Genomic DNA, 138,386 nt, shown 5'->3' on the forward strand with positions numbered 1-138,386 from the left:
TTTCTTTGCGCTGATACGTTTGGAAAAATGTTCTGATGGTGGTGAGAGTGGAGCACGACTACCTCCGTGACGCAATAGGCTAGCGGGTTCGGCTGTTAACCAAAAGGTTGGAGGTTCGAACCCTCCCGAGAGCGGTGTGTCTCTTTTTTTTGCGCTGATAGCTTTGGAGAAATGTTCTGATGGTGATGAGAGTGGAGCACGACTACTTCCGTGACGCAATTGGCTAGCGCGTTCGGCTGTTAATCAAAAGGTTGGAAGTTCGAGCCCTCCCGAGAGCGGTGTGTCTCTTTTTTTTTCTTTGCGCTGATAGCTTTGGAGAAATGTTCTGACGGTGGTGAGAGTGGAGCGCGACTGTCTCCATGGCGCAGTCTGCTTGTGCGTCGGCTGTTAAGCAAAAGGTTGGAGGTTTGAGCCCTCCTGGGAGCAGTGTGTCGCTTTTTTTCTTTGCGCTGATAGCTTTGGAAAAATGTTCTGATGGTGGTGAGAGTAGAGCACGAATACCTCCATGACGCAATTGGCTAGCGCGAATGGCTGTTAACCAAAATGTTGGAGGTTCGAGCCCTCCCATGAGCGGTGTGTCGCTTTTTTTTCTTGGCACTGATATCTTTGGAGAAGTGTTCTGACCATGGTGAGAGTGGAGCACGAAGTGTCTCCGTGGCGCAATTGGCTAGCGCGTTGGGCTGTTAACCAAAAGGCTGGAGGTTTGAACCCTCCACTGAGCGGTGTGTCTCTTTTTTTCTTTGCGCTGACACCTTTGGAAAAATGTTCTGATGGTGGTGAGAGTGGAGCACGACTACCTCCGTGACGCAATTGGCTAGCGCGAATGGCTGTTAACCAAAATGTTGGAGGTTCGAGCCCTCCCATGAGCGGTGTGTCGCTTTTTTTTCTTGGCACTGATATATATCTTTGGAGAAGTGTTCTGACCATGGTGAGAGTGGAGCACGAACTGTCTCCGTGGCGCAATTGGCTAGCGCGTTGGGCTGTTAACCAAAAGGCTGGAGGTTTGAACCCTCCACTGAGCGGTGTGTCTCTTTTTTTCTTTGCGCTGACACCTTTGGAAAAATGTTCTGACCGTGGTGAGAGTGGAGCACGACTGTCTCCGTGGCGCAATTGGCTAGCGCGTTTGGCTGTTAACCAAAAGGTTGGAGGTTCAAGCCCTCCCACGAGCGGTGTGTCGCTTTTTTTTCTTTGCACGGATATGTTTGGAGAAGTGTTCTGACCGTGGTGAGAGTGGAGCACGACTGTCTCCGTGGGACGATTTACTAGCGCGTTCGGCTGTTGACCAAAAGTTTGGAGGTTCGAGCCCTCCCGAGAGCGGTGTGTCTCTTTTGTTTTCTTTGCGCTGATAGCTTTGGAGAAATGTTCTGACGGTGGTAAAAGTGGAGCAAGGCTGTCTTCTTGGCGTAATCTGCTAGTGCGTCGGCTGTTAAGCAAAAGGATGGAGGTTCGAACCCTCCCAAAAGCGGTGTGTCTCTTTTTTTCTTTGCGCTGATACCTTTGGAAAAATGTTCTTATTGTGGTGAAAGTGGAGCATGACTACCTCCGTGACGCAATTGGCTAGCGCGTTCGGCTGATAACCAAAAGGTTGGAGGTTCGAGCCCTCTCGAGAGCGGTGTGTCTTTTTTCTTTGCGCTGACAGCTATGGAGAAATGTTCCAACAGTGGTGATAGTGGAGCACTACTGTCTCCGTGGCACAATCTGCTAGTTCGTCGGCTGTTAAGCAAAAGGTCGGAGGTTCGAGTCCTCCCCGGGAGCAGCGTGTCGCTTTTTTTCTTTGCGCTTATAGCTTTGGAGAAACGTTCTTACGGTGGTGAGAGTGGACCGCGGTTGGGTCCGTGGTGCAATGGCTAGCGCGATCGGCTGTTAACCAAAAGGTTGGAGGGTCTAGCCCTCCCAGGAGCGGTGTGTCACTTTTTTTCTTTGCACTGATATCTTTAAAGAAGTGTTCTGACCGTGGTGAGAGTGGAACACGACTGTCTCTGTGGCGCAATTGGCTAGCGCGTTAAGCTGGTAACCATAAGGTTGGAGGTTCGAACCCTCCCATGAGCGGTGTGTCTCTTTTTTTCTTTGCGCTGATACCTTTGGAAAAATGTTCTGATGGTGGTGAGAGTGGAAAACGACTGTCTCCATGGTGCAATTCGCTAGCGCGTTGGGCTGTTAACCAAAAGGTTGGAGGTTCGAACCCTACCATGAGCGGTGTGTCTCTTTTTTTCTTTGCGCTGATACCTTTGAAAAAATGTTCTGATGGTGGTGAGAGTGGAGCACGACTACCTCCAAGACGCAAATGGCTCGCGCGTTCGGGTGTTGACCAAATTTTTGGAGGTTCGAGCCCTCCCGAGAGCGGTGTGTCTCTTTTTTTCTTTGCGCTGATAGCTTTGGAGAAATGTTGTGACGGTGGTGAGAGTGGAGCATGACTGTTTCGTGGCAGAATCGGCTAGCGCGATCAACTGTTATCAAAAAGGTTGGAGGATCGAGCCCTCCCGAGAGCGGTGTGTCTCTTTTTTTCTTTCCGCTGATAGCTATGGAGAAATGTTCCGACAGTGGTGAGAGTGGAGCACTACTGTCTCCGTGGCACAATCTGCTAGTTCGTCGGCTGTTAAGCAAAAGGTCAGAGGTTCGAGCCCTCCCCGGGAGCAGCGTGTCGCTTTTTTTCTTTGCGCTTATAGCTTTGGAGAAACGTTCTTACGGTGGTGAGAGTGGACCGCGGTTGGGTCCGTGGTGCAATGGCTAGCGCGATCGGCTGTTAACCAAAAGGTTGGAGGTTCGAGCCCTCCCGAGAGCGGTGTGTCTCTTTTTTTTCTTTCCGCTGATAGCTTTGGAGAAACGTACTGATGGTGGTGAGAGTGGGGCGCGTTGGGTCCGTGATGCAATGGCTAGCGCGATTGGCTGTTAACCAAAAGGTTGGAGGTTCGAGCCCTCCAATGAGCGGTGTGTCGCTTTTTTTTTCTTTGCACTGATATCTTTGGAGAAGTGTTCTGACCATGGTGAGAGTGGAGCACGAACTGTCCCTGTGGCGCTATTGGCTAGCGCGTTGGGCTGTTAACCAAAAGGCTGGAGGTTCGAACCCTCGACTGAGCGGTGTGTCTCTTTTTTTCTTGCACTGATACCTTTGGAAAAATGTTCTGATGGTAGTGAGAGTGGAGCACGACTACCTCCGTGACGCAATTGGCTAGCGCGTTCGGCTGTTGACCAAAAGTTTGGAGGTTCGAGCCCTCCCGAGAGCGGTGTGTCTCTTTTTTTTCTTTGCGCTGATAGCTTTGGAGAAAGGTTCTGGCGGTGGTAAAAGTGCAGCAAGGCTGTCTCCGTGGCGCAATCTGCCAGTGCGTCGGCTGTTAACCAAAAGGTTGGAGGTTTGAGCCCTCTCATGAGCGATGTGTCGCTTTTTTTTCTTTGCACTGATATCTTTGTAGAAGTGTTCTGACCGTGGTTAGAGTGGAGCACAACTGTCTCCGTGGGACGATTGGCTAGCGCGTTGGTCTGTTAACCAAAAGGATGGAGGTTCGAATCCTCCCAAAAGCGGTGTGTCTCTTTTTTTCTTTGCGCTGATACCTTTGGAAAAATGTTCTGATTGTGGCGAAAGTGGAGCATGACTACCTTCGTGACGCAATTGGCTAGCGCGTTCGGCTGATAACCAAAAGGTTGGAGTTTCGAGCCCTCCCGAGAGCGGTGTGCCTCTTTTTTCTTTGCGCTGACAGCTATGGAGAAATGTTCCGACAGTGGTGAGAGTGGAGCACGACTGTCTCCGTGGCGCAACTGCTAGTGCGTCGGCTGTTAAGCAAAAGGTTGGAGGCTCGAGGCCTCCCAGGAGCAGTGTGTCGCTTTTTTTCTTTGCGCTGATAGCATTGGAGAAACGTTCTGACGGTGGTGAGAGTGGAGCACGACTGTATCTGTTGCGCAATTGGCTAGCGCGTTGGGCTGTTAATGAAAAGGTTGGAGGTTCGAACCCTCCCATGAGCGGTGTGTCTCTTTTTTTCTTTGCGCTTTACCTTTGGAGAAAAGTTCTGATGGTGGTGAGAGTGGAGCACGACTACCTCCGTGACGCAATTGGCTAGCGCGTTCGGCTGTTAACCGAAAGGTTGGAGGTTCGAGCCCTCCCGAGAGCGGTGTGTCTCTTTTTTTCTTTGCGCTGATAGCTTTGGAGAAATGTTCTGATGGTGGTGAGAGTAGAGCACGACTACCTCCATGACGCATTTGGCTAGCGCGTTCGGCTGTTAACCAAAAGGTTGGAGGTTCGGGCCCTCCCAAAAGCGGTGTGTCTCTTTTTTCTTTGCGCTGACAGCTATGGAGAAATGTTCCGACAGTGTTGAGAGTGGAGCACGACTGTCTCCGTGGCGCAGTCTGCTAGTGCGTCGGCTGTTAAGCAAAAGGTTGGAGGTTCGAGCCCTCCCGGGAGCAGTGTGTCCCTTTTTTTCTTTGCGCTGATAGCTTTGGAGAAACGTTCTGATGGTGGTGAGAGAGGAGCGCGGTTGGTCCCTGGTGCAATGGCTAGCGCGATTGGCTGTTAACCAAAAGGTTGGAGGTTCGAGCACTCCAATGAGCGGTGTGTCGCTTTTTTTTCTTTGCACTGATATCTTTGGAGAAATGTTCCGACAGTGGTGAGAGTGGAGCACGACTGTCTCCGTGGGACGATTGGCTAGCGCGTTGGTCTGTTAACCAAAAGGTTGGAGGTTCGAACCCTCCCATGAGCGGTGTGTCCCCTTTTTCTTTGCGCTGATATCTTTGGAGAAGTGTTCTGATGTTGGTGAGAGTAGAGCACGACTACCTCCGTGACGCAATTGGCTAGCGCGTTCGGCTGTTAACCAAAAGGTTGGAGGTTCGAGCCCTCCCATGAGCGGTGTGTCGCTTTTTTTCTTTGCACTGATATCTTTGGAGAAGTGTTCTGACCGTAGTGAGAGTGGAGCACGAATGTCTCCGTGGCGCAAGTGGCAAGCGCGTTGGGCTGTTAACCATAAGGTTGGAGGTTCGAACCCTCCCATGAGCAGTGTGTCTCTTTTTTTCTTTGCGCTGATACCTTTGAAAAAATGTTCTGATGGTGGTGAGAGTGGAGCACGACTACCTCCGTGACGCAATTGGCTAGCGCGTTCGAGTGTAGACCAAAAGTTTGGGGTTTCGAGCCCTCCCGAGAGCTGTGTGTTTTTTTTCCTTTGCGCTGATAGCTTTGGAGAAATGTTCTGACAGTGGTGAGAGTGGAGCACTACTGTCTCCGTGGCGCAATCTGCTAGTGCGTTGGCTGTTAACCAAAAGGTTGCAGGTTCGAACCCTCCCATGAGCGGCGTGTCTCTTTTTTTCTTTGCGCTGATACCTTTGGAAAAATGTTCTGATGGTGGTGAGAGTGGAGCACGACTTTCTCCGTGACGCAATTGGCTAGCGCGTTCGGCTGTTATCCAAAAGGTTGGAGGTTCGAGCCCTCCCGAAAGCGGGGTGTCTCTTTTTTCTTTGCGCTGACAGCTATGGAGAAATGTTCCTACAGTGATGAGAGTGGAGCACGACTGTCTCCGTGGCGCAACTGCTAGTGCGTCGGCTGTTAATCAAAAGGTTGGAGGTTCGAGCCCTCGCAGGAGCCATGTGTCGCTTTTTTTCTTTGCGCTGATAGCCTTGGAGAAACGTTCTGACGGTGGTTAGAGTGGAGCACGACTACCTCCGTGACGCAATTGGCTAGCGCGTTCGGCTGTTAACCAAAAGGTTGGAGGTTCGAGCCCTCCCGAGAGCGGTGTGTCTCTTTTTTTCTTTGCGCTGATACCTTTAGAAAAATGTTCTGATTTTGGTGTAAGTGGAGCATGACTACCTCCGTGACGCAATTGGCTAGCGCGTTCGGCTGATATCCAAAAGGTTGGAGGTTCGAGCCCTCCCGAGAGTGGTGTGTCTCTTTTTTTCTTTGCGCTGACAGCTATGGAGAAATGTTCCGACAGTGTTGAGAGCGGAGCGCGACTGTCTCCGTGGCGCAGTCTGCTAGTGGGTCGGCTGTTAAGCAAAAGGTTGGAGGTTCGAGCCCTCCCGGGAGCAGTGTGTCGCTTTTTTTCTTTGCACTGAAATCTTTGTAGAAGTGTTCTGACCGTGGTGAGAGTGGAGCACGACTGTCTCCGTGGCGCAATTGGCTAGCGCGTTGGGCTGTTAACCAAAAGGATGGAGGTTCGAATTCTGCCATGAGCGGTGTGTTGCTTTTTTTTTCTTTGCACTGATATCTTTGGAGAAGTGTTCTGACCGTGGTGAGAGTGAAGCACGACTGTCTCCATGGTGCAATTCGCTAGCGCGTTGGGCTGTTAACCAATTGGTTGGAGGTTCGAACCCTACCATGAGTGGTGTGTCTCTTTTTTTCTTTGCGCTGATACCTTTGGAAAAATGTTCTGATGGTGGTGAGAGTAGAGCACGACTACCTCCGTGACGCAATTGGCTAGCGCGTTCGGCTGTTAACCAAAAGGTTGGAGGTTCGAGCCCTCCCATGAGCGGTGTGTCGCTTTTTTTCTTTGCACTAATATCTTTGGAGAAGTGTTCTGACCGTAGTGAGAGTGGAACACGAATGTCTCCGTGGCGCAAGTGGCAAGCGCGTTGGGCTGAAAACCATAAGGTTGGAGGTTCGAACCCTCCCATGAGCAGTGTGTCTCTTTTTTTCTTTGCGCTGATACCTTTGAAAAAATGTTCTGATGGTGGTGAGAGTGGAGCACGACTACCTCCGTGACGCAATTGGCTAGCGCGTTCGAGTGTAGACCAAAAGTTTGGGGTTTCGAGCCCTCCCGAGAGCTGTGTGTTTTTTTCCTTTGCGCTGATAGCTTTGGAGAAATGTTCTGACAGTGGTGAGAGTGGAGCACTACTGTCTCCGTGGCGCAATCTGCTAGTGCGTTGGCTGTTAACCAAAAGGTTGCAGGTTCGAACCCTCCCATGAGCGGCGTGTCTCTTTTTTTTCTTTGCGCTGATACCTTTGGAAAAATGTTCTGATGGTGGTGAGAGTGGAGCACGACTTTCTCCGTGACGCAATTCGCTAGCGCGTTCGGCTGTTAACCAAAAGGTTGGAGGTTCGAGCCCTCCCGAAAGCCGGGTGTCTCTTTTTCTTTGCGCTGACAGCTATGGAGAAATGTTCCTACAGTGATGAGAGTGGAGCACGACTGTCTCCGTGTCGCAACTGCTAGTGCGTCGGCTGTTAATCAAAAGGTTGGAGGTTCGAGCCCTCCCAGGAGCAATGTGTCGCTTTTTTTCTTTGCGCTGATAGCCTTGGAGAAACGTTCTGACGGTGGTGAGAGTGGAGCACGACTACCTCCGTGACGCAATTGGCTAGAGCGTTCGGCTTTTAACCAAAAGGATGGAGGTTCGAACCCTCCCAAAAGCGGTGTGTCTCTTTTTTTCTTTGCGCTGATACCTTTGGAAAAATGTTCTGATTGTGGTGTATGTGGAGCATGACTACCTCCGTGACGCAATTGGCTAGCGCGTTCGGCTGATAACCAAAAGGTTGGAGGTTCGAGCCCTCCCGAGAGTGGTGTGTCTCTTTTTTCTTTGCGCTGACAGCTATGGAGAAATGTTCCGACAGTGTTGAGAGTGGAGCACGACTGTCTCCTTGGCGCAACTGCTAGTGCGTCGGCTGTTAAGCAAAAGGTTGGAGGTTTGAGCCCTCCCAGGAGCAGTGTGTCGCTTTTTTTCTTTGCGCTGATAGCCTTGGAGAAACGTTCTGACGGTGGTGAGAGTGGAGCACGACTGTCTCTGTTGCGCAATTGGCTAGCGCGTTGGGCTGTTAACGAAAAGGTTGGAGGTTCGAACCCTCCCATGAGCGGTGTGTCTCTTTTTTTCTTTGCGCTTAACCTTTGGAAAAAAGTTCAGATGGTGGTGAGAGTGGAGCACGACTACCTCCGTGACGCAATTGGCTAGTGCGCTCGGCTGTTACCCAAAAGGTTGGAGGTTCGAGCCCTCCCGAGAGCGGTGTGTCTCTTTTTTTCTTTGCGCTGATAGCTTTGCAGAAATGTTCTGATGGTGGTGAGAGTGGAGCACGACTACTTCCGTGATGCAATTGGCTAGCGCGTTCGGCTGTTAATCAAAAGGTTGGAAGTTCGAGCCCTCCCGAGAGCGGTGTGTCTCTTTTTTCTTTGCGCTGACAGCTATGGAGAAATGTTCCGACAGTGTTGAGAGCGGAGCGCGCCTGTCTCCGTGGCGCAGTCTGCTAGTGGGTCGGCTGTTAAGCAAAAGGTTGGAGGTTCGAGCCCTCCCGGGAGCAGTGTGTCGCTTTTTTTCTTTGCGCTGATAGCTTTGCAGAAACGTTTTGACGGTGGTGCGAGTGGAGCGCGGTTGGGTCCGTGGTGCAATGGCTAGCGCGATTGGCTGTTAACCAAAAGGTTGGATGTTCGAGCCCTCCCATGAGCGGTGTGTCGCTTTTTTTTTCTTTGCACTGATATCCTTGGAAAAATGTTCCGACAGTGTTGAGAGTGGAGCACGACTGTCTCCGTGGCGCAACTGCTAGTGCGTCGGCTGTTAAGCAAAAGGTTGGAGGTTTGAGCCCTCCCAGGATCAGTGTGTCGCTTTTTTTCTTTGCGCTGATAGCCTTGGAGAAACGTTCTGACGGTGGTGAGAGTGGAGCACGACTGTCTCTGTTGCGCAATTGGCTAGCGCGTTGGGCTGTTAACGAAAAGGTTGGAGGTTCGAACCCTCCCATGAGCGGTGTGTCTCTTTTTTTCTTTGCGCTTAACCTTTGGAAAAAAGTTCAGATGGTGGTGAGAGTGGAGCACGACTACCTCCGTGACGCAATTGGCTAGTGCGCTCGGCTGTTGACCAAAAGTTTGGAGGTTCGAGCTCTCCCGAGAGCGGTGTGTCTCTTTTTTTTTCTTTGCGCTGATAGCTTTGGATAAATGTTCTGACGATGGTAAAATTGGAGCAAGGCTGTCTCCGTGGCGCAATCTGCTAGTGCATCGGCTGTTAAGCAAAAGGTTGGAGGTTCGAGCCCTCCCGAGAGCGGTGTGTCTCTTTTTTTCTTTGCGCTGATAGCTTTGGAGAAATGTTCTGGCGGTGGTAAGAGTGGAGCACGACTGTCTCCGTGGCGAAATCTGCTAGTGCGTCGGCTGTTAACCAAAAGGTTGGAGGTTCGAGCCCTCCCATGAGCGGTGTGTCGCTTTTTTTTCTTTGCACTGAAATCTTTGTAGAAGTGTTCTGACCGTGGTGAGAGTGGAGCACGACTGTCTCCGTGGCGCAATTGGCAAGCGCGTTGGGCTGTTAACCAAAAGGATGGAGGTTCAAATTCTGCCATGAGCGGTGTGTTGCTTTTTTTTCTTTGCACTGATATCTTTGGAGAAGTGTTCTGACCGTGGTGAGAGTGAAGCACGACTGTCTCCATGGTGCAATTCGCTAGCGCGTTGGGCTGTTAACCAAATGGTTGGAGGTTCGAACCCTACCATGAGCGGTGTGTCTCTTTTTTTCTTTGCGCTGATACCTTTGGAAAAATGTTCTGATTGTGGTGAGAGTCGAGCACGACTACCTCCGTGACGCAATTGGCTAGCGCGTTCGGCTGTTAACCAAAAGGTTGGAGGTTCGAGCCCTCCCATGAGTGGTGTGTCGCTTTTTTTCTTTGCACTGATATCTTTGGAGAAGTGTTCTGACCGTAGTGAGAGTGGAGCACGAATGTCTCCGTGGCGCAAGTGGCAAGCGCGTTGGGCTGTTAACCATAAGGTTGGAGGTTCGAACCCTCCCATGAGCAGTGTGTCTCTTTTTTTCTTTGCGCTGATACCTTTGAAAAAATGTTCTGATGGTGGTGAGAGTGGAGCACGACTACCTCCGTGACGCAATTGGCTAGCGCGTTCGAGTGTAGACCAAAAGTTTGGGGTTTCGAGCCCTCCCGAGAGCTGTGTGTTTTTTTTCCTTTGCGCTGATACCTTTGGAAAAATGTTCTGATGGTGGTGAGAGTGGAGCACGACTTTCTCCGTGACGCAATTGGCTAGCGCGTTCGGCTGTTAACCAAAAGGTTGGAGGTTCGAGCCCTCCCGAAAGCGGGGTGTCTCTTTTTTCTTTGCGCTGACAGCTATGGAGAAATGTTCCTACAGTGATGAGAGTGGAGCACGACTGTCTCCGTGGCGCAACTGCTAGTGCGTCGGCTGTTAATCAAAAGGTTGGAGGTTCGAGCCCTCCCAGGAGCAATGTGTCGCTTTTTTTCTTTGCGCTGATAGCCTTGGAGAAACGTTCTAACGGTGGTGAGAGTGGAGCACGACTACCTCCGTGACGCAATTGGCTAGCGCGTTCGGCTGTTAACCAAAAGGATGGAGGTTCGAACCCTCCCAAAAGCGGTGTGTCTCTTTTTTTCTTTGCGCTGATACCTTTGTAAAAATATTCTGATTTTGGTGTGAGTGGAGCATGACTACCTCCGTGACGCAATTGGCTAGCGCGTTCGGCTGATAACCAAAAGGTTGGAGGTTCGAGCCCTCCATAGAGTGGTGTGTCTCTTTTTTCTTTGCGCTGACAGCTATGGAGAAATGTTCCGACAGTGTTGAGAGTGGAGCACGACTGTCTCCGTGGCGCAACTGCTAGTGCGTCGGCTGTTAAGCAAAAGGTTGGAGGTTTGAGCCCTCCCAGGAGCAGTGTGTCGCTTTTTTTCTTTGCGCTGATAGCCTTGGAGAAACGTTCTGACAGTGGTGAGAGTGGAGCACGACTGTCTCTGTTGCGCAATTGGCTAGCGCGTTGGGCTGCTAACGAAAAGGTTGGAGGTTCGAACCCTCCCATGAGCGGTGTGTCTCTTTTTTTCTTTGCGCTTAACCTTTGGAAAAAAGTTCAGATGGTGGTGAGAGTGGAGCACGACTACCTCCGTGACGCAATTGGCTAGCGCGCTCGGCTGCTACCCAAAAGGTTGGAGGTTCGAGCCCTCCCGAGAGCGGTGTGTCGCTTTTTTTCTTTGCGCTGATAGCTTTGGAGAAACGTTCTGATGGTGGTGAGAGTGGAGCGCGGTTGGGTCCGTGGTGCAATGGCTAGCGCGATTGGCTGTTAACCAAAAGGTTGGATGTTCGAGCCCTCCCATGAGCGGTGTGTCGCTTTTTTTTTCTTTGCACTGATATCCTTGGAAAAATGTTCCGACAGTGTTGAGAGTGGAGCACGACTGTCTCCGTGGCGCAACTGCTAGTGCGTCGGCTGTTAAGCAAAAGGTTGGAGGTTTGAGCCCTCCCAGGATCAGTGTGTCGCTTTTTTTCTTTGCGCTGATAGCCTTGGAGAAACGTTCTGACGGTGGTGAGAGTGGAGCACGACTGTCTCTGTTGCGCAATTGGCTAGCGCGTTGGGCTGTTAACGAAAAGGTTGGAGGTTCGAACCCTCCCATGAGCGGTGTGTCTCTTTTTTTCTTTGCGCTTAACCTTTGGAAAAAAGTTCAGATGGTGGTGAGAGTGGAGCACGACTACCTCCGTGACGCAATTGGCTAGTGCGCTCGGCTGTTGACCAAAAGTTTGGAGGTTCGAGCTCTCCCGAGAGCGGTGTGTCTCTTTTTTTTTCTTTGCGCTGATAGCTTTGGATAAATGTTCTGACGATGGTAAAATTGGAGCAAGGCTGTCTCCGTGGCGCAATCTGCTAGTGCATCGGCTGTTAAGCAAAAGGTTGGAGGTTCGAGCCCTCCCGAGAGCGGTGTGTCTCTTTTTTTCTTTGCGCTGATAGCTTTGGAGAAATGTTCTGGCGGTGGTAAGAGTGGAGCACGACTGTCTCCGTGGCGAAATCTGCTAGTGCGTCGGCTGTTAACCAAAAGGTTGGAGGTTCGAGCCCTCCCATGAGCGGTGTGTCGCTTTTTTTTCTTTGCACTGAAATCTTTGTAGAAGTGTTCTGACCGTGGTGAGAGTGGAGCACGACTGTCTCCGTGGCGCAATTGGCAAGCGCGTTGGGCTGTTAACCAAAAGGATGGAGGTTCAAATTCTGCCATGAGCGGTGTGTTGCTTTTTTTTCTTTGCACTGATATCTTTGGAGAAGTGTTCTGACCGTGGTGAGAGTGAAGCACGACTGTCTCCATGGTGCAATTCGCTAGCGCGTTGGGCTGTTAACCAAATGGTTGGAGGTTCGAACCCTACCATGAGCGGTGTGTCTCTTTTTTTCTTTGCGCTGATACCTTTGGAAAAATGTTCTGATTGTGGTGAGAGTCGAGCACGACTACCTCCGTGACGCAATTGGCTAGCGCGTTCGGCTGTTAACCAAAAGGTTGGAGGTTCGAGCCCTCCCATGAGTGGTGTGTCGCTTTTTTTCTTTGCACTGATATCTTTGGAGAAGTGTTCTGACCGTAGTGAGAGTGGAGCACGAATGTCTCCGTGGCGCAAGTGGCAAGCGCGTTGGGCTGTTAACCATAAGGTTGGAGGTTCGAACCCTCCCATGAGCAGTGTGTCTCTTTTTTTCTTTGCGCTGATACCTTTGAAAAAATGTTCTGATGGTGGTGAGAGTGGAGCACGACTACCTCCGTGACGCAATTGGCTAGCGCGTTCGAGTGTAGACCAAAAGTTTGGGGTTTCGAGCCCTCCCGAGAGCTGTGTGTTTTTTTTCCTTTGCGCTGATACCTTTGGAAAAATGTTCTGATGGTGGTGAGAGTGGAGCACGACTTTCTCCGTGACGCAATTGGCTAGCGCGTTCGGCTGTTAACCAAAAGGTTGGAGGTTCGAGCCCTCCCGAAAGCGGGGTGTCTCTTTTTTCTTTGCGCTGACAGCTATGGAGAAATGTTCCTACAGTGATGAGAGTGGAGCACGACTGTCTCCGTGGCGCAACTGCTAGTGCGTCGGCTGTTAATCAAAAGGTTGGAGGTTCGAGCCCTCCCAGGAGCAATGTGTCGCTTTTTTTCTTTGCGCTGATAGCCTTGGAGAAACGTTCTAACGGTGGTGAGAGTGGAGCACGACTACCTCCGTGACGCAATTGGCTAGCGCGTTCGGCTGTTAACCAAAAGGATGGAGGTTCGAACCCTCCCAAAAGCGGTGTGTCTCTTTTTTTCTTTGCGCTGATACCTTTGTAAAAATATTCTGATTTTGGTGTGAGTGGAGCATGACTACCTCCGTGACGCAATTGGCTAGCGCGTTCGGCTGATAACCAAAAGGTTGGAGGTTCGAGCCCTCCCGAGAGTGGTGTGTCTCTTTTTTCTTTGCGCTGACAGCTATGGAGAAATGTTCCGACAGTGTTGAGAGTGGAGCACGACTGTCTCCGTGGCGCAACTGCTAGTGCGTCGGCTGTTAAGCAAAAGGTTGGAGGTTTGAGCCCTCCCAGGAGCAGTGTGTCGCTTTTTTTCTTTGCGCTGATAGCCTTGGAGAAACGTTCTGACAGTGGTGAGAGTGGAGCACGACTGTCTCTGTTGCGCAATTGGCTAGCGCGTTGGGCTGCTAACGAAAAGGTTGGAGGTTCGAACCCTCCCATGAGCGGTGTGTCTCTTTTTTTCTTTGCGCTTAACCTTTGGAAAAAAGTTCAGATGGTGGTGAGAGTGGAGCACGACTACCTCCGTGACGCAATTGGCTAGCGCGCTCGGCTGCTACCCAAAAGGTTGGAGGTTCGAGCCCTCCCGAGAGCGGTGTGTCGCTTTTTTTCTTTGCGCTGATAGCTTTGGAGAAACGTTCTGATGGTGGTGAGAGTGGAGCGCGGTTGGGTCCGTGGTGCAATGGCTAGCGCGATTGGCTGCTAACCAAAAGGTTGGAGGTTCAAGCACTCCAATGAGCGGTGTGTCGCTTTTTTTTCTTTGCACTGATATCTTTGGAGAAATGTTCCGACAGTGGTGAGAGTTGAGCACGACTGTCTCCGTGGCGCAACTGCTAGTGCGTCGGCTGTTAAGCAAAAGGTTGGAGGTTCGAGCCCTCCCAGGAGCGGTGTGTCTTTTTTCTTTGCGCTGATAGCTTTGTAGAAGTGTTCGGACCGTGGTGAGAGTGAAGCACTACTGTCTCCGTGGCGCAATTGGCTAGCGCGTTCAGCTGTTAACCAAAAGGTTGGAGGTTCGAGCCCTCCCACGAGCGGTGTGTCGCTTTTTTTTCTTTGCTCTGATATCTTTGGAGAAGTGTTCTGACCGTGGTGAGAGTGGAGCACGACTGTCTCCGTGGGACGATTGGCTAGCGCGTTGGTCTGTTAACCGAAAGGATGGAGGTTCGAACCCTCCCAAAAGCGGTGTGTCTCTTTTTTTCTTTGCGCTGATACCTTTGGAAAAATGTTCTGAATGTGGTGAAAGTGGAGTATGACTACCTCTATGACGCAATTGGCTAGCGCGTTCGACTGATAACCAAAAGGTTGGAGGTTTGAGCCCTCCCGAGAGTGGTGTGTCTCTTTTTCTTTGCGCTGACAGCTATGGAGAAATGTTCCGACAGTGGTGAGAGTGGAGCACGACTGTCTCCGTGGCACAATCTGCTAGTTCGTCGGCTGTTAAGCAAAAGTTTGGAGGTTCGAGTCTTCCCCGGGAGCAGCGTGTCGCTTTTTTTCTTTGCGCTGATAGCTTTGGAGAAACGTTCTTACGGTGGTGAGAGTGTACCGCGGTTGGGTCCATGGTGCAATGGCTAGCGCGATTGGCTGTTAACCAAAAGGTTGGAGGTTCTAGCCCTCCCTTGAGCGGTGTGTCACTTTGTTTCTTTGCGCTGATACCTTTGGAACAATGTTCTGATTGTGGTGAGAGTGGAGCACGACTGTCTCCATGGGGCAATTCGCTAGCGCGTTGGGCTGTTAACCAAAAGGTTGGAGGTTCGAACCCTCCCATGAGCGGTGTGTCTCTTTTTTTCTTTGCGCTGATACCTTTGAAAAAATGTTGTGACGGTGGTGAGAGTAGAGCACGACTGTCTACGTGGCGCATTTGGCTAGCGCGTTCGGCTGTTAACCAAAAGGTTAGAGGTTCGAGCCCTCCCGAGAGCGGTGTGTCTCTTTTTTTCTTTGCGCTGAAAGCTTTGGAGAAATATTCTTACGGTAGTGAGAGTGGAGCACGACTGTCTCCGTGGCGCAATCTGCTAGTGCGTCAGCTGTAAAGCAAAAGGTTGGAGGTTCGAGCCCTGCCAGGAGCAGTGTGTCGCTTTTTTTCTTTGCGCTGATAGCCTTGGAGAAACGTTCTGACCATGGTGAGAGTGGAGCAAGAACTGTCTCCGTGTTGCAATTGGCTAGCGCGTTGGGCTGTTAACCAAAAGGCTGGAGGTTCGAACCCTCCCATTAGCGGTGTGTCTCTTTTTTTCTTTGCGCTGATATCTTTGGAAAAATGTTCTGATGGTGGTGAAAGTGGAGCACGACTACCTCCGTGACGCAATTGACTAGCGCGTTCGGCTGTTGACCAAAAGTTTGGAGGTTCGAGCTCTCCCGAGAGCGGGGTGTCTCTTTTTTTTCTTTGCGCTGAAAGCTTTGGATAAATGTTCTGACGGTGGTAAAATTGGAGCAAGGCTGTCTCCGTGGCGCAATCTGCTAGTGAATCGGCTGTTAAGCAAAAAGTTGGAAGTTCGAGCCCTCCCGAGAGCGGTGTGTCTCTTTTTTTTCTTTGCGCTGATAGCTTTGGAGAAATGTTCTGACCGTGGTGAGAGTGGAGCACGACTGTCTACGTGGCGCAAATAGCTAGCGTGTTCGGCTGTTAACCAAAAGGTTGGAGATTCGAGCCCTCCCACGAGCGGTGTGTCGCTTTTTTTTCTTTGCACTGATATCTTTGGAGAAGTTGTCTGACCGTGGTGAGAGTGAAGCACGACTGTCTCCATGGTGCAATTCGCTAGCGCGTTAGGCTGTTAACAAAAAATTTGGAGGTTCGAACCCTCCCATGAGCGGTGTGTCTCTTTTTTTCTTTGCGCTCATACCTTTGGAAAAATGTGCTGATGGTGGTGAGAGTAGAGCACGACTACCTCCGTGACGCAATTGGCTAGCGCGTTCGGCTGTTAACCAAAAGGATGGAGGTTCAAGCCCTCCCATGAGCGGTGTGTCGCTTTTTTTCTTTGCACTGATATCTTTGGAGAAGTGTTCTGACCCTAGTGAGAGTGGAGCACGAATGTCTCCGTGGCGCAAGTGGCTAGCGCGTTGGGCTGTTAACCATAAGGTGAGGTTCGAACCCTCCCATGAGCAGTGTGTCCCTTTTTTTCTTTGCGCTGATACCTTTGAAAAAATGTTCTGATGGTGTTGAGAGTGGAGCACGACTACCTCCGTGACGCAATTGGCTGGCGCGTTCGGGTGTAGACCAAAAGTTTGGGGGTTCGAACCCTCCCGAGAGCTGTGTGTCTCTTTTTTTCTTTGCGCTGATAGCTTTGGAGAAATGTTCTGACGGTGGTGAGAGTGGAGCACTACTCTCTCCGTGGCGCAATCTGCTAGTGCGTCGGCTGTTAGGCAAAAGGTTTGAGGTTTGAGCCCTCCTGAGAGCGGTGTGTCTCTTTTTTTCTTTGCGCTGATAGCTTTGGAGAAATGTTCTGACAGTGGTGAGAGTGGAGCACGACTGTCTCCATGGTGCAATTCGCTAGCGCGTTGGGCTGTTAACCAAATGGTTGGAGGTTCGAGCCCTCCCGAAAGCGGGGTGTCTCTTTTTTCTTTGCGCTGACAGCTATGGAGAAATGTTCCTACAGTGATGAGAGTGGAGAACGACTGTCTCCGTGGCGCAACTGCTAGTGCGTCGGCTGTTAATCAAAAGGTTGGAGGTTCGAGCCCTCCCAGGAGCAATGTGTCGCTTTTTTTCTTTGCGCTGATAGCCTTGGAGAAACGTTCTGACGGTGGTGAGAGTGGAGCACGACTACCTCCGTGACGCAATTGGCTAGCGCGTTCGGCTGTTAACCAAAAAGTTGGAGGTTCGAGCCCTCCCATGAGCAGTGTGTCTCTTTTTTTCTTTGCGCTGATACCTTTGAAAAAATGTTCTGATGGTGGTGAGAGTGGAGCACGACTACCTCCGTGACGCAATTGGCTAGCGCGTTCGAGTGTAGACCAAAAGTTTGGGGTTTCGAGCCCTCCCGAGAGCTGTGTGTTTTTTTTTCTTTGCGCTGATAGCTTTGGAGAAATATTCTGACAGTGGTGAGAGTGGAGGACTACTGTCTCCGTGGCGCAATCTGCTAGTGCGTTGGCTGTTAACCAAAAGGTTGCAGGTTCGAACCCTCCCATGAGCGGCGTGTCTCTTTTTTTCTTTGCGCTGATACCTTTTGAAAAATGTTCTGATGGTGGTGAGAGTGGAGCACGACTTTCTCCGTGACGCAATTGGCTAGCGCGTTCGGCTGTTAACCAAAAGGTTGGAGGTTCGAGCCCTCCCGAAAGCGGGGTGTCTCTTTTTTCTTTGCGCTGAGAGCTATGGAGAAATGTTCCTACAGTGATGAGAGTGGAGCACGACTGTCTCCGTGGCGCAACTGCTAGTGCGTCGGCTGTTAATCAAAAGGTTGGAGGTTCGAGCCCTCCCAGGAGCAGTGTGTCGCTTTTTTTCTTTGCGCTGATAGCCTTGGAGAAACGTTCTGACGGTGGTGAGAGTGGAGCACGACTACCTCCGTGACGCAATTGGCTAGCGCGTTCGGCTGTTAACCAAAAGGTTGGAGGTTCGAGCCCTCCCGAGAGCGGTGTGTCTCTTTTTTTCTTTGCGCTGATAGCTTTGGAGAAATGTTCTGATGGTGGTGAGAGTGGAGCACGACTACTTCCGTGATGCAATTGGCTAGCGCGTTCGGCTGTTAATCAAAAGGTTGGAAGTTCGAGCCCTCCCGAGAGCGGTGTGTCTCTTTTTTTTCTTTGCGCTGATAGCTTTGGAGAAATGTTCTGACCGTGGTGAGAGTGGAGCACGACTGTCTACGTGGCGCAATTAGCTAGCGTGTTCGGCTGTTAACCAAAAGGTTGGAGATTCGAGCCCTCCCACGAGCGGTGTGTCGCTTTTTTTTCTTTGCACTGATATCTTTGGAGAAGTTGTCTGACCGTGGTGAGAGTGGAGCATAACTGTCTCCGTGGGACGATTGGCTAGCGCGTTGGTCTGTTAACCAAAAGGATGGAGGTTCGAACCCTCCCAAAAGCGGTGTGTCTCTTTTTTTCTTTGCGCTGATACCTTTGGAAAAATGTTCTGATTGTAGTGTAAGTGGAGCATGACTACCTCCGTGACGCAATTGGCTAGCGCGTTCGGCTGATATACAAAAGGTTGGAGGTTCGAGCCCTCCCGAGAGTGGTGTGTCTCTTTTTTCTTTGCGCTGACAGCTACGAAGAAATGTTCCGACAGTGTTGAGAGTGGAGCACGACTGTCTCCGTGGCGCAACTGCTAGTGCGTCGGCTGTTAAGCAAAAGGTTGGAGGTTTGAGCCCTCCCAGGAGCAGTGTGTCGCTTTTTTTCTTTGCGCTGATAGCCTTGGAGAAACGTTCTGACGGTGGTGAGAGTGGAGCACGACTGTCTCTGTTGCGCAATTGGCTAGCGCGTTGGGCTGTTAACGAAAAGGTTGGAGGTTCGAACCCTCCCATGAGCGGTGTGTCTCTTTTTTTCTTTGCGCTTAACCTTTGGAAAAAAGTTCAGATGGTGGTGAGAGTGGAGCACGACTACCTCCGTGACGCAATTGGCTAGCGCACTCGGCTGTTACCCAAAAGGTTGGAGGTTCGAGCCCTCCCGAGAGCGGTGTGTCTCTTTTTTTCTTTGCGCTGATAGCTTTGGAGAAATGTTCTGATGGTGGTGAGAGTGGAGCACGACAACTTCCGTGATGCAATTGGCTAGCGCGTTCGGCTGTTAATCAAAAGGTTGGAAGTTCGAGCCCTCCCGAGAGCGGTGTGTCGCTTTTTTTCTTTGCGCTGATAGCTTTGGAGAAACGTTCTGATGGTGGTGAGAGTGGAGCGCGGTTGGGTCCGTGGTGCAATGGCTAGCGCGATTGGCTGCTAACCAAAAGGTTGGAGGTTCAAGCACTCCAATGAGCGGTGTGTCGCTTTTTTTTCTTTGCACTGATATCTTTGGAGAAATGTTCCGACAGTGGTGAGAGTTGAGCACGACTGTCTCCGTGGCGCAACTGCTAGTGCGTCGGCTGTTAAGCAAAAGGTTGGAGGTTCGAGCCCTCCCAGGAGCGGTGTGTCTTTTTTCTTTGCGCTGATAGCTTTGTAGAAGTGCTCGGACCGTGGTGAGAGTGGACCACGACTGTCTCCGTGGCACATACTGCTAGTTCGTCGGCTGTTAAGCAAAAGTTTGGAGGTTCGAGTCCTCCCCGGGAGCAGCGTGTCGCTTTTTTTCTTTGCGCTGATAGCTTTGGAGAAACGTTCTTACGGTGGTGAGAGTGTACCGCGGTTGGGTCCATGGTGCAATGGCTAGCGCGATTGGCTGTTAACCAAAAGGTTGGAGGTTCTAGCCCTCCCATGAGCGGTGTGTCACTTTTTTTCTTTGCGCTGATACCTTTGGAACAATGTTCTGATGGTGGTGAGAGTGGAGCACGACTGTCTCCATGGTGCAATTCGCTAGCGCGTTGGGCTGTTAACCAAAAGGTTGGAGGTTCGAACCCTCCCATTAGCGGTGTGTCTCTTTTTTTCTTTGCGCTGATACCTTTGAAAAAATGTTGTGACGGTGGTGAGAGTAGAGCACGACTGTCTACGTGGCGCATTTGGCTAGCGCGTTCGGCTGTTAACCAAAAGGTTAGAGGTTCGAGCCCTCCCGAGAGCGGTGTGTCTCTTTTTTTCTTTGCGCTGATAGCTTTGGAGAAATATTCTTACGGTAGTGAGAGTGGAGCACGACTGTCTCCTTGGCGCAATCTGCTTGTGCGTCAGCTGTAAAGCAAAAGGTTGAAGGTTCGAGCCCTCCCAGGAGCAGTGTGTCGCTTTTTTTCTTTGCGCTGATAGCCTTGGAGAAACGTTCTGACCATGGTGAGAGTGGAGCAAGAACTGTCTCCGTGTTGCAATTGGCTAGCGCGTTGGGCTGTTAACCAAAAAGCGGTAGGTTCGAACCCTCCCATTAGCGGTGTGTCTCTTTTTTTCTTTGCGCTGATATCTTTGGAAAAATGTTTTGATGGTTGTGAAAGTGGAGCACGACTACCTCCGTGACGCAATTGACTAGCGCGTTCGGCTGTTGACCAAAAGTTTGGAGGTTCGAGCTCTCCCGAGAGCGGTGTGTCTCTTTTTTTTCTTTGCGCTGATAGCTTTGGATAAATGTTCTGACGGTGGTAAAATTGGAGCAAGGCTGTCTCCGTGGCGCAATCTGCTAGTGAATCGGCTGTTAAGCAAAAGGTTGGAGGTTCGAGCCCTCCCGAGAGCGGTGTGTCTCTTTTTTTTCTTTGCGCTGATAGCTTTGGGGAAATGTTCTGACGGTGGTGAGAGTGGAGCACGACTGTCTCCGTGGCGCAATCTGCTAGTGCGTCGGCTGTTAACCAAAAGGTTGGAGGTTCGAGCCCTCCCATGAGCGGTGTGTCGCTTTTTTTTCATTGCACTGATATCTTTGTAGAAGTGTTATGACCGTGGTGAGAGTGGAGCACGACTGTCTCCGTGGCGCAATTGGCTAGCGCGTTGTGCTGTTAACCAAAAGGTTGGAGGTTCGAATTCTGCCATGAGTGGCGTGTTGCGTTTTTTTCTTTGCACTGATCTCTTCCTTGGAGAAGTGTTCTGACCGTGGTGAGAGTGAAGCACGACTGTCTCCATGATGCAATTCGCTAGCGCGTTAGGCTGTTAACCAAAAATTTGGAGGTTCGAACCCTCCCATGAGCGGTGTGTCTCTTTTTTTCTTTGCGCTGATACCTTTGGAAAAATGTGCTGATGGTGGTGAGAGTAGAGCACGACTACCTCCGTGACGCAATTGGCTAGCGCGTTCGGCTGTTAACCAAAAGGATGGAGGTTCAAGCCCTCCCATGAGCGGTGTGTCGCTTTTTTTCTTTGCACTGATATCTTTGGAGAAGTGTTCTGACCCTAGTGAGAGTGGAGCACGAATGTCTCCGTGGCGCAAGTGGCTAGCGCGTTGGGCTGTTAACCATAAGGTGAGGTTCGTACCCTCCCATGAGCAGTGTGTCCCTTTTTTTCTTTGCGCTGATACCTTTGAAAAAATGTTCTGATGGTGTTGAGAGTGGAGCACGACTACCTCCGTGACACAATTGGCTGGCGCGTTCGGGTGTAGCCCAAAAGTTTGGGGGTTCGAACCCTCCCGAGAGCTGTGTGTCTCTTTTTTTCTTTGCGCTGATAGCTTTGGAGAAATGTTCTGACGGTGGTGAGAGTGGAGCACTACTGTCTCCGTGGCGCAATCTGCTAGTGCGTCGGCTGTTAGGCAAAAGGTTTGAGGTTTGAGCCCTCCTGAGAGCGGTGTGTCTCTTTTTTTCTTTGCGCTGATAGCTTTGGAGAAATGTTCTGACAGTGGTGAGAGTGGCGCACGACTGTTTCCGTGGCAGAGTCGGCTAGCGCGATCAACTGTTATCCAAAAGGTTGGAGGTTCGAGCCCTCCCGAGAGCGGTGTGTCTCTTTTTTTTCTTTGCGCTTATAGCTTTGGAGAAATGTTCTAACGGTGGTGAGAGTGGAGCACGACTGTCTCCGTGGCCCAATCTGCTAGTGCGTCGGCTGTTAACCAACAGGTTGGAGATTCGAGCCCTCCTATGAACGGTGTGTCGCTTTTTTTTCTTTGAGCTGATATCTTTGTAGAAGTGTTCTCACTGTGGTGAGAGTGGAGCACGACTTTCTCTGTGGCGCAATTGGCTAGCGCGTTCGGCTGTTAACCAAAAGGTTGCAGGTTCGAACCCTCCCGAAAGCGGTGTGTCTCTTTTTTTCTTTGCGCTGATACCTTTGGAAAAATGTTCTGATGGTGGTGAGAGTGGAGCACGACTACCTCCGTGACGCAATAGGCTAGCGCGTTCGGTTGTTAACCAAAAGGTTGGAGGTTCGAGCCCTCCCGAGAGCGGTGTGTCTTTTTTTTTGCGCTGATTGGTTTGGAGAAATGTTCTGATGGTGGTGAGAGTGGAGCACGACTACTTCCGTGACGCAATTGGCTAGCGCGTTCGGCTGTTAATCAAAAGGTTGGAAGTTCGAGCCCTCCCGAGAGCGGTGTGTCTCTTTTTTTTTCTTTGCGCTGATAGCTTTGGAGAAATGTTCTGACGGTGGTGAGAGTGGAGCGCGACTGTCTCCAAGGCGCAGTCTGCTTGTGCGTCGGCTGTTAAGCAAAAGGTTGGAGGTTCGAGCCCTCCCGGGACCAGTGTGTCGCTTTTTTTCTTTGCGCTGATAGCTTTGGAAAAATGTTCTGATGGTGGTGAGAGTAGAGCACGACTACCTCCATGACGCAATTGGCTAGCGCGATTGGCTGTTAACCAAAAGGTTGGAGGTTCGAACCCTCCCATGAGCGGTGTGTCGCTTTTTTTTCTTTGCACTGATATCTTTGTAGAAGTGTTCTGACCGTGGTGAGAGTTAAGCGCGACTGTCTCAGTGGCGCAATTGGCTAGCGCGTTCGGCTGTTAACCAAAAGGTTGGAGGTTCGAGCCCTCCCACGAGCGGTGTGTCGCTTTTTTTCTTTGCACTGATATCTTTGGAGAAGTGTTCTGACCGTGGTGAGAGTGGAGCACGACTGTCTCCGTGGGACGATTGGCTGGCGCGTTGGTCTGTTAACCAAAATGATGGAGGTTCGAACCCTCCCAAAAGCGGTGTGTCTCTTTTTTTCTTTGCGCTGATACCTTCGAAAAAATGTTCTGATTGTGGTGAAAGTGGAGCATGACTACCTCCGTGACGCATTTGGCTAGCGCGTTCGGCTGATAACCAAAACGTTCGAGGTTCGAGCCCTCCCGAGAGTGGTGTGTCTCTTTTTTTTTTTGCGCTGACAGCTATGGAGAAATGTTCCGACAGTGTTGAGAGTGGAGCACGACTGTCTCCGTGGCGCAACTGCTAGTGCGTCGGCTGTTAAGCGAAAGGTTGGAGGTTCGAGCCCTCCCAGGAGCGGTGTGTCTTTTTTCTTTGCGCTGATAGCTTTGTAGAAGTGCTCGGACCGTGGTGAGAGTGGAGCACGACTGTCTCCGTGGCACAATCTGCTAGTTCGTCGGCTGTTAAGCAAAAGTTTGGAGGTTCGAGTCCTCCCCGGGAGCAGCGTGTCGCTTTTTTTCTTTGCGCTGATAGCTTTGGAGAAACGTTCTTACGGTGGTGAGAGTGTACCGCGGTTGGGTCCATGGTGCAATGGCTAGCGCGATTGGCTGTTAACCAAAAGGTTGGAGGTTCTAGCCCTCCCATGAGCGGTGTGTCACTTTTTTTCTTTGCGCTGATACCTTTGGAACAATGTTCTGATGGTGGTGAGAGTGGAGCACGACTGTCTCCATGGTGCAATTCGCTAGCGCGTTGGGCTGTTAACCAAAAGGTTGGAGGTTCGAACCCTCCCATTAGCGGTGTGTCTCTTTTTTTCTTTGCGCTGATACCTTTGAAAAAATGTTGTGACGGTGGTGAGAGTAGAGCACGACTGTCTACGTGGCGCATTTGGCTAGCGCGTTCGGCTGTTAACCAAAAGGTTAGAGGTTCGAGCCCTCCCGAGAGCGGTGTGTCTCTTTTTTTCTTTGCGCTGATAGCTTTTGGAGAAATGTTCTGACAGTGGTGAGAGTGGAGCACGACTGTCTCCATGGTGCAATTCGCTAGCGCGTTGGGCTGTTAACCAAATGGTTGGAGGTTCGAGCCCTCCCGAAAGCGGGGTGTCTCTTTTTTCTTTGCGCTGACAGCTATGGAGAAATGTTCCTACAGTGATGAGAGTGGAGAACGACTGTCTCCGTGGCGCAACTGCTAGTGCGTCGGCTGTTAATCAAAAGGTTGGAGGTTCGAGCCCTCCCAGGAGCAATGTGTCCCTTTTTTTCTTTGCGCTGATAGCCTTGGAGAAACGTTCTGACGGGGGTGAGAGTGGAGCACGACTACCTCCGTGACGCAATTGGCTAGCGCGTTCGGCTGTTAACCAAAAAGTTGGAGGTTCGAGCCCTCCCATGAGCAGTGTGTCTCTTTTTTTCTTTGCGCTGATACCTTTGAAAAAATGTTCTGATGGTGGTGAGAGTGGAGCACGACTACCTCCGTGACGCAATTGGCTAGCGCGTTCGAGTGTAGACCAAAAGTTTGGGGTTTCGAGCCTTCCCGAGAGCTGTGTGTTTTTTTTTCCTTTGCGCTGATAGCTTTGGAGAAATATTCTGACAGTGGTGAGAGTGGAGGACTACTGTCTCCGTGGCGCAATCTGATAGTGCGTTGGCTGTTAACCAAAAGGTTGCAGGTTCGAACCCTCCCATGAGCGGCGTGTCTCTTTTTTTCTTTGCGCTGATACCTTTTGAAAAATGTTCTGATGGTGGTGAGAGTGGAGCACGACTTTCTCCGTGACGCAATTGGCTAGCGCGTTCGGCTGTTAACCAAAAGGTTGGAGGTTCGAGCCCTCCCGAAAGCGGGGTGTCTCTTTTTTCTTTGCGCTGAGAGCTATGGAGAAATGTTCCTACAGTGATGAGAGTGGAGCACGACTGTCTCCGTGGCGCAACTGCTAGTGCGTCGGCTGTTAATCAAAAGGTTGGAGGTTCGAGCCCTCCCAGGAGCAGTGTGTCGCTTTTTTTCTTTGCGCTGATAGCCTTGGAGAAACGTTCTGACGGTGGTGAGAGTGGAGCACGACTACCTCCGTGACGCAATTGGCTAGCGCGTTCGGCTGTTAACCAAAAGGTTGGAGGTTCGAGCCCTCCCGAGAGCGGTGTGTCTCTTTTTTTCTTTGCGCTGATAGCTTTGGAGAAATGTTCTGATGGTGGTGAGAGTGGAGCACGACTACTTCCGTGATGCAATTGGCTAGCGCGTTCGGCTGTTAATCAAAAGGTTGGAAGTTCGAGCCCTCCCGAGAGCGGTGTGTCTCTTTTTTTTCTTTGCGCTGATAGCTTTGGAGAAATGTTCTGACCGTGGTGAGAGTGGAGCACGACTGTCTACGTGGCGCAATTAGCTAGCGTGTTCGGCTGTTAACCAAAAGGTTGGAGATTCGAGCCCTCCCACGAGCGGTGTGTCGCTTTTTTTTCTTTGCACTGATATCTTTGGAGAAGTTGTCTGACCGTGGTGAGAGTGGAGCATAACTGTCTCCGTGGGACGATTGGCTAGCGCGTTGGTCTGTTAACCAAATGGATGGAGGTTCGAACCCTCCCAAAAGCAGTGTGTCTCTTTTTTTCTTTGCGCTGATACCTTTGGAAAAATGTTCTGATTGTGGTGTAAGTGGAGCATGACTACCTCCGTGACGCAATTGGCTAGCGCGTTCGGCTGATATACAAAAGGTTGGAGGTTCGAGCCCTCCCGAGAGTGGTGTGTCTCTTTTTTCTTTGCGCTGACAGCTACGGAGAAATGTTCCGACAGTGTTGAGAGTGGAGCACGACTGTCTCCGTGGCGCAACTGCTAGTGCGTCGGCTGTTAAGCAAAAGGTTGGAGGTTTGAGCCCTCCCAGGAGCAGTGTGTCGCTTTTTTCTTTGCGCTGATAGCCTTGGAGAAACGTTCTGACGGTGGTGAGAGTGGAGCACGACTGTCTCTGTTGCGCAATTGGCTAGCGCGTTGGGCTGTTAACGAAAAGGTTGGAGGTTCGAACCCTCCCATGAGCGGTGTGTCTCTTTTTTTCTTTGCGCTTAACCTTTGGAAAAAAGTTCTGATAGTGGTGAGAGTGGAGCACGACTACCTCCGTGACGCAATTGGCTAGCGCACTCGGCTGTTACCCAAAAGGTTGGAGGTTCGAGCCCTCCCGAGAGCGGTGTGTCTCTTTTTTTCTTTGCGCTGATAGCTTTGGAGAAATGTTCTGATGGTGGTGAGAGTGGAGCACGACTACTTCCGTGATGCAATTGGCTAGCGCGTTCGGCTGTTAATCAAAAGGTTGGAAGTTCGAGCCCTCCCGAGAGCGGTGTGTCGCTTTTTTTCTTTGCGCTGATAGCTTTGGAGAAACGTTCTGATGGTGGTGAGAGTGGAGCGCGGTTGGGTCCGTGGTGCAATGGCTAGCGCGATTGGCTGCTAACCAAAAGGTTGGAGGTTCAAGCACTCCAATGAGCGGTGTGTCGCTTTTTTTTCTTTGCACTGATATCTTTGGAGAAATGTTCCGACAGTGGTGAGAGTTGAGCACGACTGTCTCCGTGGCGCAACTGCTAGTGCGTCGGCTGTTAAGCAAAAGGTTGGAGGTTCGAGCCCTCCCAGGAGCGGTGTGTCTTTTTTCTTTGCGCTGATAGCTTTGTAGAAGTGCTCGGACCGTGGTGAGAGTGGAGCACGACTGTCTCCGTGGCACAATCTGCTAGTTCGTCGGCTGTTAAGCAAAAGTTTGGAGGTTCGAGTCCTCCCCGGGAGCAGCGTGTCGCTTTTTTTCTTTGCGCTGATAGCTTTGGAGAAACGTTCTTACGGTGGTGAGAGTGTACCGCGGTTGGGTCCATGGTGCAATTCGCTAGCGCGTTGGGCTGTTAACCAAAAGGTTGGAGGTTCGAACCCTCCCATTAGCGGTGTGTCTCTTTTTTTCTTTGCGCTGATACCTTTGAAAAAATGTTGTGACGGTGGTGAGAGTAGAGCACGACTGTCTACGTGGCGCATTTGGCTAGCGCGTTCGGCTGTTAACCAAAAGGTTAGAGGTTCGAGCCCTCCCGAGAGCGGTGTGTCTCTTTTTTTCTTTGCGCTGATAGCTTTGGAGAAATATTCTTACGGTAGTGAGAGTGGAGCACGACTGTCTCCGTGGCGCAATCTGCTAGTGCGTCAGCTGTAAAGCAAAAGGTTGGAGGTTCGAGCCCTCCCAGGAGCAGTGTGTCGCTTTTTTTCTTTGCGCTGATAGCCTTGGAGAAACGTTCTGACCATGGTGAGAGTGGAGCAAGAACTGTCTCCGTGTTGCAATTGGCTAGCGCGTTGGGCTGTTAACCAAAAGGCTGTAGGTTCGAACCCTCCCATTAGTGGTGTGTCTCTTTTTTTCTTTGCGCTGATATCTTTGGAAAAATGTTCTGATGGTGGTGAAAGTGGAGCACGACTACCTCCGTGACGCAATTGACTGGCGCGTTCGGCTGTTGACCAAAAGTTTGGAGGTTCGAGCTCTCCCGAGAGCGGTGTGTCTCTTTTTTTTCTTTGCGCTGATAGCTTTGGATAAATGTTCTGACGGTGGTAAAATTGGAGCAAGGCTGTCTCCGTGGCGCAATCTGCTAGTGAATCGGCTGTTAAGCAAAAGGTTGGAGGTTCGAGCCCTCCCGAGAGCGGTGTGTCTCTTTTTTTTCTTTGCGCTGATAGCTTTGGGGAAATGTTCTGACGGTGGTGAGAGTGGAGCACGACTGTCTCCGTGGCGCAATCTGCTAGTGCGTCGGCTGTTAACCAAAAGGTTGGAGGTTCGAGCCCTCCCATGAGCGGTGTGTCGCTTTTTTTTCATTGCACTGATATCTTTGTAGAAGTGTTCTGACCGTGGTGAGAGTGGAGCACGACTGTCTCCGTGGCGCAATTGGCTAGCGCGTTGTGCTGTTAACCAAAAGGTTGGAGGTTCGAATTCTGCCATGAGTGGTGTGTTGCGTTTTTTTCTTTGCACTGATATCTTCCTTGGAGAAGTGTTCTGACCGTGGTGAGAGTGAAGCACTATTGTCTCCATGGTGCAATTCGCTAGCGCGTTAGGCTGTTAACCAAAAATTTGGAGGTTCGAACCCTCCCATGAGCGGTGTGTCTCTTTTTTTCTTTGCGCTGATACCTTTGGAAAAATGTGCTGATGGTGGTGAGAGTAGAGCACGACTACCTCCGTGACGCAATTGGCTAGCGCGTTCGGCTGTTAACCAAAAGGATGGAGGTTCAAGCCCTCCCATGAGCGGTGTGTCGCTTTTTTTCTTTGCACTGATATCTTTGGAGAAGTGTTCTGACCCTAGTGAGAGTGGAGCACGAATGTCTCCGTGGCGCAAGTGGCTAGCGCGTTGGGCTGTTAACCATAAGGTGAGGTTCGAACCCTCCCATGAGCAGTGTGTCCCTTTTTTTCTTTGCGCTGATACCTTTGAAAAAATGTTCTGATGGTGTTGAGAGTGGAGCACGACTACCTCCGTGACGCAATTGGCTGGCGCGTTCGGGTGTAGCCCAAAAGTTTGGGGGTTCGAACCCTCCCGAGAGCTGTGTGTCTCTTTTTTTCTTTGCGCTGATAGCTTTGGAGAAATGTTCTGACAGTGGTGAGAGTGGCGCACGACTGTTTCCGTGGCAGAGTCGGCTAGCGCGATCAACTGTTATCCAAAAGGTTGGAGGTTCGAGCCCTCCCGAGAGCGGTGTGTCTCTTTTTTTTCTTTGCGCTGATAGCTTTGGAGAAATGTTCTGACGGTGGTGAGAGTGGATCACGACTGTCTCCGTGGCGCAATCTGCTAGTGCGTCGGCTGTTAACCAACAGGTTGGAGATTCGAGCCCTCCTATGAACGGTGTGTCGCTTTTTTTTCTTTGAGCTGATATCTTTGTAGAAGTGTTCTCACTGTGGTGAGAGTGGAGCACGACTTTCTCTGTGGCGCAATTGGCTAGCGCGTTCGGCTGTTAACCAAAAGGTTGCAGGTTCGAACCCTCCCGAAAGCGGTGTGTCTCTTTTTTTTTGCGCTGACAGCTATGGAGAAATGTTCCGACAGTGATGAGAGTGGAGCACGACTGTCTCCGTGGCGCAACTGCTAGTGCGTAGGCTGTTAAGCAAAAGATTGGAGGTTCGAGCCCTCCCAGGAGCAGTGTGTCGCTTTTTTTCTTTGCGCTGATAGCCTTGGAGAAACGTTCTGACTGTGGTGAGAGTGGAGCACGACTGTCTCTGTGTCGCAATTGGCTAGCGCGTTGAGCTGTTCACGAAAAGGTTGGAGGCTCGAACCCTCCCATGAGTGGTGTGCCTCTTTTTTTCTTTGCGCTGATACCTTTGGAAAAATGTTCTGATGGTGGTGAGAGTGGAGCACGACTACCTCCGTGACGCAATAGGCTAGCGCGTTCGGCTGTTAACCAAAAGGTTGAAGGTTCGAGCCCTCCACAGAGCGGTGTGTCTTTTTTTTTGCGCTGATTGCTTTGGAGAAATGTTCTGATGGTGGTGAGAGTGGAGCACGACTACTTCCGTGACGCAATTGGCTAGCGCGTTCGGCTGTTAATCAAAAGGTTGGAAGTTCGAGCCCTCCCGAGAGCGGTGTGTCTCTTTTTTTTTCTTTGCGCTGATAGCTTTGGAGAAATGTTCTGACGGTGGTGAGAGTGGAGCGCGACTGTCTCCAAGGCGCAGTCTGCTTGTGCGTCGGCTGTTAAGCAAAAGGTTGCAGGTTCGAGCCCTCCCGGGACCAGTGTGTCGCTTTTTTTCTTTGCGCTGATAGCTTTGGAAAAATGTTCTGATGGTGGTGAGAGTAGAGCACGACTACCTCCATGACGCAATTGGCTAGCGCGATTGGCTGTTAACCAAAAGGTTGGAGGTTCGAACCCTCCCATGAGCGGTGTGTCGCTTTTTTTTCTTTGCACTGATATCTTTGGAGAAGTGTTCTGACCGTGGTGAGAGTGGAGCACGAACTGTCTCCATGGCGCAATTGGCTAGCGCGTTGGGCTGTTAACCAAAAGGCTGGAGGTTCGAACCCTCCCATGAGCGGTGTGTCTCTTTTTTTCTTTGCGCTGCTACATTTGGAAAAATGTTCTGATGGTGGTGAGAGTGGAGCACGACTACCTCCGTGACTCAATTGGCTAGCGCGTTCGGCTGTTGACCAAAAGTTTGGAGGTTCGAGCCCTCCCGAGAGCGGTGTGTCTCTTTTTTTGCTTTGCGCTGATAGCTTTGGAGAAATGTTGTGACGGTGGTAAAAGTGGAGCAAGGCTGTCTCCGTGGCGCAATCTGCTAGCGCGTTGGGCTGTTAACCAAAATGTTGGAGGTTCGAACCCTCCCATGAGCGGTGTGTCTCTTTTTTTCTTTGCGCTGATACCTTTTGGAAAAATGTTCTGATGGTGGTGAGAGTGGAGCACGACTTTTTCCGTGGCAGAATCGGCTAGCGCGATCAACTGTTATCAAAAAGGTTAGAGGTTCGAGCCCTCCCGAGAGCGGTGTGTCTTTTTTCTTTGCGCTGATAGCTTTGGAGAAATGTTCTGACGGTGGTGAGAGTGGATCACGACTGTCTCCGTGGCGCAATCTCCTAGTGCGTCGGCTGTTAACCAAAAGATTGGAGGTTCGAGCCCTTCCATGAGCGGTGTGTCGCTTTTTTTCTTTGCACTGATATCTTTGTAGAAGTGTTCTGACCGTGGTGAGAGTTAAGCACGACTGTCTCTGTGGCGCAATTGGCTAGCGCGTTCGGCTGTTAACCAAAAGGTTGGAGGTTCGAGCCCTCCCACGAGCGGTGTGTCGCTTTTTTTTCTTTGCACTGATATCTTTGGAGAAGTGTTCTGACCGTGGTGAGAGTGGAGCACGACTGTCTCCGTGGGACGATTGGCTAGCGCGTTGGTCTGTTAACCAAAATGATGGAGGTTCGAACCCTCCCAAAAGCGGTGTGTCTCTTTTTTTCCTTGCGCTGATACCTTCGGAAAAATGTTCTGATTGTGGTGAAAGTGGAGCATGACTACCTCCGTGACGCATTTGGCTAGCGCGTTCGGCTGATAACCAAAACGTTGGAGGTTCGAGCCCTCCCGAGAGCGGTGTGTCTCTTTTTTCTTTGCACTGACAGCTATGGAGAAATGTTCCGACAGTGGTGAGAGTGGAGCACGACTGTCTCCGTGGCACAATCTGCTAGTTCCTCGGCTTTTAAGCAAAACGTTGGAGGTTCGAGCCCTCCCCGGGAGCAGCGTGTCGCTTTTTTTCTTTGCGCTGATAGCTTTGGAGAAACGTTCTTACGGTGGTGAGAGTGGACCGCGGTTGGGTCCGTGGTGCAATGGCTAGCGCGATCGGCTGTTAACCAAAAGGTTGGAGGTTCTAGCCCTCCCATGAGCGGTGTGTCACTTTTTTCTTTGCACTGTTATCTTTGAAGAAGTGTTGTGACCGTGATGAGAGTGGAGCACGACTGTTTTTTGGCGCAATTGGCTAGCGCGTTGGGCTGTTAACCAAAAGGTTGGAGGTTCGAACCCTCCCATGAGCGGTGTGTCTCTTTTTTTCTTTGCGCTGATACCTTTGGAAAAATGTTCTGATAGTGGTCAGAGTGGAGCACGACTGTTTTTTGGCGCAATTGGCTAGCGCGTTGGGCTGTTAACCAAAAGGTTGAAGGTTCGAACCCTCCCATGAGTGGTGTCTCTGTTTTTTTCTTTGCGCTGATACCTTTGGAAAAATGTTCTGATGGTGGTGAGAGTGGAGCACGACTGTCTCTGGTGCAATTCGCTAGCGCGTTGGGCTGTTAACCAAGAGGTTGCATGTTCGAACCCTCCCATGAGTGGTGTGTCTCTTTTTTTCTTTGCGCTTATACCTTTGGAAAAATGTTCTGATGGTGGTTAGAGTGGAGCACTACAATCTCCGTGACGCAATTGGCTAGCGCGTTCAGCTGTTAACCAAAAGTTTAGAGGTTCGAACCCTCCCATGAGCGGTGTGTCTCTTTTTTTCTTTGCGCTGATACCTTTGGAAAAATGTTCTGATTGTGGTGAGACTGGAGCACGACTACCTCCGTGAAGCAATTGGCTAGCGCGTTCGGCTGTTAACCAAAAGGTTGGAGGTTCGAGCCCTCCCGAGAGCGGTTTGTCTCTTTTTTTCTTTGCACTGATACCTTTGGAAAAATGTTCTGATGGTGGTGAGAGTGGAGCACGACTACCTCCGTGACGCAATTGGCTAGTGCGTTCGGCTGTTGACCAAAAGTTTGGAGGTTCGAGCTCTCCCGAGAGCGGTGTGTCTTTTTTTTTGCGCTGATAGCTTTGGAGAAATGTTCTGACGGTGGTAAAATTGGAGCAAGGCTGTCTCCGTAGCAGAATCGGCTAGCGCGATCAACTGTTATCCAAAAGGTTGGAGGTTCGAGCCCTCCCGAGAGCGGTGTGTCTTTTTTTTTTCTTTGCACTGATAGCTTTGGAGAAATGTTCTAACGGTGGTGAGAGTGGAGCACGACTGTCTCCGTGGCCCAATCTGCTAGTGTGTCGGCTGTTAACCAACAGGTTGGAGATTCGAGCCCTCCCGAAAGCGGTGTGTCTCTTTTAGATGCGGAAGCATCTTATACTCACGCCTTGTAGTGCGCCGTCCGCGCCGTCCGCAGCGCTTCTCGAACATTCGACAGCTGACGCGCGCGCATGCGCCGTCGCGCCGTCGCCCACCATCTGTGCCGCGCACGCTTCTCCTTCGAGAACATTCGACAGCTGACAGCGCATGCGCCGTCGCGCTGTTTATATACTCAAGGTCGGCGCTCGCTCGCTCAGTTGCCGCTCGTCGGTTGGTTTGTACGGCGCGTCGACGTCCAAGGTCGCGGTGAAATGAATTCGAACGAATCCACAAACACAATGATCGACGTCCCTTCGACCAGCGCCGCCCTTTCGCAAATGTGTGTACGTGTTCACTCATTTAACACCCCCTCCTACAACCACGTTAACCAATTTAGCCATCGACCCAAGTAAGTCGCAATTTAACACGCCATTTCACAACCACGTTAACCAATGTAGCCATCAACCCAAGTAAGTCGCACTTTAACACCCCGTTAACCAATTATAATGTTACGAGTAACTTCTTTAATAATCTATTTACAGCGCACAGAGCTCGACGAGTAAGATGGCGCCAGACCAGCATCCAACGGAAAAAACCCACTTCGTCCTCCTCTTTCTTGCAGCCGTGTTTAGCCGCATTTTCGTATCATAACCCCCGGCGGTAGAAGCGCTGTCCCGGTGCTAAATTTACGCAGATGATGTCGAAGGGGGGTAATAGGGCTTTAGCCGAGCCACGTGAACGGTGTCGCTCGGAGCTGACGATGACTTTGTGGGATCAGTTGGAACAATCTCGTACGTGACGTCTGTCACTTTGCGAACGATACGGAATGGTCCAGTGTAGGGCGACAACAGTTTTTCCGACAGTCCGACACGCCGAGTAGGTGACCAGAGGAGCACGAGAGAACCCGGAGAAAAGTGCACGTCCCTATGGAGAGAATTGTAGAGCTGTTGTTGGCGCGCCTGTGAAGCCTGTAGACGGTTACGGGCGACTTGGCGCGCGTGGTCGGCGCGGGCAATGGCTTCACCAGCATATTCAGTGGCCGCAGGTAGTAACGTGTCTAAAGGTAGAGTTGGGTCCCGGCCATATAGTAGGTAGAAGGGCGAATATCCGGCAGTGTTGTGACGAGATGAGTTGTAGGCGAACGTCACATACGGCAAATGAATGTCCCAATCGTGGTGGTCTGGCGCAACGTATTTGGCAAGCATATCGGTTAGGGTCCTGTTAGGGCGCTCCGTGAGGCCATTTGACTGGGGATGGTACGACGTAGTAAATTTGTGCTTGGTATGACAAGACCTCAGGATTTCATGAACGACAGCTGATAAGAACGTGCGACCACGGTCGGTGAGAAGTTGACGGGGAGCACCATGCACTAATATTATGTCGTACAGCAAAAAGTCCGCAACGTCGGTAGCGCAGCTGGTCGGGAGTGCTCGTGTGATTGCGTACCGCGTAGCGTAGTCCGTGGCAACAGCAATCCATTTATTTCCGGCTGTGGAGAGTGGAAAAGGGCCCAACAGGTCAAGACCAACTCGGAAGAAAGGCTCGTTGGGAACGTCGATCGGCTGAAGGTAGCCGGCTGGGAAGGCAGACGGCGTTTTGCGACGCTGACAAGGCTCACAAGCGGCGACATAGCGTCGAACAGAGCGGGCAAGTCCAGGCCAAAAAACCCGACGTCGTACTCGATCGTACGTGCGAGAAACGCCCAAATGGCCCGTTATGGGAGCGTCATGGAGTTGATGCAGGACAGAGGAACGCAGGTGCGCTGGGATGACAGGAAGTAAGTCTGATCCGAAGGAATCAAGGTTTCGGCGATATAGGATCCCGTCTTTCACCAAAAACATTCGTACGGACGGGTCGCGTGGCGTTGACTCCAGTTTGTCAATGATGGCTCGTAAAGAAGCATCCCGACGTTGCTCTTCGCCAATGTTTAACAGCTGCGACACCGAAAAAACGTCCGTGATAGCGTCGGTATCGGTTGCTTCGTCAACAGGGTAGCGGGATAAACAATCCGCATCCTGATGTAATCGCCCTGTTTTGTACATTACAGAGAACGTGTACTGTTGAAGGCGTAGAGCCCAACGAGCGAGACGTCCCGTGGGGTCTTTCAGGGAGGCTAGCCAGCAGAGCGCGTGATGATCCGTGACAACACGGAATGAGCGCCCGTACAGGTATGGGCGAAACTTGGCGACTGCCCATACAAGGGCGAGGCACTCGCGCTCCGTGATGGAATAGTTGCGCTCGGCTGGAGATAGTAGTCGACTTGCGTAGGCTATAACACGGTCGTGTCCACGTTGTTGCTGCAATAGCACAGCTCCTATGCCTTGTCCACTGGCGTCCGTGTGAACCTCGGTTGGGGCTAATGGATCAAAGTGAGCCAAGATTGGTGGCGTTGTAAGCAGTGTCGTAAGTTGCGAAAACGATGACGCTTGATCATGGCCCCAGGTAAACGACGCGTCTTTCTTCAAGAGGTCTGTGAGTGGGCGTGCAATGGTCGCAAAGTCCTTAACAAAGCGTCTGAAATACGAGCACAACCCCACAAAACTGCGGACATCCTTTGTGGTCCTCGGAACGGGAAAGTTCGTGACTGCACGAATTTTCTCTGGGTCTGGACGCACGCCTTGGGCATCGACAAGGTGGCCAAGCACGGAAATTTGGCGACGAGCGAAGTGGCACTTGGAGGCGTTAAGCTGGAGTCCGGCTCGGCGAAAAACGTCCAAAATAGCTGACAAACGATCGAGATGCGAGTCGAATGAGGGCGAAAAGACAATAACATCGTCAAGGTAACACAAGCAGGTGGACCATTTCAACCCTTGAAGCAATGAGTCCATCATTCTTTCAAATGTGGCTGGTGCATTGCAGAGTCCAAAGGGCATCACCTTAAACTGATAAAGACCATCAGGAGTGATGAATGCGGTCTTCTCGCGATCCATCTCGTCGACGGCTATCTGCCAGTACCCTGACCGAAGGTCAATAGTTGAAAAATAGGTGGCACCGTACAGGCAGTCGAGGGCGTCGTCGATGCGAGGTAAAGGGTAAACGTCTTTTTTGGTAATTTTGTTAAGGTGACGGTAATCGACACAAAAGCGCCATGTTCCATCTTTCTTTTTAACAAGGACGACTGGAGACGCCCAGGGGCTGCATGAAGGCTCGATAATGTTTTTCGCAAGCATTTTGCCAACTTCATGTTGTAATATTGCACGCTCCGACGCCGACACACGGTAGGGGCGTCGGTGAATGGGGGTTGCATGGCCAGTATTTATGCGATGGGTGACAATGGTCGTTTGGCCTAAAGAGTTGCTGGCAAAGTGGAAAATGCTACGATAGCCCTCAAGAACGTGGCAAAGCGCTGAAGCTTGCTCAGACGTGAGGTCCGATGACACCATTCGCTCAATGTCGGCACCCCAAGAACGTGATGGAGTGGAACCACTGACTGAGCTGCAGCAATCGTCAACTCTGAAGGGCTCGACATGGTCATCTTGGAGAGCAGTAATTTTGGCCAGGGAGATACCCTGTGGCAGAACTTGGGTGGTGACTGAAAAGTTGACCAGTGGAAGGAAGGTGCGGTTTTTCTTAATCGTCAGAATCATATGCGGCACAGCAACCCCATGCGTAAGCATCACTGCAGGAATCGGGGCCACCATGTAATCACCATCAGGTACTGGCGGCGTGGAGGATAAGTCGACATGTGTGACGGAGTTAGGAGGGAGACGCGTGAAATCAATGCAGCAGAGGCTGGTTTGCGGTGGGCTAGGCGGTTCGGAAAAGAGAGGTAAATCGAGATGGAGAGAGCCAGCTGAACAGTCTATGAGGGCAGAGTGCGTGGCTAGAAAATCCATACCGAGAATGAGTTCATGAGGGCAATGTTCGATAACGGCGAAAAGAACGACAGTGCTTCTCTCCCCAATAGACACTCGCGCAGAGCACATGCCAAGAATTGCGGCAGTTCCTCCATCGGCGACTCGTACAGCTTGGTTGAGGGCGGGCGTGACAACTTTTCTAAGTCGGCGGCGAAGGTTAGCACTCATAATGGACACATGCGCGCCAGTATCTATCAACGCACTGACACGAACATTGTCGACAGTAACGTCCAAAAGGTTCCGGTTCGTTGTTAACGTTAATCGAGGATTTCTTACGAAGGTCGTCAACGCAGCTCCACCTCCAGATGCTGCACGGCCTAGTTTTCCGGTCGGAGATGCTGCGAATAGGTCGGGGAGGCAGCACGGCGTTGTGGGGGCGACCGGGACTGACGACGAGCAGGGGACGGTGACCGGTCGTAGCGAGGTCTGCTGAGAGGTGCTGTAGGAGCGGAAAATGTGGTCGGCGTTGATGAAGAAAGTGATGGGGACGATTGGCGAGCAGAAGTGGTGGGATACTGAGGTGCATAATGGGACGGTGGAGCCCAGCGGCTGCGGCAGTGACGTGCGATATGACCAACGCGTCGACAGTTGAAACATATGGGCCTATCATCAAGAGTACGCCATTGGGACGGATTGCGTTGTATGCGAGGAGCAGAAGGGGGACGAAAAGAAGGTGCAGCAGAGTATACGGCAGGTACAGGATGTAGGCCGACATTCGATAGCTCTTGACGAACGACGGCTTGTATCAAAGAAATCGTGGTCGGGGAAGGCGTAGGCGTCGGTAGTGGCGTGGCTACCGGTTGTGCTGCCTCGACCTCTCGACGAATGATGCGTGTGAGGTTGTCACATGGAGGGGCCTGGTGGAAGACGTCGTCACACGAAGAGGTGGCCGCTGTGTTCGGAAGGCGCACGATGTTTTGGGCTACACGGCGGGCTTTAGCTTGTTCGAGACGTCGGCATTCTTTAAGGATGTTGTCGATGCTCGAGATGTTGTTAAAAACCAGCAGGTTGAAAGCATCATCGGCTATGCCTTTCAAGACGTGGTTAACCTTTTCGTCTTCGGACATGGACTGGTCGGCCTTGGAACAAAGGGCCAAAACGTCAAGAATGTAGGAGACGTACGATTCGGTAGAAGACTGGGCCCGTGTGGCAAGAGTCTTCTTCGCAGCGAGCTGACGACCAGATGAATCGCCAAACAGGTCACGTATCTTTTCTTTGAAGAGATCCCAGCTCGTTATGTCGGCTTCGTGGCTTTCAAACCATGTTCGGGGAGTGCCGTCCAGGTAGAAAAGCACGTTGGCGAGCATGAGCGTGGGATCCCAGCGGTGAGTTGCACTGACGCACTCGTACCGCTTCAGCCAAGTGTCGAGGTCGATCGTACCATCACCGGAGAAAGTGCCGGGATCCCGGAGGTGCGGGAGTGTGACGTAGGTGGTGGCTTGGACTGACGAGGGCGGCGTAGAGGAAGTACCGGCAGTCGAAGCAGTCGAAAGCTCACCGATGGTGCGACCGCTGCGCGTCTCCATCGAGGTACAGGGGTCGTCCACCTCCACCAATAATGTTACGAGTAACTTCTTTAATAACCTATTTACAGCGCACAGAGCTCGACGAGTAAGATGGCGCCAGACCAGCATCCAACGGAAAAAACCCACTTCGTCCTCCTCTTTCTTGCAGCCGTGTTTAGCCGCATTTTCGTATCAATATGCTCCGCATCCTCCTCAGTGTTCCCCCGAGGGAAGCTGCGGGCAATTTTTTTCTTTGCGCTGACAGCTATGGAGAAATGTTCCGACAGTGATGAGAGTGTAGCACGACTGTCTCCGTGGCGCAACTGCTAGTGCGTGGCTGTTAAGCAAAAGGTTGGAGGTTCGAGCCCTCCCAGGAGCACTGGTCGCTTTTTTTCTTTGCGCTGATAGCCTTGGAGAAACGTTCTGACAGTGGTGAGAGTGGAGCACGACTGTCTCTGTTGCGCAATTGGCTAGCGCGTTGAGCTGTTAACGAAAAGGTTGGAGGTTCGAACCCTCCAATGACCGGTGTGCCTCTTTTTTTCTTTGCGCTGATACCTTTGGAAAAATGTTCTGATGGTGGTGAGAGTGGAGCACGACTGTCTCCGTGGGACGATTGGCTAGCGCGTTGGTCTGTTAACCAAAATAATGGAGGTTCGAACCCTCCCAAAAGCGGTGTGTCTCTTTTTTTCTTTGCGCTGATACCTTCGGAAAAATGTTCTGATTGTGGTGAAAGTGGAGCATGACTACCTCCGTGACGCATTTGGCTAGCGCGTTCGGCTGTTAATCAAAAGGTTGGAAGTTCGAGCCCTCCCGAGAGTGGTGTGTCTCTTTTTTTTTCTTTGCGCTGATAGCTTTGGAGAAATATTCTGACGGTGGTGAGAGTGGAGCGCGACTGTCTCCAAGGCGCAGTCTGCTTGTGCGTCGGCTGTTAAGCAAAAGGTTGGAGGTTCGAGCCCTCCCGGGACCAGTGTGTCGCTTTTTTTCTTTGCGCTGATAGCTTTGGAAAATTGTTCTGATGGTGGTGAGAGTAGAGCACGACTACCTCCATGACGCAATTGGCTAGCGCGATTGGCTGTTAACCAAAAGGTTGGAGGTTCGAACCCTCCCATGAGCGGTGTGTCGCTTTTTTTTCTTTGCACTGATATCTTTGGAGAAGTGTTCTGACCGTGGTGAGAGTGGAGCACGAACTGTCTCCATGGCGCAATTGGCTAGCGCGTTGGGCTGTTAACCAAAAGGCTGGAGGTTCGAACCCTCCCATGAGCGGTGTGTCTCTTTTTTTCTGTGCGCTGCTACATTTGGAAAAATGTTCTGATGGTGGCGAGAGTGGAGCACGACTACCTCCGTGACGCAATTGGCTAGCGCGTTCGGCTGTTGACCAAAAGTTTGAAGGTTCGAGCCCTCCCGAGAGCGGTGTGTCTCTTTTTTTGCTTTGCGCTGATAGCTTTGGAGAAATGTTGTGACGGTGGTAAAAGTGGAGCAAGGCTGTCTCCGTGGCGCAATCTGCTAGTGCGTCGGCTGTTAAGCAAAAGGTTGGAGGTTTGAGCCCTCCTGAGAGCGGTGTTTCTCTTTTTTTCTTTGCGCTGATAGCTTTGGAGAAATGTTCTGACGGTGGTGAGAGTGGAGCACGACTTTTTCCGTGGCAGAATAGGCTAGCGCGATCAACTGTTATCAAAAAGGTTAGAGGTTCGAGCCCTCCCGAGAGCGGTGTGTCTTTTTTCTTTGCGCTGATAGCTTTTGAGAAATGTTCTGACGGTGGTGAGAGTGGATCACGACTGTCTCCGTGGCACAATCTGCTAGTGCGTCGGCTGTTAACCAAAAGGTTGGAGGTTCGAGCCCTTCCATGAGCGGTGTGTCGCTTTTTTTCTTTGCACTGATATCTTTGTAGAAGTGTTCTGACCGTGGTGAGAGTTAAGCACGACTGTCTCTGTGGCGCAATTGGCTAGCGCGTTCGGCTGTTAACCAAAAGGTTGGAGGTTCGAGCCCTCCCGAGAGCGGTTTGTCTCTTTTTTTCTTTGCACTGATACCTTTGGAAAAATGTTCTGATGGTGGTGAGAGTGGAGCACGACTGTCTCCGTGACGCAATTGGCTAGTGCGTTCGGCTGTTGACCAAAAGTTTGGAGGTTCGAGCTCTCCCGAGAGCGGTGTGTCTTTTTTTTTGCGCTGATAGCTTTGGAGAAATGTTCTGACGGTGGTAAAATTGGAGCAAGGCTGTCTCCGTAGCAGAATCGGCTAGCGCGATCAACTGTTATCCAAAAGGTTGGAGGTTCGAGCCCTCCCGAGAGCGGTGTGTCTTTTTTTTTCTTTGCGCTGATAGCTTTGGAGAAATGTTCTAACGGTGGTGAGAGTGGAGCACGACTGTCTCCGTGGCCCAATCTGCTAGTGTGTCGGCTGTTAACCAACAGGTTGGAGATTCGAGCCCTCCCGAAAGCGGTGTGTCTCTTTTAGATGCGGAAGCATCTTATACTCACGCCTTGTAGTGCGCCGTCCGCGCCGTCCGCAGCGCTTCTCGAACATTCGACAGCTGACGCGCGCGCATGCGCCGTCGCGCCGTCGCCCACCATCTGTGCCGCGCACGCTTCTCCTTCGAGAACATTCGACAGCTGACAGCGCATGCGCCGTCGCGCTGTTTATATACTCAAGGTCGGCGCTCGCTCGCTCAGTTGCCGCTCGTCGGTTGGTTTGTACGGCGCGTCGACGTCCAAGGTCGCGGTGAAATGAATTCGAACGAATCCACAAACACAATGATCGACGTCCCTTCGACCAGCGCCGCCCTTTCGCAAATGTGTGTACGTGTTCACTCATTTAACACCCCCTCCTACAACCACGTTAACCAATTTAGCCATCGACCCAAGTAAGTCGCAATTTAACACGCCATTTCACAACCACGTTAACCAATGTAGCCATCAACCCAAGTAAGTCGCACTTTAACACCCCGTTAACCAATTATAATGTTACGAGTAACTTCTTTAATAATCTATTTACAGCGCACAGAGCTCGACGAGTAAGATGGCGCCAGACCAGCATCCAACGGAAAAAACCCACTTCGTCCTCCTCTTTCTTGCAGCCGTGTTTAGCCGCATTTTCGTATCATAACCCCCGGCGGTAGAAGCGCTGTCCCGGTGCTAAATTTACGCAGATGATGTCGAAGGGGGGTAATAGGGCTTTAGCCGAGCCACGTGAACGGTGTCGCTCGGAGCTGACGATGACTTTGTGGGATCAGTTGGAACAATCTCGTACGTGACGTCTGTCACTTTGCGAACGATACGGAATGGTCCAGTGTAGGGCGACAACAGTTTTTCCGACAGTCCGACACGCCGAGTAGGTGACCAGAGGAGCACGAGAGAACCCGGAGAAAAGTGCACGTCCCTATGGTGAGAATTGTAGAGCTGTTGTTGGCGCGCCTGTGAAGCCTGTAGACGGTTACGGGCGACTTGGCGCGCGTGGTCGGCGCGGGCAATGGCTTCACCAGCATATCAGTGGCCGCAGGTAGTAACGTGTCTAAAGGTAGAGTTGGGTCCCGGCCATATAGTAGGTAGAAGGGCGAATATCCGGCAGTGTTGTGACGAGATGAGTTGTAGGCGAACGTCACATACGGCAAATGAATGTCCCAATCGTGGTGGTCTGGCGCAACGTATTTGGCAAGCATATCGGTTAGGGTCCTGTTAGGGCGCTCCGTGAGGCCATTTGACTGGGGATGGTACGACGTAGTAAATTTGTGCTTGGTATGACAAGACCTCAGGATTTCATGAACGACAGCTGATAAGAACGTGCGACCACGGTCGGTGAGAAGTTGACGGGGAGCACCATGCACTAATATTATGTCGTACAGCAAAAAGTCCGCAACGTCGGTAGCGCAGCTGGTCGGGAGTGCTCGTGTGATTGCGTACCGCGTAGCGTAGTCCGTGGCAACAGCAATCCATTTATTTCCGGCTGTGGAGAGTGGAAAAGGGCCCAACAGGTCAAGACCAACTCGGAAGAAAGGCTCGTTGGGAACGTCGATCGGCTGAAGGTAGCCGGCTGGGAAGGCAGACGGCGTTTTGCGACGCTGACAAGGCTCACAAGCGGCGACATAGCGTCGAACAGAGCGGGCAAGTCCAGGCCAAAAAACCCGACGTCGTACTCGATCGTACGTGCGAGAAACGCCCAAATGGCCCGTTATGGGAGCGTCATGGAGTTGATGCAGGACAGAGGAACGCAGGTGCGCTGGGATGACAGGAAGTAAGTCTGATCCGAAGGAATCAAGGTTTCGGCGATATAGGATCCCGTCTTTCACCAAAAACATTCGTACGGACGGGTCGCGTGGCGTTGACTCCAGTTTGTCAATGATGGCTCGTAAAGAAGCATCCCGACGTTGCTCTTCGCCAATGATTAACAGCTGCGACACCGAAAAAACGTCCGTGATAGCGTCGGTATCGGTTGCTTCGTCAACAGGGTAGCGGGATAAACAATCCGCATCCTGATGTAATCGCCCTGTTTTGCACATTACAGAGAACGTGTACTCTTGAAGGCGTAGAGCCCAACGAGCGAGACGTCCCGTGGGGTCTTTCAGGGAGGCTAGCCAGCAGAGCGCGTGATGATCCGTGACAACACGGAATGAGCGCCCGTACAGGTATGGGCGAAACTTGGCGACTGCCCATACAAGGGCGAGGCACTCGCGCTCCGTGATGGAATAGTTGCGCTCGGCTGGAGACAGTAGTCTACTTGCGTAGGCTATAACACGGTCGTGTCCGCGTTGTTGCTGCAATAGCACAGCTCCTATGCCGTGTCCACTGGCGTCCGTGTGAACCTCGGTTGGGGCTAATGGATCAAAGTGAGCCAAGATTGGTGGCGTTGTAAGCAGTGTCGTAAGTTGCGAAAACGATGACGCTTGATCATGGCCCCAGGTAAACGACGCGTATTTCTTCAAGAGGTCTGTGAGTGGGCGTGCAATGGTCGCAAAGTCCTTAACAAAGCGTCTGAAATACGAGCACAACCCCACAAAACTACGGACATCCTTTGTGGTCCTCGGAACGGGAAAGTTCGTGACTGCACGAATTTTCTCTGGGTCTGGACGCACGCCTTGGGCATCGACAAGGTGGCCAAGCACGGAAATTTGGCGACGAGCGAAGTGGCACTTGGAGGCGTTAAGCTGGAGTCCGGCTCGGCGAAAAACGTCCAAAATAGCTGACAAACGATCGAGATGCGAGTCGAATGTGGGCGAAAAGACAATAACATCGTCAAGGTAACACAAGCAGGTGGACCATTTCAACCCTTGAAGCAATGAGTCCATCATTCTTTCAAATGTGGCTGGTGCATTGCAGAGTCCAAAGGGCATCACCTTAAACTGATAAAGACCATCAGGAGTGATGAATGCGGTCTTCTCGCGATCCATCTCGTCGACGGCTATCTGCCAGTACCCTGACCGAAGGTCAATAGTTGAAAAATAGGTGGCACCGTACAGGCAGTCGAGGGCGTCGTCGATGCGAGGTAAAGGGTAAACGTCTTTTTTGGTAATTTTGTTAAGGTGACGGTAATCGACACAAAAGCGCCATGTTCCATCTTTCTTTTTAACAAGGACGACTGGAGACGCCCAGGGGCTGCATGAAGGCTCGATAATGTTTTTCGCAAGCTTTTTGCCAACTTCATGTTGTAATATTGCACGCTCCGACGCCGACACACGGTAGGGGCGTCGGTGAATGGGGGTTGCATGGCCAGTATTTATGCGATGGGTGACAATGGTCGTTTGGTCTAAAGAGTTGCTGGCAAAGTGGAAAATGCTACGATAGCCCTCAAGAACGTGGCAAAGCGCTGAAGCTTGCTCAGACGTGAGGTCCGATGACACCATTCGCTCAATGTCGGCACCCCAAGAACGTGATGGAGTGGAACCACTGACTGAGCTGCAGCAATCGTCAACTCTGAAGGGCTCGACATGGTCATCTTGGAGAGCAGTAATTTTGGCCAGGGAGATACCCTGTGGCAGAACTTGGGTGGTGACTGAAAAGTTGACCAGTGGAAGGAAGGTGCGGTTTTTCTTAATCGTCAGAATCACATGCGGCACAGCAACCCCATGCGTAAGCATCACTGCAGGAATCGGGGCCACCATGTAATCACCATCAGGTACTGGCGGCGTGGAGGATAAGTCGACATGTGTGACGGAGTTAGGAGGGAGACGCGTGAAATCAATGCAGCAGAGGCTGGTTTGCGGTGGGCTAGGCGGTTCGGAAAAGAGAGGTAAATCGAGATGGAGAGAGCCAGCTGAACAGTCTATGAGGGCAGAGTGCGTGGCTAGAAAATCCATACCGAGAATGAGTTCATGAGGGCAATGTTCGATAACGGCGAAAAGAACGACAGTGCTTCTCTCCCCAATAGACACTCGCGCAGAGCACATGCCAAGAATTGCGGCAGTTCCTCCATCGGCGACTCGTACAGCTCGGTTGAGGGCGGGCGTGACAACTTTTCTAAGTCGGCGGCGAAGGTTAGCACTCATAATGGACACATGCGCGCCAGTATCTATCAACGCACTGACACGAACATTGTCGACAGTAACGTCCAAAAGGTTCCGGTTCGTTGTTAACGTTAATCGAGGATTTCTTACGAAGGTCGTCAACGCAGCTCCACCTCCAGAAGCTGCACGGCCTAGTTTTTCGGTCGGAGATGCTGCGAATAGGTCGGGGAGGCAGCACGGCGTTGTGGGGGCGACCGGGACTGACGACGAGCAGGGGACGGTGACTGGTCGTAGCGAGGTCTGCTGAGAGGTGCTGTAGGAGCGGAAAATGTGGTCGGCGTTGATGAAGAAAGTGATGGGGACGATTGGCGAGCAGAAGTGGTGGGATACTGAGGTGCATAATGGGACGGTGGAGCCCAGCGGCTGCGGCAGTGACGTGCGATATGACCAACGCGTCGACAGTTGAAACATATGGGCCTAACATCAAGAGTACGCCATTGGGACGGATTGCGTTGTATGCGAGGAGCAGAAGGGGGACGAAAAGAAGGTGCAGCAGAGTATACGGCAGGTACAGGATGTAGGCCGACATTCGATAGCTCTTGACGAACGACGGCTTGTATCAAAGAAATCGTGCTCGGGGAAGGCGTAGGCGTCGGTAGTGGCGTGGCTACCGGTTGTGCTGCCTCGACCTCTCGACGAATGATGCGTGTGAGGTTCTCACATGGAGGGGCCTGGTGGAAGCCGTCGTCACACGAAGAGGTGGCCGCTGTGTTCGGAAGGCGCACGATGTTTTGGGCTACACGGCGGGCTTTAGCTTACTCGAGACGTCGGCATTCTTTAAGGATGTTGTCGATATGCTCGAGATGTTGTTAAAAACCAGCAGGTTGAAAGCATCATCGGCTATGCCTTTCAAGACGTGGTTAACCTTTTCGTCTTCGGACATGGACTGGTCGGCCTTGGAACAAAGGGCCAAAACGTCAAGAATGTAGGAGACGTACGATTCGGTAGAAGACTGGGCCCGTGTGGCAAGAGGCTTCTTCGCAGCGAGCTGACGACCAGATGAATCGCCAAACAGGTCACGTATCTTTTCTTTGAAGAGATCCCAGCTCGTTATGTCGGCTTCGTGGCTTTCAAACCATGTTCGGGGAGTGCCGTCCAAGTAGAAAAGCACGTTGGCGAGCATGAGCGTGGGATCCCAGCGGTGAGTTGCATTGACGCGCTCGTACCGCTTCAGCCAAGTGTCGAGGTCGATCGTACCATCACCGGAGAAAGTGCCGGGATCCCGGAGGTGCGGGAGTGTGACGTAGGTGGTGGCTGGGACTGACGAGGGCGGCGTAGAGGAAGTACCGGCAGTCGAAGCAGTCGAAAGCTCACCGATGGTGCGACCGCTGCGCGTCTCCATCGAGGTACAGGGGTCGTCCACCTCCACCAATAATGTTACGAGTAACTTCTTTAATAACCTATTTACAGCGCACAGAGCTCGACGAGTAAGATGGCGCCAGACCAGCTTCCAACGGAAAAAACCCACTTCGTCCTCCTCTTTCTTGCAGCCGTGTTTAGCCACATTTTCGTATCAATATGCTCCGCATCCTCCTCAGTGTTCCCCCGAGGGAAGCTGCGGGCAATTTTTTTCTTTGCGCTGACAGCTATGGAGAAATGTTCCGACAGTGATGAGAGTGTAGCACGACTGTCTCCGTGGCGCAACTGCTAGTGCGTGGCTGTTAAGCAAAAGGTTGGAGGTTCGAGCCCTCCCAGGAGCACTGTGTCGCTTTTTTTCTTTGCGCTGATAGCCTTGGAGAAACGTTCTGACAGTGGTGAGAGTGGAGCACGACTGTCTCTGTTGCGCAATTGGCTAGCGCGTTGAGCTGTTAACGAAAAGGTTGGAGGTTCGAACCCTCCAATGACCGGTGTGCCTTTTTTTTTGCGCTGATACCTTTGGAAAAATGTTCTGATGGTGGTGAGAGTGGAGCACGACTGTCTCCGTGGGACGATTGGCTAGCGCGTTGGTCTGTTAACCAAAATGATGGAGGTTCGAACCCTCCCAAAAGCGGTGTGTCTCTTTTTTTCTTTGCGCTGATACCTTCGGAAAAATGTTCTGATTGTGGTGAAAGTGGAGCATGACTACCTCCGTGACGCATTTGGCTAGCGCGTTCGGCTGTTAATCAAAAGGTTGGAAGTTCGAACCCTCCCATGAGCGGTGTGTCTCTTTTTTTCTTTGCGCTGATACCTTTGGAAAAATGTTCTGATGGTGGTGAGAGTGGAGCACGACTACCTCCGTGACGCAATTCGCTAGCGCGTTCGGCTGTTGACCAAAAGTTTGGAGGTTCGCGCCCTCCCGAGAGCGGTGTGTCTCTTTTTTTCTTTGCGCTTGATTGATTGATTGATTTGTGGGGTTTAACGTACCAAAACCATTTTCTTTGCGCTTATACCTTTGGAAAAATGTTCTGATGGTGGTGAGAGTGGAGCACGACTACTTCCGTGACGCAATTGGCTAGCGCGTTCGGCTGTTAATCAAAAGGTTGGAAGTTCGAGCCCTCCCGAGAGCGGTGTGTCTCTTTTTTTTCTTTGCGCTGATAGCTTTGGAGAAATGTTCTGACGGTGGTGAGAGTGGAGCGCGACTGTCTCCAAGGCGCAGTCTGCTTGTGCGTCGGCTGTTAAGCAAAAGGTTGGGCGTTCGAGCCCTCCCGGGACCAGTGTGTCACTTTTTTTCTTTGCGCTGATAGCTTTGGAAAATTGTTCTGATGGTGGTGAGAGTAGAGCACGACTACCTCCATGACGCAATTGGCTAGCGCGATTGGCTGTTAACGAAAAGGTTGGAGGTTCGAACCCTCCCATGAGCGGTGTGTCGCTTTTTTTTCTTTGCACTGATATCTTTGGAGAAGTGTTCTGACCGTGGTGAGAGTGGAGCGCGAACTGTCTCCATGGCGCAATTGGCTAGCGCGTTGGGCTGTTAACCAAAAGGCTGGAGGTTCGAACCCTCCCATGAGCGGTGTGTCTCTTTTTTTCTGTGCGCTGCTACATTTGGAAAAATGTTCTGATGGTGGCGAGAGTGGAGCACGACTACCTCCGTGACGCAATTGGCTAGCGCGTTCGGCTGTTGACCAAAAGTTTGGAGGTTCGAGCCCTCCCGAGAGCGGTGTGTCTCTTTTTTTGCTTTGCGCTGATAGCTTTGGAGAAATGTTGTGACGGTGGTAAAAGTGGAGCAAGGCTGTCTCCGTGGCACAATCTGCTAGTGCGCGGCTGTTAACCAAAAGGTTGGAGGTTCGAGCCCTTCCATGAGCGGTGTGTCGCTTTTTTTCTTTGCACTGATATCTTTGTAGAAGTGTTCTGACCGTGGTGAGAGTTAAGCACGACTGTCTCTGTGGCGCAATTAGCTAGCGCGTTCGGCTGTTAACCAAAAGGTTGGAGGTTCGAGCCCTCCCACGAGCGGTGTGTCGCTTTTTTTTCTTTGCGCTGATACCTTCGGAAAAATGTTCTGATTGTGGTGAAAGTGGAGCATGACTACCTCCGTGACGCATTTGGCTAGCGCGTTCGGCTGATAACCAAAACGTTGGAGGTTCGAGCCCTCCCGAGAGCGGTGTGTCTTTTTTTTTCTTTGCGCTGATAGCTTTGGACAAATGTTCTAACGGTGGTGAGAGTGGAGCACGACTGTCTCCGTGGCCCAATCTGCTAGTGCGTCGGCTGTTAACCAACAGGTTGGAGATTCGAGCCCTCCCGAAAGCGGTGTGTCTCTTTTAGATGCGGAAGCATCTTATACTCACGCCTTGTAGTGCGCCGTAGGCGCCGTCCGCAGCGCTTCTCGAACAGTCGACAGCTGACGCGCGCGCATGCGCCGTCGCGCCGTCGCCCACCATCTGTGCCGCGCACGCTTTTCCTTCGAGAACATTCGACAGCTGACAGCGCATGCGCCGTCGCGCTGTATATATACTCAAGGTCGGCGCTCGCTCGCTCAGTTGCCGCTCGTCGGTTGGTTTGTACGGCGCGTCGACGTCCAAGGTCGCGGTGAAATGAATTCCAACGAATCCACAAACACAATGATCGACGTCCCTTCGACCAGCGCCGCCCTTTCGCAAATGTGTGTACGTGTTCACTCATTTAACACCCCCTCCTACAACCACGTTAACCAATTAAGCCATCGACCCAAGTAAGTCGCAATTTAACACCCCATTTCACAACCACGTTAACCAATGTAGCCATCTACCCAAGTAAGTCGCACTTTAACACCCCGTTAACCAATTATATGCTCCGCATCCTCCTCAGTGTTCCCCCGAGGGAAGCTGCGGGCAATTTTTTTCTTTGCGCTGACAGCTATGGAGAAATGTTCCGACAGTAGTGAGAGAGGAGCACGACTGTCTCCGTGGCGCAAGTGCTAGTGCGTCGGCTGTTAAGGAAAAGGTTGGAGGTTCGAACCCTCCCATGAGTGGTGTGTCTCTTTTTTTCTTTGCGCTTATACCTTTGGAAAAATGTTCTGATGGTGGTGAGAGTGGAGCACTACAATCTCCGTGACGCAATTGGCTAGCGCGTTCGGCTGTTGACCAAACGTTTGGAGGTTCGAGCTCTCCCGAGAGCGGTGTGTCTCTTTTTTTTTGCGCTGATAGCTTTGGAGAAATGTTCTGACGGTGGTAAAATTGGAGCAAGGCTGTCTTTGTGGCGCAATCTGCTAGTGCGTCGGCTGTTAAGCAAAAGGTTGGAGGTTCGAGCCCTCCCGAGAGCGGTGTGTTCCTTTTTTTTTCTTTGCGCTGATAGCTTTGGAGAAATGTTCTGACGGTGGTGAGAGTGGAGCACGGCTGTTTCCGTGGCAGAATCGGCTAGCGCGATCAACTGTTATCAAAAAGCTTGGAGGTTCGAACCCTCCCGAGAGCGGTGTGTCTCTTTTTTTTCTTTGCGCTGATAGCTTTGGAGAAATGTACTGACGGTGGTGAGAGTGGAGCACGACTGTCTCCGTGGCGCAATCTGCTAGTGCGTCGGCTGTTGAGCAAAAGGTTGGAGGTTCGAGCCCTCTCATGAGCGGTGTGTCGCTTTTTTTTCTTTGCACTGATATCTTTGTAGAAGTGTTCTGACCGTGGTGAGAGTGGAGCATGACTGTCTCCGTGGCGCAATTGGCTAGCGCGTTCGGCTGTTAACCAAAAGGTTGGAGGTTCGAGCCCTCCCACGAGGGTGTGTCGCTTTTTATTTGTACTGATATCTTTGGAGAAGTGTTCTGACCATGGTGAGAGTGGTGCACGACTGGCTCCGTGGGACGATTGGCTAGCGCGTTGGTCTGATAACAAAAAGGATGGAGGTTCGAACCCTCCCATGAGTGGTGTGTCTCTTTTTTTCTTTGCGCTGATACCTTTGGAAAAATGTTCTGATGGTGGTAAGAGTAGAGCACGACAAGCTCCGTGACGCAATTGGCTGGCGCGTTCGGCTGTTGACCAAAAGTTTGGAGGTTCGAGCCCTCCCGAGAGCGGTGTGTCGGTTTTTTTTCTTTGAACTGATATCTTTTGAGAAGTGTTCTGACCGTGGTGAGAGTGGAGCACGCCTGTCTCCGTGGCGAAATTGGCTAGCGCGTTGGGCTGTCACCAAAAGGTTGGAGGTTCGAACCCTCCCATGAGCGGTGTGTCTCTTTTTTCTTTGCGCTGATACCTTTGGCAAAATGTACTGATGGTGGTGAAAGTGGAGCACGACTACCTCCGTGACGCAATTGGCTAGCGCGTTCGGCTGTTAACCAAAAGGTTGGAGGTTCGAGCCCTCCCATGAGCGGTGTGTCGCTTTTTTTCTTTGCACTGATATCTTTGGAGAAGTGTTCTGACCGTAGTGAGAGTGGAGCACGAAAGTCTCCGTGGCGCAATTGGCTAGCGCGTTGGGCTGTTAACCATAAGGTTGGAGGTTCGAACCCTCCCATGAGCAGTGTGTCTCTTTCTTTTCTTTGCGCTGATACCTTTGAAAAAATGTTCTGATGGTGGTGAGAGTGGAGCACGACTACCTCCGTGACCCAATTGGCTAGCGCGTTCGGGTGTAGACCAAAAGTTTGGAGGTTCGAGCCCTCCCGAGAGCTGTGTGTCTCTTTTTTTCTTTGCGCTGATAGCTTTGGAGAAATGTTCTGACGGTGGTGAGAGTGGAGCACTACTGTCTCCGTGGCGCAATCTGCTAGTGCGTCGGCTGTTGAGCAAAAGTTTTGAGGTTCGAGCCCTCCTGAGAGCGGTCTGTCTCTTTTTTTCTTTGCGCTGATAGCTTTGGAGAAATGTTCTGACGGTGGTGAGAGTAGAGCACGACTACCTCCGTGACGCAATTGGTTAGCGCGTTCGGCTGTTAACCAAACGGTTGGAGGTTCGAACCCTCCCGAAAGCGGTGTGTCTCTTTTTTCTTTGCGCTGACAGCTATGGAGAAATGTTCCGACAGTCATGAGAGTGGAGCATGACTGTCTCCGTGGCACAACTGCTAGTGCGTCGGCTGTTAAGCAAAAGGTTAGAGGTTTGAGCCCTCTCAGAAGCAGTGTGTCGCTTTTTTCTTTGCGCTGATAGCCTTGGAGAAACGTTCTGACGGTGGTGAGAGTGGAGCACGACTGTCTCTGTTGCGCAATTGGCTAGCGCGTTGGGCTGTTAACGAAAAGGTTGGAGGTTCGGACCCTCCCATGAGCGGTGTGCCTCTTTTTTTCTTTGCGCTGATACTTTTGGAAAAATGTTCTGATGGTGGTGAGAGTGGAGCATGACCACCTCCGTGACGCAATAGGCTAGCGCGTTCGGCTGTCAACCAAAAGGTTGGAGGTTTGAGCCCTCCCGAGAGCGGTGTGTCTCTTTTTTTGCGCTGATAGCTTTGGAGAAATGTTCTGATGGTGGTGAGAGTGGAGCACGACTACTTCCGTGACGCAATTGGCTAGCGCGTTCGGCTGTTCATCAAAAGGTTGGAAGTTCGAGCCCTCCCGAGAGCGGTGTGTTTCCTTTTTTTCTTTGCAGTGATAGCTTTGGAGAAATGTTCTGACGGAGGTGAGAGTGGAGCGCGACTGTCTCCATGGCGCAGTCTGCTTGTGCGTCGGCTGTTAATCAAAAGGTTGGAAGTTCGAGCCCTCCCGAGAGCGGTGTGTCTCTTTTTTTTCTTTGCACTGATATCTTTGTAGAAGTGCTCTGACCGTGGTGAGAGTGGAGCACGACTGTCTCCGTGGCACAATTGTCTAGCGCGTTGGTCTGTCAAGCAAAAGGTTGGAGGTTCGAGTCCTCCGTGGGAGCAGCGTGTCGCTCTTTTTCTTTGCGCTGATAGCTTTGGAGAAACGTTCTTACGGTGGTGAGAGTGGACCGCGGTTGGGTCCATGGTGCAAAGGCTAGCGCGATCGGCTGTTAACCAAAAGGTTGGAGGTTCTAGCCCTCCCTTGAGCGGTGTGTCACTTTTTTTCTTCGCACTGATATCTTTAAAGAAGTGTTCTGACCGTGGTGAGAGTGGAGCACGACTGTCTCTGTGGCGCAATTGGCTAGCGCGTTAAGCTGTTAACCATAAGGTTGGAGGTTCGAACCCTCCCATGAGCGGCGTGTCTCTTTTTTTCTTTGCGCTGATACCTTTGGAAAAATGTTCTGATGGTGGTGAGAGTGGAAAACGACTGTCTCCATGGTGCGATTCGCTAGCGCGTTGGGCTGTAACCAAAAGGTTGGAGGTTCGAGCCCTCCAATGAGCGGTGTGTCTCATTTTTTCTTTGCGCTGATACCTTTGGTAAAATGTACTGATGGTGGTGAAAGTGGAGCACGACTACCTCCGTGACGCAATTGGCTAGCGCGTTCGGCTGTTAACCAAAAGGTTGGAGGTTCGAGCCCTCCAATGAGTGGTGAGTCGCTTTTTTTCTTTGCACTGATATCTTTGGAGAAGTGTTCTGACCGTAGTGAGAGTGGAGCACGAAAGTGTCCGTGGCGCAATTGGCTAGCGCGTTGGGCTGTTAACCAAAAGGCTGGAGGTTCGAACCCTCCCATGAGCGGTGTGTCTCTTTTTTTCTGTGCGCTGCTACATTTGGAAAAATGTCCTGATGGTGGCGAGAGTGGAGCATGACTACCTCCGTGACGCAATTGGCTAGCGCGTTCGGCTGTTGACCAAAAGTTTGGAGGTTCGAGCCCTCCCGAGAGCGGTGTGTCTCTTTTTTTGCTTTGCGCTGATAGCTTTGGAGAAATGTTGTGACGGTGGTAAAAGTGGAGCAAGGCTGTCTCCGTGGCGCAATCTGCTAGTGCGTCGGCTGTTAAGCAAAAGGTTGGAGGTTTGAGCCCTCCTGAGAGCGGTGTTTCTCTTTTTTTCTTTGCGCTGATAGCTTTGGAGAAATGTTCTGACGGTGGTGAGAGTGGAGCACGACTGTTTCCGTGGCAGAATCGGCTAGCGCGATCAACTGTTATCTAAAAGGTTGGAGGTTCGAGCCCTCCCGAGAGCGGTGTGTCTCTTTTTTTTCCTTTGCGCTGATAGTTTTGGAGAAATGTTCTAACGGTGGTGAGAGTGGAGCACGACTGTCTCCGTGGCCCAATCTGCTAGTGCGTCGGCTGTTAACCAACAGGTTGGAGGTTCGAACCCTCCCATGAGCAGTGTGTCTCTTTCTTCTCTTTGCGCTGATACCTTTGAAAAAATGTTCTGATGGTGGTGAGAGTGGAGCACGACTACCTCTGTGACCCAATTGGCTAGCGCGTTCGGGTGTAGACCAAAAGTTTGGAGGTTCGAGCCCTCCCGAGAGCTGTGTGTCTCTTTTTTTCTTTGCGCTGATAGCTTTGGAGAAATGTTCTGACGGTGGTGAGAGTGGAGCACTACTGTCTCCGTGGCGCAATCTGCTAGTGCGTCGGCTGTAAAGCAAAAGGTTTGAGGTTCGAGCCCTCCTGAGAGCGGTCTGTCTCTTTTTTTCTTTGCGCTGACAGCTTTGGAGAAATGTTCTGACGGTGGTGAGAGTGGCGCACGACTGTTTCCGTGGCAGAATCGGCTAGCGCGATCAACTGTTATCTAAAAGGTTGGAGGTTCGAGCCCTCCCGAGAGCGGTGTGACTCTTTTTTTTCCTTTGCGCTGATAGTTTTGGAGAAATGTTCTAACGGTGGTGAGAGTGGAGCACGACTGTCTCCGTGGCCCAATCTGCTAGTGCGTCGGCTGTTAACCAACAGGTTGGAGATTCGAGCCCTCCTATGAGCGGTGTGTCGCTTTTTTTCTTTGCACTGATATCTTTGTAGAAGTGTTCTGACTGTGGTGAGAGTGGAGCACGACTTTCTCCGTGGCGCAATCGGCTAGCGCGTTCGGCTGTTAACCAAAAGGTTACAGGTTCGAACCCTCCCATGAGTGGTGTGTCTCTTTTTTTCTTTGCGCTGATACCTTTGAAAAATTGTTATGATGGTGGTGAGAGTAGAGCACGACTACCTCCGTGACGCAATTGGCTAGCGCATTCGGCTGTTAACCAAAAGGTTGGAGGTTCGAACACTCCCGAAAGCGGTGTGTCGCTTTTTTCTTTGCGCTGACAGCTATGGAGAAATGTTCCTACAGTGATGAGAGTGGAGCATGACTGTCTCCGTGGCACAACTGCTAGTGCGCCGGCTGTTAAGCAAAAGGTTAGAGGTTCGAGCCCTCTCAGGAGCAGTGTGTCGCTTTTTTCTTTGCGCTGATAGCCTTGGAGAAACGTTCTGATGGTGGTGAGAGTGGAGCACGACTGTCTCTGTTGCGCAATTGGCTAGCGCGTTGGGCTGTTAACGAAAAGGTTGGAGGTTCGGACCCTCCCATGAGCAGTGTGCCTCTTTTTTTCTTTGCGCTGATACTTTTGGAAAAATGTTCTGATGTTGGTGAGAGTGGAGCACGACCACCTCCGTGACGCAATAGGCTAGCGCGTTCGGCTGTCAACCAAAAGGTTGGAGGTTCGAGCCCTGCCGAGAGCGGTGTGTCTCTTTTTTTTCTTTGCGGTGATAGCTTTGGAGAAATGTTCTGACGGTGGTGAGAGTAGAGCGCGACTGTCTCCATGGCGCAGTCTGCTTGTGCGTCGGCTGTTAAGCAAAAGGTTGGAGGTTCGAGCCCTCCCGGGAGCAGTGTGTCGCTTTTTTTTCTTTGCGCTGATAGCTTTGGAGAAACGTTCTGACGGTGGTGAGAGTTGAGCGCGGTTGGGTCCATGGTGCAATGGCTAGCGCGAGTGGCTGATAACCAAAAGGTTGGAGGTTCGAGCCCTCCCATGAGTGGTGGTTCGCTTTTTTTTCTTTGCACTGATATCTTTGGAGAAGTGTTCTGACCATGGTGAGAGTGGAGCACGAACTGTCTCCATGGCGCAATTGGCTAGCGCGTTGGGCTGTTAACCAAAAGGCTGGAAGTTCGAATCCTCCCATGAGCAGTGTGTCTCTTTTTTTCTTTGCGCTGATACCTTTGGAAAAATGTTCTGATGGTGGTGAAAGTGGAGCACGACTACCTCCGTGACGCAATTGGCTAGCGCGTTCGGCTGTTGACCAAAAGTTTGGAGGTTCGAGCCCTCCCGAGAGCGGTGTGTCGCTTTTTTTTGCGCTGATAGCTTTGGAGAAACGTTCTTACGGTGGTGAGAGTGGACCACGGTTGGGTCCGTCGTGCAATGGCTAGCGCGATCGGCTGTTAACAAAAAGGTTGGAGGTTCTAGCCCTCCCTTGAGCGGTGTGTCACTTTTAGATGCGGAGCATCTAATACTCGAGGCTTGTAGTGCGGCGCCGTCCGCAAGCTTCCTCCTCCTTCTTCCACCATCTGTGCATCCCTTCCTCCTCTACACACTGCGCGCGCTTCACTCCTCCACCATCTATGCACCCTTCCTCCTCTACACACCGCGTGCGCTTCTCCTCTTCACGAACATTCGCTAGCTGTATAATGTAGCGCGTATGCGCCGTCACGCTTCGAGAACATCGGCAGCTGACGCGCGCGCATGCGCCGTTGCGCTTCTCCCCCTTCTCGAACAATCGACAGCTGACAGTGCATGCGCCGTCGCGCTGTATATATACTCAAGGTCGGTGCTCGCTCGCTCAGTTGCCGCTCGTCGGTTGGTTTGTACGGCGCGTCGACGTCCTAGGTCGCAATGATCGACGTCCCTTCGACCAGCGCCGGTCAAAGTGTTGGCGAAACCGCAACCAAGTCGTCGTCCGAAGACAAAGCAGCGCGGAGAAGAGCTCGCGACGCCGAACGTAAACGTCGGCGTCGAGCGGAAGATGCTCAAATTAGAGAACGTGAAGCCGCTGAGAGACGTCAGCGTCGAGCAGCGGCACCGGATTCGGCCGCTTTGAAACGTAAGCGTCGAGAAGAGGACCCGGACTTTCGAAAACAGGATACGTGTCGTACGTGTTCACTCATTTACCACCCCTCCTACAACCACGTTAACCAATTTAGCCAGCGACCCAAGTAAGTCGCACTTTAACACCCCGTTAACCAATTATATGCTCCGCATCCTCCTCAGTGTTCCTCCGAGGGAAGCTGCGGGCAATTTTTTTTCTTTGCACTGATATCTTTGGAGAAGTGTTGTGACTGTGATGAGAGTGGAGCACGACTGTTTTTGGCGCAATTGGCTAGCGCGTTGGGCTGTTAACCAAAAGGTTGGAGGTTCGAACCCTCCCATGAGCGGTGTGTCTCTTTTTTTCTTTGCGCTGATACCTCTGGAAAAATGTTCTGATGGTGGTGAGAGTGGAGCACGACTACCTCCGTGACGCAATTGGCTAGCGCGTTCGGCTGTTAACCAAAAGGTTGGAGGTTCGAGCCCTCCCATGAGCGGTGTGTTTTTTTTCTTTGCGCTGATACCTTTGGAAAAATGTTCTGATGGTGGTGAGAGTGGAGCACGACTACCTCCGTGACGCAATTGCCTAGCACGTTCGGCTGTTCACCGAAAGGTTGGAGGTTCGAACCCTCCCGAGAGCGGTGTGTCTCTTTTTTTTCTTTGCACTGATAGCTTTGGAGAAATGTTCTGACGGTGGTGAGAGTGGAGCACGACTGCTTCCGTGGCAGAATCGGCTGGCACGATCCACTGTTAACTGAAAGGTTGGAAGTTCAAGCCCTCCCGGGAGCAGTTTGTCGCTTTTTTTGCGCTTACAGCTGTGGAGAAACGTTCTGACGGTGGTGAGAGTGGAGCACGACTGTCTCTGTTGCGCAACTGGCTAGCGCGTTGGGCTGTTAACGAAAAGGTTGGAGGTTCGGACCCTCCCATGAGCGGTGTGCCTCTTTTTTTCTTTGCGCTGATACTTTTGGAAAAATGTTCTGATGGTGGTGAGAGTGGAGCACGACCACCTCTGTGACGCAATAGGCTAGCGTGTTCGGCTGTCAACCAAAAGGTTGGAGGTTCGAGCCCTCCCGAGAGCGGTGTGTCTCTTTTTTTTTGCGCTGATAGCTTTGGAGAAATGTTCTGATGGTGGTGAGAGTGGAGCACGACTACTTCCGTGACGCAATTGGCTAGCGCGTTCGGCTGTTAATCAAAAGGTTGGAAGTTCGAGCCCTCCCGAGAGCGGTGTGTCTCTTTTTTTTCTTTGCGGTGATTGCTTTGGAGAAATGTTCTGACCGTGGTGAGAGTGGAGCACGACTGTCTCCATGGCGCAATTGGCTAGCGCGTTGGGTTGTTAACCAAAAGGTTGGAGGTTTGAACCCTCCCATGAGCGGTGTGTTTTTTTCTTTGCGCTGATACCTTTGGAAAAATGTTCTGATGGTGGTGAGAGTGGAGCACGACTACCTCCGTGACGCAATCGCCTAGCACGTTCGGCTGTTCACCGAAAGGTTGGAGGTTCGAACCCTCCCGAGAGCGGTGTGTCTCTTTTTTTTCTTTGCACTGATAGCTTTGGAGAAATGTTCTGACGAAGGTGAGAGTGGAGCGCGACTGCTTCCGTGGCAGAATCGGCTAGCACGATCCACTGTTAACTGAAAGGTTGGAAGTTCAAGCCCTCCCGGGAGCAGTGTGTTGCTTTTTTTTGCGCTGACAGCTGTGGAGAAACGTTCTGACGGTGGTGAGAGTAGAGCACGACTGTCTACGTGGCGCATTTGGCTAGCGCGATCGGCTGTTTACCGAAAGGTTGGAGGTTCGAGCCCTCCCGGCAGCGGCGTTTCGCTTTTTTCTTTGCCCTGACAGCTATGGAGAAATGTTCCGACACTGGTGAGAGTGGAGCACGACTGTATCCGTATCGCAATCTGCTAGTGCGACGGCTGTTAAGCAAAAGGTTGGAGATTCGAGCCCTCCCATGAGCGGTGTGTCGCTTTTTTTTCTTTGCACTGATATCTTTGTAGAAGTGTTCTGACCGTGGTAAGAGTGGAGCACGACGGTCTCCGTGGCGCAATTGGCTAGCGTGTTCGGCTGTTAACCGAAGGGTTGCAGGTTCGAACCCTCCCATAAAAGGTGTGTTTCTTTTTTTTGCGCTGATACCTTTGGAAAAATGTTCTGATGGTGGTGAGAGTGGAGCACAACTACCTCCGTAACACAATTGGCTAGCGCGTTCGGCTGTTAATCAAAAGGATGCAGGTTCGAGCCCTCCCGAGAGCGGTCTCTTTTTTTTTCTTTGCGCTGATAGCTTTGGAGAAATGTTCTGACGATGGTGAGAGTGGAGCACGACTGTCTCCGTGGCGCAATCTGCTAGTGCGTCGGCTGTTAAGCAAAAGGTTGGAGGTTCGAGCCCTCCCGGGAGCAGTATGTCGCTTTTTTTCTTTGCGCTGATAGCTTTAGAGAAACGTTCTGACGCTGGTGAGAGTGGAGCGCGGTTGGGTCCGTGGTGCAATGGCTAGCGCGATCGGCTGTTAACCAAAAGATTGGAGGTTCGAGCCCTCCCATGAGCGGTGTGTCACCTTTTTTTCTTTGCACTGATATCTTTGGAGAAGTGTTTTGACCATGGTGAGAGTGGAGCACGACTGTCTCCGTGGTGCAATTGGCTAGCGCGTTGGGTTGTTAACCAAAAGGTTGGAGGTTTAACCCTCCCATGAGCGGTGTGTTTTTTTTCTTTGCGCTGATACCTTTGGAAAAATGTTCTGATGGTGGTGAGAGTGGAGCACGACTACCTCCGTGACGCAATTGCCTAGCACGTTCGGCTGTTCACCGATAGGTTGGAGGTTCGAACCCTCCCGAGAGTGGTGTGTCTCTTTTTTTTCTTTGCACTGATAGCTTTGGAAAAATGTTCTGACGGTGGTAAAAGTGGAGCAAGGCTGTCTCCTTGGCGCAATCTGCTAGTGCGTCGGCTGTTAAGCAAAAGGATGGAGGTTCGAACCCTCCCAAAAGCGGCGTGTCTCTTTTTTTTGCGCTGATACCTTTAGAAAAATGTTCTGATTGTGGTGAAAGTGGAGCATGACTACCTCCGTGACGCAATTGGCTAGCGCGTTCGGCTGACAACCAAAAGATGCGACGTTCGAGCCCTCCCGACAGCGGTGTGTCTCTTTTTTCTTTGCGCTCACAGCTGTGGAAAAATGTTCCGACAGTGGTGAGAGTGGGGCACGACTGTCTCCGTGGCACAATCTGCTAGTTCGTCGGCTGTTAAGCAAAAGGTCGGAGGTTCGAGCCCTCCCCGAGAGCAGCGTGTCGCTTTTTTTCATTGCGCTGATAGCTTTGGAGAAACGTTCTTACGGTGGTGAGAGTGGACCGCGGTTTGGTCCGTGGTGCAATGGCTAGCGCGATCGGCTGTTAACCGAAAGGTTGGAGGTTCTAGCCCTCCCATGAGCGGTGTGTCACTTTTTTTCTTCGCACTGATATTTTTGAAGAAGTGTTCTGACCGTGGTGAGAGTGGAGCACGACTGTCTCTGTGGTGCAATTGGCTAGCGCGTTTAGCTGTTAACCATAAGGTTGGAGGTTCGAACCCTCCCATGAGCGGTGTGTCTCTTTTTTTCTTTGCGCTGATACCTTTGGAAAAATGTTCTGATGGTGGTGAGAGTGGAAAACGACTGTCTCCATGGTGCAATTCGCTAGCGCGTTGGGCTGCTAACCAAAAGGTTGCAGGTTCGAACCCTCCCATTAGCGGTGTGTCTCTTTTTTTCTTTGCGCTGATACCTTTGAAAAAATGTTCTGATGGTGGTGAGAGTGGAGCACGACTACCTCCGTGACGCAATTGGCTAGCGCGTTCGGGGGTTGACCAAAAGTTTGGAGGTTCGAGCCCTCCCGAGAGCGGTGTGTCGCTTTTTTTCTTTGCGCTGATAGCTTTGGAGAAAACTTCTGATGGTGGTGAGAGTGGAGCACGACTGTCTCCGTGGCGCAATCTGCTAGTGCGTCGGCTGTTATGCAAAAGGTTTGAGGTTCGAGCCCTCCTGAGAGCGGTGCGTCTCTTTTTTTTCTTTGCGCTGATAGCTTTGGAGAAATGTTCTGACGATGGTGAGAGTGGCGCACGACTGTCTCTGTTGCGCAATTGGCTAGCGCGTTGGGCTGTTAACGGAAAGGTTAGAGGTTCGAACCCCTCCATGAGCGGTGTGTATCTTTTTTTCTTTGCGCTTTACCTTTGGAAAAAATTTCTGATGGTGGTGAGAGTGGAGCACGAACTGTCTCCATGGCGCTATTGGCTAGCGCGTTGGGCTGTTAACCAAAAGGCTGGAGGTTCGAACCTTCCACTGAGCGGTGTGTCTCTTTTTTTCTTTGCGCTGATAGCTTTGGAGAAATGTTCTGATGGTGGTGAGAGTGGAGCACGACTACTTCCGTGATGCAATTGGCTAGCGCGTTCGGCTGTAATCAAAAGGTTTGAAGTTCGAGCCCTCCCGAGAGTGGTGTGTCTCTTTTTTTTCTTTGCGCTGATAGCTTTGGAGAAATGTTCTGACGGTGGTGAGAGTGGAGCGCGACTGTCTCCGTGGCGCAGTCTGCTAGTGCGTCAGATGTTAAGCAAAAGGTTAGAGGTTCAAGAACTCCCGGGAGCAGTGTGTCGCCTTTTTTCTTTGCGCTGATAGCTTTGGCGAAACGTTCTGATGGTGGTGAGAGTGGAGCGCGGTTGGGTCCGTGGTGCAATGGTTAGCGCGATTGGCTGTTAACCAAGAGGTTGGAGGTTCGAGCCCTCCCATGAGCGGTGTGTCTCTATTTTTCTTTGCGCTTTACCTTTGGAAAAAAGTTCGGATGGTGGTGAGAGTGGAGCACGACTACCTCCGTGACGCAATTGGCTAGCACGTTCGGCTGTTGACCAAAAGTTTGGAGGTTCGAGCCCTCCCGAGAGCGGTGTGTCTCTTTTTTTTTCTTTGCGCTGATAGCTTTGGAGAAATGTTCTGACGGTGGTAAAAGTGGAGCAAGGCTGTCTCCGTGGCGCAATCTGCTAGTGCGTCGGCTGTTAAGCAAAAGGTTGGAGGTTCGAGCCCTCCCGAGAGCGGTGTGTCTCTTTTTTTCTTTGCGCTGATAGCTTTGGAGAAATGTTCTGATGGTGGTGAGAGTGCAGCACGACTGTTTCCGTGGCAGAATCGGCTAGCGCGATCAACTGTTATCAAAAAGGTTGGAGGTTCGAGCCCTCCCGAAAGCGGTGTGTCTTTTTTCTTTGCGCTGATAGCTTTGGAGAAATGTTCTGACGGTGGCGAGAGTGTACCACGACTGTCTCCGTGGCGCAATCTACAAGTGCGTCGGCTGTTAACCAAAAGGTTGGAGGTTTGAACCCTCCCATGAGCGGTGTGTCGCTTTTTTTTCTTTGCACTGGTATCTTTGTAGAAGTGTTCTGACCGTGGTGAGAGTGGAGCACGGCTGTCTCCGTGGCGCAATTGGCTAGCGCGTTCGGCTGTTAACCAAATGGTTGGAGGTTCGAGCCCTCCCACGAGCGGTGTGTCGCTTTTTTTTCTTTGCACTGATATCTTTGGAGAAGTGTTCTGACCGTAGTGAGAGTGGAGCACGACTGTCTCCGTGGGACGATTGGCTAGCGCGTTGGTCTGTTAACCAAAAGTATGGAGGTTCGAACCCTCCCAAAAGCGGTGTGTCTCTTTTTTCTTTGCGCTGATACCTTTGAAAAAATGTTCTGATGGTGGTGAGAGTGGAGCACGACTACCTCCGTGACGCAATTGGCTAGCGCGTTCGGGGGTTGACCAAAAGTTTGGAGGTTCGAGCCCTCCCGAGAGCGGTGTGTCTCTTTTTTTCTTTGCGCTGATAGCTTTGGAGAAAACTTCTGATGGTGGTGAGAGTGGAGCACGACTGTCTCCGTGGCGCAATCTGCTAGTGCGTCGGCTGTTATGCAAAAGGTTTGAGGTTCGAGCCCTTCTGAGAGCGGTGCGTCTCTTTTTTTTCTTTGCGCTGATAGCTTTGGAGAAATGTTCTGACGATGGTGAGAGTGGCGCACGACTGTCTCTGTTGCGCAATTGGCTAGCGCGTTGGGCTGTTAACGGAAAGGTTAGAGGTTCGAACCCCCCCCCCATGAGCGGTGTGTATCTTTTTTTCTTTGCGCTTTACCTTTGGAAAAAAGTTCTGATGGTGGTGAGAGTGGAGCACGAACTGTCTCCATGGCGCTATTGGCTAGCGCGTTGGGCTGTTAACCAAAAGGCTGGAGGTTCGAACCTTCCACTGAGCGGTGTGTCTCTTTTTTTCTTTGCGCTGATAGCTTTGGAGAAATGTTCTGATGGTGGTGAGAGTGGAGCACGACTACTTCCGTGATGCAATTGGCTAGCGCGTTCGGCTGTTAATCAAAAGGTTTGAAGTTCGAGCCCTCCCGAGAGTGGTGTGTCTCTTTTTTTTCTTTGCGCTGATAGCTTTGGAGAAATGTTCTGACGGTGGTGAGAGTGGAGCGCGACTGTTTCCGTGGCGCAGTCTGCTAGTGCGTCAGATGTTAAGCAAAAGGTTAGAGGTTCAAGCCCTCCCGGGAGCAGTGTGTCGCTTTTTTTCTTTGCGCTGATAGCTTTGGCGAAACGTTCTGATGGTGGTGAGAGTGGAGCGCGGTTGGGTCCGTGGTGCAATGGTTAGCGCGACTGGCTGTTAACCAAGAGGTTGGAGGTTCGAGCCCTCCCATGAGCGGTGTGTCTCTTTTTTTCTTTGCGCTTTACCTTTGGAAAAAAGTTCTGATGGTGGTGAGAGTGGAGCACGACTACCTCCGTGACGCAATTGGCTAGCACGTTCGGCAGTTGACCAAAAGTTTGGAGGTTCGAGCCCTCCAGAGAGCGGTGTGTCTCTTTTTTTTTCTTTGCGCTGATAGCTTTGGAGAAATGTTCTGACGGTGGTAAAAGTGGAGCAAGGCTGTCTCCGTGGCGCAATCTGCTAGTGCGTCGGCTGTTAAGCAAAAGGTTGGAGGTTCGAGCCCTCCCGAGAGCGGTGTGTCTCTTTTTTTCTTTGCGCTGATAGCTTTGGAGAAATGTTCTGATGGTGGTGAGAGTGGAGCACGACTGTTTCCGTGGCAGAATCGGCTAGCGCGATCAACTGTTATCAAAAAGGTTGGAGGTTCGAGCCCTCCCGAAAGCGGTGTGTCTTTTTTCTTTGCGCTGATAGCTTTGGAGAAATGTTCTGACGGTGGCGAGAGTGTACCACGACTGTCTCCGTGGCGCAATCTACAAGTGCGTCGGCTGTTAACCAAAAGGTTGGAGGTTTGAACCCTCCCATGAGCGGTGTGTCGCTTTTTTTTCTTTGCACTGGTATCTTTGTAGAAGTGTTCTGACCGTGGTGAGAGTGGAGCACGGCTGTCTCCGTGGCGCAATTGGCTAGCGCGTTCGGCTGTTAACCAAAAGGTTGGAGGTTCGAGCCCTCCCACGAGCGGTGTGTCGCTTTTTTTTCTTTGCACTGATATCTTTGGAGAAGTGTTCTGACCGTAGTGAGAGTGGAGCACGACTGTCTCCGTGGGACGATTGGCTAGCGCGTTGGTCTGTTAACCAAAAGGATGGAGGTTCGAACCCTCCCAAAAGCGGTGTGTCTCTTTTTTCTTTGCGCTGATACCTTTGGAAAAATGTTCTGATTGTGGTGAAAGTGGAGCATGACTACCTCCGTGACGCAATTGGCTAGCGCGTTCAGCTGATAACCAAAAGGTTGGAGGTTCGGCCCTCCCGAGAGCGGTGTGTCTCTTTTTTCTTTGCGCTGACAGCTATGGAGAAATGCTCCGACAGTGGTGAGAGAGGAGCACGACTGTTTCCGTGGCAAAATGTGCTAGTTCGTCGGCTGGTAAGCAAAAGGTTGCAGGTTCGAGTCCTCCCCGAGAGCAGCGTGTCGCTTTTTTTCTTTGCGCTGATAGTTTTGGAGAAACGTTCTAATGGTGGTGAGAGTGGACCGCGGTTGGGTCCGTGGTGCAATGGCTAGCGCGATCGGCTGTTAACCAAAAGGTTGGAGGTTATAGCCCTCCCATGAGCGGTGAGTCACTTTTTTTCTTTGCACTGATATCTTTGAAGAAGTGTTGTGACCATGATGAGAGTGGACCACGACTGTTTTTTGGCGCAATTGGCTAGCGCGTTGGGCTGTTAACCAAAAGGTTGGAGGTTCGAACCCTCCCATGAGCGGTGTGTCTCTTTTTTCTTTGCGCTGATAGCTTTGGAGAAATGTTCTGACGGTGGTGAGAGTGGAGCGCGACTGTCTCCGTGGCGCAGTCTGCTAGTGCGTCGGCTCTTAAGCAAAAGGTTGGAGGTTCGAGCCCTCCCGGGAGCAGTGTGTCGCTTTTTTTTCTTTGCGCTGATAGTTTTTGAGAAACGTTCTAATGGTGGTGAGAGTAGAGCGCGGTTGGGTCCGTGGTGCAATGGCTAGCGCGATTGGCTGTTAACCAAAAGGTCGGAGGTTCGAGCCCTCCCGAGAGCGGTGTGTCTCTTTTTTTTCTTTGCACTGATATCTTTGTAGAAGTGCTCTGACCGTGGTGAGAGTGGAGCACGACTGTCTCCGTGGCGCAATTGGCTAGCGCATTGGTCTGTCAAGCAAAAGGTTGGAGGTTCGAGTCCTCCCCGGGAGCAGCGTGTCGCTCTTATTCTTTGCGCTGATAGCTTTGGAGAAACGTTCTTACGGTGGTGAGAGTGGACCGCGGTTGGGTCCGTGGTGCAATGGCTAGCGCGATCGGCTGTTAACCAAAAGGTTGGAGGTTCTAGCCCTCCCTTGAGTGGTGTGTCACTTTTTTTCTTCGCACTGATATCTTTAAAGAAGTGTTCTGACCGTGGTGAGAGTGGAGCACGACTGTCTCTGTGGCGCAATTGGCTAGCGCGTTAAGCTCTTAACCATAAGGTTGGAGGTTCGAACCCTCCCATGAGCGGCGTGTCTCTTTTTTTCTTTGCGCTGATACTTTTGGAAAATGTTCTGATGGTGGTGAGAGTGGAAAACGACTGTCTCCATGGTGCAATTCGCTAGCGCGTTGGGCTGTAACCAAAAGGTTGGAGGTTCGAGCCCTCCCATGAGCGGTGTGTCTTTTTTTTCTTTGCGCTGATACCTTTGAAAAAATGTTCTGATGGTGGTGAGAGTGGAGCACGACTACCTCCGTGACGCAATTGGTTAGCGCGTTCGGGTGTTGACCAAAAGTTTGTAGGTTCGAGCCCTCCCACGAGCGGTGTGTCGCTTTTTTTCTTTGCACTGATATCTTTGGAGAAGTGTTCTGACCGTGGTGAGAGTGGAGCACGACTGTTTTCGTGGGACGATTGGCTAGCGCGTTCGGCTGTTGACCAAAAGTGTGGAGGTTCGAGCCCTCCCGAGAGCGGTGTGTCTCTTTTTTTTCTTTGCGCTGATAGCTTTCGAGAAATGTTCTGACGGTGGTAAAAGTGGAGCAAGGCTGTCTCCGTGGCGCAATCTGCTAGTGCGTCGGCTGTTAAGCAAAAAGATGGAGGTTCGAACCCTCCCAAAAGCGGTGTGTCTCTTTTTTTCTTTGCGCTGATACCTTTAGAAAAATGTTCTGATTGTGGTGAAAGTGGAGCATGACTACCTCCATGACGCAATTGGCTAGCGCGTTCGGCTGACAACCAAAAGGTTGGAGGTTCGAGCCTTCCCGAGAGCGGTGTGTCTCTTTTTTCTTTGCGCTGACAGCTATGGAGAAATGTTCTGACAGTGGTGAGAGTGGAGCACGACTGTCTCCGTGGCACAATCTGCTAGTTCGTCGGCTGTTAAGCAAAAGGTCGGAGGTTCGAGCCCTCCCCGGGAGCAGCGTGTCGCTTTTTTTCTTTGCGCTGATAGCTTTGGAGAAACGTTCTTACGGTGGTGAGAGTGGACCGCGTTTGGGTGCGTGGTGCAATGGCTAGCGCGATCGGCTGTTAACCAAAAGGTTGAAGGTTCTAGCCCTCCCATGAGCGGTGTGTCACTTTTTTTTCGCACTGATATCTTTAAAGAAGTGTTCTGACCGTGGTGAGAGTGGAGCACGACTGTCTCTGTGGCGCGATTGGCTAGCGCGTTAAGCTGTTAACCATAAGGTTGGAGGTTCGAACCCTACCATGAGCGGTGTGTCTCTTTTTTTCTTTGCGCTGATAGCTTTGGAGAAATGTTCTGACTGTGGTGAGAGTGGAGCACGCCTGTCTCCGTGGCGCAATCTGCTAGTGCGGCGGCTGTTATGCAAAAGGTTTGAGGTTCGAGCCCTCCTGAGAGCGGTGTGTCTCTTTTTTTTCTTTGCGCTAATAGCTTTGGAGAAATGTTCTGACGATGGTGAGAGTGGCGCACGACTGTTTCCGTGGCGCAATCTGCTAGTGCGTCGGCTGTTAACCAAAAGGTTGGAGATTCGAGACCTCCCATGAGCGGTGTGTCGCTTTTTTTTCTTTGCACTGATATCTTTGTAGAAGTGTTTTGACCATGGTGAGAGTGGATCACGACTGTCTCCGTGGCGCAATTGGCTAGCGTGTTCGGCTGTTAACCAAAAGGTTGCAGGTTCGAACCCTCCCATGAGTGGTGTGTCCCTTTTTTTTTCTTTGCCTACCGATGAAGGCGGAAATGTCGAGGCCCGTGTGCTCTGATTTGGTGCACGTTAAAGAACCCCAGGTGGTCAAAATTTCCAGAGCCCTCCACTACGGCGTCTCTCATAATCATATCGTGGTTTTGGGACGTTAAATCACACAAATCAATCAATTTTTTTCTTTGCGCTGATACCTTTGGAAAAATTTTTTGATGGTGGTGAGAGTAGAGCACGGCTACCTCCATGACGCAATTGGCTAGCGCGTTCGGCTGTTAACCAAAAGGTAGGAGGTTCCAGCCCTCCCGAAAGCGGTGTGTCTCTTTTTTCTTTGCGCTGACAGCTATGGAGAAAGGTTCCGACATTGTTGAGAGTGGAGCACGACTGTCTTCGTGGCGCAACTGCTAGTGCGTCGGCTGTTAAGCAAAAGGTTGGAGGTTCGAGCCCTCCCAGGAGCAGTGTGTTGCTTTTTTTCTTTGCGCTGATAGCCTTGGAAAAACGTTCTGACGTTGTTGAGAGTGGAGCACGACTGTATCTGTTGCGCAATTGGCTAGCGCATAGGGCTGTTAACGAAAAGGTTGGAGGTTCGAACCCTCCCATGAGCGGTGTGTCTCTTTTTTTCTTTGCGCTTTACCTTTGGAAAAAAGTTCTGATGGTGGAGAGAGTGGAGCACGACTACCTCCGTGACGCAATTGGCTAGCGCGTTCGGCTGTTAACCACAAGGTTGGAAGTTCGAGCCCTCCCATGAGCGGCGTGTCTCTTTTTTTCTTTGCGCTTTACCTTTGCAAAAAAGTTCTGATGGTGGTGAGAGTGGAGACAGAACTGTCTCCATGGCGCTATTGGCTAGCTCGTTGGGATGTTAACCAAAAGGCTGGAGGTTCGAACCCTCCACTGAGCGGTGTGTCTCTTTTTTTCTTTGCGCTTTACCTTTGGAAAAAAGTTCTGATGGTGGAGAGAGTGGAGCACGACTACCTCCGTGACGCAATTGGCTAGCGCGTTCCGCTGTTAACCAAAAGGTTGGAAGTTCGAGCCCTCCCGAGAGCGGTCTGTCTCTTTTTTTTCTTTGCGAAATGGAGAAAAGCTTTGGAGAAATGTTCTGACGGTGGTAAAAGTGGAGCAAGGCTGTCTCCGTGGCGCAATCTGCTAGTGCGTCGGCTGTTAAGCAAAAGGTTGGAGGTTCGAACCCTCCCATGAGCGGTGTGTCTCTTTTTTCTTTGCGCTGATAGCTTTGGAGAAATGTTCTGACGGTGGTGAGAGTGGAGCGCGACTGTCTCCGTGGCGCAGTCTGCTAGTGCGTCGGCTCTTAAGCAAAAGGTTGGAGGTTCAAGCCCTTCCGGGAGCAGTGTGTCGCTTTTTTCTTTGCGCTGATAGCTTTGGAGAAACGTTCTGATGGTGGTGAGAGTGGAGCGCGGTTGGGTCCGTGGTGCAATGGTTAGCGCGATTGGCTGTTAACCAAAAGGTTTGAGGTTCGAGCCCTCCCATGAGCGGTGTGTCTCTTTTTTTCTTTGCACTGATATCTTTGGAGAAGTGTTCTGACCATGGTGTGAGTGGAGCACGAACTGTCTCCGTGGCGCTATTGGCTAGCGCGTTGGGCTGTTAACCAAAAGGCTCGAGGTTCGAACCCTCCACTGAGCGGTGTGTCTCTTTTTTTTTCTTTGCGCTGATATCTTTGGAGAAATGTTCTGACGGTGGCAAAAGTGGAGCAAGGCTGTCTCCGTGGCGCAATCTGCTAGTTCGTCGGCTGTTAGGCAAAAGGTTGGAGGTTCGAGTCCTCCCCGAGAGCAGCGTGTCGCTTTTTTTCTTTGCGCTGATTGCTTTGAAGAAACGTTCTTACGGTGGTGAGAGTGGACCGCGGTTGGGTCCGTGGTGCAATGGCTAGCGCGATCAGCTGTTAACCAAAAGGTTGGAGGTTCTAGCCCTCCCATGAGCGGTGTGTCACTTTTTTTCTTCGCACTGATATCTTTAAAGAAGTGTTCTGACCGTGGTGAGATTGGAGCACGACTGTCTCTTTGGCGCAGTTGGCTAGCGCGTTAAGCTGTTAACCATAAGGCTGGAGGTTCGAACCCTCCCATGAGCGGTGTGTCTCTTTTTTTCTTTGCGCTGATACCTTTGGAAAAATTTTCTGATGGTAGTGAGAGTGGAAAACGACGGTCTCCATGGTGCAATTCGCTAGCGCGTTGGGCTGTTAACCAAAAGGTTGGAGGTTCGAACCCTCTCATGAGCGGTGTGCCTTTTTTTCTTTGCGCTGATACCTTTGAAAAAATGTCCTGATGGTGGTGAGAGTGGAGAACGACTACCTCCGTGACGCAATTGGCTAGCGCGTTCGGGTGTTGACCATAAGTTTGGAGGTTCGAGCCCTCCCGAGAGCGGTGTGTCTCTTTTTTTCTTTGCGCTGATAGCTTGGGAGAAATGTTCTGACGGTGGTGAGAGTGGAGCACGGCTGTCTCCGTGGCGCAATCTGCTAGTGCTTCGGCTGATATCCAAAAGGTTGCAGGTTCGAACCCTCCCATGAGCAGTCTGTCGCTTTTTTTCTTTGCGCTGATAGTCTTGGAGAAACGTTCTGACGGTGGTGAGAGTGGAGCACGACTGTCTCTGTTGCGCAATTGGCTAGCGCGTTGGGCTGTTAACGAAAAGGTTGCAGGTTCGAACCCTCCCATGAGCGGTGTGGCTCTTTTTTTCTTTGCGCTTTACCTTTGGAAAAAAGTTCTGATGGTGGTGAGAGTGGAGCACGACTACCTCCGTGACGCAATTTGCTAGCGCGTTCGGCTGTTAACCAAAAGGTAGTAGGTTCGAGCCCTCCCGAGAGCGGTGTGTCTCTTTTTTTTCTTTGCGCTTATAGCTTTGAAGAAATGTTCTGGCGGTGGTGAGAGTGGAGCACGACTGTTTCCGTGGCAGAATCGGCTAGCGCGATCAACTGTTATCAAATAGGTTGGAGGTTCGAGCCTTCCCGAAAGCGGTGTGTCTTTTTTCTTTGCGCTGATAGCTTTGTAGAAATGTTCTGACGGTGGTGAGAGTGGAGCACGACTGTCTCCGTGGCGCCATTGGCTAGCGCGTTCCGCTGTTACCCAAAAGGTTGGAGGTTCGAGCCCTCCCACGAGCGCTGTGTCGCTTTTTTTTTCTTTGCACTGATATCTTTTGAGAAGTGTTTTGACCATGGTGGGAGTGGAGTACGACTGTCTCCGTGGGACAATTGGCTAGCGCGTTGGTCTGTTAACCGAAAGGATGGAGGTTCGAACCCTCCCAAAAGCGGTGTGTCTCTTTTTTTCTTTGCGCTGATACCTTTGGAAAAATGTTCTGTTTGTGGTGAAAGTGGAGCATGACTACCTCCGTGACGCAATTGGCTAGCGCGTTCGGCTGATAACCAAAAGGTTGGAGGTTCGAGCCCTCCCGAGAGCGGTGTGTCTCTTTTTTCTTTGCTCTTACAGCTATGGAGAAATGTTCCGACAGTGGTGAGAGTGGAGCACGACTGTCTCCGTGGCACAATCTGCTAGTTCGTCGGCTGTTAGGCAAAAGGTTGGAGGTTCGAGTCCTCCCCGGGAGCAGCGTGTCGCTTTTTTTCTTTGCGCTGATAGCTTGGGAGAAGTGTTCTGACGGTGGTGAGAGTGGAGCACGACTGTCTCCGTGGCGCAATCTGCTAGTGCTTCGGCTGTTATGCAAAAGGTTTGAGGTTCGAGCCCTCCTGAGAGCGGTGTGTCTCTTTTTTTTCTTTGCGCTGATAGCTTTGGAGAAATGTTCTGACGATGGCGACAGTGGCGCACGACTGTTTCCGTTGCAGAATCGGCTAGCGCGATCCACTGATATCCAAAAGGTTGCAGGTTCTAACCCTCCCATGAGCGGTGTGTCTCTTTTTTTCTTTGCGCTGATACCTTTGGAAAAATGTTCTGATGGTGGTGAGAGTAGAGCACGACTACCTCCATGACGCAATTGACTAGCGCGTTCGGCTGTTAACCAAAAGGTTGGAGGTTCGAGCCTCCCGAAAGCGGTGTGTCTCTTTTTTCTTTGCGCTGACAGCTATGGAGAAATGTTCCGACGAGGTTGAGAGTGGAGCACGACTGTCTCCGTGGCGCAAATGCTAGTGCGTCGGCTGTTAAGCAAAAGGTTGGAGGTTCGAGCCCTCCCAGGAGCAGTGTGTCGCTTTTTTTCTTTGCGCTGATAGCCTTGGAGAAACGTTCTGACGGTGGTGAGAGTGGAGCACGACTGTCTCTGTTGCGCAATTGGCTAGCGCGTTGGGCTGTTAACGAAAAGGTTGGAGGTTCGAACCCTCCCATGAGCGGTGTGTCTCTTTTTTTCTTTGCGCTTTACCTTTGGAAAAAAGTTCTGATGGTGGTGAGAGTGGAGCACGACTACCTCCGTGACGCAATTTGCTAGCACGTTCGGCCGTTAACCAAAAGGTTGGAGGTTCGAGCCTTCCCGAGAGCGGTGTGTCTCTTTTTTTTCTTTGCGCTGATAGCTTTGGAGAAATGTTCTGATGGTGTTGAGAGTGGAGCACGACTACTTCCGTGATGCAATTGGCTAGGGCGTTCGGCAGTTAATCAAAAGGTTGGAAGTTCGAGCCCTCCCAAAAGCGGTGTGTCTCTTTTTTTCTTTGCGCTGATAGCTTTGAAGAAATGTTCTGACGGTGGTGAGAGTGGAGCACGACTGTCTCCTTGGCGCAATCTGCTAGTGCGTCGGCTGTTAACCAAAAGGTTGGAGGTTCGAGCCCTCCTATGAGCGGTGTGTCGCTTTTTTTTCTTTGCATTGATATCTTTGTAGAAGCGTTCTGACCGTGGTGAGAGTGGAGCACGACTGTCTCCGTGGCGCAATTGGATAGCGCGTTCGGCTGTTAACCAAAAGGTTGGTGGTTCGAGCCCTCCCACGAGCGGTGTGTCACTTTTTTTTCTTTGCACTGATATCTTTGGAGAAGTGTTCTGACCGTGGTGAGAGTGGAGCACGAACTGTCTCCGTGGCGCTATTGGCTAGCGCGTTGGGCTGTTAACCAAAAGGCTCGAGGTTCGAACCCTCCACTGAGCGGTGTGTCTCTTTTTTTTCTTTGCGCTGATATCTTTGGAGAAATGTTCTGACGGTGGCAAAAGTGGAGCAAGGCTGTCTCCGTGGCGCAATCTGCTAGTTCGTCGGCTGTTAGGCAAAAGGTTGGAGGTTCGAGTCCTCCCCGAGAGCAGCGTGTCGCTTTTTTTCTTTGCGCTGAATGCTTTGAAGAAACGTTCTTACGGTGGTGAGAGTGGACCGCGGTTGGGTCCGTGGTGCAATGGCTAGCGCGATCAGCTGTTAACCAAAAGGTTGGAGGTTCTAGCCCTCCCATGAGCGGTGTGTCACTTTTTTTCTTCGCACTGATATCTTTAAAGAAGTGTTCTGACCGTGGTGAGATTGGAGCACGACTGTCTCTTTGGCGCAGTTGGCTAGCGCGTTAAGCTGTTAACCATAAGGCTGGAGGTTCGAACCCTCCCATGAGCGGTGTGTCTCTTTTTTTCTTTGCGCTGATACCTTTGGAAAAATTTTCTGATGGTAGTGAGAGTGGAAAACGACGGTCTCCATGGTGCAATTCGCTAGCGCGTTGGGCTGTTAACCAAAAGGTTGGAGGTTCGAACCCTCTCATGAGCGGTGTGCCTTTTTTTCTTTGCGCTGATACCTTTGAAAAAATGTCCTGATGGTGGTGAGAGTGGAGAACGACTACCTCCGTGACGCAATTGGCTAGCGCGTTCGGGTGTTGACCATAAGTTTGGAGGTTCGAGCCCTCCCGAGAGCGGTGTGTCTCTTTTTTTCTTTGCGCTGATAGCTTGGGAGAAATGTTCTGACGGTGGTGAGAGTGGAGCACGGCTGTCTCCGTGGCGCAATCTGCTAGTGCTTCGGCTGATATCCAAAAGGTTGCAGGTTCGAACCCTCCCATGAGCAGTCTGTCGCTTTTTTTCTTTGCGCTGATAGCCTTGGGGAAACGTTCTGACGGTGGTGAGAGTGGAGCACGACTGTCTCTGTTGCGCAATTGGCTAGCGCGTTGGGCTGTTAACGAAAAGGTTGCAGGTTCGAACCCTCCCATGAGCGGTGTGGCTCTTTTTTTCTTTGCGCTTTACCTTTGGAAAAAAGTTCTGATGGTGGTGAGAGTGGAGCACGACTACCTCCGTGACGCAATTTGCTAGCGCGTTCGGCTGTTAACCAAAAGGTTGTAGGTTCGAGCCCTCCCGAGAGCGGTGTGTCTCTTTTTTTTCTTTGCGCTTATAGCTTTGAAGAAATGTTCTGGCGGTGGTGAGAGTGGAGCACGACTGTTTCCGTGGCAGAATCGGCTAGCGCGATCAACTGTTATCAAATAGGTTGGAGGTTCGAGCCTTCCCGAAAGCGGTGTGTCTTTTTTCTTTGCGCTGATAGCTTTGTAGAAATGTTCTGACGGTGGTGAGAGTGGAGCACGACTGTCTCCGTGGCGCCATTGGCTAGCGCGTTCCGCTGTTACCCAAAAGGTTGGAGGTTCGAGCCCTCCCACGAGCGCTGTGTCGCTTTTTTTTCTTTGCACTGATATCTTTGGAGAAGTGTTTTGACCGTGGTGGGAGTGGAGTACGACTGTCTCCGTGGGACAATTGGCTAGCGCGTTGGTCTGTTAACCGAAAGGATGGAGGTTCGAACCCTCCCAAAAGCGGTGTGTCTCTTTTTTTCTTTGCGCTGATACCTTTGGAAAAATGTTCTGATTGTGGTGAAAGTGGAGCATGACTACCTCCGTGACGCAATTGGCTAGCGCGTTCGGCTGATAACCAAAAGGTTGGAGGTTCGAGCCCTCCCGAGAGCGGTGTGTCTCTTTTTTCTTTGCTCTTACAGCTATGGAGAAATGTTCCGACAGTGGTGAGAGTGGAGCACGACTGTCTCCGTGGCACAATCTGCTAGTTCGTCGGCTGTTAGGCAAAAGGTTGGAGGTTCGAGTCCTCCCCGGGAGCAGCGTGTCGCTTTTTTTCTTTGCGCTGATAGCTTGGGAGAAGTGTTCTGACGGTGGTGAGAGTGGAGCACGACTGTCTCCGTGGCGCAATCTGCTAGTGCTTCGGCTGTTATGCAAAAGGTTTGAGGTTCGAGCCCTCCTGAGAGCGGTGTGTCTCTTTTTTTTCTTTGCGCTGATAGCTTTGGAGAAATGTTCTGACGATGGCGACAGTGCCGCACGACTGTTTCCGTTGCAGAATCGGCTAGCGCGATCCACTGATATCCAAAAGGTTGCAGGTTCGAACCCTCCCATGAGCGGTGTGTCTCTTTTTTTCTTTGCGCTGATACCTTTGGAAAAATGTTCTGATGGTGGTGAGAGTAGAGCACGACTACCTCCATGACGCAATTGACTAGCGCGTTCGGCTGTTAACCAAAAGGTTGGAGGTTCGAGCCTCCCGAAAGCGGTGTGTCTCTTTTTTCTTTGCGCTGACAGCTATGGAGAAATGTTCCGACGAGGTTGAGAGTGGAGCACGACTGTCTCCGTGGCGCAAATGCTAGTGCGTCGGCTGTTAAGCAAAAGGTTGGAGGTTCGAGCCCTCCCAGGAGCAGTGTGTCGCTTTTTTTCTTTGCGCTGATAGCCTTGGAGAAACGTTCTGACGGTGGTGAGAGTGGAGCACGACTGTCTCTGTTGCGCAATTGGCTAGCGCGTTGGGCTGTTAACGAAAAGGTTGGAGGTTCGAACCCTCCCATGAGCGGTGTGTCTCTTTTTTTCTTTGCGCTTTACCTTTGGAAAAAAGTTCTGATGGTGGTGAGAGTGGAGCACGACTACCTCCGTGACGCAATTTGCTAGCACGTTCGGCCGTTAACCAAAAGGTTGGAGGTTCGAGCCTTCCCGAGAGCGGTGTGTCTCTTTTTTTTCTTTGCGCTTATAGCTTTGGAGAAATGTTCTGATGGTGTTGAGAGTGGAGCACGACTACTTCCGTGATGCAATTGGCTAGGGCGTTCGGCAGTTAATCAAAAGGTTGGAAGTTCGAGCCCTCCCAAAAGCGGTGTGTCTCTTTTTTTCTTTGCGCTGATAGCTTTGAAGAAATGTTCTGACGGTGGTGAGAGTGGAGCACGACTACCTCCGTGACGCAATTGGCTAGCGCGTTCGGGTGTTGACCAAAAGTTTGGAGGTTCGAGTCCTCCCGAGAGCGGTGTGTCTCTTTTTTTCTTTGCGCTGATAGCTTTGGAGAAATGTTCTGACGGTGGTGAGAGTGGAGCACGACTGTCTCCGTGGCGCAATCTGCTAGTGCGTCGGCTGTTATGCAAAAGGTTTGAGGTTCGAGCCCTCCTGAGAGCGGTGTGTCTCTTTTTTTTTCTTTGCGCTGATAGCTTTGGAGAAATGTTCTGACGATGGCGAGAGTGGCGCACGACTGTTTCCGTTGCAGAATCGGCTAGCGCGATCCACTGATATCCAAAAGGTTGCAGGTTCGAACCCTCCCATGAGCGGTGTGTCTCTTTTTTTCTTTGCGCTGATACCTTTGGAAAAATGTTCTGATGGTGGTGAGAGTAGAGCACGACTACCTCCATGACGCAATTGGCTAGCGCGTTCGGCTGTTAACCAAAAGGTTGGAGGTTCGAGCCCTCCCGAAAGCGGTGTGTCTCTTTTTTCTTTGCGCTGACAGCTATGGAGAAATGTTCCGACAGTGTTGAGAGTGGAGCACGACTGTCTCTGTGGCGCAAATGCTAGTGCGTCGGCTGTTAAGCAAAAGGTTTGAGGTTCGAGCCCTCCCAGGAGCAGTGTGTCGCTTTTTTTCTTTGCGCTGATAGCCTTGCAGAAACGTTCTGACGGTGGTGAGAGTGGAGCACGACTGTCTCTGTTGCGCAATTTGCTAGCGCGTTGGGCTGTTAACGAAAAAGTTGGAGGTTCGAACCCTCCCATGAGCGGTGTGTCTCTTTTTTTCTTTGCGCTTTACCTTTGGAAAAAAGTTCTGATGGTGGTGAGAGTGGAGCACGACTACCTCCGTGACGCAATTTGCTAGCGCGTTCGGCTGTTAACCAAAAGGTTGGAGGTTCGAGCCTTCCCGAGAGTGGTGGGTCTCTTTTTTTTGCGCTGATACCTTTGGAAAAATGTTCCGATGGTGGTGAGAGTGGAGCACGACTACCTCCGTGACGCAATTGGCTAGCGCGTTCGGCTGTTGACCAAACGTTTGGAGGTTCGAGCCCTCCCGAGAGCGGTGTGTCTCTTTTTTTTCTTTGCGCTGATATCTTATGAGAAATGTTCTGATGGTGGTAAAAGTGGAGCAAGGCTGTCTCCGTGGCGCAATCTGCTAGTGCGTCGGCTGTTAAGCAAAAGGTTGGAGGTTCGAGCCCTCCCGAGAGCGGTGTGTCTCTTTTTTTTCTTTGCGCTGATAGCTTTGGAGAAATGTTCTGACGGTGGTGAGAGTGGAGCACGACTGTCTCTGTTGCGCAATTGGCTAGCGCGTTGGGCTGTTAACGAAAAGGTTGGAGGTTCGAACCCTCCCATGAGCGGTGTGTCGCTTTTTTTCTTTGCGCTGATAGCCTTGGAGAAACGTTCTGACGGTGGTGAGAGTGGAGCACGACTGTCTCTGTTGCGCAATTGGCTAGCGCGTTGGGCTGTTAACGAAAAGGTTGGAGGTTCGAACCCTCCCATGAGCGGTGTGTCGCTTTTTTTTCTTTGCATTGATATCTTTGTAGAAGCGTTCTGACCGTGGTGAGAGTGGAGCACGACTGTCTCCGTGGGACGATTGGCTAGCGCGTTGGTATGTTAACCAAAAGGATGGATGTTCGAACCCTCCCAAAAGCGGTGTGTCTCTTTTTTTCTTTGCGCTGATACCTTTGGAAAAATGTTCTGATTGTGGTGAAAGTGGAGCATGACTACCTCCGTGACGCAATTGCCTAGCGCGTTCGGCTGATAACCAAAAGGTTGGAGGTTCGAGCCCTCTTTAGAGCGGTGTGTCTCTTTTTTCTTTGCGCTGACAGCTATGTAGAAATGTTCCGACAGTGGTGAGAGTGGAGCACGACTGTCTCCGTGGCACAATCTGCTAGTTCGTCGGCTGTTAAGCAAAAGGTTGGAGGTTCGAGTCCTCCCCGGGAGCAGCGTGTCGCTTTTTTTCGTTGCGCTGATAGCTTTGGAGAAACGTTCTTGCGGTGGTGAGAGTGGACCGCGGTTGGGTCCGTGGTGCAATGGCTAGCGCGATCGGCTGTTAACCAAATGGTTGCAGCTTCTAGCCCTCCCTTGAGCGGTGAGTCACTTTTTTTTGCACTGATATCTTTGAAGAAGTGTTGTGACCATGACGAGAGTGGAGCACGACTGTTTTTTGGCGCAATTGGCTAGCGCGTTGGGCTGTTAACCAAAAGGTTGGAGGTTCGAACCCTCCCATGAGCGGTGTGTCTCTTTTTTTCTTTGCGCTGATAGGTTTGGAGAAATGTTCTGACGGTGGTGAGAGTGGAGCACGACTGTCTCCGTGGCGCTGTCTGCTAGTGCGTCGGTTCTTAAGCAAAAGGTTGGAGGTTCGAGCCCTCCCGGGAGCAGTGTGTCGCTTTTTTTCTTTGCGCTGATAGTTTTGGAGAAATCTTCTAATGGTGGTGAGAGTGGAGCGCGGTTGGGTCCGTGGTGCAATGGCTAGCGGGATTGGCTGGTAATCAAAATGTTAGAGGTTCGAGCCCTCCAATGAGCGGTGTGTCGCTTTTTTTTTCTTTGCACTGATATCTTTGGAGAAGTGTTCTAACCATGGTGTGATTGGAGCACGAACTGTCTCCGTGGCGCTATTGGCTAGCGCGTTGGGCTGTTAACCAAAAGGCTGGGGGTTCGAACCCTCCACTGAGCGGTGTGTCTCTTTTTTTCTTTGCGCTGATACCTTTGGAAAAATGTTCTGATGGTGGTGAGAGTGGAGCACGACTACCTCCGTGACGCAATTGGCTACCGCGTTCGGCTGTTGACCGAAACTTTGGAGGTTCGAGCCCTCCCGAGAGCGGTGTGTCTCTTTTTTTTCTTTGCGCTGATATCTTTGGAGAAATGTTCTGACGGTGGTAAAAATGGAGCAAGGCTGTCTCCGTGGCGCAATCTGCTAGTGCGTCGGCTGTTAAGCAAAAGGTTGTAGGTTCGAGCCCTCCCGACAGCGGTGTGTCTCTTTTTTTTCTTTGCCCTTATAGCTTTGAAGAATTGTTCTGACGGTGGTGAGAGTGGAGCACGACTGTTTCCGTGGCAGAATCGGCTAGCGCGATCAACTGTTATCAAAAAGGTTGGAGGTTCGAGCCCTCCCGAAAGCGGTGTGTCTTTTTTCTTTGCGCTGATAGCTTTGTAGAAATGTTCTGACGGTGGTGAGAGTGGAGCACGCCTGTCTCCGTGGCGGAATCTGCTAGTGCGTCGGCTGTTACCCAAAACGTTGGACGTTCGAGCCCTCCCATGAGCGGTGTGTCGCTTTTTTTTCTTTACACTGATATCTTTGTAGAAGTGTTCTGACCGTGGTGAGAGTGGAGCATGACTGTCTCTGTGGCGCAATTGGCTAGCGCGTTCGGCTGTTAACCAAAAGGTTGGAGGTTCGAGCCCTCCCACGAGCAGTGTGTCGCTTTTTTTTTCTTTGCACTGATATCTTTGGAGAAGTGTTTTGACCGTGGTGGGAGTGGAGTACGACTGTCTCCGTGGGACAATTGGCTAGCGCGTTGGTCTGTTAACCAAAAGGATGGAGGTTCGAACCCTCCCAAAAGCGGTGTGTCTCTTTTTTTTTTTTGCGCTGATACCTTTGGAAAAATGTTCTGATTGTGGTGAAAGTGGAGCATGACTACCTCCGTGACGCAATTGGCTAGCGCGTTCGGCTGATAACCAAAAGGTTGGAGGTTCGAGCCCTCCCGAGAGCGGTGTGTCTCTTTTTTCTTTGCGCTGACAGCTATGGAGAAATGTTCCGATAGTGGTGAGAGTGGAGCACGACTGTCTCCGTGGCACAATCTGCTAGTTCGTCGGCTGTTAGGCAAAAGGTTGGAGGTTCGAGTCCTCCCCGGGAGCAGCGTTTCGCTTTTTTTCTTTGTGCTGATAGCTTTGGAGAAACGTTCTTACGGTGGTGAGAGTGGACCGCGGTTGGGTCCGTGGTGCAATGGCTAGCGCGATCGGCTGTTAACCAAAAGGTTGGAGGTTCTAGCCCTCCCATGAGCGGTGTGTCACTTTTTTTCTTCGCACTGATATCTTTAAGGAAGTGTTCTGTCCGTGGTGATAGTGAGCACTACTGTCTCTGTGGCGCAATTGGCTAGCGCGTTAAGCTGTTAACCATAAGGTTGGAGGTTCGAACCCTCTCATGACCGGTGTGTCTCTTTTTTTCTCTGCGCTGATACCTTTGGAAAAATGTTCTGATGGTGGTGAGAGTAGAAAACGACTGTCTCCATGGTGCAATTCGCTAGCGCGTTGGGCTGTTAACCAAAAGGTTGGAGGTTCGAACCCTCCCATGAGCGGTGTGTCTTTTTTTCTTTGCGCTGATACCTTTGAAAAAATGTTCTGATGGTGGTGAGAGTGGAGCACGACTACCTCCGTGACGCAATTGGCTAGCGCGTTCGGGTGTTGACCAAAAGTTTGGAGGTTCGAGTCCTCCCGAGAGCGGTGTGTCTCTTTTTTTCTTTGCGCTGATAGCTTTGCAGAAATGTTCTGACGGTGGTGAGAGTGGAGCACGACTGTCTCCGTGGCGCAATCTGCTAGTGCGTCGGCTGTTATGCAAAAGGTTTGAGGTTCGAGCCCTCCTGAGAGCGGTGTGTCTCTTTTTTTTTCTTTGCGCTGATAGCTTTGGAGAAATGTTCTGACGATGGCGAGAGTGGCGCACGACTGTTTCCGTTGCAGAATCGGCTAGCGCGATCCACTGATATCCAAAAGGTTGCAGGTTCGAACCCTCCCATGAGCGGTGTGTCTCTTTTTTTCTTTGCGCTGATACCTTTGGAAAAATGTTCTGATGGTGGTGAGAGTAGAGCACGACTACCTCCATGACGCAATTGGCTAGCGCGTTCGGCTGTTAACCAAAAGGTTGGAGGTTCGAGCCCTCCCGAAAGCGGTGTGTCTCTTTTTTCTTTGCGCTGACAGCTATGGAGAAATGTTCCGACAGTGTTGAGAGTGGAGCACGACTGTCTCTGTGGCGCAAATGCTAGTGCGTCGGCTGTTAAGCAAAAGGTTTGAGGTTCGAGCCCTCCCAGGAGCAGTGTGTCGCTTTTTTTCTTTGCGCTGATAGCCTTGCAGAAACGTTCTGACGGTGGTGAGAGTGGAGCACGACTGTCTCTGTTGCGCAATTTGCTAGCGCGTTGGGCTGTTAACGAAAAGGTTGGAGGTTCGAACCCTCCCATGAGCGGTGTGTCTCTTTTTTTCTTTGCGCTTTACCTTTGGAAAAAAGTTCTGATGGTGGTGAGAGTGGAGCACGACTACCTCCGTGACGCAATTTGCTAGCGCGTTCGGCTGTTAACCAAAAGGTTGGAGGTTCGAGCCTTCCCGAGAGCGGTGGGTCTCTTTTTTTTTGCGCTGATACCTTTGGAAAAATGTTCTGATGGTGGTGAGAGTGGAGCACGACTACCTCCGTGACGCAATTGGCTAGTGCGTCGGCTGTTAAGCAAAAGGTTGGAGGTTCGAGCCCTCCCGAGAGCGGTGTGTCTCTTTTTTTTCTTTGCGCTGATAGCTTTGGAGAAATGTTCTGACGGTGGTGAGAGTGGAGCACGACTGTTTCCGTGGCGCAATCTGTTAGTGCGTCGGCTGTTAAGCAAAAGGTTGGAGGTTCGAGCCCTCCCGAGAGCGGTGTGTCTCTTTTTTTTCTTTGCCCTGATAGCTTTGGAGAAATGTTCTGACGGTGGTGAGAGTGGAGCACGACTGTTTCCGTGGCAGAATCGGCTAGCACGATCAACTGTTATCAAAAAGGTTGGAGGTTCGAGCCCTCACGAGAGCGGTGTGTCTTTTTTCTTTGCGCTGATAGCTTTGGAGAAATGTTCTGACGGTGGTGAGAGTGGAGCACGACTGTCTCCGTGGCGCAATCTGCTAGTGCGTCGGCTGTTAACCAAAAGGTTGGAGGTTCGAGCCCTCCCATGAGCGGTGTGTCGCTTTTTTTTCTTTGCATTGATATCTTTGTAGAAGTGTTCTGACCGTGGTGAGAGTGGAGCACGACTGTCTCCGTGGCGCAATTGGCTAGCGCGTTCGGCTGGTAACCAAAAGGTTGGAGGTTCGAGCCCTCCCACGAGCGGTGTGTCGCTTTTTTTTCTTGGCACTGATATCTTTGGAGAAGTGTTTTGACCGTGGTGAGAGTGGAGTACGACTGTCTCCGTGGGACAATTGGCTAGCGCGTTGGTCTGTTAACGAAAAGGATGGAGGTTCGAACCCTCCCAAAAGCGGTGTGTTTCTTTTTTTCTTTGCGCTGATACCTTTGGAAAAATGTTCTGATTGTGGTGAAAGTGGAGCATGAATACCTCCGTGACGCAATTGGCTAGCGTGTTCGGCTGATAACCAAAAGGTTGAAGGTTCGAGCCCTCCCGAGAGCGGTGTGTCTCTTTTTTCCTTGCGCTGACAGCTATGGAGAAATGTTCCGACAGTGGTGAGAGTGGAGCACGACTGTCTCCATGGCACAATCTGCTAGTTCGTCGGCTGTTAGGCAAAAGGTTGGAGGTTCGAGTCCTCCCCGGGAGCAGCGTGTCGCTTTTTTTCTTTGCGCTGATAGCTTTGGAGAAACGTTCTTTCGGTGGTGAGAGTGGACCGCGGTTGGGTCCGTGGTGCAATGGCTAGCGCGATCGGCTATTAACCAAAAGGTTGGAGGTTCTAGCCCTCCCATGAGCGGTGTGTCACTTTTTTTCTTCGCACTGATATTTTTAAAGAAGTGTTCTGAACGTGGTGAGAGTGGAGCACGACTGTCTCTTAGTCGCAATTGGCTAGCGCGTTAAGCTGTTAACCATAAGGTTGGAGGTTCGAACCCTCCCATGAGCGGTGTGTCTCTTTTTTTCTTTGCGCTGATACCTTTGGAAAAATGTTCTGATGGTGGTGAGAGCGGAAAACGACTGTTTCCATAGTGCAATTCGCTAGCGCGTTGGGCTGTTAACCATAAGGTTGGAGGTTCGAACCCTCCCATGAGCGGTGTGTCTCTTTTTTTCTTTGCGCTGATACCTTTGGAAAAATGTTCCGATGGTGCTGAGAGTGGAAATAGACTGTCTCCATGGTGCAATTCGCTAGCGCGTTGGGCTGTTAACCAAAAGGTTGGAGGTTCGAACCCTCCCATGAGCGGTGTTTCTCTTTTTTTCTTTGCACTGATAGCTTTGGAGAAATGTTCTGAAGGTGGTGAGAGTGGAGCACGACTGTCTCCGTGGCGCAATCTGCTAGTGCGTCGGCTGTTATGCAAAAGGTTTGAGGTTCGAGCCCTCCTGAGAGCGGTGTGTCTCTTTTTTTCTTTGCGCTGATAGCTTTGAAGAAATGTTCTGACGATGGCGAGAGTGGCGCACGACTGTTTCCGTTGCAGAATCGGCTTGCGCGATCCACTGATATCCAAAAGGTTGCAGGTTCGAAGCCTCCCATGAGCGGTGTGTCTCTTTTTTTCTTTGCGCTGATACCTTTGGAAAAATATTCTGATGGTGGTGAGAGTAGAGCACGACTACCTCCATGACGCAATTGGCTAGCGTGTTCGGCTGTTAACCAAAAGGTTGGAGGTTCGAGCCCTCCCGAAAGCGTTGCGTCTCTTTTTTCTTTGCGCTTACAGCTATGGAGAAATGTTCCGACAGTGTTGCGAGTGGAGCACGACTGTCTCCGTGACGCAACTGCTAGTGCGTCGGCTGTTAAGCAAATTGTTGGAGGTTCGAGCCCTCCCAGGAGCAGTGTGTCGCTTTTTTCTTTGCCCTGATAGCCTTGGAGAAACGTTCTGACGGTGGCGAGAGTGGAGCACGACTGTCTCTGTTGCGCAATTGGCTAGCGCGTTGGGCTGTTAACGAAAAGGTTGGAGGTTCGAACCCTCCCATGAGCGGTGTGTCTCTTTTTTTCTTTGCGCTTTACCTTTGGAAAAAAGTTCTGATGGTGGTGAGAGTGGAGCACGACTACCTCCGTGACGCAATTGGCTAGCGCATTCGGCTGTTAACCAAAAGGTTCGAGGTTCGAGCCCTGCCGAGAGTGGTGTGTCTCTTTTTTTTCTTTGCGCTGATAGCTTTGGAGAAATGTTCTGATGGTGGAGAGAGTGGAGCACGACTCATTCCGTGATGCAATTGGCTAGCGCGTTTGGCTGTTATTCAAAAGGTTGGAAGTTCGAGCCCTCCCGAGAGCGGTGTGTCTCTTTTTTTTTCTTTGCGCTGATAGCTTTGGAGAAATGTTCTGACGGTGGTGAGAGTGGAGCGCGACTGTCTCCGTGGCACAGTCTGCTAGTGCGTCAGCTGTTAAGCAAAAGGTTGGATGTTCGAGCCCTCCCGGGAGGAGTGTGTCGCTTTTTTTCTTGGCGCTGATAGCTTTGGAGAAACGTTCTGATGGTGTTGAGAGTGGAGCGCGGTTGGGTCCGTGGTGCAATGGCTAGCGCGATTGGCTGTTAACCAAAAGGTTGGAGGTCGAGCCCTCCAATGAGCGGTGTGTCGCTTTTTTTTTCTTTGCACTGATATCTTTGGAGAAGTGTTCTGGCCATGGTGAGAGTGGAGCACGAACTGTCTCCATGGCGCTATTGGCTAGCGCGTTGGGCTGTTAACCAAAAGTTTGGAGGTTCGAGCCCTCCCGAGAGCGGTGTGTCTCTTTTTTTTTCTTTGCGCTGATAGCTTTGGAGAAATGTTCTGACGGTGGTAAAAGGGGAGCAAGGCTGTCTCCGTGGCGTAATCTGCTTGTGCGTCGGCTGTTAAGCAAAAGGTTGGAGGTTCGAGCCCTCCCGAGAGCGGTGTGTCTGGTTTTTTTCTTTGCGCTGATAGCTTTGGAGAATTGTTCTGACGGTGGGGAGAGTGGAGCACGACTGTTTCCGTGGCAGAATTGGCTAGTGCGTCGGCTGTTAACCAAAAGGTTGGAGGTTCGAGCCCTCCCACGAGCGGTGTGTCGCTTTTTTTCTTTGCACTGATATCTTTGGAGGAGTGTTCTGACCGTGGTGAGAGTGAAGCACGACTGTCTCCGTGGGACGATTGGCTAGCGCGTTGGTCTGTTAACCAAAAGGATGGAGGTTTGAACATTTCCAAAAGCGGTGTGTCTCTTTTTTTCTTTGTGCTGATATCTTTGGAAAAATGTTCTGATTGTGGTGAAAGTGGAGCATGACTACCCCCGTGACGCAATTGGCTAGCGCGTTCGGCTGATAACCAAAAGGTTGGAGGTTCGAGCCGTCCCGAGAGCAGTGTGTCTCTTTTTTCTTTGCGCTGACAGCTATGGAAAAATGTTCCGACAGTGGTGAGAGTGGAGCACGACTGTCTCCGTGGCGCAACTGCTAGTGCGTCGGCTGTTAAGCAAAAGGTTGGAGGTTCGAGCCCTCCCAGGAGCAGTGTGTCGCTTTTTTTCTTTGCGCTGATAGCCTTGGAGAAACGTTCTGACGGTGGTGAGAGTGGAGCGCGACTGTCTCCGGGGCGCAGTCTGCTAGTGCGTCGGCTGTTCAGCAAAAGGTTGGAGGTTCGAGCCCTCCCGGGAGCAGTGTGTCGCTTTTTTTTTGCGCTGATAGCTTTGGAGAAACGTTCTAATGGTGGTGAGAGTTGACGCGGTTGGGTCCGTGGTGCAATGGCTAGCGCGATTGGCTGTTAACCAAAAGGTTGGAGGTTCGAGCCCTCCAATGAGCGGTGTGTCGCTTTTTTTTTCTTTGCACTGATATCTTTGGAGAAGTGTTCTGACCACGGTGAGAGTGGAGCACCAACTGTCTCCGTGGCGCTATTGCCTAGCGCGTTGGGCTGTTAACCAAAACGCTGGAGGTTCGAACCCTCCACTGAGCGGTGTGTCTCTTTTTTTTGCGCTGATACCTTTGGAAAATTGTTCTGATGGTGGTGAGAGTGGAGCACGACTACCTCCGTGACGCAATTGGCTAGCGCGTTCGGCTGTTGACCAAAAGTTTGGAGGTTCGAGCCCTCCCGAGAGCGGTGTGTCTCTTTTTTTTCTTTGCGCTGATATCTTTGGAGAAATGTTCTGACGGTGGTAAAAGTGGAGCAAGGCTGTCTCCATGGCGAAATCTGCTAGTGCGTCGGCTTTTAAGCAAAAGGTTGGAGGTTCGAGCCCTCCCGAGAGCGGTGTGTCTCTTTTTTTTCTTTGCGCTGATAGCTTTGGAGAAATGTTCTGACGGTGGTGAGAGTGGAGCACGACTGTTTCCGTGGCAGAATCGGCCTGCGCGATCAACTGTTATCAAAAAGGTTGGAGGTTCGAGCCCTCCCGAGAGCGGTGTGTCTTTTTTCTTTGCGCTGATAGCTTTGGAGAAATGTTCTGACGGTGGTGAGAGTGGAGCACGACTGTCTCCGTGGCGCAATTGGCTAGCGCGTTCGGCTGGTAACCAAAAGGTTGGAGGTTCGAGCCCCCCCACGAGCGGTGTGTCGCTTTTTTTTCTTTGCACTGATATCTTTGGAGAAGTGTTCTGACCGTGGTGAGAGTGGAGCACGACTGTCTCCGTGGGACGATTGGCTAGCGCGTTGGTCTTTTAACCAAAAGGATGGAGGTTCGAACCCTCCCAAAAGCGGTGTGTCTCTTTTTTCCTTTGCGCTGATACCTTTGGAAAAATATTCTGAATGTGGTGAAAGTGGAGCATGACTACCTCCGTGACGCAATTGGCTAGTGCGTCGGCTGTTGAGCAAAAGGTTGGAGGTTCGAGCCCTCCCGGGAGCAGTGTGTCGCTTTTTTTCTTTGCGCTGATAGCTTTGGAGAAAAGTTCCGACGGTGGTGACAGTGGAGCGCGGTTGGGTCCGGGGTGATGTGGCTAGCGCGATCGGCTGTTAACCAAAAGGTTGGAGGTTCCAGACCTCCCATGAGTGGTGTGTCGCTTTTTCTTCTTTGCACTGATATCTTTGGAGAAGTGTTCTGACCGTGGTGATAGTGGAGCACGACTGTCTCTGTGGCGCGATTGGCTAGCGCGTTAAGCTGTTAACCATAAGGTTGGAGGTTCGAACCCTCCCATGAGCGGTGTGTCTCTTTTTTTCTTTGCGCTGATACCTTTGGAAAAATGTTCTGATGGTGGTGAGAGTGGAAAACGACTGTCTCCATGGTGCAATTCGCTAGCGCGTTGGGCTGTTAACCAAAAGGTTGGAGGTTCGAACCCTCCAATGAGCGGTGTGTCTCTTTTTTTCTTCGCGCTGATACCTTTTAAAAAATGTTCTGATGGTGGTGAGATTGGAGCACGACTACCTCCGTGACGCAATTGGCTAGCGCATTCGGGTGTTGACGAAAAGTTTGGAGGTTCGAGCCCTCCTGAGAGCGGTGTGTCTCTTTTTTTCTTTGCGCTGATAGCTTTGGAAAAATGTTCTGATGGTGGTGAGAGTGGAGCACGACTGTCTCCGTGGCGCAAATGCTAGTGCGTCGGCTGTTAAGCAAAAGGTTTGAGGTTCGAGCCCTCCCAGGAGCAGTGTGTCGCTTTTTTTCTTTGCGCTGATAGCCTTGCAGAAACGTTCTGACGGTGGTGAGAGTGGAGCACGACTGTCTCTGTTGTGCAATTTGCTAGCGCGTTGGGCTGTTAACGAAAAGGTTGGAGGTTCGAACCCTCCCATGAGCGGTGTGTCTCTTTTTTTCTTTGCGCTTTACCTTTGGAAAAAAGTTCTGATGGTGGTGAGAGTGGAGCACGACTACCTCCGTGACGCAATTTGCTAGCGCGTTCGGCTGTTAACCAAAAGGTTGGAGGTTCGAGCCTTCCCGAGAGTGGTGGGTCTCTTTTTTTTGCGCTGATACCTTTGGAAAAATGTTCCGATGGTGGTGAGAGTGGAGCACGACTACCTCCGTGACGCAATTGGCTAGCGCGTTCGGCTGTTGACCAAACGTTTGGAGGTTCGAGCCCTCCCGAGAGCGGTGTGTCTCTTTTTTTTCTTTGCGCTGATATCTTATGAGAAATGTTCTGATGGTGGTAAAAGTGGAGCAAGGCTGTCTCCGTGGCGCAATCTGCTAGTGCGTCGGCTGTTAAGCAAAAGGTTGGAGGTTCGAGCCCTCCCGAGAGCGGTGTGTCTCTTTTTTTTTCTTTGCGCTGATAGCTTTGGAGAAATGTTCTGACGGTGGTGAGAGTGGAGCACGACTGTCTCTGTTGCGCAATTGGCTAGCGCGTTGGGCTGTTAACGAAAAGGTTGGAGGTTCGAACCCTCCCATGAGCGGTGTGTCGCTTTTTTTCTTTGCGCTGATAGCCTTGGAGAAACGTTCTGACGGTGGTGAGAGTGGAGCACGACTGTCTCTGTTGCGCAATTGGCTAGCGCGTTGGGCTGTTAACGAAAAGGTTGGAGGTTCGAACCCTCCCATGAGCGGTGTGTCGCTTTTTTTTCTTTGCATTGATATCTTTGTAGAAGCGTTCTGACCGTGGTGAGAGTGGAGCACGACTGTCTCCGTGGGACGATTGGCTAGCGCGTTGGTATGTTAACCAAAAGGATGGATGTTCGAACCCTCCCAAAAGCGGTGTGTCTCTTTTTTTCTTTGCGCTGATACCTTTGGAAAAATGTTCTGATTGTGGTGAAAGTGGAGCATGACTACCTCCGTGACGCAATTGCCTAGCGCGTTCGGCTGATAACCAAAAGGTTGGAGGTTCGAGCCCTCTTTAGAGCGGTGTGTCTCTTTTTTCTTTGCGCTGACAGCTATGTAGAAATGTTCCGACAGTGGTGAGAGTGGAGCACGACTGTCTCCGTGGCACAATCTGCTAGTTCGTCGGCTGTTAAGCAAAAGGTTGGAGGTTCGAGTCCTCCCCGGGAGCAGCGTGTCGCTTTTTTTCGTTGCGCTGATAGCTTTGGAGAAACGTTCTTGCGGTGGTGAGAGTGGACCGCGGTTGGGTCCGTGGTGCAATGGCTAGCGCGATCGGCTGTTAACCAAATGGTTGCAGCTTCTAGCCCTCCCTTGAGCGGTGAGTCACTTTTTTTTGCACTGATATCTTTGAAGAAGTGTTGTGACCATGACGAGAGTGGAGCACGACTGTTTTTTGGCGCAATTGGCTAGCGCGTTGGGCTGTTAACCAAAAGGTTGGAGGTTCGAACCCTCCCATGAGCGGTGTGTCTCTTTTTTTCTTTGCGCTGATAGGTTTGGAGAAATGTTCTGACGGTGGTGAGAGTGGAGCACGACTGTCTCCGTGGCGCTGTCTGCTAGTGCGTCGGTTCTTAAGCAAAAGGTTGGAGGTTCGAGCCCTCCCGGGAGCAGTGTGTCGCTTTTTTTCTTTGCGCTGATAGTTTTGGAGAAATCTTCTAATGGTGGTGAGAGTGGAGCGCGGTTGGGTCCGTGGTGCAATGGCTAGCGGGATTGGCTGGTAATCAAAATGTTAGAGGTTCGAGCCCTCCAATGAGCGGTGTGTCGCTTTTTTTTTCTTTGCACTGATATCTTTGGAGAAGTGTTCTAACCATGGTGTGATTGGAGCACGAACTGTCTCCGTGGCGCTATTGGCTAGCGCGTTGGGCTGTTAACCAAAAGGCTGGGGGTTCGAACCCTCCACTGAGCGGTGTGTCTCTTTTTTTCTTTGCGCTGATACCTTTGGAAAAATGTTCTGATGGTGGTGAGAGTGGAGCACGACTACCTCCGTGACGCAATTGGCTACCGCGTTCGGCTGTTGACCGAAACTTTGGAGGTTCGAGCCCTCCCGAGAGCGGTGTGTCTCTTTTTTTTCTTTGCGCTGATATCTTTGGAGAAATGTTCTGACGGTGGTAAAAATGGAGCAAGGCTGTCTCCGTGGCGCAATCTGCTAGTGCGTCGGCTGTTAAGCAAAAGGTTGTAGGTTCGAGCCCTCCCGACAGCGGTGTGTCTCTTTTTTTCCTTTGCCCTTATAGCTTTGAAGAATTGTTCTGACGGTGGTGAGAGTGGAGCACGACTGTTTCCGTGGCAGAATCGGCTAGCGCGATCAACTGTTATCAAAAAGGTTGGAGGTTCGAGCCCTCCCGAAAGCGGTGTGTCTTTTTTCTTTGCGCTGATAGCTTTGTAGAAATGTTCTGACGGTGGTGAGAGTGGAGCACGCCTGTCTCCGTGGCGGAATCTGCTAGTGCGTCGGCTGTTACCCAAAACGTTGGACGTTCGAGCCCTCCCATGAGCGGTGTGTCGCTTTTTTTTTCTTTGCACTGATATCTTTGGAGAAGTGTTTTGACCGTGGTGGGAGTGGAGTACGACTGTCTCCGTGGGACAATTGGCTAGCGCGTTGGTCTGTTAACCAAAAGGATGGAGGTTCGAACCCTCCCAAAAGCGGTGTGTCTCTTTTTTTCTTTGCGCTGATACCTTTGGAAAAATGTTCTGATTGTGGTGAAAGTGGAGCATGACTACCTCCGTGACGCAATTGGCTAACGCGTTCGGCTGATAACCAAAAGGTTGGAGGTTCGAGCCCTCCCGAGAGCGGTGTGTCTCTTTTTTCTTTGCGCTGACAGCTATGGAGAAATGTTCCGATAGTGGTGAGAGTGGAGCACGACTGTCTCCGTGGCACAATCTGCTAGTTCGTCGGCTGTTAGGCAAAAGGTTGGAGGTTCGAGTCCTCCCCGGGAGCAGCGTTTCGCTTTTTTTCTTTGTGCTGATAGCTTTGGAGAAACGTTCTTACGGTGGTGAGAGTGGACCGCGGTTGGGTCCGTGGTGCAATGGCTAGCGCGATCGGCTGTTAACCAAAAGGTTGGAGGTTCTAGCCCTCCCATGAGCGGTGTGTCACTTTTTTTCTTCGCACTGATATCTTTAAGGAAGTGTTCTGTCCGTGGTGATAGTGAGCACTACTGTCTCTGTGGCGCAATTGGCTAGCGCGTTAAGCTGTTAACCATAAGGTTGGAGGTTCGAACCCTCCCATGACCGGTGTGTCTCTTTTTTTCTCTGCGCTGATACCTTTGGAAAAATGTTCTGATGGTGGTGAGAGTAGAAAACGACTGTCTCCATGGTGCAATTCGCTAGCGCGTTGGGCTGTTAACCAAAAGGTTGGAGGTTCGAACCCTCCCATGAGCGGTGTGTCTTTTTTTCTTTGCGCTGATACCTTTGAAAAAATGTTCTGATGGTGGTGAGAGTGGAGCACGACTACCTCCGTGACGCAATTGGCTAGCGCGTTCGGGTGTTGACCAAAAGTTTGGAGGTTCGAGTCCTCCCGAGAGCGGTGTGTCTCTTTTTTTCTTTGCGCTGATAGCTTTGGAGAAATGTTCTGACGGTGGTGAGAGTGGAGCACGACTGTCTCCGTGGCGCAATCTGCTAGTGCGTCGGCTGTTATGCAAAAGGTTTGAGGTTCGAGCCCTCCTGAGAGCGGTGTGTCTCTTTTTTTTTCTTTGCGCTGATAGCTTTGGAGAAATGTTCTGACGATGGCGAGAGTGGCGCACGACTGTTTCCGTTGCAGAATCGGCTAGCGCGATCCACTGATATCCAAAAGGTTGCAGGTTCGAACCCTCCCATGAGCGGTGTGTCTCTTTTTTTCTTTGCGCTGATACCTTTGGAAAAATGTTCTGATGGTGGTGAGAGTAGAGCACGACTACCTCCATGACGCAATTGGCTAGCGCGTTCGGCTGTTAAACAAAAGGTTGGAGGTTCGAGCCCTCCCGAAAGCGGTGTGTCTCTTTTTTCTTTGCGCTGACAGCTATGGAGAAATGTTCCGACAGTGTTGAGAGTGGAGCACGACTGTCTCTGTGGCGCAAATGCTAGTGCGTCGGCTGTTAAGCAAAAGGTTTGAGGTTCGAGCCCTCCCAGGAGCAGTGTGTCGCTTTTTTTCTTTGCGCTGATAGCCTTGCAGAAACGTTCTGACGGTGGTGAGAGTGGAGCACGACTGTCTCTGTTGCGCAATTTGCTAGCGCGTTGGGCTGTTAACGAAAAGGTTGGAGGTTCGAACCCTCCCATGAGCGGTGTGTCTCTTTTTTTCTTTGCGCTTTACCTTTGGAAAAAAGTTCTGATGGTGGTGAGAGTGGAGCACGACTACCTCCGTGACGCAATTTGCTAGCGCGTTCGGCTGTTAACCAAAAGGTTGGAGGTTCGAGCCTTCCCGAGAGCGGTGGGTCTCTTTTTTTTTGCGCTGATACCTTTGGAAAAATGTTCCGATGGTGGTGAGAGTGGAGCACGACTACCTCCGTGACGCAATTGGCTAGTGCGTCGGCTGTTAAGCAAAAGGTTGGAGGTTCGAGCCCTCCCGAGAGCGGTGTGTCTCTTTTTTTTCTTTGCGCTGATAGCTTTGGAGAAATGTTCTGACGGTGGTGAGAGTGGAGCACGACTGTTTCCGTGGCGCAATCTGCTAGTGCGTCGGCTGTTAAGCAAAAGGTTGGAGGTTCGAGCCCTCCCGAGAGCGGTGTGTCTCTTTTTTTTCTTTGCGCTGATAGCTTTGGAGAAATGTTCTGACGGTGGTGAGAGTGGAGCACGACTGTTTCCGTGGCAGAATCGGCTAGCACGATCAACTGTTATCAAAAAGGTTGGAGGTTCGAGCCCTCACGAGAGCGGTGTGTCTTTTTTCTTTGCGCTGATAGCTTTGGAGAAATGTTCTGACGGTGGTGAGAGTGGAGCACGACTGTCTCCGTGGCGCAATCTGCTAGTGCGTCGGCTGTTAACCAAAAGGTTGGAGGTTCGAGCCCTCCCATGAGCGGTGTGTCGCTTTTTTTTCTTTGCATTGATATCTTTGTAGAAGTGTTCTGACCGTGGTGAGAGTGGAGCACGACTGTCTCCGTGGCGCAATTGGCTAGCGCGTTCGGCTGGTAACCAAAAGGTTGGAGGTTCGAGCCCTCCCACGAGCGGTGTGTCGCTTTTTTTTCTTGGCACTGATATCTTTGGAGAAGTGTTTTGACCGTGGTGAGAGTGGAGTACGACTGTCTCCGTGGGACAATTGGCTAGCGCGTTGGTCTGTTAACGAAAAGGATGGAGGTTCGAACCCTCCCAAAAGCGGTGTGTTTCTTTTTTTCTTTGCGCTGATACCTTTGGAAAAATGTTCTGATTGTGGTGAAAGTGGAGCATGACTACCTCCGTGACGCAATTGGCTAGCGTGTTCGGCTGATAACCAAAAGGTTGAAGGTTCGAGCCCTCCCGAGAGCGGTGTGTCTCTTTTTTCCTTGCGCTGACAGCTATGGAGAAATGTTCCGACAGTGGTGAGAGTGGAGCACGACTGTCTCCATGGCACAATCTGCTAGTTCGTCGGCTGTTAGGCAAAAGGTTGGAGGTTCGAGTCCTCCCCGGGAGCAGCGTGTCGCTTTTTTTCTTTGCGCTGATAGCTTTGGAGAAACGTTCTTTCGGTGGTGAGAGTGGACCGCGGTTGGGTCCGTGGTGCAATGGCTAGCGCGATCGGCTATTAACCAAAAGGTTGGAGGTTCTAGCCCTCCCATGAGCGGTGTGTCACTTTTTTTCTTCGCACTGATATTTTTAAAGAAGTGTTCTGAACGTGGTGAGAGTGGAGCACGACTGTCTCTTAGTCGCAATTGGCTAGCGCGTTAAGCTGTTAACCATAAGGTTGGAGGTTCGAACCCTCCCATGAGCGGTGTGTCTCTTTTTTTCTTTGCGCTGATACCTTTGGAAAAATGTTCTGATGGTGGTGAGAGTGGAAAACGACTGTTTCCATAGTGCAATTCGCTAGCGCGTTGGGCTGTTAACCATAAGGTTGGAGGTTCGAACCCTCCCATGAGCGGTGTGTCTCTTTTTTTCTTTGCGCTGATACCTTTGGAAAAATGTTCTGATGGTGCTGAGAGTGGAAATAGACTGTCTCCATGGTGCAATTCGCTAGCGCGTTGGGCTGTTAACCAAAAGGTTGGAGGTTCGAACCCTCCCATGAGCGGTGTTTCTCTTTTTTTCTTTGCACTGATAGCTTTGGAGAAATGTTCTGAAGGTGGTGAGAGTAGAGCACGACTACCTCCATGACGCAATTGGCTAGCGAGTTCGGCTGTTAACCAAAAGGTTGGAGGTTCGAGCCCTCCCGAAAGCGTTGCGTCTCTTTTTTCTTTGCGCTTACAGCTATGGAGAAATGTTCCGACAGTGTTGCGAGTGGAGCACGACTGTCTCCGTGGCGCAACTGCTAGTGCGTCGGCTGTTAAGCAAAATGTTGGAGGTTCGAGCCCTCCCAGGAGCAGTGTGTCGCTTTTTTCTTTGCCCTGATAGCCTTGGAGAAACGTTCTGACGGTGGCGAGAGTGGAGCACGACTGTCTCTGTTGCGCAATTGGCTAGCGCGTTGGGCTGTTAACGAAAAGGTTGGAGGTTCGAACCCTCCCATGAGCGGTGTGTCTCTTTTTTTCTTTGCGCTTTACCTTTGGAAAAAAGTTCTGATGGTGGTGAGAGTGGAGCACGACTACCTCCGTGACGCAATTGGCTAGCGCATTCGGCTGTTAACCAAAAGGTTCGAGGTTCAAGCCCTGCCGAGAGTGGTGTGTCTCTTTTTTTTCTTTGCGCTGATACCTTTTAAAAAATGTTCTGATGGTGGTGAGATTGGAGCACGACTACCTCCGTGACGCAATTGGCTAGCGCATTCGGGTGTTGACGAAAAGTTTGGAGGTTCGAGCCCTCCTGAGAGCGGTGTGTCTCTTTTTTTCTTTGCGCTGATAGCTTTGGAGAAATGTTCTGATGGTGGTGAGAGTGGAGCACGACTGTCTCCGTGGCGCAATCTGCTAGTGCGTCGGCTGTTAAGCAAAAGGTTTGAGGTTCGAGCCCTCCTGAGAGCGGTGTGTCTCTTTTTTCTTTGCGCTGACAGCTATGGAGAAATGTTCCGACAGTGTTGAGAGTGGAGCACGACTGTCTCTGTGGCGCAAATGCTAGTGCGTCGGCTGTTAAGCAAAAGGTTTGAGGTTCGAGCCCTCCCAGGAGCAGTGTGTCGCTTTTTTTCTTTGCGCTGATAGCCTTGCAGAAACGTTCTGACGGTGGTGAGAGTGGAGCACGACTGTCTCTGTTGTGCAATTTGCTAGCGCGTTGGGCTGTTAACGAAAAGGTTGGAGGTTCGAACCCTCCCATGAGCGGTGTGTCTCTTTTTTTCTTTGCGCTTTACCTTTGGAAAAAAGTTCTGATGGTGGTGAGAGTGGAGCACGACTACCTCCGTGACGCAATTTGCTAGCGCGTTCGGCTGTTAACCAAAAGGTTGGAGGTTCGAGCCTTCCCGAGAGTGGTGGGTCTCTTTTTTTTGCGCTGATACCTTTGGAAAAATGTTCCGATGGTGGTGAGAGTGGAGCACGACTACCTCCGTGACGCAATTGGCTAGCGCGTTCGGCTGTTGACCAAACGTTTGGAGGTTCGAGCCCTCCCGAGAGCGGTGTGTCTCTTTTTTTTCTTTGCGCTGATATCTTATGAGAAATGTTCTGATGGTGGTAAAAGTGGAGCAAGGCTGTCTCCGTGGCGCAATCTGCTAGTGCGTCGGCTGTTAAGCAAAAGGTTGGAGGTTCGAGCCCTCCCGAGAGCGGTGTGTCTCTTTTTTTTCTTTGCGCTGATAGCTTTGGAGAAATGTTCTGACGGTGGTGAGAGTGGAGCACGACTGTCTCTGTTGCGCAATTGGCTAGCGCGTTGGGCTGTTAACGAAAAGGTTGGAGGTTCGAACCCTCCCATGAGCGGTGTGTCGCTTTTTTTCTTTGCGCTGATAGCCTTGGAGAAACGTTCTGACGGTGGTGAGAGTGGAGCACGACTGTCTCTGTTGCGCAATTGGCTAGCGCGTTGGGCTGTTAACGAAAAGGTTGGAGGTTCGAACCCTCCCATGAGCGGTGTGTCGCTTTTTTTTCTTTGCATTGATATCTTTGTAGAAGCGTTCTGACCGTGGTGAGAGTGGAGCACGACTGTCTCCGTGGGACGATTGGCTAGCGCGTTGGTATGTTAACCAAAAGGATGGATGTTCGAACCCTCCCAAAAGCGGTGTGTCTCTTTTTTTCTTTGCGCTGATACCTTTGGAAAAATGTTCTGATTGTGGTGAAAGTGGAGCATGACTACCTCCGTGACGCAATTGCCTAGCGCGTTCGGCTGATAACCAAAAGGTTGGAGGTTCGAGCCCTCTTTAGAGCGGTGTGTCTCTTTTTTCTTTGCGCTGACAGCTATGTAGAAATGTTCCGACAGTGATGAGAGTGGAGCACGACTGTCTCCGTGGCACAATCTGCTAGTTCGTCGGCTGTTAAGCAAAAGGTTGGAGGTTCGAGTCCTCCCCGGGAGCAGCGTGTCGCTTTTTTTCGTTGCGCTGATAGCTTTGGAGAAACGTTCTTGCGGTGGTGAGAGTGGACCGCGGTTGGGTCCGTGGTGCAATGGCTAGCGCGATCGGCTGTTAACCAAATGGTTGCAGCTTCTAGCCCTCCCTTGAGCGGTGAGTCACTTTTTTTTGCACTGATATCTTTGAAGAAGTGTTGTGACCATGACGAGAGTGGAGCACGACTGTTTTTTGGCGCAATTGGCTAGCGCGTTGGGCTGTTAACCAAAAGGTTGGAGGTTCGAACCCTCCCATGAGCGGTGTGTCTCTTTTTTTCTTTGCGCTGATAGGTTTGGAGAAATGTTCTGACGGTGGTGAGAGTGGAGCACGACTGTCTCCGTGGCGCTGTCTGCTAGTGCGTCGGTTCTTAAGCAAAAGGTTGGAGGTTCGAGCCCTCCCGGGAGCAGTGTGTCGCTTTTTTTCTTTGCGCTGATAGTTTTGGAGAAATCTTCTAATGGTGGTGAGAGTGGAGCGCGGTTGGGTCCGTGGTGCAATGGCTAGCGGGATTGGCTGGTAATCAAAATGTTAGAGGTTCGAGCCCTCCAATGAGCGGTGTGTCGCTTTTTTTTTTCTTTGCACTGATATCTTTGGAGAAGTGTTCTAACCATGGTGTGATTGGAGCACGAACTGTCTCCGTGGCGCTATTGGCTAGCGCGTTGGGCTGTTAACCAAAAGGCTGGGGGTTCGAACCCTCCACTGAGCGGTGTGTCTCTTTTTTTCTTTGCGCTGATACCTTTGGAAAAATGTTCTGATGGTGGTGAGAGTGGAGCACGACTACCTCCGTGACGCAATTGGCTACCGCGTTCGGCTGTTGACCGAAACTTTGGAGGTTCGAGCCCTCCCGAGAGCGGTGTGTCTCTTTTTTTTCTTTGCGCTGATATCTTTGGAGAAATGTTCTGACGGTGGTAAAAATGGAGCAAGGCTGTCTCCGTGGCGCAATCTGCTAGTGCGTCGGCTGTTAAGCAAAAGGTTGTAGGTTCGAGCCCTCCCGACAGCGGTGTGTCTCTTTTTTTCCTTTGCCCTTATAGCTTTGAAGAATTGTTCTGACGGTGGTGAGAGTGGAGCACGACTGTTTCCGTGGCAGAATCGGCTAGCGCGATCAACTGTTATCAAAAAGGTTGGAGGTTCGAGCCCTCCCGAAAGCGGTGTGTCTTTTTTCTTTGCGCTGATAGCTTTGTAGAAATGTTCTGACGGTGGTGAGAGTGGAGCACGCCTGTCTCCGTGGCGGAATCTGCTAGTGCGTCGGCTGTTACCCAAAACGTTGGACGTTCGAGCCCTCCCATGAGCGGTGTGTCGCTTTTTTTTCTTTACACTGATATCTTTGTAGAAGTGTTCTGACCGTGGTGAGAGTGGAGCATGACTGTCTCTGTGGCGCAATTGGCTAGCGCGTTCGGCTGTTAACCAAAAGGTTGGAGGTTCGAGCCCTCCCAAGAGCAGTGTGTCGCTTTTTTTTTTGCACTGATATCTTTGGAGAAGTGTTTTGACCGTGGTGGGAGTGGAGTACGACTGTCTCCGTGGGACAATTGGCTAGCGCGTTGGTCTGTTAACCAAAAGGATGGAGGTTCGAACCCTCCCAAAAGCGGTGTGTCTCTTTTTTTCTTTGCGCTGATACCTTTGGAAAAATGTTCTGATTGTGGTGAAAGTGGAGCATGACTACCTCCGTGACGCAATTGGCTAACGCGTTCGGCTGATAACCAAAAGGTTGGAGGTTCGAGCCCTCCCGAGAGCGGTGTGTCTCTTTTTTCTTTGCGCTGACAGCTATGGAGAAATGTTCCGATAGTGGTGAGAGTGGAGCACGACTGTCTCCGTGGCACAATCTGCTAGTTCGTCGGCTGTTAGGCAAAAGGTTGGAGGTTCGAGTCCTCCCCGGGTGCAGCGTTTCGCTTTTTTTCTTTGTGCTGATAGCTTTGGAGAAACGTTCTTACGGTGGTGAGAGTGGACCGCGGTTGGGTCCGTGGTGCAATGGCTAGCGCGATCGGCTGTTAACCAAAAGGTTGGAGGTTCTAGCCCTCCCATGAGCGGTGTGTCACTTTTTTTCTTCGCACTGATATCTTTAAGGAAGTGTTCTGTCCGTGGTGATAGTGAGCACTACTGTCTCTGTGGCGCAATTGGCTAGCGCGTTAAGCTGTTAACCATAAGGTTGGAGGTTCGAACCCTCCCATGACCGGTGTGTCTCTTTTTTTCTCTGCGCTGATACCTTTGGAAAAATGTTCTGATGGTGGTGAGAGTAGAAAACGACTGTCTCCATGGTGCAATTCGCTAGCGCGTTGGGCTGTTAACCAAAAGGTTGGAGGTTCGAACCCTCCCATGAGCGGTGTGTCTTTTTTTCTTTGCGCTGATACCTTTGAAAAAATGTTCTGATGGTGGTGAGAGTGGAGCACGACTACCTCCGTGACGCAATTGGCTAGCGCGTTCGGGTGTTGACCAAAAGTTTGGAGGTTCGAGTCCTCCCGAGAGCGGTGTGTCTCTTTTTTTCTTTGCGCTGATAGCTTTGGAGAAATGTTCTGACGGTGGTGAGAGTGGAGCACGACTGTCTCCGTGGCGCAATCTGCTAGTGCGTCGGCTGTTATGCAAAAGGTTTGAGGTTCGAGCCCTCCTGAGAGCGGTGTGTCTCTTTTTTTTTCTTTGCGCTGATAGCTTTGGAGAAATGTTCTGACGATGGCGAGAGTGGCGCACGACTGTTTCCGTTGCAGAATCGGCTAGCGCGATCCACTGATATCCAAAAGGTTGCAGGTTCGAACCCTCCCATGAACGGTGTGTCTCTTTTTTTCTTTGCGCTGATACCTTTGGAAAAATGTTCTGATGGTGGTGAGAGTAGAGCACGACTACCTCCATGACGCAATTGGCTAGCGCGTTCGGCTGTTAACCAAAAGGTTGGAGGTTCGAGCCCTCCCGAAAGCGGTGTGTCTCTTTTTTCTTTGCGCTGACAGCTATGGAGAAATGTTCCGACAGTGTTGAGAGTGGAGCACGACTGTCTCTGTGGCGCAAATGCTAGTGCGTCGGCTGTTAAGCAAAAGGTTTGAGGTTCGAGCCCTCCCAGGAGCAGTGTGTCGCTTTTTTTCTTTGCGCTGATAGCCTTGCAGAAACGTTCTGACGGTGGTGAGAGTGGAGCACGACTGTCTCTGTTGCGCAATTTGCTAGCGCGTTGGGCTGTTAACGAAAAGGTTGGAGGTTCGAACCCTCCCATGAGCGGTGTGTCTCTTTTTTTCTTTGCGCTTTACCTTTGGAAAAAAGTTCTGATGGTGGTGAGAGTGGAGCACGACTACCTCCGTGACGCAATTTGCTAGCGCGTTCGGCTGTTAACCAAAAGGTTGGAGGTTCGAGCCTTCCCGAGAGCGGTGGGTCTCTTTTTTTTTGCGCTGATACCTTTGGAAAAATGTTCCGATGGTGGTGAGAGTGGAGCACGACTACCTCCGTGACGCAATTGGCTAGTGCGTCGGCTGTTAAGCAAAAGGTTGGAGGTTCGAGCCCTCCCGAGAGCGGTGTGTCTCTTTTTTTTCTTTGCGCTGATAGCTTTGGAGAAATGTTCTGACGGTGGTGAGAGTGGAGCACGACTGTTTCCGTGGCAGAATCGGATAGCACGATCAACTGTTATCAAAAAGGTTGGAGGTTCGAGCCCTCACGAGAGCGGTGTGTCTTTTTTCTTTGCGCTGATAGCTTTGGAGAAATGTTCTGACGGTGGTGAGAGTGGAGCACGACTGTCTCCGTGGCGCAATCTGCTAGTGCGTCGGCTGTTAACCAAAAGGTTGGAGGTTCGAGCCCTCCCATGAGCGGTGTGTCGCTTTTTTTTCTTTGCATTGATATCTTTGTAGAAGTGTTCTGACCGTGGTGAGAGTGGAGCACGACTGTCTCCGTGGCGCAATTGGCTAGCGCGTTCGGCTGGTAACCAAAAGGTTGGAGGTTCGAGCCCTCCCACGAGCGGTGTGTCGCTTTTTTTTCTTGGCACTGATATCTTTGGAGAAGTGTTTTGACCGTGGTGAGAGTGGAGTACGACTGTCTCCGTGGGACAATTGGCTAGCGCGTTGGTCTGTTAACGAAAAGGATGGAGGTTCGAACCCTCCCAAAAGCGGTGTGTTTCTTTTTTTCTTTGCGCTGATACCTTTGGAAAAATGTTCTGATTGTGGTGAAAGTGGAGCATGACTACCTCCGTGACGCAATTGGCTAGCGTGTTCGGCTGATAACCAAAAGGTTGAAGGTTCGAGCCCTCCCGAGAGCGGTGTGTCTCTTTTTTCCTTGCGCTGACAGCTATGGAGAAATGTTCCGACAGTGGTGAGAGTGGAGCACGACTGTCTCCATGGCACAATCTGCTAGTTCGTCGGCTGTTAGGCAAAAGGTTGGAGGTTCGAGTCCTCCCCGGGAGCAGCGTGTCGCTTTTTTTCTTTGCGCTGATAGCTTTGGAGAAACGTTCTTTCGGTGGTGAGAGTGGACCGCGGTTGGGTCCGTGGTGCAATGGCTAGCGCGATCGGCTATTAACCAAAAGGTTGGAGGTTCTAGCCCTCCCATGAGCGGTGTGTCACTTTTTTTCTTCGCACTGATATTTTTAAAGAAGTGTTCTGAACGTGGTGAGAGTGGAGCACGACTGTCTCTTAGTCGCAATTGGCTAGCGCGTTAAGCTGTTAACCATAAGGTTGGAGGTTCGAACCCTCCCATGAGCGGTGTGTCTCTTTTTTTCTTTGCGCTGATACCTTTGGAAAAATGTTCTGATGGTGGTGAGAGTGGAAAACGACTGTTTCCATAGTGCAATTCGCTAGCGCGTTGGGCTGTTAACCATAAGGTTGGAGGTTCGAACCCTCCCATGAGCGGTGTGTCTCTTTTTTTCTTTGCGCTGATACCTTTGGAAAAATGTTCTGATGGTGCTGAGAGTGGAAATAGACTGTCTCCATGGTGCAATTCGCTAGCGCGTTGGGCTGTTAACCAAAAGGTTGGAGGTTCGAACCCTCCCATGAGCGGTGTTTCTCTTTTTTTTTTGCACTGATAGCTTTGGAGAAATGTTCTGAAGGTGGTGAGAGTGGAGCACGACTGTCTCCGTGGCGCAATCTGCTAGTGCGTCGGCTGTTATGCAAAAGGTTTGAGGTTCGAGCCCTCCTGAGAGCGGTGTGTCTCTTTTTTTCTTTGCGCTGATAGCTTTGAAGAAATGTTCTGACGATGGCGAGAGTGGCGCACGACTGTTTCCGTTGCAGAATCGGCTTGCGCGATCCACTGATATCCAAAAGGTTGCAGGTTCGAAGCCTCCCATGAGCGGTGTGTCTCTTTTTTTCTTTGCGCTGATACCTTTGGAAAAATATTCTGATGGTGGTGAGAGTAGAGCACGACTACCTCCATGACGCAATTGGCTAGCGAGTTCGGCTGTTAACCAAAAGGTTGGAGGTTCGAGCCCTCCCGAAAGCGTTGCGTCTCTTTTTTCTTTGCGCTTACAGCTATGGAGAAATGTTCCGACAGTGTTGCGAGTGGAGCACGACTGTCTCCGTGGCGCAACTGCTAGTGCGTCGGCTGTTAAGCAAAATGTTGGAGGTTCGAGCCCTCCCAGGAGCAGTGTGTCGCTTTTTTCTTTGCCCTGATAGCCTTGGAGAAACGTTCTGACGGTGGCGAGAGTGGAGCACGACTGTCTCTGTTGCGCAATTGGCTAGCGCGTTGGGCTGTTAACGAAAAGGTTGGAGGTTCGAACCCTCCCATGAGCGGTGTGTCTCTTTTTTTCTTTGCGCTTTACCTTTGGAAAAAAGTTCTGATGGTGGTGAGAGTGGAGCACGACTACCTCCGTGACGCAATTGGCTAGCGCATTCGGCTGTTAACCAAAAGGTTCGAGGTTCGAGCCCTGCCGAGAGTGGTGTGTCTCTTTTTTTTCTTTGCGCTGATAGCTTTGGAGAAATGTTCTGATGGTGGAGAGAGTGGAGCACGACTCATTCCGTGATGCAATTGGCTAGCGCGTTTGGCTGTTATTCAAAAGGTTGGAAGTTCGAGCCCTCCCGAGAGCGGTGTGTCTCTTTTTTTTTTCTTTGCACTGATAGCTTTGGAGAAATGTTCTGACGGTGGTGAGAGTGGAGCGCGACTGTCTCCGTGGCACAGTCTGCTAGTGCGTCAGCTGTTAAGCAAAAGGTTGGAGGTTCGAGCCCTCCCGGGAGGAGTGTGTCGCTTTTTTTCTTGGCGCTGATAGCTTTGGAGAAACGTTCTGATGGTGTTGAGAGTGGAGCGCGGTTGGGTCCGTGGTGCAATGGCTAGCGCGATTGGCTGTTAACCAAAAGGTTGGAGGTCGAGCCCTCCAATGAGCGGTGTGTCGCTTTTTTTTTCTTTGCACTGATATCTTTGGAGAAGTGTTCTGGCCATGGTGAGAGTGGAGCACGAACTGTCTCCATGGCGCTATTGGCTAGCGCGTTGGGCTGTTAACCAAAAGTTTGGAGGTTCGAGCCCTCCCGAGAGCGGTGTGTCTCTTTTTTTTTCTTTGCGCTGATAGCTTTGGAGAAATGTTCTGACGGTGGTAAAAGGGGAGCAAGGCTGTCTCCGTGGCGCAATCTGCTTGTGCGTCGGCTGTTAAGCAAAAGGTTGGAGGTTCGAGCCCTCCCGAGAGCGGTGTGTCTGGTTTTTTTCTTTGCGCTGATAGCTTTGGAGAATTGTTCTGACGGTGGTGAGAGTGGAGCACGACTGTTTCCGTGGCAGAATTGGCTAGTGCGTCGGCTGTTAACCAAAAGGTTGGAGGTTCGAGCCCTCCCACGAGCGGTGTGTCGCTTTTTTTCTTTGCACTGATATCTTTGGAGGAGTGTTCTGACCGTGGTGAGAGTGAAGCACGACTGTCTCCGTGGGACGATTGGCTAGCGCGTTGGTCTGTTAACCAAAAGGATGGAGGTTTGAACATTTCCAAAAGCGGTGTGTCTCTTTTTTTCTTTGTGCTGATATCTTTGGAAAAATGTTCTGATTGTGGTGAAAGTGGAGCATGACTACCCCCGTGACGCAATTGGCTAGCGCGTTCGGCTGATAACCAAAAGGTTGGAGGTTCGAGCCGTCCCGAGAGCGGTGTGTCTCTTTTTTCTTTGCGCTGACAGCTATGGAGAAATGTTCCGATAGTGGTGAGAGTGGAGCACGACTGTCTCCGTGGCACAATCTGCTAGTTCGTCGGCTGTTAGGCAAAAGGTTGGAGGTTCGAGTCCTCCCCGGGAGCAGCGTTTCGCTTTTTTTCTTTGTGCTGATAGCTTTGGAGAAACGTTCTTACGGTGGTGAGAGTGGACCGCGGTTGGGTCCGTGGTGCAATGGCTAGCGCGATCGGCTGTTAACCAAAAGGTTGGAGGTTCTAGCCCTCCCATGAGCGGTGTGTCACTTTTTTTCTTCGCACTGATATCTTTAAGGAAGTGTTCTGTCCGTGGTGATAGTGAGCACTACTGTCTCTGTGGCGCAATTGGCTAGCGCGTTAAGCTGTTAACCATAAGGTTGGAGGTTCGAACCCTCCCATGACCGGTGTGTCTCTTTTTTTCTCTGCGCTGATACCTTTGGAAAAATGTTCTGATGGTGGTGAGAGTAGAAAACGACTGTCTCCATGGTGCAATTCGCTAGCGCGTTGGGCTGTTAACCAAAAGGTTGGAGGTTCGAACCCTCCCATGAGCGGTGTGTCTTTTTTTCTTTGCGCTGATACCTTTGAAAAAATGTTCTGATGGTGGTGAGAGTGGAGCACGACTACCTCCGTGACGCAATTGGCTAGCGCGTTCGGGTGTTGACCAAAAGTTTGGAGGTTCGAGTCCTCCCGAGAGCGGTGTGTCTCTTTTTTTCTTTGCGCTGATAGCTTTGGAGAAATGTTCTGACGGTGGTGAGAGTGGAGCACGACTGTCTCCGTGGCGCAATCGGCTAGTGCGTCGGCTGTTATGCAAAAGGTTTGAGGTTCGAGCCCTCCTGAGAGCGGTGTGTCTCTTTTTTTTTCTTTGCGCTGATAGCTTTGGAGAAATGTTCTGACGATGGCGAGAGTGGCGCACGACTGTTTCCGTTGCAGAATCGGCTAGCGCGATCCACTGATATCCAAAAGGTTGCAGGTTCGAACCCTCCCATGAGCGGTGTGTCTCTTTTTTTCTTTGCGCTGATACCTTTGGAAAAATGTTCTGATGGTGGTGAGAGTGGAGCACGACTGTCTCCGTGGCGCAACTGCTAGTGCGTCGGCTGTTAAGCAAAATGTTGGAGGTTCGAGCCCTCCCAGGAGCAGTGTGTCGCTTTTTTCTTTGCCCTGATAGCCTTGGAGAAACGTTCTGACGGTGGCGAGAGTGGAGCACGACTGTCTCTGTTACGCAATTGGCTAGCGCGTTGGGCTGTTAACGAAAAGGTTGGAGGTTCGAACCCTCCCATGAGCGGTGTGTCTCTTTTTTTCTTTGCGCTTTACCTTTGGAAAAAAGTTCTGATGGTGGTGAGAGTGGAGCACGACTACCTCCGTGACGCAATTGGCTAGCGCATTCGGCTGTTAACCAAAAGGTTCGAGGTTCGAGCCCTGCCGAGAGTGGTGTGTCTCTTTTTTTTCTTTGCGCTGATAGCTTTGGAGAAATGTTCTGATGGTGGAGAGAGTGGAGCACGACTCATTCCGTGATGCAATTGGCTAGCGCGTTTGGCTGTTATTCAAAAGGTTGGAAGTTCGAGCCCTCCCGAGAGCGGTGTGTCTCTTTTTTTTTTCTTTGCACTGATAGCTTTGGAGAAATGTTCTGACGGTGGTGAGAGTGGAGCGCGACTGTCTCCGTGGCACAGTCTGCTAGTGCGTCAGCTGTTAAGCAAAAGGTTGGAGGTTCGAGCCCTCCCGGGAGGAGTGTGTCGCTTTTTTTCTTGGCGCTGATAGCTTTGGAGAAACGTTCTGATGGTGTTGAGAGTGGAGCGCGGTTGGGTCCGTGGTGCAATGGCTAGCGCGATTGGCTGTTAACCAAAAGGTTGGAGGTCGAGCCCTCCAATGAGCGGTGTGTCGCTTTTTTTTTCTTTGCACTGATATCTTTGGAGAAGTGTTCTGGCCATGGTGAGAGTGGAGCACGAACTGTCTCCATGGCGCTATTGGCTAGCGCGTTGGGCTGTTAACCAAAAGTTTGGAGGTTCGAGCCCTCCCGAGAGCGGTGTGTCTCTTTTTTTTTTCTTTGCGCTGATAGCTTTGGAGAAATGTTCTGACGGTGGTAAAAGGGGAGCAAGGCTGTCTCCGTGGCGCAATCTGCTTGTGCGTCGGCTGTTAAGCAAAAGGTTGGAGGTTCGAGCCCTCCCGAGAGCGGTGTGTCTGGTTTTTTTCTTTGCGCTGATAGCTTTGGAGAATTGTTCTGACGGTGGTGAGAGTGGAGCACGACTGTTTCCGTGGCAGAATTGGCTAGTGCGTCGGCTGTTAACCAAAAGGTTGGAGGTTCGAGCCCTCCCACGAGCGGTGTGTCGCTTTTTTTCTTTGCACTGATATCTTTGGAGGAGTGTTCTGACCGTGGTGAGAGTGAAGCACGACTGTCTCCGTGGGACGATTGGCTAGCGCGTTGGTCTGTTAACCAAAAGGATGGAGGTTTGAACATTTCCAAAAGCGGTGTGTCTCTTTTTTTCTTTGTGCTGATATCTTTGGAAAAATGTTCTGATTGTGGTGAAAGTGGAGCATGACTACCTCCGTGACGCAATTGGCTAACGCGTTCGGCTGATAACCAAAAGGTTGGAGGTTCGAGCCCTCCCGAGAGCGGTGTGTCTCTTTTTTCTTTGCGCTGACAGCTATGGAGAAATGTTCCGATAGTGGTGAGAGTGGAGCACGACTGTCTCCGTGGCACAATCTGCTAGTTCGTCGGCTGTTAGGCAAAAGGTTGGAGGTTCGAGTCCTCCCCGGGAGCAGCGTTTCGCTTTTTTTCTTTGTGCTGATAGCCTTGGAGAAACGTTCTGACGGTGGTGAGAGTGGAGCGCGACTGTCTCCGGGGCGCAGTCTGCTAGTGCGTCGGCTGTTCAGCAAAAGGTTGGAGGTTCGAGCCCTCCCGGGAGCAGTGTGTCGCTTTTTTCTTTGCGCTGATAGCTTTGGAGAAACGTTCTAATGGTGGTGAGAGTTGACGCGGTTGGGTCCGTGGTGCAATGGCTAGCGCGATTGGCTGTTAACCAAAAGGTTGGAGGTTCGAGCCCTCCAATGAGCGGTGTGTCGCTTTTTTTTTTCTTTGCACTGATATCTTTGGAGAAGTGTTCTGACCACGGTGAGAGTGGAGCACGAACTGTCTCCGTGGCGCTATTGGCTAGCGCGTTGGGCTGTTAACCAAAACGCTGGAGGTTCGAACCCTCCACTGAGCGGTGTGTCTCTTTTTTTTGCGCTGATACCTTTGGAAAATTGTTCTGATGGTGGTGAGAGTGGAGCACGACTACCTCCGTGACGCAATTGGCTAGCGCGTTCGGCTGTTGACCAAAAGTTTGGAGGTTCGAGCCCTCCCGAGAGCGGTGTGTCTCTTTTTTTTCTTTGCGCTGATATCTTTGGAGAAATGTTCTGACGGTGGTAAAAGTGGAGCAAGGCTGTCTCCATGGCGAAATCTGCTAGTGCGTCGGCTTTTAAGCAAAAGGTTGGAGGTTCGAGCCCTCCCGAGAGCGGTGTGTCTCTTTTTTTTCTTTGCGCTGATAGCTTTGGAGAAATGTTCTGACGGTGGTGAGAGTGGAGCACGACTGTTTCCGTGGCAGAATCGGCCTGCGCGATCAACTGTTATCAAAAAGGTTGGAGGTTCGAGCCCTCCCGAGAGCGGTGTGTCTTTTTTCTTTGCGCTGATAGCTTTGGAGAAATGTTCTGACGGTGGTGAGAGTGGAGCACGACTGTCTCCGTGGCGCAATTGGCTAGCGCGTTCGGCTGGTAACCAAAAGGTTGGAGGTTCGAGCCCCCCCACGAGCGGTGTGTCGCTTTTTTTTCTTTGCACTGATATCTTTGGAGAAGTGTTCTGACCGTGGTGAGAGTGGAGCACGACTGTCTCCGTGGGACGATTGGCTAGCGCGTTGGTCTTTTAACCAAAAGGATGGAGGTTCGAACCCTCCCAAAAGCGGTGTGTCTCTTTTTTTCTTTGCGCTGATACCTTTGGAAAAATATTCTGAATGTGGTGAAAGTGGAGCATGACTACCTCCGTGACGCAATTGGCTAGTGCGTCGGCTGTTGAGCAAAAGGTTGGAGGTTCGAGCCCTCCCGGGAGCAGTGTGTCGCTTTTTTTCTTTGCGCTGATAGCTTTGGAGAAAAGTTCCGACGGTGGTGACAGTGGAGCGCGGTTGGGTCCGGGGTGATGTGGCTAGCGCGATCGGCTGTTAACCAAAAGGTTGGAGGTTCCAGACCTCCCATGAGTGGTGTGTCGCTTTTTCTTCTTTGCACTGATATCTTTGGAGAAGTGTTCTGACCGTGGTGATAGTGGAGCACGACTGTCTCTGTGGCGCGATTGGCTAGCGCGTTAAGCTGTTAACCATAAGGTTGGAGGTTCGAACCCTCCCATGAGCGGTGTGTCCCTTTTTTTCTTTGCGCTGATACCTTTGGAAAAATGTTCTGATGGTGGTGAGAGTGGAAAACGACTGTCTCCATGGTGCAATTCGCTAGCGCGTTGGGCTGTTAACCAAAAGGTTGGAGGTTCGAACCCTCCAATGAGCGGTGTGTCTCTTTTTTTCTTCGCGCTGATACCTTTTAAAAAATGTTCTGATGGTGGTGAGATTGGAGCACGACTACCTCCGTGACGCAATTGGCTAGCGCATTCGGGTGTTGACGAAAAGTTTGGAGGTTCGAGCCCTCCTGAGAGCGGTGTGTCTCTTTTTTTCTTTGCGCTGATAGCTTTGGAGAAATGTTCTGATGGTGGTGAGAGTGGAGCACGACTGTCTCCGTGGCGCAATCTGCTAGTGCGTCGGCTGTTAAGCAAAAGGTTTGAGGTTCGAGCCCTCCTGAGAGCGGTGTGTCTCTTTTTTTTTCTTTGCGCTGATAGCTTTGGAGAAATGTTCTGACGGTGGTGAGAGTGGCGCACGACTGTTTCCGTTGCAGAATCGGCTAGCGCGATCAACTGTTATCCAAAAGGTTGGAGGTTCGAGCCCTCCCGAGAGCGGTGTGTCTCTTTTTTTTCTTTCCGCTGATAGCTTTAGAGAAATGTTCTAAGGGTGGGAAGAGTGGAGCACGACTGTCTCCGTGGCGCAATCTGCTAGTGCGTCGGCTGTTAACCAAAAGGTTGGAGATTCGAGCCCTCCCCTGAGCGGTGTGTCGCTTTTTTCTTTGCCCTGATAGCCTTGGAGAAACGTTCTGACGGTGGCGAGAGTGGAGCACGACTGTCTCTGTTGCGCAATTGGCTAGCGCGTTGGGCTGTTAACGAAAAGGTTGGAGGTTCGAACCCTCCCATGAGCGGTGTGTCTCTTTTTTTCTTTGCGCTTTACCTTTGGAAAAAAGTTCTGATGGTGGTGAGAGTGGAGCACGACTACCTCCGTGACGCAATTGGCTAGCGCGTTGGGCTGTTAACGAAAAGGTTGGAGGTTCGAACCCTCCCATGAGCGGTGTGTCTCTTTTTTTCTTTGCGCTTTACCTTTGGAAAAAAGTTCTGATGGTGGCGAGAGTGGAGCACGACTACCTCCGTGACGCAATTGGCTAGCGCATTCGGCTGTTAACCAAAAGGTTCGAGGTTCGAGCCCTGCCGAGAGTGGTGTGTCTCTTTTTTTTTCTTTGCGCTGATAGCTTTGGAGAAATGTTCTGATGGTGGAGAGAGTGGAGCACGACTCATTCCGTGATGCAATTGGCTAGCGCGTTTGGCTGTTATTCAAAAGGTTGGAAGTTCGAGCCCTCCCGAGAGCGGTGTGTCTCTTTTTTTTTCTTTGCGCTGATAGCTTTGGAGAAATGTTCTGACGGTGGTGAGAGTGGAGCGCGACTGTCTCCGTGGCACAGTCTGCTAGTGCGTCGGCTGTTAAGCAAAAGGTTTGAGGTTCGAGCCCTCCTGAGAGCGGTGTGTCGTTTTTCTTTGCGCTGACAGCTATGGAAAAATGTTCCGACAGTCGTGAGAGTGGAGCACGACTGTCTCCGTGGCGCAACTGCTAGTGCGTCGGCTGTTAAGCAAAAGGTTGGAGGTTCGAGCCCTCCCAGGAGCAGTGTGTCGCTTTTTTTCTTTGCGCTGATAGCCTTGGAGAAACGTTCTGACGGTGGTGAGAGTGGAGCGCGACTGTCTCCGGGGCGCAGTCTGCTAGTGCGTCGGCTGTTCAGCAAAAGGTTGGAGGTTCGAGCCCTCCCGGGAGCAGTGTGTCGCTTTTTTCTTTGCGCTGATAGCTTTGGAGAAACGTTCTAATGGTGGTGAGAGTTGACGCGGTTGGGTCCGTGGTGCAATGGCTAGCGCGATTGGCTGTTAACCAAAAGGTTGGAGGTTCGAGCCCTCCAATGAGCGGTGTGTCGCTTTTTTTTTCTTTGCACTGATATCTTTGGAGAAGTGTTCTGACCACGGTGAGAGTGGAGCACGAACTGTCTCCGTGGCGCTATTGGCTAGCGCGTTCGGCTGTTGACCAAAAGTTTGGAGGTTCGAGCCCTCCCGAGAGCGGTGTGTCTCTTTTTTTTCTTTGCGCTGATATCTTTGGAGAAATGTTGTCAGGCGTATGAAACGCCTTTTGCTTCTGTATCCTTTTTCTTGCCTTTCAAGAAATAAAATAAATTACTACTACTACTACTACTACTAATGTTCTGACGGTGGTAAAAGTGGAGCAAGGCTGTCTCCATGGCGAAATCTGCTAGTGCGTCGGCTGTTAAGCAAAAGGTTGGAGGTTCGAGCCCTCCCGAGAGCGGTGTGTCTCTTTTTTTTCTTTGCGCTGATAGCTTTGGAGAAATGTTCTGACGGTGGTGAGAGTGGAGCACGACTGTTTCCGTGGCAGAATCGGCCTGCGCGATCAACTGTTATCAAAAAGGTTGGAGGTTCGAGCCCTCCCGAGAGCGGTGTGTCTTTTTTCTTTGCGCTGATAGCTTTGGAGAAATGTTCTGACGATGGTGAGAGTGGAGCACGACTGTCTCCGTGGCGCAATTGGCTAGCGCGTTCGGCTGGTAACCAAAAGGTTGGAGGTTCGAGCCCTCCCACGAGCGGTGTGTCGCTTTTTTTTCTTTGCACTGATATCTTTGGAGAAGTGTTCTGACCGTGGTGAGAGTGGAGCACGAATGTCTCCGTGGGACGATTGGCTAGCGCGTTGGACTTTTAACCAAAGGGATGGAGGTACGAACCCTCCCAAAAGCGGTGTGTCTCTTTTTTTCTTTGCGCTGATACCTTTGGAAAAATATTCTGAATGTGGTGAAAGTGGAGCATGACTACCTCCGTGACGCAATTGGCTAGTGCGTCGGCTGTTGAGCAAAAGGTTGGAGGTTCGAGCCCTCCCGGGAGCAGTGTGTCGCTTTTTTTCTTTGCGCTGATAGCTTTGGAGAAAAGTTCCGACGGTGGTGACAGTGGAGCGCGGTTGGGTCCGGGGTGATGTGGCTAGCGCGATCGGCTGTTAACCAAAAGGTTGGAGGTTCCAGACCTCCCATGAGTGGTGTGTCGCTTTTTCTTCTTTGCACTGATATCTTTGGAGAAGTGTTCTGACCGTGGTGATAGTGGAGCACGACTGTCTCTGTGGCGCGATTGGCTAGCGCGTTAAGCTGTTAACCATATGGTTGGAGGTTCGAACCCTCCCATGAGCGGTGTGTCTCTTTTTTTCTTTGCGCTGATACCTTTGGAAAAATGTTCTGATGGTGGTGAGAGTGGAAAACGACTGTCTCCATGGTGCAATTCGCTAGCGCGTTGGGCTGTTAACCAAAAGGTTGGAGGTTCGAACCCTCCAATGAGCGGTGTGTCTGTTTTTTTCTTTGCGCTGATACCTTTTAAAAAATGTTCTGATGGTGGTGAGATTGGAGCACGACTACCTCCGTGACGCAATTGGCTAGCGCACTCGGGTGTTGACGAAAAGTTTGGAGGTTCGAGCCCTCCTGAGAGCGGTGTGTCTCTTTTTTTCTTTGCGCTGATAGCTTTGGAGAAATGTTCTGATGGTGGTGAGAGTGGAGCACGACTACCTCCGTGACACAATTGGCTAGCGCGTTCGGCTGTTGACCAAAAGTTTGGAGGTTCGAGCCCTCCCGAGAGCGGTGTGTCTCTTTTTTGTTCTTTGCGCTGATAGCTTTGGAGAAATGTTCTGACGATGGTAAAAGGGCAGCAAGGCTGTCTCCGTGGCGCAATCTGCTTGTGCGTCGGCTGTTAAGCAAAAGGTTGGAGGTTCGAGCCCTCCCGAGAGCGGTGTGTCTGGTTTTTTTCTTTGCGCTGATAGCTTTGGAGAAATGTTCTGACGGTGGTGAGAGTGGAGCACGACTGTTTCCGTGGCAGAATTGGCTAGTGCGTCGGCTGTTAACCAAAAGTTTGGAGGTTCGAACCCTCCCACGAGCGGTGTGTCGCTTTTTTTCTTTGCACTGATATCTTTGGAGGAGTGTTCTGACCGTGGTGAGAGTGAAGCACGACTGTCTCCGTGGGACGATTGGCTAGCGCGTTGGTCTGTTAACCAAAAGGATGGAGGTCTGAACATTTCCAAAAGCGGTGTGTCTCTTTTTTCTTTGCGCTGACAGCTATGGAAAAATGTTCCGACAGTCGTGAGAGTGGAGCACGACTGTCTCCGTGGCGCAACTGCTAGTGCGTCGGCTGTTAAGCAAAAGGTTGGAGGTTCGAGCCCTCCCAGGAGCAGTGTGTCGCTTTTTTTCTTTGCGCTGATAGCCTTGGAGAAACGTTCTGACGGTGGTGAGAGTGGAGCGCGACTGTCTCCGGGGCGCAGTCTGCTAGTGCGTCGGCTGTTCAGCAAAAGGTTGGAGGTTCGAGCCCTCCCGGGAGCAGTGTGTCGCTTTTTTCTTTGCGCTGATAGCTTTGGAGAAACGTTCTAATGGTGGTGAGAGTTGACGCGGTTGGGTCCGTGGTGCAATGGCTAGCGCGATTGGCTGTTAACCAAAAGGTTGGAGGTTCGAGCCCTCCAATGAGCGGTGTGTCGCTTTTTTTTTCTTTGCACTGATATCTTTGGAGAAGTGTTCTGACCACGGTGAGAGTGGAGCACGAACTGTCTCCGTGGCGCTATTGGCTAGCGCGTTCGGCTGTTGACCAAAAGTTTGGAGGTTCGAGCCCTCCCGAGAGCGGTGTGTCTCTTTTTTTTCTTTGCGCTGATATCTTTGGAGAAATGTTCTGACGGTGGTAAAAGTGGAGCAAGGCTGTCTCCATGGCGAAATCTGCTAGTGCGTCGGCTGTTAAGCAAAAGGTTGGAGGTTCGAGCCCTCCCGAGAGCGGTGTGTCTCTTTTTTTTCTTTGCGCTGATAGCTTTGGAGAAATGTTCTGACGGTGGTGAGAGTGGAGCACGACTGTTTCCGTGGCAGAATCGGCCTGCGCGATCAACTGTTATCAAAAAGGTTGGAGGTTCGAGCCCTCCCGAGAGCGGTGTGTCTTTTTTCTTTGCGCTGATAGCTTTGGAGAAATGTTCTGACGGTGGTGAGAGTGGAGCACGACTGTCTCCGTGGCGCAATTGGCTAGCGCGTTCGGCTGGTAACCAAAAGGTTGGAGGTTCGAGCCCTCCCACGAGCGGTGTGTCGCTTTTTTTTCTTTGCACTGATATCTTTGGAGAAGTGTTCTGACCGTGGTGAGAGTGGAGCACGAATGTCTCCGTGGGACGATTGGCTAGCGCGTTGGACTTTTAACCAAAAGGATGGAGGTACGAACCCTCCCAAAAGCGGTGTGTCTCTTTTTTTCTTTGCGCTGATACCTTTGGAAAAATATTCTGAATGTGGTGAAAGTGGAGCATGACTACCTCCGTGACGCAATTGGCTAGTGCGTCGGCTGTTGAGCAAAAGGTTGGAGGTTCGAGCCCTCCCGGGAGCAGTGTGTCGCTTTTTTTCTTTGCGCTGATAGCTTTGGAGAAAAGTTCCGACGGTGGTGACAGTGGAGCGCGGTTGGGTCCGGGGTGATGTGGCTAGCGCGATCGGCTGTTAACCAAAAGGTTGGAGGTTCCAGACCTCCCATGAGTGGTGTGTCGCTTTTTCTTCTTTGCACTGATATCTTTGGAGAAGTGTTCTGACCGTGGTGATAGTGGAGCACGACTGTCTCTGTGGCGCGATTGGCTAGCGCGTTAAGCTGTTAACCATATGGTTGGAGGTTCGAACCCTCCCATGAGCGGTGTGTCTCTTTTTTTCTTTGCGCTGATACCTTTGGAAAAATGTTCTGATGGTGGTGAGAGTGGAAAACGACTGTCTCCATGGTGCAATTCGCTAGCGCGTTGGGCTGTTAACCAAAAGGTTGGAGGTTCGAACCCTCCAATGAGCGGTGTGTCTGTTTTTTTCTTTGCGCTGATACCTTTTAAAAAATGTTCTGATGGTGGTGAGATTGGAGCACGACTACCTCCGTGACGCAATTGGCTAGCGCACTCGGGTGTTGACGAAAAGTTTGGAGGTTCGAGCCCTCCTGAGAGCGGTGTGTCTCTTTTTTTCTTTGCGCTGATAGCTTTGGAGAAATGTTCTGATGGTGGTGAGAGTGGAGCACGACTGTCTCCGTGGCGCAATCTGCTAGTGCGTCGGCTGTTAAGCAAAAGGTTTGAGGTTCGAGCCCTCCTGAGAGCGGTGTGTCGTTTTTTTTTTCTTTGCGCTGATAGCTTTGGAGAAATGTTCTGACGGTGGTGAGAGTGGCGCACGACTGTTTCCGTTGCAGAATCGGCTAGCGCGATCAACTGTTATCCAAAAGGTTGGAGGTTCGAGCCCTCCCGAGAGCGGTGTGTCTCTTTTTTTTCTTTCCGCTGATAGCTTTAGAGAAATGTTCTAAGGGTGGGAAGAGTGGAGCACGACTGTCTCCGTGGCGCAATCTGCTAGTGCGTCGGCTGTTAACCAAAAGGTTGGAGATTCGAGCCCTCCCCTGAGCGGTGTGTCGCTTTTTTTCTTTGCACTGATATCTTTGTAGAAGTGTTCTGACCGTGGTGAGAGTGGAGCACAACTGTCTCCATGGCGCAATTGGCTAGCGTGTTCGGCTGTTAATCAAAAGGTTGCAAGTTAAACCCTCCCATGAGCGGTGTGTCTCTTTTTTTCTTTGCGCTGATACCTTTGGAAAAATGTTCTGATGGTGGTGAGAGTAGAGCACGACTACCTCCATGACGCAATTGGCTAGCGCGTTCGGCTGTTAACCAAAAGGTTGGAGGTTCGAGCCCTCCCGAAAGCGGTGTGTCTCTTTTTTCTTTGCGCTGACAGCTATAGAGAAATGTTCCGACATTGTTGAGAGTGGACCACGACTGTCTCCGTGGCGCAACTGCTAGTGCGTCGGCTGTAAGCAAAAGATTGGAGGTTCGAGCCCTCCCAGGAGCAGTGTGTCGCTTTTTTTCTTTGCGCTGATAGCCTTGGAGAAGCGTTCTGACAGTGGTGAGAGTGGAGCACGACTGTCTCTGTTGCGCAATTGGCTAGCGCGTTGGGCTGTTAACGAAAAGGTTGGAGGTTCGAACCCTCCCATGAGCGGTGTGTCTCTTTTTTTCTTTGCGCTGATACCTTTGGAAAAATGTTCTGATGGTGGTGAGAGTAGAGCACGACTACCTCCGTGACGCAATTGGCTAGCGCGTTCGGCTGTTAACCAAAAGGTTGGAGGTTCGAGCCCTCCCGAGAGCGGTGTGTCTCTTTTTTTCTTTGCACTGATAGCTTTGGAGAAATGTTCTGATGGTGGTGAGAGTGGAGCACGACTACTTCTGTGATGCAATTGGCTAGCGCGTTCGGCTGTTAATCAAAATGTTGGAAGTTCGAGCCCTCCCGAGAGCGGTGTGTCTCTTTTTTTTTCTTTGCGCTGATAGCTTTGGAGAAATGTTCTGACGGTGGTGAGAGTGGAGCGCGACTGTCTCCGTGGCGCAGTCTGCTAGTGCGTCGGCTGTTAAGCAAAAGGTTGGATGTTCGAGCCCTCCCGGGAGCAGTGTGTCGCTTTTTTTCTTTGCGCTGATAGCTTTGGAGAAACGTTCTGATGGTGGTGAGAGTGGAGCGCGGTTAGGTCCGTGGTGCAATGGCTAGCGCGATTGGCTGTTAACCAAAAGGTTGGAGGTTCGAGCCCTCCAATGAGCGGTGTGTCGCTTTTGTTTTCTTTGCACTGATATCTTTGGAGAAGTGTTCTGACCATGGTGAGACGGGAGCACGACTGTCTCTGTGGCGCGATTGGCTAGCGCGTTAAGCTGTTAACCATAAGGTTGGAGGTTCGAACCCTCCCATGAGCGGTGTGTCTCTTTTTTTCTTTGCGCTGATACCTTTGGAATAATGTTCTGATGGTGGTGAGAGTGGAAAACGACTGTCTCCATGGTTCAATTCGCTAGCGCGTTGGGCTGTTAACCAAAAGGTTGGAGGTTCGAACCCTTCCATGAGCGGTGTGTCTCTTTTTTTCTTTGCGCTGATACCTTTGAAAAAACGTTCTGATGGTGGTGAGAGTGGAGCACGACTACCTAGGTGACGCAATTGGCTAGCGCATTCGGGTGTTGACAAAAAGTTTGAAGGTTCGAGCCCTCCCGAGAGCGGTGTGTCTCTTTTTTTCTTTGCGCTGATAGCTTTGGAGAAATGTTCTGACGGTGGTGAGTGTGGAGCACGACTGTCTCCGTGGCGCAATCTGCTAGTGCGTCGGCTGTTAAGCAAAAGGTTTGAGGTTCGAGCCCTCCTGAGAGTGGTGTGTCTCTTTTTTTTTCTTTGCACTGATATCTTTGGAGGAGTGTTCTGACCGTGGTGAGAGTGGAGCACGACTGTCTCCGTGGGACGATTGGCTAGCGCGTTGGTCTGTTAACCAAAAGGATGGAGGTTTGAACATTCCCAAAAGCAGTGTGTCTCTTTTTTTCTTTGTGCTGCTACCTTTGGAAAAATGTTCTGATTGTGGTGAAAGTGGAGCATGACTACCCCCGTGACGCAATTGGCTAGTGCGTTCGGCTGATAACCAAAAGGTTGGAGGTTCGAGCCGTCCCGAGAGCAGTGTGTATCTTTTTTCTTTGCGCTGACAGCTATGGAAAAATGTTCCGACAGTGGTGAGAGTGGAGCACGACTGTCTCCGTGGCGCAACTGCTAGTGCGTCGGCTGTTAAGCAAAAGGTTGGAGGTTCGAGCCCTCCCAGGAGCAGTGTGTCGCTTTTTTTCTTTGCGCTGATAGCCTTGCAGAAACGTTCTGACGGTGGCGAGAGTGGAGCGTGACTGTTTCCGTGGCGCAGTCTGCTAGTGCGTCGGCTGTTCAGCAAAAGGTTGGAGGTTCGAGCCCTCCCGGGAGCAGTGTGTCGCTTTTTTTCTTTGCGCTGATAGCTTTGGAGAAACGTTCTAATGGTGGTGAGAGTTGACGCGGTTGGGTCCGTGGTGCAATGGCTAGCGCGATTGGCTGTTAACCAAAAGGTTTGAGGTTCGAGCCCTCCCGAGAGCGGTGTGTCTCTTTTTTTTCTTTGCGCTGATAGCTTTGGAGAAATGTTCTGACGGTGGTGAGAGTGGCGCACGACTGTTTCCGTTGCAGAATCGGCTAGCGCGATCAACTGTTATCCAAAAGGTTGGAGGTTCGAGCCCTCCCGAGAGCGGTGTGTTTCTTTTTTTTTCTTTCCGCTGATAGCTTTGGAGAAATGTTCTAAGGGTGGGAAGAGTGGAGCACGACTGTCTCCGTGGCGCAATCTGCTAGTGCGTCGGCTGTTAAGCAAAAGGTTGGAGGTTCGAGCCCTCCCGAGAGCGGTGTGTCTCTTTTTTTTCTTTGCGCTGATAGCTTTGGAGAAATGTTCTGACGGTGGTGAGAGTGGAGCACGACTGTTTCCGTGGCAGAATCGGCCTGCGCGATCAACTGTTATCAAAAAGGTTGGAGGTTCGAGCCCTCCCGAGAGCTGTGTGTATTTTTTCTTTGCGCTGATAGCTTTGGAGAAATGTTCTGACGGTGGTGAGAGTGGAGCACGACTGTCTCCGTGGCGCAATTGGCTAGCGCGTTCGGCAGGTAACCAAAAGGTTGGAGGTTCGAGCCCTCCCACGAGCGGTGTGCCGATTTTTTTTCTTTGCACTGATATCTTTGGAGAAGTGTTCTGACCGTGGTGAGAGTGGAGCACGACTGTCTCCGTGGGACGATTGGCTAGCGCGTTGGTCTTCTAACCAAAAGGATGGAGGTTCGAACCCTCCCAAAAGCGGTGTGTCTCTTTTTTTCTTTGCGCTGATACCTTTGGAAGAATATTCTGAATGTGGTGAAAGTGGAGCATGACTACCTCCGTGACGCAATTGGCTAGTGCGTCGGCTGTTGAGCAAAAGGTTGGAGGTTCGAGCCCTCCCGGGAGCAGTGTGTCGCTTTTTTTCTTTGCGCTGATAGCTTTGGAGAAACGTTCCGACGGTGGTGACAGTGGAGCACGGTTGGGTCCGTGGTGATGTGGCTAGCGCGATCGGCTGTTAACCAAAATGTTGGAGGTTCCAGACCTCCCATGAGTGGTGTGTCGCTTTTTCTTCTTTGCACTGATATCTTTGGAGAAGTGTTCTGACCGTGGTGATAGTGGAGCACGACTGTCTCTGTGGCGCGATTGGCTAGCGCGTTAAGCTGTTAACCATAAGGTTGGAGGTTCGAACCCTCCCATGAGCGGTGTGTCTCTTTTTTTCTTTGCGCTGATACCTTTGGAAAAATGTTCTGATGGTGGTGAGAGTGGAAAACGACTGTCTCCATGGTGCAATTCGCTAGCGCGTTGGGCTGTTAACCAAAAGGTTGGAGGTTCGAACCCTCCCATGAGCGGTGTGTCTCTTTTTTTCTTTGCACTGATATCATTGTAGAAGTGTTCTGACCGTGGTGAGAGTGGAGCACGACTGTCTCCATGGCGCAATTGGCTAGCATGTTCGGCTGTTAACCAAAAGGTTGCAGGTTAAACCCTCCAATGAGCGGTGTGTCTCTTTTTTTCTTTGCGCTGATACCTTTGGAAAAATGTTCTGATGGTGGTGAGAGTAGAGCACGACTACCTCCATGACGCAATTGGCTAGCGCGTTCGGCTGTTAACCAAAAGGTTGGAGGTTCGAGCCCTCCCGAAAGCGGTGTGTCTCTTTTTTCTTTGCGCTGACAGCTATGGAGAAATGTTCCGACATTGTTGAGAGTGGACCACGACTGTCTCCGTGGCGCAACTGCTAGTGCGTCGGCTGTAAGCAAAAGGTTGGAGGTTCGAGCCCTCCCAGGAGCAGTGTGTCGCTTTTTTTCTTTTCGCTGATAGCCTTGGAGAAGCGTTCTGACAGTGGTGAGAGTGGAGCACGACTGTCTCTGTTGCGCAATTGGCTAGCGCGTTGAGCTGTTAACGAAAAGGTTGGAGGTTCGAACCCTCCCATGAGCGGTGTGTCTCTTTTTTTCTTTGCGCTTATACCTTTGGAAAAATGTTCTGATGGTGGTGAGTGTAGAGCACGACTACCTCCGTGACGCAATTGGCTAGCGCGTTCGGCTGTTAACCAAAAGGTTGGATTTTCGAGCCCTCCCGAGAGCGGTGTGTCTCTTTTTTTTCTTTGCACTGATAGCTTTGGAGAAATGTTCTGATGGTGGTGAGAGTGGAGCACGACTACTTCTGTGATGCAATTGGCTAGCGCGTTCGGCTGTTAATCAAAGTGTTGGAAGTTTGAGCCCTCCCGAGAGCGGTGTGTCTCTTTTTTTTCTTTGCGCTGATAGCTTTGGAGAAATGTTCTGATGGTGGTGAGAGTGGAGCGTGACTGTCTCCGTGGCGCAGTCTGCTAGTGCGTCGGCTGTTAAGCAAAAGGTTGGAGGTTCGAGCCCTCCCGGGAGCAGTGTGTCGCTTTTTTTCTTTGCGCTGATAGCTTTGGAGAAACGTTCTGATGGTGGTGAGAGTGGAGCGCGGTTGGGTCCGTGGTGCAATGGCTAGCGCGATTGGCTGTTAACCAAAAGGTTGGAGGTTCGAGCCCTCCAATGAGCGGTGTGTCGCTTTTGTTTTCTTTGCACTGATATCTTTGGAGAAGTGTTCTGACCATGGTGAGACTGGAGCACGACTGTCTCTGTGGCGCGATTGGCTAGCGCGTTAAGCTGTTAACCATAAGGTTGGAGGTTCGAACCCTCCCATGAGCGGTGTGTCTCTTTTTTTCTTTGCGCTGATACCTTTGGAAAAATGTTCTGATGGTGGTGAGAGTAGAAAACGACTGTCTCCTAGGTTCAATTCGCTAGCGCGTTGGGCTGTTAAGCAAAAGGTTGGAGGTTCGAACCCTTCCATGAGCGGTGTGTCTCTTTTTTTTCTTTGCACTGATATCTTTGGAGGAGTGCTCTGACCGTGGTGAGAGTGGAGCACGACTGTCTCCGTGGGACGATTGGCTAGCGCGTTGGTCTGTTAACCAAAAGAATGGAGGTTTGAACATTCCCAAAAGCGGTGTGTCTCTTTTTTTCTTTGTGCTGATACCTTTGGAAAAATGTTCTGATTGTGGTGAAAGTGGAGCATGATTACCCCCGTGACGCAATTGGCTAGCGCGTTCAGCTGATAACCAAAAGGTTGGAGGTTCGAGCCGTCCCGAGAGCAGTGTGTCTCTTTTTTCTTTGCGCTGACAGCTATGGAAAAATGTTCCGACAGTGGTGAGAGTGGAGCACGACTGTCTCCGTGGCGCAACTGCTAGTGCGTCGGCTGTTAAGCAAAAGGTTGGAGTTTCGAGCCCTCCCAGGAGCAGTGTGTCGCTTTTTTTCTTTGCGCTGATAGCCTTGGAGAAACGTTCTGACGGTGGTGAGAGTGGAGCGCGACTGTCTCCGTGGCGCAGTCTGCTAGTGCGTCGGCTGTTCAGCAAAAGGTTGGAGGTTCGAGCCCTCCCGGGAGCAGTGTGTCGCTTTTTTTCTTTGCGCTGATAGCTTTGGAGAAACGTTCTAATGGTGGGGAGAGTTGACGCGGTTGGGTCCATGGTGCAATGGCTAGCGCGATTGGCTGTTAACCAAAAGGTTTGAGGTTCGAGCCCTCCTGAGAGCGGTGTGTCTCCTTTTTTTCTTTTAGCTGATAGCTTTGGAGAAATGTTCTGACGGTGTCGAGAGTGGCGCACGACTGTTTCCGTTGCAGAATCGGCTAGCGCGATCAACTGTTATCCAAAAGGTTGGAGGTTCGAGCCCTCCCGAGAGCGGTGTGTCTCTTTTTTTTTCTTTCCGCTGATAGCTTTGGAGAAATGTTCTAAGGGTGGGAAGAGTGGAGCACGACTGTCTCCGTGGCGCAATCTGCTAGTGCGTCGGCTGTTAACCAAAAGGTTGGAGATTCGAGCCCTCCCCTGAGCGGTGTGTCGCTTTTTTTCTTTGCACTGATATCTTTGTAGAAGTGTTCTGACCGTGGTGAGAGTGGAGCACGACTGTCTCCATGGCGCAATTGGCTAGCGTGTTCGGCTGTTAACCAAAAGGTTGCAGGTTAAACCCTCCCATGAGCGGTGTGTCTCTTTTTTTCTTTGCGCTGATACCTTTGGAAAAATGTTCTGATGGTGGTGAGAGTAGAGCACGACTACCTCCATGACGCAATTGGCTAGCGCGTTCGGCTGTTAACCAAAAGGTTGGAGGTTCGAGCCCTCCCGAAAGCGGTGTGTCTCTTTTTTCTTTGCGCTGACAGCTATGGAGAAATGTTCCGACATTGTTGAGAGTGGACCACGACTGTCTCCGTGGCGCAACTGCTAGTGCGTCGGCTGTAAGCAAAAGGTTGGAGGTTCGAGCCCTCCCAGGAGCAGTGTGTCGCTTTTTTTCTTTGTGCTGATAGCCTTGGAGAAGCGTTCTGACAGTGGTGAGAGTGGAGCACGACTGTCTCTGTTGCGCAATTGGCTAGCGCGTTGGGCTGTTAACGAAAAGGTTGGAGGTTCGAACCCTCCCATTAGCGGTGTGTCTCTTTTTTTCTTTGCGCTGATACCTTTGGAAAAATGTTCTGATGGTGGTGAGAGCAGAGCACGACTACCTCCGTGACGCAATTGGCTAGCGCGTTCGGCTGTTAACCAAAAGGTTGGAGGTTCGAGCCCTCCCGAGAGCGGTGTGTCTCTTTTTTTTCTTTGCACTGATAGCTTTGGAGAAATGTTCTGATGGTGGTGAGAGTGGAGCACGACTACTTCTGTGATGCAATTGGCTAGCGCGTTCGGCTGTTAATCAAAATGTTGGAAGTTCGAGCCCTCCCGAGAGCGGTGTGTCTCTTTTTTTTCTTTGCGCTGATAGCTTTGGAGAAATGTTCTGACGGTGGTGAGAGTGGAGCGCGACTGTCTCCGTGGCGCAGTCTGCTAGTGCGTCGGCTGTTAAGCAAAAGGTTGGAGGTTCGAGCCCTCCCGGGAGCAGTGTGTCGCTTTTTTTCTTTGCGCTGATAGCTTTGGAGAAACGTTCTGATGGTGGTGAGAGTGGGGCGCGGTTGGGTCCGTGGTGCAATGGCTAGCGCGATTGGCTGTTAACCAAAAGGTTGGAGGTTCGAGCCCTCCAATGAGCGGTGTGTCGCTTTTGTTTTCTTTGCACTGATATCTTTGTAGAAGTGTTCTGACCGTGGTGAGAGTGGAGCACGACTGTCTCCATGGCGCAATTGGCTAGCATGTTCGGCTGTTAACCAAAAGGTTGCAGGTTAAACCCTCCCTTGAGCGGTGTGTCTCTTTTTTTTCTTTGCGCTGATACCTTTGGAAAAATGTTCTGATGGTGGTGAGAGTAGAGCACGACTACCTCCATGACGCAATTGGCTAGCGCGTTCGGCTGTTAACCAAAAGGTTGGAGGTTCGAGCCCTCCCGAAAGCGGTGTGTCTCTTTTTTCTTTGCGCTGACAGCTATGGAGAAATGTTCCGACATTGTTGAGAGTGGACCACGACTGTCTCCGTGGCGCAACTGCTAGTGCGTCGGCTGTAAGCAAAAGGTTGGAGGTTCGAGCCCTCCCAGGAGCAGTGTGTCGCTTTTTTTCTTTTCGCTGATAGCCTTGGAGAAGCGTTCTGACAGTGGTGAGAGTGGAGCACGACTGTCTCTGTTGCGCAATTGGCTAGCGCGTTGGGCTGTTAACGAAAAGGTTGGAGGTTCGAACCCTCCCATGAGCGGTGTGTCTCTTTTTTTCTTTGCGCTGATACCTTTGGAAAAATGTTCTGATGGTGGTGAGTGTAGAGCACGACTACCTCCGTGACGCAATTGGCTAGCGCGTTCGGCTGTTAACCAAAAGGTTGGAGGTTCGAGCCCTCCCGAGAGCGGTGTGTCTTTTTTTTTTTGCTTTGCACTGATAGCTTTGGAGAAATGTTCTGATGGTGGTGAGAGTGGAGCACGACTACTTCTGTGATGCAATTGGCTAGCGCGTTCGGCTGTTAATCAAAGTGTTGGAAGTTTGAGCCCTCCCGAGAGCGGTGTGTCTCTTTTTTTTCTTTGCGCTGATAGCTTTGGAGAAATGTTCTGATGGTTGTGAGAGTGGAGCGTGACTGTCTCCGTGGCGCAGTCTGCTAGTGCGTCGGCTGTTAAGCAAAAGGTTGGAGGTTCGAGCCCTCCCGGGAGCAGTGTGTCGCTTTTTTTCTTTGCGCTGATAGCTTTGGAGAAACGTTCTGATGGTGGTGAGAGTGGAGCGCGGTTGGGTCCGTGGTGCAATGGCTAGCGCGATTGGCTGTTAACCAAAAGGTTGGAGGTTCTAGCCCTCCAATGAGCGGTGTGTCGCTTTTGTTTTCTTTGCACTGATATCTTTGGAGAAGTGTTCTGACCATGGTGAGACTGGAGCACGACTGTCTCTGTGGCGCGATTGGCTAGCGCGTTGGGCTGTTAACCAAAAGGTTGGAGGTGCGAACCCTTCCATGAGCGGTGTGTCTCTTTTTTTCTTTGCGCTGATACCTTTGAAAAAATGTTCTGATGGTGGTGAGAGTGGAGCACGACTACCTCCGTGACGCAATTGGCTAGCGCATTCGGGTGTTGACAAAAAGTTTGAAGGTTCGAGCCCTCCCGAGAGCGGTGTGTCTCTTTTTTTCTTTGCGCTGATAGCTTTGGAGAAATGTTCTGACGGTGGTGAGAGTGGAGCACGACTGTTTCCGTGGCGCAATCTGCTAGTGCGTCGGCTGTTAAGCAAAAGGTTTGAGGTTCGGGCCCTACCGAGAGCGATGTGTCTCTTTTTTTTTCTTTTCGCTGATAGCTTTGGAGAAATGTTCTGTCGGTGGTGAGAGTGGAGCACGACTGTCTCCGTGGCGCAATCTGCTAGTGCGTCGGCTGTTAAGCAAAAGGTTTGAGGTTCGAGCCCTCCTGAGAGCGGTGTGTCTCCTTTTTTTCTTTTAGCTGATAGCTTTGGAGAAATGTTCTGACGGTGTCGAGAGTGGCGCACGACTGTTTCCGTTGCAGAATCGGCTAGCGCGATCAACTGTTATCCAAAAGGTTGGAGGTTCGAGCCCTCCCGAGAGCGGTGTGTCTCTTTTTTTTTCTTTCCGCTGATAGCTTTGGAGAAATGTTCTAAGGGTGGGAAGAGTGGAGCACGACTGTCTCCGTGGCGCAATCTGCTAGTGCGTCGGCTGTTAACCAAAAGGTTGGAGATTCGAGCCCTCCCCTGAGCGGTGTGTCGCTTTTTTTCTTTGCACTGATATCTTTGTAGAAGTGTTCTGACCGTGGTGAGAGTGGAGCACGACTGTCTCCATGGCGCAATTGGCTAGCGTGTTCGGCTGTTAACCAAAAGGTTGCAGGTTAAACCCTCCCATGAGCGGTGTGTCTCTTTTTTTCTTTGCGCTGATACCTTTGGAAAAATGTTCTGATGGTGGTGAGAGTAGAGCACGACTACCTCCATGACGCAATTGGCTAGCGCGTTCGGCTGTTAACCAAAAGGTTGGAGGTTCGAGCCCTCCCGAAAGCGGTGTGTCTCTTTTTTCTTTGCGCTGACAGCTATGGAGAAATGTTCCGACATTGTTGAGAGTGGACCACGACTGTCTCCGTGGCGCAACTGCTAGTGCGTCGGCTGTAAGCAAAAGGTTGGAGGTTCGAGCCCTCCCAGGAGCAGTGTGTCGCTTTTTTTCTTTGTGCTGATAGCCTTGGAGAAGCGTTCTGACAGTGGTGAGAGTGGAGCACGACTGTCTCTGTTGCGCAATTGGCTAGCGCGTTGGGCTGTTAACGAAAAGGTTGGAGGTTCGAACCCTCCCATTAGCGGTGTGTCTCTTTTTTTCTTTGCGCTGATACCTTTGGAAAAATGTTCTGATGGTGGTGAGAGCAGAGCACGACTACCTCCGTGACGCAATTGGCTAGCGCGTTCGGCTGTTAACCAAAAGGTTGGAGGTTCGAGCCCTCCCGAGAGCGGTGTGTCTCTTTTTTTTCTTTGCACTGATAGCTTTGGAGAAATGTTCTGATGGTGGTGAGAGTGGAGCACGACTACTTCTGTGATGCAATTGGCTAGCGCGTTCGGCTGTTAATCAAAATGTTGGAAGTTCGAGCCCTCCCGAGAGCGGTGTGTCTCTTTTTTTTCTTTGCGCTGATAGCTTTGGAGAAATGTTCTGACGGTGGTGAGAGTGGAGCGCGACTGTCTCCGTGGCGCAGTCTGCTAGTGCGTCGGCTGTTAAGCAAAAGGTTGGAGGTTCGAGCCCTCCCGGGAGCAGTGTGTCGCTTTTTTTCTTTGCGCTGATAGCTTTGGAGAAACGTTCTGATGGTGGTGAGAGTGGGGCGCGGTTGGGTCCGTGGTGCAATGGCTAGCGCGATTGGCTGTTAACCAAAAGGTTGGAGGTTCGAGCCCTCCAATGAGCGGTGTGTCGCTTTTGTTTTCTTTGCACTGATATCTTTGTAGAAGTGTTCTGACCGTGGTGAGAGTGGAGCACGACTGTCTCCATGGCGCAATTGGCTAGCATGTTCGGCTGTTAACCAAAAGGTTGCAGGTTAAACCCTCCCTTGAGCGGTGTGTCTCTTTTTTTCTTTGCGCTGATACCTTTGGAAAAATGTTCTGATGGTGGTGAGAGTAGAGCACGACTACCTCCATGACGCAATTGGCTAGCGCGTTCGGCTGTTAACCAAAAGGTTGGAGGTTCGAGCCCTCCCGAAAGCGGTGTGTCTCTTTTTTCTTTGCGCTGACAGCTATGGAGAAATGTTCCGACATTGTTGAGAGTGGACCACGACTGTCTCCGTGGCGCAACTGCTAGTGCGTCGGCTGTAAGCAAAAGGTTGGAGGTTCGAGCCCTCCCAGGAGCAGTGTGTCGCTTTTTTTCTTTTCGCTGATAGCCTTGGAGAAGCGTTCTGACAGTGGTGAGAGTGGAGCACGACTGTCTCTGTTGCGCAATTGGCTAGCGCGTTGGGCTGTTAACGAAAAGGTTGGAGGTTCGAACCCTCCCATGAGCGGTGTGTCTCTTTTTTTCTTTGCGCTGATACCTTTGGAAAAATGTTCTGATGGTGGTGAGTGTAGAGCACGACTACCTCCGTGACGCAATTGGCTAGCGCGTTCGGCTGTTAACCAAAAGGTTGGAGGTTCGAGCCCTCCCGAGAGCGGTGTGTCTTTTTTTTCTTTGCACTGATAGCTTTGGAGAAATGTTCTGATGGTGGTGAGAGTGGAGCACGACTACTTCTGTGATGCAATTGGCTAGCGCGTTCGGCTGTTAATCAAAGTGTTGGAAGTTTGAGCCCTCCCGAGAGCGGTGTGTCTCTTTTTTTTCTTTGCGCTGATAGCTTTGGAGAAATGTTCTGATGGTTGTGAGAGTGGAGCGTGACTGTCTCCGTGGCGCAGTCTGCTAGTGCGTCGGCTGTTAAGCAAAAGGTTGGAGGTTCGAGCCCTCCCGGGAGCAGTGTGTCGCTTTTTTTCTTTGCGCTGATAGCTTTGGAGAAACGTTCTGATGGTGGTGAGAGTGGAGCGCGGTTGGGTCCGTGGTGCAATGGCTAGCGCGATTGGCTGTTAACCAAAAGGTTGGAGGTTCTAGCCCTCCAATGAGCGGTGTGTCGCTTTTGTTTTCTTTGCACTGATATCTTTGGAGAAGTGTTCTGACCATGGTGAGACTGGAGCACGACTGTCTCTGTGGCGCGATTGGCTAGCGCGTTGGGCTGTTAACCAAAAGGTTGGAGGTGCGAACCCTTCCATGAGCGGTGTGTCTCTTTTTTTCTTTGCGCTGATACCTTTGAAAAAATGTTCTGATGGTGGTGAGAGTGGAGCACGACTACCTCCGTGACGCAATTGGCTAGCGCATTCGGGTGTTGACAAAAAGTTTGAAGGTTCGAGCCCTCCCGAGAGCGGTGTGTCTCTTTTTTTCTTTGCGCTGATAGCTTTGGAGAAATGTTCTGACGGTGGTGAGAGTGGAGCACGACTGTTTCCGTGGCGCAATCTGCTAGTGCGTCGGCTGTTAAGCAAAAGGTTTGAGGTTCGGGCCCTACCGAGAGCGATGTGTCTCTTTTTTTTTCTTTTCGCTGATAGCTTTGGAGAAATGTTCTGTCGGTGGTGAGAGTGGAGCACGACTGTCTCCGTGGCGCAATCTGCTAGTGCGTCGGCTGTTAAGCAAAAGGTTTGAGGTTCGAGCCCTCCTGAGAGCGGTGTGTCTCCTTTTTTTCTTTTAGCTGATAGCTTTGGAGAAATGTTCTGACGGTGTCGAGAGTGGCGCACGACTGTTTCCGTTGCAGAATCGGCTAGCGCGATCAACTGTTATCCAAAAGGTTGGAGGTTCGAGCCCTCCCGAGAGCGGTGTGTCTCTTTTTTTTTCTTTCCGCTGATAGCTTTGGAGAAATGTTCTAAGGGTGGGAAGAGTGGAGCACGACTGTCTCCGTGGCGCAATCTGCTAGTGCGTCGGCTGTTAACCAAAAGGTTGGAGATTCGAGCCCTCCCCTGAGCGGTGTGTCGCTTTTTTTCTTTGCACTGATATCTTTGTAGAAGTGTTCTGACCGTGGTGAGAGTGGAGCACGACTGTCTCCATGGCGCAATTGGCTAGCGTGTTCGGCTGTTAACCAAAAGGTTGCAGGTTAAACCCTCCCATGAGCGGTGTGTCTCTTTTTTTCTTTGCGCTGATACCTTTGGAAAAATGTTCTGATGGTGGTGAGAGTAGAGCACGACTACCTCCATGACGCAATTGGCTAGCGCGTTCGGCTGTTAACCAAAAGGTTGGAGGTTCGAGCCCTCCCGAAAGCGGTGTGTCTCTTTTTTCTTTGCGCTGACAGCTATGGAGAAATGTTCCGACATTGTTGAGAGTGGACCACGACTGTCTCCGTGGCGCAACTGCTAGTGCGTCGGCTGTAAGCAAAAGGTTGGAGGTTCGAGCCCTCCCAGGAGCAGTGTGTCGCTTTTTTTCTTTGTGCTGATAGCCTTGGAGAAGCGTTCTGACAGTGGTGAGAGTGGAGCACGACTGTCTCTGTTGCGCAATTGGCTAGCGCGTTGGGCTGTTAACGAAAAGGTTGGAGGTTCGAACCCTCCCATTAGCGGTGTGTCTCTTTTTTTCTTTGCGCTGATACCTTTGGAAAAATGTTCTGATGGTGGTGAGAGCAGAGCACGACTACCTCCGTGACGCAATTGGCTAGCGCGTTCGGCTGTTAACCAAAAGGTTGGAGGTTCGAGCCCTCCCGAGAGCGGTGTGTCTCTTTTTTTTCTTTGCACTGATAGCTTTGGAGAAATGTTCTGATGGTGGTGAGAGTGGAGCACGACTACTTCTGTGATGCAATTGGCTAGCGCGTTCGGCTGTTAATCAAAATGTTGGAAGTTCGAGCCCTCCCGAGAGCGGTGTGTCTCTTTTTTTTCTTTGCGCTGATAGCTTTGGAGAAATGTTCTGACGGTGGTGAGAGTGGAGCGCGACTGTCTCCGTGGCGCAGTCTGCTAGTGCGTCGGCTGTTAAGCAAAAGGTTGGAGGTTCGAGCCCTCCCGGGAGCAGTGTGTCGCTTTTTTTCTTTGCGCTGATAGCTTTGGAGAAACGTTCTGATGGTGGTGAGAGTGGGGCGCGGTTGGGTCCGTGGTGCAATGGCTAGCGCGATTGGCTGTTAACCAAAAGGTTGGAGGTTCGAGCCCTCCAATGAGCGGTGTGTCGCTTTTGTTTTCTTTGCACTGATATCTTTGTAGAAGTGTTCTGACCGTGGTGAGAGTGGAGCACGACTGTCTCCATGGCGCAATTGGCTAGCATGTTCGGCTGTTAACCAAAAGGTTGCAGGTTAAACCCTCCCTTGAGCGGTGTGTCTCTTTTTTTCTTTGCGCTGATACCTTTGGAAAAATGTTCTGATGGTGGTGAGAGTAGAGCACGACTACCTCCATGACGCAATTGGCTAGCGCGTTCGGCTGTTAACCAAAAGGTTGGAGGTTCGAGCCCTCCCGAAAGCGGTGTGTCTCTTTTTTCTTTGCGCTGACAGCTATGGAGAAATGTTCCGACATTGTTGAGAGTGGACCACGACTGTCTCCGTGGCGCAACTGCTAGTGCGTCGGCTGTAAGCAAAAGGTTGGAGGTTCGAGCCCTCCCAGGAGCAGTGTGTCGCTTTTTTTCTTTTCGCTGATAGCCTTGGAGAAGCGTTCTGACAGTGGTGAGAGTGGAGCACGACTGTCTCTGTTGCGCAATTGGCTAGCGCGTTGGGCTGTTAACGAAAAGGTTGGAGGTTCGAACCCTCCCATGAGCGGTGTGTCTCTTTTTTTCTTTGCGCTGATACCTTTGGAAAAATGTTCTGATGGTGGTGAGTGTAGAGCACGACTACCTCCGTGACGCAATTGGCTAGCGCGTTCGGCTGTTAACCAAAAGGTTGGAGGTTCGAGCCCTCCCGAGAGCGGTGTGTCTTTTTTTTCTTTGCACTGATAGCTTTGGAGAAATGTTCTGATGGTGGTGAGAGTGGAGCACGACTACTTCTGTGATGCAATTGGCTAGCGCGTTCGGCTGTTAATCAAAGTGTTGGAAGTTTGAGCCCTCCCGAGAGCGGTGTGTCTCTTTTTTTTCTTTGCGCTGATAGCTTTGGAGAAATGTTCTGATGGTTGTGAGAGTGGAGCGTGACTGTCTCCGTGGCGCAGTCTGCTAGTGCGTCGGCTGTTAAGCAAAAGGTTGGAGGTTCGAGCCCTCCCGGGAGCAGTGTGTCGCTTTTTTTCTTTGCGCTGATAGCTTTGGAGAAACGTTCTGATGGTGGTGAGAGTGGAGCGCGGTTGGGTCCGTGGTGCAATGGCTAGCGCGATTGGCTGTTAACCAAAAGGTTGGAGGTTCTAGCCCTCCAATGAGCGGTGTGTCGCTTTTGTTTTCTTTGCACTGATATCTTTGGAGAAGTGTTCTGACCATGGTGAGACTGGAGCACGACTGTCTCTGTGGCGCGATTGGCTAGCGCGTTGGGCTGTTAACCAAAAGGTTGGAGGTGCGAACCCTTCCATGAGCGGTGTGTCTCTTTTTTTCTTTGCGCTGATACCTTTGAAAAAATGTTCTGATGGTGGTGAGAGTGGAGCACGACTACCTCCGTGACGCAATTGGCTAGCGCATTCGGGTGTTGACAAAAAGTTTGAAGGTTCGAGCCCTCCCGAGAGCGGTGTGTCTCTTTTTTTCTTTGCGCTGATAGCTTTGGAGAAATGTTCTGACGGTGGTGAGAGTGGAGCACGACTGTTTCCGTGGCGCAATCTGCTAGTGCGTCGGCTGTTAAGCAAAAGGTTTGAGGTTCGGGCCCTACCGAGAGCGATGTGTCTCTTTTTTTTTCTTTTCGCTGATAGCTTTGGAGAAATGTTCTGTCGGTGGTGAGAGTGGAGCACGACTGTCTCCGTGGCGCAATCTGCTAGTGCGTCGGCTGTTAAGCAAAAGGTTTGAGGTTCGAGCCCTCCTGAGAGCGGTGTGTCTCTTTTTTTTTCTTTGCGCTGATAGCTTTGGAGAAATGTTCTGACGGTGGTGAGAGTGGCGCACGACTGTTTCCGTTGCAGAATCGGCTAGCGCGATCAACTGTTATCCAAAAGGTTGGAGGTTCGAGCCCTCCCGAGGGCGGTGTGTCTCTGTTTTTTCTTTCCACTGATAGCTTTGGAGAAATGTTCTAGGGGTGGGAAGAGTGAAGCACGACTGTCTCCGTGGCGCAATCTGCTAGTGCGTCGGCTGTTAACCAAAAGGTTGGAGATTCGAGCCCTCCCATGAGCGGTTTGTCGCTTTTTTTTCTTTGCACTGATATCTTTGTAGAAGTGTTCTGACCGTGGTGAGAGTGGAGCGCGACTGTCTCCATGGCGCAATTGGCTAGCGTGTTCAGCTGTTAACCAAAAGGTTGCAGGTTAAACCCTCCCATGAGCGGTGTGTCTCTTTTTTTCTTTGCGCTGATACCTTTGGAAAAATGTTCTGATGGTGGTGAGAGTAGAGCACGACTACCTCCATGACGCAATTGGCTAGCGCGTTCGGCTGTTAACCAAAAGGTTGAGGTTCGAGCCCTCCCGAAAGCGGTGTGTCTCTTTTTTCTTTGCGCTGACAGCTATGGAGAAATGTTCCGACAGTGTTGAGAGTGGAGCACGACTGTCTCCGTGGCGCAACTGCTAGTGCGTCGGCTGTTAAGCAAAGGGTTGGAGGTTCGAGCCCTCCCAGGAGCAGTGTGTCGCTTTTTTTGTTTGCGATGATAGCCTTGGAGAAGCGTTCTAACGGTGGTGAGAGTGGAACACGACTGTCTCTGTTGCGCAATATGCTAGCGCGTTGGGCTGTTAACGAAAAGGTTGGAGGTTCGAACCCTCCCATGAGCGGTGTGTCTCTTTTTTTCTTTGCGCTGATACCTTTGGAAAAATGTTCTGATGGTGGTGAGAGTGAAGACGACTACCTCCATGACGCAATTGGCTAGCGCGTTCGTCTGTTAATCAAAATGATGGAAGTTCGAGCCCTCCCGAGAGCGGTGTGTCTTTTTTTTTCTTTGCGCTGATAGCTTTGGAGAAATGTTCTGACGGTGGTGAGAGTGGAGCGCGACTGTCTCCGTGGCGCAGTCTGCTAGTGCGTCGGCTGTTAAGCAAAAGGTTGGAGGTTCCAGCACTCCTGGGAGCAGTGTGTCGCTTTTTTTCTTTGCGCTGATAGCTTTGGAGAAACGTTCTGATGGTGGTGAGAGTGGAGCGCGGTTGGGTCCGTGGTGCAATGGCTAGCGCGATTGGCTGTTAACCAAAAGGTTGGAGGTTCGAGCCCTCCAATGAGCGGTGTGTCGCTTTTGTTTTCTTTGCACTGATATCTTTGGAGAAGTGTCCTGACCATGGTGAGAATGGAGCACGACTGTCTCTGTGGCGCAATTGGCTAGTGCGTTAAGCTGTTAACCATAAGGTTGGAGGTTCGAACCCTCCCATGAGCGGTGTGTCTCTTTTTTTCTTTGCGCTGATACCTTTGGAAAAATGTTCTGATGGTGGTGAGAGTGGAAAACGACTGTCTCCATGGTTCAATTCGCTAGTGCGTTGGGCTGTTAACCAAAAGGTTGGTGGTTCGAACCCTCCCATGAGCGGTGTGTCTCTTTTTTTCTTTGCGCTGATAGCTTTGGAGAAATGTTCTGACGGTGGTGAGAGTGGCGCACGGCTGTTTCCGTTGCAGAATCGGCTAGCGCGATCAACTGTTATCCAAAAGGTTGGAGGTTCGTGCCCTCCCGAGAGCGGTGTGTCTCTTTTTTTCTTTCCGCTGATAGCTTTGGAGAAATGTTCTGTCGGTGGTGAGAGTGGAGCACGACTGTCTCCGTGGCGCAATCTGCTAGTGCGTCGGCTGTTAACCAAAAGGTTGGAGATTCGAGCCCTCCCCTGAGCGGTGTGTCGCTTTTTTTCTTTGCACTGATATCTTTGTAGAAGTGTTCTGACCGTGGTGAGAGTGGAGCACGACTGTCTCCATGGCGCAATTGGCTAGCGTGTTCGGCTGTTAACCAAAAGGTTGCAGGTTAAACCCTCCCATGAGCGGTGTGTCTCTTTTTTTCTTTGCGCTGATACCTTTGGAAAAATGTTCTGATGGTGGTGAGAGTAGAGCACGACTACCTCCATGACGCAATTGGCTAGCGCTTTCGGCTGTTAACCAAAAGGTTGGAGGTTCGAGCCCTCCCGAAAGCGGTGTGTCTCTTTTTTCTTTGCGCTGACAGCTATGGAGAAATGTTCCGACATTGTTGAGAGTGGACCACGACTGTCTCCGTGGCGCAACTGCTAGTGCGTCGGCTGTAAGCAAAAGGTTGGAGGTTCGAGCCCTCCCAGGAGCAGTGTGTCGCTTTTTTTCTTTGTGCTGATAGCCTTGGAGAAGTGTTCTGACAGTGGTGAGAGTGGAGCACGACTGTCTCTGTTGCGCAATTGGCTAGCGCGTTGGGCTGTTAACGAAAAGTTTGGAGGTTCGAACCCTCCCATTAGCGGTGTGTCTCTTTTTTTCTTTGCGCTGATACCTTTGGAAAAATGTTCTGATGGTGGTGAGAGCAGAGCACGACTACCTCCGTGACGCAATTGGCTAGCGCGTTCGGCTGTTAACCAAAAGGTTGGAGGTTCGAGCCCTCCCGAGAGCGGTGTGTCTCTTTTTTTTCTTTGCACTGATAGCTTTGGAGAAATGTTCTGATGGTGGTGAGAGTGGAGCACGACTACTTCTGTGATGCAATTGGCTAGCGCGTTCGGCTGTTAATCAAAATGTTGGAAGTTCGAGCCCTCCCGAGAGCGGTGTGTCTCTTTTTTTTCTTTGCGCTGATAGCTTTGGAGAAATGTTCTGACGGTGGTGAGAGTGGAGCGCGACTGTCTCCGTGGCGCAGTCTGCTAGTGCGTCGGCTGTTAAGCAAAAGGTTGGAGGTTCGAGCCCTCCCGGGAGCAGTGTGTCGCTTTTTTTCTTTGCGCTGATAGCTTTGGAGAAACGTTCTGATGGTGGTGAGAGTGGGGCGCGGTTGGGTCCGTGGTGCAATGGCTAGCGCGATTGGCTGTTAACCAAAAGGTTGGAGGTTCGAGCCCTCCAATGAGCGGTGTGTCGCTTTTGTTTTCTTTGCACTGATATCTTTGGAGAAGTGTTCTGACCATGGTGAGACTGGAGCACGACTGTCTCTGTGGCGCGATTGGCTAGCGCGTTGGGCTGTTAACCAAAAGGTTGGAGGTTCGAACCCTTCCATGAGCGGTGTGTCTCTTTTTTTCTTTGCGCTGATACCTTTGAAAAAATGTTCTGATGGTGGTGAGAGTGGAGCACGACTACCTCCGTGACGCAATTGGCTAGCGCATTCGGGTGTTGACAAAAAGTTTGAAGGTTCGAGCCCTCCCGAGAGCGGTGTGTCTCTTTTTTTCTTTGCGCTGATAGCTTTGGAGAAATGTTCTGACGGTGGTGAGAGTGGAGCACGACTGTTTCCGTGGCGCAATCTGCTAGTGCGTCGGCTGTTAAGCAAAAGGTTTGAGGTTCGGGCCCTACCGAGAGCGATGTGTCTCTTTTTTTTTCTTTTCGCTGATAGCTTTGGAGAAATGTTCTGTCGGTGGTGAGAGTGGAGCACGACTGTCTCCGTGGCGCAATCTGCTAGTGCGTCGGCTGTTAAGCAAAAGGTTTGAGGTTCGAGCCCTCCTGAGAGCGGTGTGTCTCTTTTTTTTTCTTTGCGCTGATAGCTTTGGAGAAATGTTCTGACGGTGGTGAGAGTGGCGCACGACTGTTTCCGTTGCAGAATCGGCTAGCGCGATCAACTGTTATCCAAAAGGTTGGAGGTTCGAGCCCTCCCGAGAGCGGTGTATCTCTTTTTTTTTCTTACCGCTGATAGCTTTGGAGAAATGTTCTAAGGGTGGGAAGAGTGGAGCACGACTGTCTCCGTGGCGCAATCTGCTAGTGCGTCGGCTGTTAACCAAAAGGTTGGAGATTCGAGCCCTCCCCTGAGCGGTGTGTCGCTTTTTTTCTTTGCACTGATATCTTTGTAGAAGTGTTCTGACCGTGGTGAGAGTGGAGCACGACTGTCTCCATGGCGCAATTGGCTAGCATGTTCGGCTGTTAACCAAAAGGTTGCAGGTTAAACCCTCCCATGAGCGGTGTGTCTCTTTTTTTCTTTGCGCTGATACCTTTGGAAAAATGTTCTGATGGTGGTGAGAGTAGAGCACGACTACCTCCATGACGCAATTGGCTAGCGCGTTCGGCTGTTAACCAAAAGGTTGGAGGTTCGAGCCCTCCCGAAAGCGGTGTGTCTCTTTTTTCTTTGCGCTGACAGCTATGGAGAAATGTTCCGACATTGTTGAGAGTGGACCACGACTGTCTCCGTGGCGCAACTGCTAGTGCATCGGCTGTAAGCAAAAGGTTGGAGGTTCGAGCCCTCCCAGGAGCAGTGTGTCGCTTTTTTTCTTTTCGCTGATAGCCTTGGAGAAGCGTTCTGACAGTGGTGAGAGTGGAGCACGACTGTCTCTGTTGCGCAATTGGCTAGCGCGTTGGGCTGTTAACGAAAAGGTTGGAGGTTCGAACCCTCCCATGAGCGGTGTGTCTCTTTTTTTCTTTGCGCTGATACCTTTGGAAAAATGTTCTGATGGTGGTGAGTGTAGAGCACGACTACCTCCGTGACGCAATTGGCTAGCGCGTTCGGCTGTTAACCAAAAGGTTGGAGGTTCGAGCCCTCCCGAGAGCGGTGTGTCTCTTTTTTTTCTTTGCACTGATAGCTTTGGAGAAATGTTCTGATGGTGGTGAGAGTGGAGCACGACTACTACTGTGATGCAATTGGCTAGGGCGTTCGGCTGTTAATCAAAGTGTTGGAAGTTTGAGCCCTCCCGAGAGCGGTGTGTCTCTTTTTTTTCTTTGCGCTGATAGCTTTGGAGAAATGTTCTGATGGTTGTGAGAGTGGAGCGTGACTGTCTCCGTGGAGCAGTCTGCTAGTGCGTCGGCTGTTAAGCAAAAGGTTGGAGGTTCGAGCCCTCCCGGGAGCAGTGTGTCGCTTTTTTTCTTTGCGCTGATAGCTTTGGAGAAACGTTCTGATGGTGGTGAGAGTGGAGCGCGGTTGGGTCCGTGGTGCAATGGCTAGCGCGATTGGCTGTTAACCAAAAGGTTGGAGGTTCGAGCCCTCCAATGAGCGGTGTGTCGCTTTTGTTTTCTTTGCACTGATATCTTTGGAGAAGTGTTCTGACCATGGTGAGACTGGAGCACGACTGTCTCTGTGGCGCGATTGGCTAGCGCGTTAAGCTGTTAACCATAAGGTTGGAGGTTCGAACCCTCCCATGAGCGGTGTGTCTCTTTTTTTCTTTGCGCTGATACCTTTGGAAAAATGTTCTGATGGTGGTGAGAGTAGAAAACGACTGTCTCCATGGTTCAATTCGCTAGCGCGTTGGGCTGTTAAGCAAAAGGTTGGAGGTTTGAACCCTTCCATGAGCGGTGTGTCTCTTTTTTTTCTTTGCACTGATATCTTTGGAGGAGTGCTCTGACCGTGGTGAGAGTGGAGCACGACTGTCTCCGTGGGACGATTGGCTAGCGCGTTGGTCTGTTAACCAAAAGGATGGAGGTTTGAACATTCCCAAAAGCGGTGTGTCTCTTTTTTTCTTTGTGCTGATACCTTTGGAAAAATGTTCTGATTGTGGTGAAAGTGGAGCATGATTACCCCCGTGACGCAATTGGCTAGCGCGTTCGGCTGATAACCAAAAGGTTGGAGGTTCGAGCCGTCCCGAGAGCAGTGTGTCTCTTTTTTCTTTGCGCTGACAGCTATGGAAAAATGTTCCGACAGTGGTGAGAGTGGAGCACGACTGTCTCCGTGGCGCAACTGCTAGTGCGTCGGCTGTTAAGCAAAAGGTTGGAGTTTTTAGCCCTCCCAGGAGCAGTGTGTCGCTTTTTTTCTTTGCGCTGATAGCCTTGGAGAAACGTTCTGACGGTGGTGAGAGTGGAGCGCGACTGTCTCCGTGGCGCAGTCTGCTAGTGCGTCGGCTGTTCAGCAAAAGGTTGGAGGTTCGAGCCCTCCCGGGAGCAGTGTGTCGCTTTTTTTCTTTGCGCTGATAGCTTTGGAGAAACGTTCTAATGGTGGTGAGAGTTGACGCGGTTGGGTCCGTGGTGCAATGGCTAGCGCGATTGGCTGTTAACCAAAAGGTTTGAGGTTCGAGCCCTCCTGAGAGCGGTGTGTCTCCTTTTTGTCTTTTAGCTGATAGCTTTGGAGAAATGTTCTGACGGTGTCGAGAGTGGCGCACGACTGTTTCCGTTGCAGAATCGGCTAGCGCGATCAACTGTTATCCAAAAGGTTGGAGGTTCGAGCCCTCCCGAGAGCGGTGTGTCTCTTTTTTTTTCTTTCCGCTGATAGCTTTGGAGAAATGTTCTAAGGGTGGGAAGAGTGGAGCACGACTGTCTCCGTGGCGCAATCTGCTAGTGCGTCGGCTGTTAACCAAAAGGTTGGAGATTCGAGCCCTCCCCTGAGCGGTGTGTCGCTTTTTTTCTTTGCACTGATATCTTTGTAGAAGTGTTCTGACCGTGGTGAGAGTGGAGCACGACTGTCTCCATGGCGCAATTGGCTAGCGTGTTCGGCTGTTAACCAAAAGGTTGCAGGTTAAACCCTCCCATGAGCGGTGTGTCTCTTTTTTTCTTTGCGCTGATACCTTTGGAAAAATGTTCTGATGGTGGTGAGAGTAGAGCACGACTACCTCCATGACGCAATTGGCTAGCGCGTTCGGCTGTTAACCAAAAGGTTGGAGGTTCGAGCCCTCCCGAAAGCGGTGTGTCTCTTTTTTCTTTGCGCTGACAGCTATGGAGAAATGTTCCGACATTGTTGAGAGTGGACCACGACTGTCTCCGTGGCGCAACTGCTAGTGCGTCGGCTGTAAGCAAAAGGTTGGAGGTTCGAGCCCTCCCAGGAGCAGTGTGTCGCTTTTTTTCTTTGTGCTGATAGCCTTGGAGAAGCGTTCTGACAGTGGTGAGAGTGGAGCACGACTGTCTCTGTTGCGCAATTGGCTAGCGCGTTGGGCTGTTAACGAAAAGGTTGGAGGTTCGAACCCTCCCATTAGCGGTGTGTCTCTTTTTTTCTTTGCGCTGATACCTTTGGAAAAATGTTCTGATGGTGGTGAGAGCAGAGCACGACTACCTCCGTGACGCATTTGGCTAGCGCGTTCGGCTGTTAACCAAAAGGTTGGAGGTTCGAGCCCTCCCGAGAGCGGTGTGTCTCTTTTTTTTCTTTGCACTGATAGCTTTGGAGAAATGTTCTGATGGTGGTGAGAGTGGAGCACGACTACTTCTGTGATGCAATTGGCTAGCGCGTTCGGCTGTTAATCAAAATGTTGGAAGTTCGAGCCCTCCCGAGAGCGGTGTGTCTCTTTTTTTTCTTTGCGCTGATAGCTTTGGAGAAATGTTCTGACGGTGGTGAGAGTGGAGCGCGACTGTCTCCGTGGCGCAGTCTGCTAGTGCGTCGGCTGTTAAGCAAAAGGTTGGAGGTTCGAGCCCTCCCGGGAGCAGTGTGTCGCTTTTTTTGTTTGCGCTGATAGCTTTGGAGAAACGTTCTGATGGTGGTGAGAGTGGGGCGCGGTTGGGTCCGTGGTGCAATGGCTAGCGCGATTGGCTGTTAACCAAAAGGTTGGAGGTTCGAGCCCTCCAATGAGCGGTGTGTCGCTTTTGTTTTCTTTGCACTGATATCTTTGGAGAAGTGTTCTGACCATGGTGAGACTGGAGCACGACTGTCTCTGTGGCGCGATTGGCTAGCGCGTTGGGCTGTTAACCAAAAGGTTGGAGGTTCGAACCCTTCCATGAGCGGTGTGTCTCTTTTTTTCTTTGCGCTGATACCTTTGAAAAAATGTTCTGATGGTGGTGAGAGTGGAGCACGACTACCTCCGTGACGCAATTGGCTAGCGCATTCGGGTGTTGACAAAAAGTTTGAAGGTTCGAGCCCTCCCGAGAGCGGTGTGTCTCTTTTTTTCTTTGCGCTGATAGCTTTGGAGAAATGTTCTGACGGTGGTGAGAGTGGAGCACGACTGTTTCCGTGGCGCAATCTGCTAGTGCGTCGGCTGTTAAGCAAAAGGTTTGAGGTTCGGGCCCTACCGAGAGCGATGTGTCTCTTTTTTTTTCTTTTCGCTGATAGCTTTGGAGAAATGTTCTGTCGGTGGTGAGAGTGGAGCACGACTGTCTCCGTGGCGCAATCTGCTAGTGCGTCGGCTGTTAAGCAAAAGGTTTCAGGTTCGAGCCCTCCTGAGAGCGGTGTGTCTCTTTTTTTTTTCTTTGCGCTGATAGCTTTGGAGAAATGTTCTGACGGTGGTGAGAGTGGCGCACGACTGTTTCCGTTGCAGAATCGGCTAGCGCGATCAACTGTTATCCAAAAGGTTGGAGGTTCGAGCCCTCCCGAGGGCGGTGTGTCTCTGTTTTTTCTTTCCACTGATAGCTTTGGAGAAATGTTCTAGGGGTGGGAAGAGTGAAGCACGACTGTCTCCGGGGCGCAATCTGCTAGTGCGTCGGCTGTTAACCAAAAGGTTGGAGATTCGAGCCCTCCCATGAGCGGTTTGTCGCTTTTTTTTCTTTGCACTGATATCTTTGTAGAAGTGTTCTGACCGTGGTGAGAGTGGAGCGCGACTGTCTCCATGGCGCAATTGGCTAGCGTGTTCAGCTGTTAACCAAAAGGTTGCAGGTTAAACCCTCCCATGAGCGGTGTGTCTCTTTTTTTCTTAGCGCTGATACCTTTGGAAAAATGTTCTGATGGTGGTGAGAGTAGAGCACGACTACCTCCATGACGCAATTGGCTAGCGCGTTCGGCTGTTAACCAAAAGGTTGAGGTTCGAGCCCTCCCGAAAGCGGTGTGTCTCTTTTTTCTTTGCGCTGACAGCTATGGAGAAATGTTCCGACAGTGTTGAGAGTGGAGCACGACTGTCTCCGTGGCGCAACTGCTAGTGCGTCGGCTGTTAAGCAAAGGGTTGGAGGTTCGAGCCCTCCCAGGAGCAGTGTGTCGCTTTTTTTGTTTGCGATGATAGCCTTGGAGAAGCGTTCTAACGGTGGTGAGAGTGGAACACGACTGTCTCTGTTGGGCAATATGCTAGCGCGTTGGGCTGTTAACGAAAAGATTGGAGGTTCGAACCCTCCCATGAGCGGTGTGTCTCTTTTTTTCTTTGCGCTGATACCTTTGGAAAAATGTTCTGATGGTGGTGAGAGTGAAGACGACTACCTCCATGACGCAATTGGCTAGCGCGTTCGGCTGTTAATCAAAATGTTGGAAGTTCGAGCCCTCCCGAGAGCGGTGTGTCTTTTTTTTCTTTGCGCTGATAGCTTTGGAGAAATGTTCTGACGGTGGTGAGAGTGGAGCGCGACTGTCTCCGTGGCGCAGTCTGCTAGTGCGTCGGCTGTTAAGCAAAAGGTTGGAGGTTCGAGCACTCCTGGGAGCAGTGTGTCGCTTTTTTTCTTTGCGCTGATAGCTTTGGAGAAACGTTCTGATGGTGGTGAGAGTGGAGCGCGGTTGGGTCCGTGGTGCAATGGCTAGCGCGATTGGCTGTTAACCAAAAGGTTGGAGGTTCGAGCCCTCCAATGAGCGGTGTGTCGCTTTTGTTTTCTTTGCACTGATATCTTTGGAGAAGTGTCCTGACCATGGTGAGAATGGAGCACGACTGTCTCTGTGGCGCAATTGGCTAGTGCGTTAAGCTGTTAACCATAAGGTTGGAGGTTCGAACCCTCCCATGAGCGGTGTGTCTCTTTTTTTCTTTGCGCTGATACCTTTGGAAAAATGTTCTGATGGTGGTGAGAGTGGAAAACGACTGTCTCCATGGTTCAATTCGCTAGTGCGTTGGGCTGTTAACCAAAAGGTTGGTGGTTCGAACCCTCCCATGAGCGGTGTGTCTCTTTTTTTCTTTGCACTGATAGCTTTGGAGAAATGTTCTGACGGTGGTGAGAGTGGAGCACGACTGTCTTCGTTGCGCAATCTGCTAGTGCGTCGGCTGTTAAGCAAAAGGTTTGAGGTTCGAGCCCTCCTGAGAGCGCTGTGTCTCTTTTTTTTCTTTACGCTGATAGCTTTGGAGAAATGTTCTGACGGTGGTGAGAGTGGCGCACGGCTGTTTCCGTTGCAGAATCGGTTAGCGATCAACTGTTATCCAAAAGGTTGGAGGTTCGTGCCCTCCCGAGAGCGGTGTGTCTCTTTTTTTCTTTCCGCTGATAGCTTTGGAGAAATGTTCTGTCGGTGGTGAGAGTGGAGCACGACTGTCTCCGTGGCGCAATCTGCTAGTGCGTCGGCTGTTAACCAAAAGGTTGGAGATTCGAGCCCTCCCCTGAGCGGTGTGTCGCTTTTTTTCTTTGCACTGATATCTTTGTAGAAGTGTTCTGACCGTGGTGAGAGTGGAGCACGACTGTCTCCATGGCGCAATTGGCTAGCGTGTTCGGCTGTTAACCAAAAGGTTGCAGGTTAAACCCTCTTATGAGCGGTGTGTCTCTTTTTTTCTTTGCGCTGATACCTTTGGAAAAATGTTCTGATGGTGGTGAGAGTAGAGCACGACTACCTCCATCACGCAATTGGCTAGCGCGTTCGGCTGTTAACCAAAAGGTTGGAGGTTCGAGCCCTCCCGAAAGCGGTGTGTCTCTTTTTTCTTTGCGCTGACAGCTATGGAGAAATGTTCCGACATTGTTGAGAGTGGACCACGACTGTCTCCGTGGCGCAACTGCTAGTGCGTCGGCTGTAAGCAAAAGGTTGGAGGTTCGAGCCCTCCCAGGAGCAGTGTGTCGCTTTTTTTCTTTGTGCTGATAGCCTTGGAGAAGCGTTCTGACAGTGGTGAGAGTGGAGCACGACTGTCTCTGTTGCGCAATTGGCTAGCGCGTTGGGCTGTTAACGAAAAGGTTGGAGGTTCGAACCCTCCCATTAGCGGTGTGTCTCTTTTTTTCTTTGCGCTGATACCTTTGGAAAAATGTTCTGATGGTGGTGAGAGCAGAGCACGACTACCTCCGTGACGCAATTGGCTAGCGCGTTCGGCTGTTAACCAAAAGGTTGGAGGTTCGAGCCCTCCCGAGAGCGGTGTGTCTCTTTTTTTTCTTTGCACTGATAGCTTTGGAGAAATGTTCTGATGGTGGTGAGAGTGGAGCACGACTACTTCTGTGATGCAATTGGCTAGCGCGTTCGGCTGTTAATCAAAATGTTGGAAGTTCGAGCCCTCCCGAGAGCGGTGTGTCTCTTTTTTTTCTTTGCGCTGATAGCTTTGGAGAAATGTTCTGACGGTGGTGAGAGTGGAGCGCGACTGTCTCCGTGGCGCAGTCTGCTAGTGCGTCGGCTGTTAAGCAAAAGGTTGGAGGTTCGAGCCCTCCCGGGAGCAGTGTGTCGCTTTTTTTCTTTGCGCTGATAGCTTTGGAGAAACGTTCTGATGGTGGTGAGAGTGGGGCGCGGTTGGGTCCGTGGTGCAATGGCTAGCGCGATTGGCTGTTAACCAAAAGGTTGGAGGTTCGAGCCCTCCAATGAGCGGTGTGTCGCTTTTGTTTTCTTTGCACTGATATCTTTGGAGAAGTGTTCTGACCATGGTGAGACTGGAGCACGACTGTCTCTGTGGCGCGATTGGCTAGCGCGTTGGGCTGTTAACCAAAAGGTTGGAGGTTCGAACCCTTCCATGAGCGGTGTGTCTCTTTTTTTCTTTGCGCTGATA

This window comes from Rhipicephalus microplus, unplaced genomic scaffold (genome assembly GCF_043290135.1).
Source record: "Rhipicephalus microplus isolate Deutch F79 unplaced genomic scaffold, USDA_Rmic scaffold_19, whole genome shotgun sequence".
NCBI lineage: Eukaryota > Metazoa > Arthropoda > Arachnida > Ixodida > Ixodidae > Rhipicephalus > Rhipicephalus microplus.